Genomic DNA, 144179 nt, shown 5'->3' on the forward strand with positions numbered 1-144179 from the left:
TGATAGACACTAATTCAGTTTCATTCTCTTCCCTGCCTAAATCCTAGCTTTCGTGAGGACCAGGTGCAAGAAATATGCCTTCCTCATTTTCCTAGTTCCTCACTCACATGTTAGTGAGTATGCAGTAATTATTATGTTTAATTGAACTGAAAAAATCTCCTTATTTAGTAAATTAGAGACCCGGTCCCAGGGTCCCAGTATTATAAAAGCAATCATCCGTTCCACAATTCCCAATATAATACTGGGACCCTCCCCCCATAGATTAATAACATAAGGGAAATAATAGCAGAACCCTGTCACTCAGGCAAACAAAGTTGATATAACCCATTACGCGACTGGATTTCTAATAGATTAGGTAAGAAAGAAGGTTGAACAGTTACCTGATAAATTCAGATACTGAGAACAGACTGAACGAAACAAACCACAAGTCAAGTCCCAGTTTTCATTTATCTTACTGTGCAGTGGTCCTTGGGCCTAAATCAATTAGAGGTAATCACTGTGGAATTAATCATAGTCCCTCTCCTGGCTATTACCAATACCTTCTGTGGTCACTGCATTATTAAAATGGGCAAATAGGGACTTCGGTTGACAATGTGACTGGGTCCTTAAAGAGGCAACTCTGATGAAGGACCTTGAGTGATGTTAATTTTAGTGGAAACATAAAGCCATCTCTGAAGTTTCCAGAATGGATGTAAAGTGGCAAGAATTAAACTCAAAACTGACTCTGTGACAAACAGTTTAACTTCTATCAGACCATTTTCCCCGCTGGTAAAACTTCTGTGAAAAAATTTACCTCACACTCTCCTTGATTCTTCAAACATTGTTTTCCCCAAACCTCTCTCTCTAGAGCTCCCTGGAAGATGGTAATTTAATAAATATATAAGTTGTTTGCCTTGAGAATTTCTTTTTTCTTTAATATGAAAGAGTGTAGTAGGAGTATGCTCAGTGAGAAAAGTCCCATTTTTTGAAATCCTACATTCTACTAAGTGAATCTTGCCTCTATAAATTGAGAAAGCAACGAGCTTAAGTTTATTATGTGGGAAATAATGTCGAGTCTATTTATTCTATTATCGCTTAGGAAAAATTAGACTGGTGAGAGTTTGTGTATATTTATTAGGCACTGAAAATAATACAGCTTTCCCAATCTGCTGAGAGTACATGTGTCATCTTCCTTAAAAAATAGGCCTCTAAATGTTTTAGAAACACACACTACATATCTCAGGGAGGCCAACCCCGTAATTGATTGGAAAATAGAGGAATGTTTTATTTATATTATACTAAACCCAGAAAGAAAAATAATTTGTAAGTCTTACAGAGTTGGGGGTTTGTCTAAAGATAAAGAAAAGGAGAAACATAATATTGTACAAACAAATATCACATCCTTTCTTTTCTTGCCAGGATCTCATCTAAAAGTTTCATAGGGCCTTCCCAAAGAGCAGAAAGAATGGCTTAGCAAATAGGCAACAGTCGCTTTGGAGACAAACATAGCAGGCTAGCCCCCTGGGAAGGGCAGGGACGGGGTGGGGTGCAAAAGTGACTCAGATCTTTCCATCAGTCGTGCACATAACAATAAAATAAAAATTCATGTGGCACTAATATTTTTACTGTCTTTGCTTTGTCCCCAAATATACAGAACATTGTGACTTCTTTGTGTTTCAGACAAATTAGAAGACTAGTCAGTGAAATTTTAGAATAGTTACATTGTTTTAATTATGTTTGATTAATTCGATGGTATATAAAATAATTTAAATAGTTAAAAATAAGTTGTCTAGTAGCACCTACCTTTAAAAATAGAAACTGTTGCTGGCTGAGTGGCTCAGTTGGTTGGAGTACTGCAGGTTCGAACCCCCCATCAGGGCACATACAGGAGGCAACCAATTGATGTTTCTCTCTCACATCGATGTTTCTCTCTCTCTCTCTCCCCCCTCCACTCCTCCCTTCTAAAAAATCAATGAACATATCCTTAGGTGAAAATTTAAAAAAAAAGAAACTAGCTGCTGGTGTAGTGGAAAGGGCCTCAGATGCTGAATCCTTTCCTTTTCACCTGTAAGTCCTTGCATAAGAGGTTTAACCTCTTTGTCCAGTTTTTTCATTCATAAAGTGGGGATGACAGTTTCTACCTTGCAGAGCTACTGCGGGCATTTTTTAAAAGATGGGTATAAAGCAATCCCGTGCTCAGTCAATAGTAGCTAATCATATTTCTAACTTGCATTTCCATTATAAGTATCTGCAACTTACACACTTAAACACATCCCCTTAAGACTTAAAATAGTCACGGTATAGTGCTTAGCAAAACCATCACCAAAGTATGTTTCCCAAAGGTAAATTTCAGTCTCTCACTTCCTTGTGAAATTTAACACATATTCCAAATTAATCGGGGATGAGGTGTTTTAATTTACTGTAGTAAGATAAATGATATAACCAGCTTTACTTGCCTGAGGGGGAAATGGCAACCTCCTTTGAAGTTCTGTGCAAACTATCTGAAAAACCTGTAACCCTCTGAGTGTGAAGGGGGCTAGAGGTGACTTCTTCCCTTCCCACAACGCCCCGTGGTTTCCAGTCCTGACGACAGGCTGCAGCAAGCCTAAGTCAAACAAGATCACTGTTAGGGGTGAGTTTATTTCATCACCGATGACAGCGTTCAAGTGTCTGGAGGTGTGTGTTTGCTTTTCTCATGTAACCACAAAGTAGCGGTTAGTTTCTCTCTAATAGATAAGGGTGACAGAAGTCGCTGTTGGCTTTAGGGCGATGTATGAACACTTGTTCTGAGAATGAGCTTGGTAAGGTTAGTCATGACGGACCCAGGGCTTACTTTTTCCTCCCGCGCCCTTTCCCCACCTGCGCCCTCTCCCTTCGCGTTTGCTGCTCCGCTTGGAGGCAGGGAGAAACCAGGGCAGGCTCAGCAGAAAGTGGGAGGAAGCACGTGCCACGCCACAGCATTGCAGACGTGTGGGCTCCGCCCGTGTGACTTTTGCTTCTTTTCTTTTCAAAAGTAAATACGGCAGGATGTGCGCACACTGAATACCTAGCACACAGAAGTGGGGGAGCTGCTGGGCCCAGGAACAACTTCAAAGGACAGTGGCAGGAGCCAGCTGCCTCCCTGCCAGGCATCGAAAGGCCTGCGCTCTCCCCGGGAGGGAAGGAGCTGACTTTCTAGCCCTGGACTTTCCTTAGAGCCCCGCAGAAGGAGCTCTGTGTAGGGAAAGGACACGTTGGCGGTGGGGTTTCACTCTAGCTTTCAGACTTGCTGAACCCAAGCAGAAAAAGAAACCTTTATTGGAAAAAAAAAAAAAGGAAACCTTTCTTTTAGTTTATTTGGCAGAAACATGAACTTGACTTTGAAATACCTTACCCCTTATGAATTACATATTTTCCCAGTGAATATAGATAGGAATATACATAAGAATATATATATAGTCCTACAAATACCTAATGAAGCTACGATATAGGCAGCTTTCATTACCTCCATTCTTTTTAGAGAATTTGAAGAACAAAGCAGGTGAGTGACCTTTACCTTCAAATTCAGCCTTAAGCTGATCTTCTGACTTCCTAGTGTGTGCCCCTATATGCTACAAATCTAACATCACAAGACCGGTGGCAAAACGCACCTGCCAATCCAGATGCTGACTTCTGCCCCCGTCTCAGAGTGAGAACTGTTATCTCTGAAATGGTATCTGCTAGGTTCTTCACATCTCCCTGGCTTCCGCCAGCGCTGCTGTGACATGTTTTACTGCTTCCACTAAAATGCGAGCGTCCGAGGATAAAATACCGATGGTCCACGCTCAGTGAGTATCCGTTGTGTGAATGTCATCATTGAGCAGACCATGATATCCCCATGCAGGATATTTCTCCAAGACAGCAGCTTTCTGTCTGTAAATGCATCCGTGTCAACAAAATGGTGAGCCCAGCTAGCAAGCCTGTGAGTGTTACAGGGTGTTGGGACTAAAGTAGACCGGAGAGATTAACCGCTACTCCCTCATTTTATAGGCAAAAGAGATGAGACCCACAGAGATGAAATAATTTTCCCAAGTTGACCCAGTTCCTCCCTGAGCTGTGATTTGGCCCCCTCGGTCTTCGTGAGAACACGAGAACTGGCCACACTTAGAATCATGCACAGCTCGGGCTTCGGCCTCTGCCAGAGAGTCAAGGAGCATGTTGAAAAGGTGTGGTTGCTTTCCTGGACCTTAAAGTGCAGAAAGGCCCGTGGGCTCGACATTTTAATAAGTTCATATAGAAATCAGATAGTATCCAGGGAGTAGGGGGAAATCATTTGAATTTTGAATATGAATACATTTTGGAAAAAAGAGTAGAGAGTAGATATTATTTTGTATGGAAAAAAGAAGGGTTGGGCGTGAGTTTACTATGTAGCATCAATATAAAAGGATAATTGAAAATAGTCCAAAGTAGCAATTTTCCAATCTTCATTTGAAAGAGAGAAATAGGCTTGTAATATAGCAAGGAATTTTTTGTACAGTTGTAAGAAAAATTAAAAAGTGATAATCAGCAGGACTCAGCATAGACTTACTAGGTCTCATGCCAAAGTCACCTAATTTCCATTTTTATAGAGTTACCAGACTAGTGAAGTACCAGTGAGAGAGCATTTTTATTTCAATAAGGTATTTAATACAATGTCTCATAACACTCCTGTTAAAAACATAAAAAAATAACTAGTTGGACCCTAGGGAGCTAGAATTCATTTCAAACTCAAGAAAGAGGTGTCTTTAGTGGCAGGTCATAGGAGGCTGTACTTGATTCTGCCCTGGTCATCAGCATTTGTAGAAATAAATACCCTGAGCAAAGACCTAGAAGTCAGGCCAAACTGACTGCTGACCACACAACACTAGGAGGGTCCAGAGAAGACAGCATCAAAGTTATCACATGACAGGAAAGCTAGACCAACACCAACTGAAATCTAATCTTGTGAAAAGTCTTCATTTAGATTCAGCAACAACCGGTCAAGGGCAGGATGGGAAAACATGGCTTTAGAACATTCTGATGAAGGAGTTTCAGGAGTTTTAGTTAAGACTTCTGTATGAGGTAACAGTACAATGTAGCTTCCACCAAAAGTCAATTTATTCTCAGCCTGCATTGATAGACCTTCACTGGATCACAGGACACTATCCTCTGTTGATCTGACAATATCTGGAGAATATTGATTATTCTAGACATATTTTAAAAGCACATGGACACACAAAAAGATGCTCAACATCACACCCATTAGGATGCAGAGAAACAGAAAGTAACTGTTGTGGAGAAACTGTGCCCCTCATGCATCTGGTAGGAATGTAGTGCAGTGGCTGTGGAAAACAATATGATGGCTCCTCAAAAAGTTAAACATAGAATTATCATGTAATCCACCTCTTCCACTCTTAGGTATATACCCAAAAGAATTGAAAGCAGACACAAAGATACTTGTACACCAATGTTCATAGCAGCCTTATTCAGAATAGACGAAGATGGAAACAACTGAAGTACCCATCAATAGATGAATGGTATATAAAATGTAGTCTATACATACCGTGGAATATTATTCAGCCATTAAAAAGGAGTGTAATTCCAATACATGTTACTATGTAAATGGACTTTGACAATATTATGTAAAATAAGCCATACACAAAAGGACAAATGTGTGATTCCACTGAAGTGAGATACCTCGATTAGTCCATTTCTTACAGACAGGAAGTCAAATGGTAACTACAAAGGACTAGGAAGAAGAAGAGGGGAGACTTATTACTTAAGGGGTACAGAATTTGGAAAGATGAAAAGTTCTGGAGATGGATGGTGATTGTACAACATTACAAATGTATTTAATGTCACTGGACTGTAAATTTTAAAATGGTTAAGATGGTAAATTATATACATATGCACACATGTAGATATATATTTCACCATAATAAAAATGTTATTAAGTATGGATTATTTGACAACAACAACAAAAAGCATATCAACAAACATCATTTTGTCTCTGCAAAGTTGATCAAGACCAGGGGTCTAGAAACCCTGACAAGGAAAAGATAACTAAAGGAACTGAGGATATTTATTACCAAGAAGAAAAGGCAGAGAAGCATGTCAGCTGTCCTTGGCCAGCTGAAAGGATCTCCTGTGGCAAAGGCTGCACACTTATTCAATTTACAGAGAGTAACCTTGGGGACAGAACCAGGATCAATGGGGGAAATGATATCCAGGGAGGTAAATTTCAGCACAGGATAGAGTCTCTAAACAATTAGAACTATATTTAGCATTTCCCAATGGAACAGTTTCTATGAGATGTTTCTTCTCTCTCTGCTAAGAGGTCACTCCTATTAGAATCTCTTCTACCTCCAATCAGAAACCAGCCCTGCTTCCGTAGCTTACCAGGGGCCCAGCAAGAAAATAACTGGAATTGGTTGCAGTCAGTCGGGTCAGACTTGCATACCCGTTTCGTGCTGCCCCCAAAGTCAACCACCCCTGGACCCCAGTTGTGGCAGCCCCAGTGGTTGGACACCGGAGCATGGCACATGGGCCTTCTCCAGAGAGTGAGTACTCCTTCCTCAGAGCCTCAGATGAGGGGTGTCTCAGACAGATCATGGGAGAAGCTGGCAGGAGCCTCGGTCCCATTCTCACTGCTCCTGGAGACCACGTTCCCATTTCCCCTGGAGCCCAACGGAACAGGAAAGCAAAGGCCCCTCCTTCCTCTTTTTCTTCCTACTTACATGAAGGCCAGATGTTCTGTTTCTGTCACTTGTCTTTTTATTCCCATTCCATCACCAGAGAGGAAGCACTGAAGCGCAGAGGGTGAGAGGAAGAAGTGTGGGGAAGGGTGGAACCCACTGTGGAAGGGGAAGCAGGAAAAGGCAGTATTAATCCTGCCCTCCCTGACCGCAGTTGGCCAAGACAAGAAGTGTGGCTTCCTTATTGGGAGCAAATGAGGTGAAAGTGTCTTTTGAGAGCCTTAGAGAAGCACAGATGAATTATACTTTTTAATCACATCTCTGCAGTCAAGACCAGCCAGAGAACTCAGTGGGAACCCAAAGGTTTCTTCACAAAAATGTCAACATAATTCACTCGGTCAGATGTAATTAAAAATAATTTACGGAATAGAACTTAGCTGATAGGAGATCAAAGAACTGCGTGTGCTTTCCGAGCAGACTTTGAGACAGGAAGAGAACGTGTACAGCCGAGGGCCTCAGGTCAGCATCTGTGGCACTTGAGTTCCAGTCCCTACTCCACTGGTAATTAGCTGTGTGACCTTGGACAAATGTCCTCACCTCTCTGAGCCTGTTTCTCTATTTGTATAATATGGTAAGAGTATCAACTTAGAAATGTCACCAGACTGTAGCATTAAAATGGAGGCAACGTATTTGAAAGCACTTTGAATAAATGTCAGATTTTGTTATTCTTCATTCTCACTTATTTCCCTAAGAGGTAAACTGAGCTTCAGATTAACAAACTAGATTATTGCTTTCAATTCTTTTTAGAACAAGATGAAATGTTAGTTTTAAAAACAAACAAAAGAAAGAAAGAAAAAGAATGTTCACCTTTCCTACAGCCAATCACAAATGCCCATGAAAAGCCGAAAGGACTCCATTCCTTCTCTTCCACATCTATCAATCTATGTGTCCCCGTCTCACCACCACCACCCGCATGCGCTTCAGCGCCTGCCTCTCTCTGTCCCTTGAGCATGACAAGTTTGTTCTGGTGGCAGCCTGATGGGTGCCCACTTTGCTCTGAGCCCCCAGGTTGGCAGACGTTGAGGATTAGAGGCGGGGTGTTTCTAAGGTACTGTAAGTTTTTGTTTTCTTCAAGGAAGATGAGGCTGTGCCCCCAGAGTTCGGCTTCTTTGACCTTGCAGCCCAAGTGTATGACAGAGGCACTGGGTGCACTATGCATTTCCTTCTGCTTTCTCTCCCAGGGTCCTTACTCTGGGCAAACAAATTTGAATTTCAAATTCTTAAACCTCAGGAAAATATCTGTGCCCCCAAGATTATTTGGGTGTGTTTTGTGCTGTCAGCTGTTGTAAGGGAACAGGACATTGAGGCCAGATGCCCATTTGGCTACCATTGTCATATCCTCCCCCCCCCGGCCCCCCCCCCCCCAGCAGGACAGGGAGAATTGGCTGGTCAGTCCGCAGGAGGGGAGGAGGGGGAGAGGAAGGAGAAGAGAACTTTTTTCAGTAAAATAATAAAATTCTGTTTTTGTTATTAAGATAATTCTTTCAGAAAACTCTTTCAGTTATATTGTTTCTTACTAAAGTCTTGTGAAGTGTGGTATTTGTTTGGGTGCTGTCACAGGGCTCCAGTATAACAGTGGCTTAAACAAGGTAGCTGAGAGTCCAGGCTCAGGCAGTCCAGGGCATCACCAAGGTGACTGCCAAGGTGATTCAAGCCAATACCATCATATTGTAGGCAGTGGGCCCAACCTGGAAGTTACATATCAGCTAGGCTCACATGCCAGGAAATTGAAGGGAACGGGTCTAGGGGCAGCTCTCAGTCTCAGTGCCAGTGGTAAAGTTTATACCATAGGCTGCCCAGCCTTCAAATGCCCTTTGAAGACTACCAGTTGGAGACTATCAGTTGCACATGTTCCTCTTCTTCCCCTCATCCTGCTTCTTTGTGGTGAAATGCTCCAAAGATATCAATTAAATCCATTTAATCTAGTGTATCACTTAGGGCCACTGTTTCCTTGTTGATTTTCTGTCTGGAAAATTTATCAATTGATGTTGATAGGGCATTAAAATCTCCTCAAACTATTTCAAAAAATTCAAAAGGAGGGAAGACTCCTAAGCTCCTTTTATGAGACCAACATTATCCTAATTCCAAAACCAGATACACACACTACAAAGAAAAAAAAGTATAGGTCAGTATCCTTGATGAACATAGATGACAAAATCCTCAACAAAATATTAGCAAACGGGATCCAGCAATACATTACACTATGATCAAGTGGGATTTAATCCAGGAATGCAAGGTTGGTACAATAGACTCAAATAAATAAACATGATGCACCACATAACCAAAATGAAGGATCAAAACCACATGATCATACCAATAGACACAGAAAAAGCATTTGATATACAACACCTGCTTATGATAAAAACTCTTAGCAAAGTGGGAATAGAGAGAACATACCACAATGTAATAAAGGCCATTTTGAAAAATCCACAGCCAACATCATACTCAATGGGCCAAAAGTAAGAGCATTTCCCTTAAAATTGGGAACAATACAGGGATATCTGCTTTCACCATTTTTATTCAATATAGTATTGGAAGTGCTAGCCACAGCCATCAGACAAGGAAAATAAATAAAAGGCATCCAAATTGGAAAGGAAGAAATAAAACTGTCATTATTTTCAGATGACATGGTACTGTATATAGAGAACCCTAAAGGTTCTACAAAAAACCTACAAGAACTGATAAATGAATTTGGTAAAGTAGCAGGATACAAACAAATACCCAGAAATCAGTTGCATTTCTACACATCAATAATTAACTATCAGAAAGTATAACTAAGAAAACAATCCCATTTACAATTGCATCAAAGAAATACCTAATAATAAATTTAACCAAGGATGTAAAAGACCTGTACTTGGAAAATTATAAGACAATGAAGAAAGAAACTAAAGAAAATACAAATAAGTGAAAGTATCTACCATGTTCATGGATAGGAATAATTAACATCATTAAAATGTCCACACTACCCAAAGTAATCTATAGATTCTATTCCTATCAAGATATCAATCATATATTTCACAGAACTGAAACAAATAATCCTAAAATTTACATTGAACCACAAAAGACCCCAAATAGCCACAGCAATCTTGAGAGAAAAGAACAAAGTTGGAGGAATCATGCTAACTGATATCGAACTATACTATGAAGCCATAGTAATCAAAACAGCAAGGTACTGGCATAAAAACAGACATATTGGTCAATGCAAGAGAATAGGGACCCCAGAAATAAACTTATACCTTAATGGCCAATTAATATTTGGCAAAGGAGGCAAGAACATAAAATGGGATAAAAATGGTCTATTCAATAAATGGTGTTGGGAAAATTGGATGGAAATGTGCAAAAAAATGAAACTAATCCACCTTCTTACACCATATTCTTACACAAGAATAAACTCAAAATGGATTAAAGATTTAAATGTTAGACTCAAAACCATAAAAATCCTAGAAGAAAACGTAAGCAGTAAATTTCAGACATTTCTCAAAACAATATTTTTTCTGATATATCTCCTCAAGTAAGAGAAACAAAAGAAAAAATAAACAAATGGGACTACAGAAAAATAAAAAGTTCTGCACAGCAAAGGAAATCATCAACAAAATGAAAAGTCAACCCATTGAATAGGAGAACATATTTGCCAATGATATATCTGATAAGTGGGTAATATCCAAAATTTATAAAGAATTTATACAACTCATTGCCCCAAAAAAAATCCAATTAAAAAATGGGCAAAGGACCTGAATAGACACTTCTCCAGAGAGGACATACAGATGGCCAACAGACATATGAAAAGATGCTTAATATCACTAATCATCAGGGAAATGCAAATTGAAACCACAATGAGGTGTCATCTCACACCTGTCAGAATGGCTACTATCAACAAATCAACAAATAACAAGTGTTGGCAAGGATGTGGAGAAAAGAGAACTCTTGTTGAACTGGTAGTGGGAATGCAGATTGGTGCAGCCACTGTAGAAAACACTATGGAAGTACCTCAAAAAAATTTAAAATGGAACTGCCTTATGACCCAGCAATTCCACTTCAGGAATCTGTCTGAAGAAACCCAAAACACTAATTCAAAAGAACATACACACCTTTCTGTTCATTTCAGTGTTATTTACAATAGACAAGATCTGGAAGCCGCCCAAGTGCCCATAAATAGGTGAGTGGATAAGAAACTGTGGTACATTTACACAATGGAATATTGCTTGGTCATAAAAAAAAGAAGGAAATCTTACCTTTTGGGACAGCATGGATGGGCCAGGAGAGCACTGTGCTAAGTGAAAAAAGCCAGAGAAAGACAAGTGCCATATGATTTCACTTATGTGTGGAATCTAATGAACAAAATAAACTAACAAACAAAACAGACCCGTAGTTATAGAGAACAGACTGACAGCTGTCAGAGAGCAAGGATGTTGGGGGTCTGGGTGAAAAAGGTAAAAGGATTAGCAAAATAAATTTTAAAATTTTAAAAACCTCATAGACACAGACAACAGTATGGTGATTACCAGAGGGAAACTGAAATGGAGAATTGAAATGGAGAGAGGTAGAAGAAGAAGGATAAAAGCAGGTTAAATGGTGATGGGATAAGAGGAGATTTAACTTCGGGTAATGAACACACAATACAATGTACAGATGTTGTGTTATAGAATTGTACACCTGAAACCCATATAATTTTATTAACCAATGTCACCCCAATAAGCTTAATTTAAAAATAAAACAAAAGACGCTTACTGTTAGCATGTTATATGTCACTTAACTCGTGGCTCTTAATGAGAAGGAAATATGAAAAAGAGAGAGAAATACAACACAATCACCTTATTTCCTTGTCATTGTGAGGCTAGAATTCACTAACTTCAGGCATGTGATGACAGACAGTGAGGAATGGATAAAGGAAATTCTTTTGGCATCACTACATTTAATATATTTATTCAAAACAAGGTTTCTCAGCCTCAGCACTGTTGACATATTTATTGCAGGAGGATGCCCTGTGCATTATCGCCGGCCTCAACCGACTACATGCCCGTGGCACCCTCTCCCCCCATTTGTGACAACCACAAATGCCTCCAGACTTTGCCAAATGTCCCCTGGAGGCAAGATCGCCCTGGTTGAGAAGCAATTGCCAGTCACTGTGCTAGATGCTGAGCAAATAAAGATGCAAAAGACATACACCTGGCCTTGTGGAGTTCGCTCTAGCTCTGTGCTTCTCCAACTTCATCATGCAGCGAGTCACAGGGAGGGTCTGTTAAAACTCAGATTGCTGACCACAGCATGAGAATAGAGTCAATAACACACTAATAACTATGTATGGTGTCATATGGATACCAGACTTAACGGGGTGATCACTTTGTATATAACTATGTGATCACTATAGACATCAGAAAGTATTATTATATTTCAACTGTAGTTGAAAAATACTCATATTACTGAGCCCGCCCCTTGGTGTCTAACTCAGTGGGTCTGGGTGGGGCAGGACGATTTGCCTATCTAAGGAGTTCCTGGCTAATGCTGGTGCTGCTGGTCCCCCAGGAGCTGAGCTAGTGGCTTCCCATTTTGCATGGTGGCCGTGTCCACTGCAGTTGTGGACAAGAGTACAAATTTTCTCTTCTTACACAGTGAAACAAGTGTTCCCTGAGAATCACAGTCATTTGTGGTTTTTTTCATTGAGAAATTATACCCCAAGTGGACTACTAAACCCACAATAAAACTGAACTGTCTCAGGAAAAAAAAACAGAAGAGAGGATCTCATAAGCTAGAACAGTGATTTTTAACTTTTTTTCATCTCACGGGACACATAAACTGATTACTAAAATTCTGCAGTACCCCAAAAATTATGTTCTATTTTTTGCCAATCTGACCAAAAAAATGTATTATTTTGATTCATTCACACTGGACAACTATTGTGTTGGCTGTTGTCATTTTTTTATGTGACAATCTAAGGGAAAAGAGGTCAGTGCCCCTCCCTAAACAGTCTGGTATTGAATGTTTTAAAGATTCTTGCTGCACACCAGTTGAAAATCGCTGAGCTAATACAATGACAAACGATTGTCAGTTTTATAAATTCATTCTGAATTAACAGATTAATAGTTAGTGGGCTAATTTAGGAACTTAAATAGTATCTAATCTCACAGTTCCCATGGATTCTAATCTCCTAATACAAACATGCTTTTACAACCCACTCATTTCTAAATTGGGGATATTTCTGTGTGCAACAAGATGTGGGCAACTCACCCCAGCCTACACGCACACATCCACCCTAGATTGTTGGACCCTCACTCTGCCTCTTCCTTTTCCGTCTTCCCGTCCTCATCTCTGGTCACCTTGTCCCCGAATCTACACCACTCTTCATGTGGTATGCAGTGCCCAGGCCAGCACTGCCTGTCGTGGTAAGCACAGAGAAGATTCTGTGTGTTATTCTCAACAAAACTATTAGTTCGTCTACGGACTGCACAATGCTATTTCCGCTTGCTGTGGTGATACTACTAAATACTGTGTTTTCTTTGAAAAGTGTCATACACCCTCAGGAGGAAGTGGGGTGTGGTGTTAGAGCGGCATTGGGAGGACAGGGGTGTCTTGTTACTGGTGTAACCAGGAGTGACAGCCCACTTTGCCATTTCTTGTTTTCTCTGACTTTAACACGAAGCCCACTCACATTAACTGTCCATGTCCTTATATTCACAGGATAAGAAAGCAAGAAAGTGGGGTCCAGGCTCTCAAACCCTCCTTCTCTGATCCCCTCTAGACAGGACTGGTCTACCCCCAAGCTTATTTAGAACAGGGGCCATTTTTTAATTCAGCACAGTGCTTTACACATAGTAGGTGGGTTTAGAAATGCTTAGTGAGCAATGGCAAAAAATAGGTGTGTGTGTTACTTGATTTACTTAGCCAGTACTTTACATGGATTCTAAGCCACGTCATATAATCCACTGAGCAAGTTACCATTGTCTAACTAATTTTCATCAGGGAGAATTTCTAAGGATACTTTGGAAAAGCCCTATGTAATAATAAAAGCTACCTTTTACCAAACTCTGTTGTAAGCATTTCCCATGAATTAATTCATTTAATCCTCATGACAGCTCTATGAAATTGGTCTATTATTTTCCCCAGGTTGCAGATATGGACACATAGTCACAGAGAGATTAGGTCACTTGTCTAAGACTATGCAGATGGTAAAAGCTGGCTTTTCTACCATCGTAGTCTCGTTCACACACCCGTGAGCTCGTCCACATGTCCTCCAATTCTGGTGTCTCCATGCCTTTTTGCATACTACCATGTGAAGGCCAGAGCATAATGGACCTTGTGCCCAGGTATGTCAGCTTCACCTTCTCAGTCAAGGTGCCTTGTGGCCAGAGCACCTGGGCCTTGGCCCTGGTTTACCATCCTTGGTTCAGGTGGCGTGCTTCTCTCTGAGCACCTAACTGGCAGGAGGAAGAACCTTCCTCTATGTATTAGGAAGATTACAACGTATACTGTGTCTAATTAGACCTGCTGCGCTGATCAGACAGTGGAGTCACAGAGAAAACTGTCTCTTTTCCCCCTGACTTTATTGAGATATAATTGCCAATTAAAAACTAAGTATATTTAAGGTATACAACTTGATGATTTGATATACGTATGCATTGTGAAATAATCATGACAGCCAAGCTAATTAACATATCCTTCACCGCATTACTTTTTCTTTTCTTTTCTTTTTTCTTGTGTGTGTATAGTAAAGATTGTCTTTTAAGAGTAAATTTTGACACAATAAACAGAGCCAAAAACCAATGCACTTCCTGTAGGAGGTAGCCTCTTTGAACTGGGTAAGTGATTACCCTAACTATGCTTAGAAAATGGTTCCAAAGAGACTGATTTGCCCCAACTTTATAGAAGCACTTAGTTTTATTCTAGAGTCTGGCCACAGAAACCGTCACTGATACCTGTCAGCCGCCAGTTGTGGCATGACTGGAGAGAGTGCAGAGATGAGATGGCACACACTGATGCCATCCTGGGAAAAGTACCAAGGTCAGTGGTGGTGACCTCACTTCCAAAAGAGAACCTGAGTTATTCCAAGAAACTTCAACCCTGTTTACATTACTCACTTTTGAACTCATCAGATTACAGCCGTGAGGTAGAAGGGTAGATCATTAACCGCATGCACTGACAAAGAGGAATGTCCAGTGAGAACCCTAGGTAATGAAGCACATAGTCAGCACAGAGGGTCTGAGAAAGCCTGTGCCAGCAGTTGTAACAGGTCATTTCTAGTTAGAGACTGGTAGAGCAGATGGAAATAATCTATGAGGACACTTCCATGCTTTCACTTCCTCTCTAACCTAACCTTGAAAGGCGTTTTCTAACAAGAAATAATTGACTGGTTTGGGTGGGACACTTAGCAACCAAAGCTGGAATCCAGGTTCTGCCAGTATTAGCTGTATGACCTTCAGCAAGCTGCTTACCCACTCAAGCTTGGGGTTTCTTATCTGCGGAGTGGAGCCAATTACACCTACCTCGTGGGTACGGTGAGAAGGCTGAATACTATGAGCATTTTAAAGCTCTTTGCAAAGTTTTTTGACTTGCAGGGGACCCAGTAAATAATCCCTCTGGGCTATGCTTATGCTTAAAACAAATAGGCAGACAGATCAGGAGTCAGGGAGATGGAGAAAAAAAATGTTAACTTGACAAGTAATAAAGGCAGTATTGGTAGATATGACCAAAATGTTTTAAGCAAATAGGTTGGTCATTGTTCACAGTGTCCTAGGCAATGCTGGACAAGGGCCAGGACTGAGGCGGATCTGCTCCACCATGCTTAGGGCATGGCCGAGAAGAGTGGAAAAACATACTCTCTGGAAGTCAGCAGATCCCTGCAAAAGAGAGAAGGGGGCTGGGCTGGCAGGCAATTTATTCTTCTAAAACTCATCCATCAGATAAATCACTCCTCTTCCCACGGGTAGGAGGAAAGAATTTCTGGACAACGCAGTACATAAGTGAGTCCTTGTAAGATGAGAAAGACTGCAGGATGGCAGTTGTGCACATCCTGTGTTGATGCACAGAGCATTCCCAGCAGAAGGAATGGTGTGAAAACAGAGCCACAGAGATGGAGAGTCGGGTCTATTCAGCAAACAGAGAAGGTGAGATAGGCTAAGAGTCAGGAGTGCTGTGTGCGGAGGGCAAGTTGAAGCCAACACATGGAGGCTTTTAAATAACAGATTAAGAAATCATGATTCAATTCAGAGAGGACTGGGACAGTTTTTTTGAGTATTTGTATACTTTGATGAGAGCTATGCTTTAGTGGAACTATTACCATTTCACATTCAAATTAATGTCAGAATGTTAATAATGCCATTCCAGGTGCTTTATTTTCTGTATTTCAATATTTGTTTTATTTTTTATTTCTACACTGTGATTTTGGTGAAGGAGGGTGTGTTATATTAGTCGGCTTGAGCTGCCATAACAGCATACCACAGACTAATATTAAACAACAGGCTTAAGCAACATAAATTTATTTCCTCACTCTTCTGGAGGCTGGGAAGTCCAAGATCAAGGTGCCCCCTTGGTTGGTTTCTGATGAGAGCCCTCTTCCTGGCTTGTTTATGGTGACTTCACACTGTGTCCTCACATGGTTGTGGGGGAGGGGGTTGCCTGGTCTCTTCCTCTTCATATAAGGACATCAGTCCTATTGATTAGGGCCCCACCCTTACAACTTCATTTAACCTTAATTACTTCCTAAAAGGCCCCATCTCCAAATACAGCAACATGGGGGCTTAGAGTATTAACATGTGAATTTGGGGGGACACAATTCAGTTGATAATGGTGGGGGAGTCTTATTAGCATTTGCAGGTAGCAAGGCAATACTAGCTCTATTGATAAATCCCCTTCCTTACTAGTTCCAAAAGCTGGTTGAAAGTTATGCTTATTGTCTTATATCTTTACAGCACATACTTTAGGTATTATTTTAAACTATGCCTTTAGTTCATACTTATTTTAATTCACTTTTGATACCATATTTGTGGGTGAGAGGTTAATATTTTTTTAATGTATTTTTATTGATTTCAGAAAGAGAGGGAGAGGGAAAGAGAGAATCATCAGTGAAGAGAGAGTGTCACTGATCAGCTGCCTCCTGCACACCTCCTGCTGGGGATCGAGCCCACAACCTGGGCATGTGCCCTGACCGGGAATCGAACCTTGATCTCCTGGATTATTGGTCAGTGCTCAACCGCTGAGCATACCAGCTGGGTGAGAGGCTAATATCTATTGTACTACTTGGTAGAAGTCTCAACCACAGGATAGCAGAATTCCTAATCACATAATTGTTCACAAGTTACCATCTTGTGCACATTTCAAGGCAAGTTATTTTTTTATTGTAGGTTATTTTCTACAGTAGTAGGTCATTTTATTCAGCAGTCACTTTTACCTAAGAAACCTTTATCTCATAAAAAAATGTAAAAGCTATAGGCAGAGCTATAGGCCTGATGTTTAATTTGCCAAATTTTGGCTGAACTGATGCATTTGAAAACCAATGGATGCTTTTTTTCTCATTACCAAATTTACTATTGATTCATTAGTGTTTTTTCTGCTTCATGTTAGAGGTTTAGATATTTCTATGAGACTATCCCTCTTGTTACCAAGATGTCTCCAGCTAAATTACAGAGATACAAGCGCTGTCCAGATTTTTTTTAATAAAGAAGTGTGGTCATTCTTATTTCACCTGCTGTAGAGGAAGAAATGACTGTATCTTTTTTAGCTAATGAGACTACATAGCAGTTCTATTGCTTTCTATTTCTATGCTCTCTTCCCCTGTCCCCTTTCTCTGTGTGGTTGCAATCCTTAACATCACTGTGAAAGCGTTTGGCAGGTTTGAATTGTGGCAGGTGAGTCAGTCTAAATAAGAAGGTGAGTCAGTGCCCACGGAGTCAAGAGACCAGAATTCTCAGTTTGGTACTTAGTTTTGCATGACCTTAAGCACGTTACCAAGCAATTACACTAGAACATCTACCTGCATCATAGCTGCCTGCTAAAGATGGATGAAATCACACTTAAAGGTGAAAACACTGAGCTGTAAGAGTAAAGATTCTCTGCAAATTAAAGTACATATTGTAATGATATTTCACAGCTGGCATGGCAAAGGCACAGAAGATTGCATGGACATACTGACAGTTCATCATGATAAGTGCTGGCATCGAGATGACTCTATTAGAGGGTAATGTGTGTGATAGGAGAGGCACACGTGGGGTTTATGGGAGCTCAGTGGCAGAGCACAGAGGATGGTCACATCATTCAGCCCAGATACTCTCTTCCTGCCCTTTTTTGGTACAACTAGTAAAGTCGATAAAGTCCATTAGGAAATATATCAGACTTGCAATAATAATGATAATAACTAACATTTTTTGAGAGTTTACGATGGGCCAGCCCCATTTTAAGCACCTCCGTGTATTTCCCCATTTCACCCACATAGCCCTTTGAGACGAGTAATAGTATTATCACCATTTTCCAAATGAGAAAACAGGCTTAGAGGTTAAATAACTCCTGCAGCTGAGCTGGGAATGGCATTGATTCTCTGCCTGTAACAACGCCTGGGACTCTTCCTTTCTATTGACTTCCTCTATAACTGTCTGCCACCTAATTGGACCATAGTGCACCCCCCTAGGAAAAGAAATGCATGAAGATTAAGAGATTATGTAAAATGTCACTTTTGAAAATTAAGCTCCTTAACAAAAATGCATTGAGCATAGGCTACATGACATGTAGCCTACGTGACACACAGAGGGATCAGCCCTGGAGGTTCATACGTGATTAAGGCATGGTCCCTGCTCTCGGAGCACACAGTCTTATGTGGGGGGACCAACATGAGCCTGTAAATATAGTAAAGTGTCGTAGGGAAATGTGGCCATGTGAAGTTCACACCCCACAAAGCTCATGGCAATGTCCAAAGAAATTTGACAACAAAGAGAACCCTTTATCACAGCCCGAGGGTCTAGGGAAGCACGGCACCACCATGCGCTCACTCTGTGGGGAGGGGGTTTGCTAGTAATGCAGATAAAACTCGGGGGACTTCTAGAGCTTGAGTCACAGCCCTCATCAAAGTATATGTGGTACCCCATGGATTAAATAGGAGAAAGCCTGGTGGGGCTCTACTATATCCCCCAAATTTGGGGACTGAGAGGAGGCAAAGACAGGAAATGGGAGTGACACGATCTGCCATACTCAGACCTTAGAAATGGCAAAGGTGAGGTAAAGAAATTTGACAGGTGCTGTCCCGCAGTGTAGCCAGGAACCCACGGGAGCCTAGAAGGCTGAGGACACTCCACCAAGATGTGCTGGAGGAAGATGATGGAGCTGGAAGGAAGAAAGGCTTCAAAGAGGAGGTGGAAGTGGAGCAGGAACTTGAAAGATGAGGAAGCGGGGGTGGGGTGGGGTGGAGGGCGGGAGTGAAATGGGAGGGCATTCCGGGGAGAGGGAGCAGCATTACTAAAAGCCCAGAGCTGTGGAACAGCGTGGCACGGGGAGAAATGGCAGCAGCTCTGCACAGTCCTAAGGAAAGTCCTTTGGGCTGCAGCGTGGAGATCTGACCGGGAATGAGAGGTGGCCAGGATTGCAGAGGGACACGGGGTAAGCTGCTGTGACGAGTCAAACAAGGGAGGATGCCGAATGGAGCTAAGTGAGGAGAGGGGGTGGGGAAGGAGAAAAGCTTGTGGTACAGGAGGGAAAGAGTGACGTCTCAGCAGAGTGCTAAGCTGCAAGTCTTGGCTCCAGTCATTGAGCTGGCAAAATAAAGGGAGGGCAGATTTGAAAGGCAGGACAATGAGTTCCATTGGGAGGATCCCCAGGAGCTGTCCAAGAGAGAGCCGAGTGTGTGTTTGTATTGCTCAGAGGAGAGGTCTGTGGAGGGACCTGGCCCCTGGGCTCAGGGGCAGCCTGGCCAGTCAGTCTTAAAAACATACTGTTTGTTGTAAAGGGTGAAAAGCCCCTGAATGGCAAGTAAAGAGGAGATTTATAAGATTTACACTCACAGAGAGACCGGGGGAGGACACCTGATAGATCCTATCCTGTGCATGTATTTTTGTACACAAACAATTCTCCTTTCTATTTTAGCACCCTGGGAAATCCCCTTTCTCTCTCACCATCAGCTCTGAACACAAGAAGCCAGCCCACAAAAGCTTTCATGTTAATTTCTTCTTGTGCTTACTCCACATTTTCTTGGCTCTCAAAATATACATATACATACACACGCACATACTCTGCGTATGTGTGTGTGCGTGCGCGCTCAAGAGGATGGCGGAAATTTACACTCCAAACCTCACTGTATAAAAGTGCATGATTCATGCCCAGCTGGCATGGCTCAGTGGTTGAGTATCAACCTATGATCCAGGAGATCGCAGTTTGATGCCCAGTGACGTCACATGCCCAGGTTTCGGACTCAATCCCCAGTGGGAGGCGTGCAGGAGGCAGCCGATCAGTGACTCACCATTGATGTTTCTATCTCTCTCCCTCTCCTTTCCTCTCTCTGATATCAATAAAGACATAAAAAATAATAGTAAAGACAGCTATAACAATTTTTTCTTAAAGTGTATGATTCATGTGTTCCTTGTTAGTGTTAGGTAAGAACATTTCCAAAATACTTGCTAATTACACAGGTAAAATTTGTTATTTTTTATATTTTAAATATTTTAACTCTTTTCATTATTACAGTTTATTTTTTTAAATATCTATTGATTTCAAAGAGAGGAAAGGAGAGGGAGAGAGAGAGATAGAAATATCAGTGATGAGAGAGTCATTGATCGGCTGCCTCCTGCACGCCCCCACTGGGGATGGAGCCCGCACCCGGGCATGTGGGCATGTGGGCATGTGCCCTGACCAGGAATCGAACCCCAGTCGCCTGGATCCTACGTCAACGCTCAACTGCTGAGCCACGCCCAGCCATGCTCATTATTACAGTTTAAATTAAGCATTGAATATTTATAGAGCTTTAAAGAAAATGCATTATCAAATTCTAATGTTATTTTTTCCTCAGCTATTTTAACCAAAATGCAAAATTTCAAAAGAGCTTAAATACTGCAGAGTAAAAGTTGTTTTGTTTATCTTTAAGGCTCTATTTCCCTTTAGCAAATTGAGGAGGCTACTCTTGATTACTTTAGGATTTAGAATTAATATTTGATTATATGAATTCAGAGTTTCCTAATGTGTATTTTTTGTTTTTTATCTATATTCCCTCTGGATTTATAATCCATACCTTGAAATGCCAAAAGCATATTTTTAATTCGGTTTTTAAATTATCATATGGCAAAACTGATTTTTGGTTTTGGTGTATAATTCTGTTCATTTAAGTTTAGATTTCTGTGAGCTCTACCACCATCAGGCTATAGAACAGTTCTATCTTCCTCCCAAAGGTGCTCATGCTATTGCTTTAAGCCATACTCTGTCCCCTCCCCCAGCCACTGGTAACCAGTGATATTTGTTTCTCCATATCGCTTTGTCTTTTCAAGAATATTATATAAATGCAATTATATAGTATCTTGTTTTATTTTGCATTTCTTAAATTGCTCACAAGGCTGAACACTTTTCCATACAACAAGTTGCAACTATGTTTTCTGTATTTTGTACAGTTTGTGCCATTGCTCACTTAGCATTTATATAACAGCATTTATATAAATTTGCATATGCTTATTATGTAAGAATGATGTGAACTCAGTTGTCTGTTGTACTTACCGTCAAGATTGCCCCTCTTGGGTCTTTGACTTTATGTTTCATTATTTTCTTGATGTGTATAAGACCTTACAAATAGTAATATCATTTGATTTAGTAATATTGTAGTATTCTAGTGATCTAGTCTGATGCAATATTCCTAATTTTTTTTTAAATTGTAAAAGGATGCTTATCACAGCATATTTCTAGTATGGAAAAGTTGGAAACAGTCTAACTGTGAAACTGTAAGACTTTAGTAAAGTACCCCTGTTGCTGTCCCCCAGTAGAACATCATGCAAGAATTAAAAGATACCAACAAAAATAATGCACTTACATAGGTTTTATGGTAAGATGTTAAATAAAAAACAAACACAGTTCCATGCATACATACGAGCACAGCATGCAAAACAAAAAGCAGACAACCTCTTCATTTAAAAAGACTAGGAAAAAATACATAAAAATAGTAACAGCGATTTGCTCTTATGGGTGGAATTGTGAGGAGACGTTCCAATTTTGTGCGCTTTCTTCATCTTTCATAAGGCTCACTTTATTGTTACAAGAGGAGAAAATTTTCTGCGTATCTCAGGAATAAAATGCTACCTTCAGCCTTAAAAAACACAACCTTCAACTTGAGGTTTTATTAAACAATGTGTGAGGTTAAGCACACAAATGTCAATTTGGTCTAAATGTCAAAATGTCAGACCCTGTCACTGGGGCTAGACCTTTAGAAGAAGAAGCAGTGGCGTATTAGGTAAACTGTCAAGTGCTCATGGATGAGTGCACAGGGCAAGCGAATCTGGTGAAATGGCAAATGAATCCGGACTGCTGATGTAATAGGAGGTCGGTTGATGTCTAAGACACCCTGTGGGAGGAGAGGGGGTTTCACTGAACTTCTCTTCCACACATAGAAACCCTGGGTACCCTAGAGGTTTCTGTCTCTTCCCAAACAGATACTCCCAGGTGCATGATGAGCTGCTGTCACCTAATTCTGAACCCTGCCTGGAAATAGTAGAATGACACACCCCTCACTAAAGGTCAGAGTGCTTGTAACTAAGACTTCATGAGTCAATAACCCCTCCAGACTCAAGTAAGAATTACTTACTTATCTTTACTCGTATTGAGGAAATCTTCAACGAGTTCACACAGAGTATTCTCAAATGAGGACAGTTCCTGGTGATTTTTTCCTGATTACTGGAGAAATACAGATTTCTCCAAAGACCTATGTGGCCCAGGAAAGGGGAGGGGGGGTGTCTCAAAGAAGTTTTCTCCAGAGAACTCTCTGTTGTCAGCCTACCTCCTGCCCGAGAATTCTAAATTCAGAGGGTGAAGGGGACCCTAAAGACAAGGCTGGAGTCGTCCTGCTGTTAATTCAGCAGCGTGACTTACACAGAATGTGTTTCAGAGACTAAGGACACCCAACAAATCGTGATTCTTTAACCATCTCCTTCAGTTAAACCTACTAAAAACTCTGCAGGAAATGGAGACTTTCTTAAAATCCATGAAATTAACAGCAGTTGTCAAGAGCCCCCCTTAATTTGTTTCTCTGGTTCAGAAAACCCAAAAGGTCCGCAGACAGCTGGCATTCCCAAAGACTGACTAACTTTTACGACTCTGCCAGATTCAGGATTCCGCATTTGGGGCCGAGATTTCCGGTGACATTGTCGGTTTTCACATCTGGATTCCCATTAATCTGAGTAGTTTACGTCCTTTATAAAAGGTAGAAAAGACAGCTAAGGCTTTGTTCTTGCTAACTTTGGCTTACTTGAGAAAGTTTGGGAAAATTCAGGAGAAAACGGTTCAAGAAGTCAAAAGAAGCAAAGAGCTTTTTCACTGAAAGCCAGGTGATAGTTTGAAAGTAATGAGACAGCATGGAATAGTAGGTTAAAAAAGGGAAAAAAAAACAAACGGGGAGTGTTTAGCTGAGATAAGTGGCAGCCAGAGCAAGCAAGGAAAGGAACAGCAGGTGAAGATTCAGACTAGAATCCTAAAATGGGTAACCAAGACTATGGATTTTCACCTATATCTCTAGGCAAACATAATTATTAGTTAATTGGCTTTATGAAGTACTTTGTTCGTCCTTACACAATAAAGCTCTATTTTATGGAGGTCAATGATTTAGGGTTTTTTAAGTAGTTTATGACGCTCAAAGGTTTATTTTATATGCATGTGTGTGTATATATATATATATTTATATACTCACACATATATACAATTGCGAAGAAAGCAACCTTTTTGAAATGTCTAAAGTAAATAGGGCTCAGCTGCTAAATACCCGGCGCCAATTCTACCACACACATAAATAGCCCATGTAAGAATCTTGTGGTGTCATATTTAACTAGTGTGACTAAAATAGACTCCCTCTTTATAAACTCATTTTCTTATTATTGTTAGTTGTTTCCTGGGTACCTACTTGAATAATAGAAGGACTAAAATGTTGGGAAATGTTTGCCGCTCTACAACTATTAAATGTAACTCCATTAAATTAAGACTGGAGTTACAGTTCTAACTGAGGAGGTGGAATAACACAGACTTCCAGAAAGCCTACTTCCTTGGCAAGTCAGTCTGTGGCTTGGGGTGAGCCCAATAATGTAATTTGCAGAAGGGGAAGTAAAAGCATTTGTTCAAATGGATAGTTAAACCATTTGAAGCTGTGGCTGTCGGCAATAAAGCACTGATTAAGTGGTGATGGACACCAAAAATAATATAGTCCCTCAAATAGCATTTGTCTTTTGTCACTTTGCAGGGAGCCACCATGTCACCATTTCTTCGAATTGGTTTATCCAACTTTGACTGTGGGTCCTGCCAGCCATGTCAAGGAGAGGCCGTTAACCCTTACTGCGCTGTGCTTGTCAAAGAATATGTCGAATCAGGTAAGCTTGAGTGGGTCTTCCAGGAACCGGAGGGGAGGAAGATCCTCTATGAACTATGAAGCAAGGCCTTTCCCGGTCTTTGAGATCATCTTGTTCAACCTAATTTCCAATCCAGGAAACTGATGCCTGGGGAAGCCAAGTACTTCCTCAAGGGCACGTGGCCTTAGTGATCACCTTTGAACCAGACCCGGGTCTCCTGCCTTGTGTTCTATTTCACTGGACCATTTTCCCACATAAACAAAGGAAGCAAAGGAAAGGAGAAATGGATTTGAGGACATTATGTGAGGAGTTAACGGGGAAGAAAAATCTAGTGAGCTAAAGTAGAACATGGGACCTATATTGTAAAGCCTGGCTGTTTTCCATGATTATAGATTAAGTCTGCATAATCTTAGAATTAGCTCTAAAGACGGCTTACTGTTTCTTTGGCTAAGCTTCGATGAATGTTACAAAAAATATGTAATTAACCATTAGAATCTAAATTTCAGAAAACTTACTTTTTTATGTGTTAAGACCCGGAATCAGTAAAATAATAGTCAATGTTTTGTCCAATTTAAATGTAGATAGGCAGTTCATAGTGAGGGAGTTGTGACAGTCTTCCAAAATTCCTTTCATGGGTTTAGATCATTCAGTTAAAATAATCCTATTCTGTCTGGAATCTCTCCATAGTCACTTCCACTGGTTTCCATTCACCTTCTCCCTGTCCCTGTATTTTAAGATTCTTAGGGACCTTCCAAAGGAAACGAGGAAGTTTACATCCCAAGGTTTTCCCCAACCCCACTACCTTCCTTATTTCCTTTTTTAACGAAAGAAACATTCAAACCTGTGAAGAATTTTTGTTAGTTTATTTGAGCCAAACTGTTCCGGGAAGCAAAATCTCAATGGATTGAGATAATGCTCTGGAGGGTGGCAGTTTTGCATCTTATTTTATACATTACAATCAAGAGAGATGACGCAAGTGGGTTACAGAAATCCATTGGTGACAGAAGGGGGAGAACCTATGAGATTGCATGAAAAGTAAAATGATAGACACATATATCTTTTAGATAGGTGGGTACAGGATAGTTAACAGTCAACAATTAACATGATAAAACAATGAGAGGATTTATGGTCTCTGCCCTGGTGCACTGGTTGTGCCCTGTGGGGTCTGGAATGTCAGTTACCCTGACATTCCAATGAGATGTTGTCATAGATGCAAAAGACAATAGTCTTAGTTAAGGTAAAAATTGACCTTTGTCAGGGAAGATGCTGGCCTAGGACATGACTACCCACCATAAACTGTCTTTAGTTTAAAAAGTTTTAATTTCCACCTGCCGGATTGGCTCAGTGGTTGAGGGTCGACCCATGAACCAGGTGGTCACAGTTCGATTCCCAGTCAGGGCGCATGCCTGGGTTTTGGGCATAATCCCCAGTGGGGAGCGTGCAAGAGGCAGCCAATCAATGATTCTCTCTTATCATTTATGTTTCTATCTCTCTCTCCCTCTTCCTTCCTCTCTCTGAAATCAATTTTAAAAAAACACATTTCAAAACAAAAGTTTTAATTTCAGGCCATCCTTCGTGGTTATTTTAGGTCTCTGAGTTTGCAAGGCCGCCATGCAGGCTTCCCCTGAGCTAGTGAGATTAGCATGTGGCCCCTTCTTGTCCACACTTTCCATACACTTCTTATTTCAGCAGACGCTTTATAGAGAGTAGGGTTACCCCGTGCAGGTTTGCGGTGACCATAGGAGCCAGCACAATTCATTTACATAAGAAGTATTGATGGGGTGCTCACTGTGCACTGGGACAGAGAAAGTACCCTTGCTATCCTAACAGAGTAAGACAGACAGTATACAAAAATAGTTATGTGAAGTGAAGGAAAACAAAGCAGGAAAGGGGACAGAGAAGGGACGGAGACACATGTTATTTTATACAGGGTGGTCCTGCAAAGTCCTCTAAGGGGGTAACATTTACAGGTGCAAGGGAAACCTGATGCCACATGTAAGAACCTCCAGCTAGATGCTGCCGACTCAGGATCCTAGGGTTCCCTCTTGGCTTTTCCCTCCCTTAAAAGACTTGGCCTCCCTGTAGACTTCACTCTTCCTGCCCCTGTGAGTGCAACACAGCTGAGCAGACCTTCTGTACCATCCTGAGTTCCCTTCTGACTGGATTTCTCTCCTGTTTAAAGTGAGAATGCCACTTGCTCCCAATCTGAAACTTTTCAAATGTCACAGAAATCTTTGAAGTGTAAAATGTCTGGGTTTTTCAAAGCCGCTTTGGACTTAATGGGTCTCCTGGATCTCAGTTCTCTTTACAACCACAGGTCTCCCTGACATTTGCCTCCTAAGAGCTTTTTTCTCTCCTCCTTTTGGCCTTGCCTTTGAACTTGGTCTAATCAGCCATGTGGATCAAGACCTTGTCAGAAAAGAAGACAACTTTGTTTTTCCAAAAGGTTAGCCGGTGGAGTTTGAAGGGTTTTGTATTTTATTTTGTTTGGGGTTGTTCTGAAAAGAAATCTCTTTAAACATTATCATTCAAGCATTACTTCTATAGAATTTAGAATCCCACACTCAACCTTGGGGATGTGAGGCTGCCTTTTCCATGATGAGTCAACAGAATAGGGACAAAAGGGACATGGTGCTGTGGGTCTGGGAGCCTTTGAAAAAGTGATGAAACTCACTATAACTAGCCAGGATCCTGAGTTCTGGTGTTCTTTTTAGGTGATTACAAACCTAGTGGTGAAAAATGCCTCACCGTGGGAACTTCTGTCCTCTGTTAGGTGTGGAGAAAGGTTATGGTTGAAAAGAATTATAAGAAGGAAGGGCTTCAAGTCCATGGAAGTAAAATGTTACTGTGATCGTTAATATTGCCATTGTTTGTTTTTAAGTCCAATTTCCAGTTCAATTTCTTTTTTCCTCCCAATATTATTATTCAGGTTTAGTGTTTGTTTTTTTTAAATATCTATTTTCAACATTCCTCACATGATTTTTTCACCCACATATAAGCAAACCTTAAAACGCCATGTGATGAAATGGATGATGAAAGAGCCGAAGACTCCCATGAGTGAGAACTATTCCCAGGCCTCAATCATGACTTTGTCAGCAGCAGAACGGGGCAGAGCAGCAATGTCAACCACCCCACCCTTTTTAACTCTGTCTACATTATCTTTGAAAGGAAAGAAGGCATCAGAGCTGATAGAAAGGACACTAAGTTTGTCAACCCATTTCTTCTCCTCTGCCTCGGTTAACAATCCAGGGTCTTCCTCTAGCAGTGCCTTCCACTTCACTAAATCTTTGTCCTCGCTGATGGTTCCACTAACACACTAATCGATGTCATTGGCAATGTCTGCTCTCTTCACTCCACTAGTTAAATCCCTTTTAGGCAAGCAATAAAAATACACCCCTTCCTATTCTACCCTGATCATTATCAGTTCATACCTCTAATAACAATGTTTGCCTAAAATTTGAAGTTTCAGCTTATGCACATCCTGGCATACCTCCCAAACAATTTAGCAAATGCTAATGCCAGTTCCGTTCCAGCTAGTGCATTGGAGAGAAAGGATCATCAGGAATCAGAAGTGCTTTGTTTCCCTGCTTTAAACGGATTTTACCTTTTGTTTAATCAACATCTCTGAATTGCTAAATCTGCTACTTAATGTGCTTATTATCACAAGAAACAAACACTCAAATGTGTACAGCTGTAGTTTTCTGCTTCTGAAATGATTAAAGAACAGCTCCTACAGAAATCCAGTCTGGATGAAACATACGACAACACTGCTTAAACTCCCACTGGTCAACTCTCCCTATCACCCCGTGGCTCGGGGGCGGTTTTCCTAAACCCCCATCATCCTGACCACATTCTTGTTAGAATCATTTCCAGGACTCCCACCGGCCTGCTCTTCCTCTGCAGGTCTATAGCCTGCTCCACTGACTCGCTGCCAGGAGGAAAGCCCCCACCCTCTCTGAGTTACTTGTCACCTTTTGTTTAGGGTGCATGACGCATGGTTCAGGTAAAATGTGTCCTCGCTTGAGAATTAGAGAAGGAAATAATGGCTCATTCTGTTTGAAAGGTTTTGCATCTCACGGTCAAGAATGGGGTCTAACCCACTCTGCCCTCCCAAGTATACGAGGCTTGGCACCTGCGTTCCTCTATCTGCTCCTGTGTTCACACTCAAAGTGAAGCAACTGTTGAATAGGAAAAGAACTCTGCCACTTTGAGCCTTTATCAGGTTTTTGTTGCCTAAATTATCCAGATTAACTTTTACGTTTCAATCCATTACCTTGCGTGCAGACCTCGGAACTGTCTCATTCTGCCCTATATTCGCTGTAATTGTTTTACATCTTATTTTTGTCTTCCCAACAGAATTATATATTGTAGAGCAGACAGAATGAGCACCCCTGCTGAGTTGAACTGAGTTTTCCCAGAGCTGGCTAAAGGAGTAACGAGACCGTATCTTTCTGTTCCTAGAGAATGGGCAGATGTACATCCAGAAAAAGCCAACCATGTACCCGCCCTGGGACAGCACATTCGATGCCCACATCAACAAGGGAAGAGTAATGCAGATCATTGTGAAGGGCAAAAATGTGGACCTAATATCTGAAACTACTGTTGAGCTCTACTCCCTGGCTGAGAGATGCAGGAAGAACAATGGGAAGACAGAAATATGGGTAAATATCTGAGCCATGAGCCTTATTTAAAGTGTATGTACCAGTAAGTGATAAGTACAATATTAGCTCAAGTCTAGCTCAAAATGTCAATGTCATCCTAAAATTATGATACACTCACCTTGTGTAAACAGACCCCTACCACTTACTCGTTGGTGACTTGATAATGACAGTGATTATCCACTGTGGACTATAGAGCATATTGATATTCAAATCTCTTTGATTCCTATGTAAGGTGAAGCACGTCTCTTGGGCTATGAACAACTGTTATTGATTTATAACTAAAAGTAAGCTCAGAGATATCACAAAAGCCCCCTAATTGAGGAGCATAACTATCATCTATTTATCGAGATAACACAGATATCATCTTTTTCTTATGTTTATTTTTTTATTGATTTCAGAGAAGAAGGGAGAGAGAGATAGAAACAGCAATGATGAGAGAGAATCATCAATTGGCTGCCTCCTGCACACCCCCTACAGGGGATTAAACCCAAAACCCAAGCACATGCCCTGACCAGGAATCAAACCATGACTTCCAGGTTCATAGGTGGATGCTCAACTACTGAGCTATACTGGGCTGGGCAATACATAAATATCTTGATAAGATATAAGATAGATAAGATGATAGATAAGTGAGAGAACAGAGAAAAGATCTATGTAATGTTTGGTCTCCATGCTCTGCCAATCCTTATAAATTTTTTTTAGCTATAACCTATTTACTTAGCTTACTTTGTACTAAAAAGTACATCATACACAATCCATATTACTACATCAAGTTTTTGAAAACTTTTCTAACTGTTTTGTTACCAAATGTTTAGAAATGTTAAAGGGAAGAATAAAATATGAAAGCATAAAAAATTCTAGTGACAATTTCTGGGGCCCACTAAATGAAAGTATTTATATACCAGTAAAAACTGCTTTTAAATCATCAGAAACCCAGAAAATGTTATCAATGTTTATGTCATTTATGCAAAAGGAGAGAATCTTACCTTTCTGCTTCCAACTTCCTATAACGTGGATTTTTAATAACTCCACCCAAAAGCTTTTCAAGTCACATGATTCAAAATGGAAATGAGAATGATATAAACCTAAAAACTAGATTTTTGTGTCAGTTTTGTATTTTTCACCTCAAAAAATTCAGTACTTTTTAGGGCAGTGTATATTTATATAAATCTTTGCTTGTGTTACTAAAGTAATCTTGAAAAATAAGCATATACCAAGATTTTTAATTTTTTTAAAAAATGTTTAGATGTGCTCAGATCATTTAGTTCAGCAGTATCAATTGAGCACTTCCAAGTTCAGCTTGGGGAAAGAATCATGCAAACAGGACTCTTCCTGGGTAGCTAGTTAGGCAAGTAGAATAATAATGTCACAGATGTGTGCCCCAGTGCGAAAGGGTAAGTGAGGGGGCGAGGCTGTAGCTGGGCCTGAAGCAGGGGAGCAATAGGCTAGGGTAGGAGAAATTAACTAGAGAAAGTTTTCCCCCCTTCCCACTTACTTTCTGCTTTCTGCCTCATTAAAAAAAGAGTCCCCAAATCCCTAATTTTTAAAAGTAGTGTGTTATTTGACATCCTTCTCAAATAATGAAAAGATGACTAATTATTTAATTCTTTTGTTAAGCTTCACTGGTAAACAGGTTGCTTTTCTATTTATATCTCAAAGTTGCGTTTGATTTCTTTCCTTAGTTTTTTCCTGATTTTATTCTTATCAGACTTTCTCCCCCCCCACTCCTTTTTTTTTATCCATGATTGTTTTGACATAACCCTTGAGGACATTCAGGTCTTCATTTAACTAGCAACCTTTTTACATTTTCCAGCTTCTTTCTTTTAAAGCTATTTTTTTTCTTCTCTTTTTTAAATATATCTTCATTGATTTCAGAGAGAGGAAGAGAGAGGAAGAGAGAGAGAGATAGAAACATCAATGATGAGAGAGTCGTTAATAAGTTGCCTCCTGCACCCCCCCTCCCCCCCCCCCGGCCGATCAAGCCCACGACCCAGGCATTGAACCATGATCTCCTGGATCATAGGTCAACACTCAACCTCTGAGCCACGCCTCACCGGGCTTAAGGCTATTTCTTGGTTGGCTTTTATTTATAGTGTTTAAGTGCCAACAGGTTGGTTTAGACTTATATTTTCCCATGCGTCTACTGAATTCTGCTTTCTTAAAATTAACTTCTCTATTTAAAAAAAATTATTTTCTCAAAGCTACCTTTCACCCCCACAGACACCATTATCCAATTTCTAAACCCCCCATGGAGGCTTGCCTCTTGCTTTCCCAAGGGTTTTGCCCATTGTGCAGTTACCTATTATTCGCTCTCAGAAATGGGATGAACTATGACTTTTATGGACACTGTTTTGCCAGCAGCTAACAGATTTAACTGCCTCCATCACCACTAAGTTCTGACTATTGATCACTCTGGTCACCTAGTACCAATCTTCTCCCCTTTGGGATGAGCCCTTTGTCTCCTGCTCCTCTAGCTCCATCTTTGTGTCCATCTTTATTACATATTCCACAAACCAGAGAACAGTGGTGTACATATTTGATGGCAAAAGCATTCTCTTTTCATTAATCTATTTAAGCTTGCAGGAGAATCTATAGTTGACCAAGCAGCACAGGCTTATTTTACCATAAAATTCTAATAATAGTGATGCTGTTACATAAGTATCAGTTCTTCAGAGATCTCTGAAGGTTTAGTGACTTGCACAAGGTCACACAGCCAGTAAATTATTTAGCCACAATTCAAATTCAATCCTGGCTTCAACCAGACACTTCTTACTATTTCCCAGTTATTCTAGTTAACTCATGGATGTAATTATCAATAATGACCTTTAACTCACCTTCATATTCTTTTTGGCATATTAACAATATAGTGTTATGGTTTAGCATATTAGCAGTGGTTGTCAGGTTATCTTGGATTTGACATTTTTTCCATTATGTCATATCACGAGATATCCGGCATCACGCCTTAAAATGCCACTTTGTTCTAGTCTCTTCTACATAATGGTACTGAAATATATTATTTTATCCTTTCTTGAACCAATTGAATTAAAATTTCCCTTAGATTATCCAGCACTTTCCCAAGGAAAAAGTCTCTCCTTGTGCAAGAAAAGGCCACTCCCATTCCATACCTTGATTAGCCTAGTCATGTGTGTGGAGGCACCCTCAGTAAAGGACTTATCTTTCCTTCCAAAGACCTACTTGTTCCCCATGTGAGTTAGTCCCAGGATCTGTGATCCTTTTGTCATATTTAAGATCTGAATCTGCCCCTTTGCAACTCCTCAGATAAGCAGCAGTGCGGGGCAAGAAAATCAATAGAATCTGTTTGGGAATTTTGTTTCTTATGGAAGTTTTGATCTCCAGGTAAAATTAATGAGTTGCTGAGGTGTCTTCATAAAAGAAAGGCTATATGCATGGATGCTGCACTATTATGATAATATGTATGAGTAAAATGAAAGGGAGCAATGCTTAGATTCTACTTAGGAAATCTGCTATCACCAAACTCATCAGTTATGATATTAACCTCAGCATTGTTTCACATTCTGATTAATATTCCTTTCCTTCTCTCAACCAGTTAGAGCTGAAACCTCAAGGCCGAATGCTAATGAACGCAAGATACTTCTTGGAAATGAGTGGCAAGTGACATTTCTTCTTCCTGTTGGGGGTGAGGAGGGCATGTCCCTCTCCTGTTGTGCAATTCATTGGACTTTTGTAAAGCATAGAAAAGAATTAGGAGAAAATGGAAGCCCAAGGAACGTTCTTAAAACTTTCAGTGGTGCTCAAGCATTAGTTGAAAACACACTATCTGGGTGAGAGAATCATAAAAATATAAAACATTTATAGCATTAGTTATTTAATTGTGTGGACTCATATATCCAGTGCTCTTATAGCCTGTCTTTATTTTAGTTTGGGAATTTAATGTACATTCAAAAGGCTCTGTTTATGTGCCTCAACACTGTCTGTGTGTAAATGATGTGATATAACAACCTATCACATTATCAGTAGAATACAAAATAAATATGAGAGCAATAAATATTTTCCATAACGCTAGTGGCAAAATATTAATGGCTTCAAGTTAGTTACTTCAAATCCTTTTAGGAACAAGGGAGGAAAATGCATTGCTAAAGAGTTTCAGTTCCATGTAACAAACATTGGTCACAGAAGTTACATTCATGAGTGTGTGCTTGGTGCCTGTGACGGCCTGTCAGTTCCTCCTATTGCATTTATATTCTGTGGTCAAAGTGCAATTTAAAGGAATTAAATGCTACTACTCATAAAATTCTAAACCTCAGAATGGATATGTGAACTTACTGATACTAAACTGATTTAATTATTTTCTAAATTGGTTTTACTACCAAGAAACAAGTTTTAATTTACAGAATTTTGGTGCTTTTGGGGTTTTTGCTTCACACATACAATTCCTTTGGGTTCAGATTCAAACAAATACAATGGAAAAAACATATTATGGGGTAATCATGTAAAATGGGACACTCACCAGATATTTAATGCTATTGGGACTTTAGGCATGGTGATATTGTAGTTATATTTTTAAAGGGCCCTGATCTTTAAAATACATACTCAAGTGTTTATAATAAAATAATACCAGGAATTTGTTTGAAATAACCCATTGGCACAGGGTGGGGGAGTGGATTGGGTATGTTAGGGGAGTGGCCATGGATTGGAAATTGTTGAAGCTGGATGATAGCTACTGGGAAATTGATTACAGTATTTGCTCAACTTTGTATATCTTTGAAATTTTCCATAATAAACCTTTTAAAAGAAGGAGAAGAAAAGCTCCTTAAGAAGTAGCAGTATAATCTGAACTTTTCTTTTATCCCTGGTGGCTCCAGATATAGAGAACATGTTATTATACTATTTTTGAGTCAGCCAAATGATAGTGATTTTGCATCAAAAGTGAGAGTACTGGACTAAATTATAATACCAATACTGTTTAATTCCTTGAGTAAGATAAAATATACTTCCCCTATGAGTTCATAACGTGGCCAAATGTAAATTGAAGAAAGTCCTCCATCTGAATGCAAGTGTTCCTGGTAAATGGTTTAAAGATCACTACTTTGAGAAAAAAATCCATGGATATCCATCCTACTGCTATGGAACTTCAATTTGTTCCATATGAGAATGAGAAAGCAAGTTCAGGTGGACCAAAAACAATGATATTTCACAAACAATAGTTACACAAGCCCAGGAAGATTTTTTTTAAATAAAATTTTGTAGTATTTAAATTTTTTTATACTAGGCCCAAATTGAGACCCCCTCTCTAAATTTTTCTGTATCAAAAAACCATAATTTTTAACAAGCAATATTATGGAATAACTCATCCCTAAAATTCCTTATTGATCACGAGAAGTATAAGATATCATTCAGTTAAGAATGTTTATTATTACATATAAGAAATTGTTTTCTGAAAGATTCCGAAAACCCAAACATAAGTTCTTACTCAGGGATCCTAAACCCAAATTGGAGCAGTGGTTCAGATTAAACAGTACAAGAATTAAATCCTAAACCATATAAATACAGGTTAACCAATGGGTTACCTTCATTCCAGAAAATTACACATGGGAGGCACTGAAGGATAGGCAGTGTTGAGATTTGCAAAGAAGAGGGAGTAATCTCTAGGAGGAAAAAAACAAAAACAAAACTGGGCTTGAGCAAAAATATGAATGGACAAAGGACTATGAGAAGATCAGTGTAGGTAGATCAGTGGGTCCCTGATAAAATCAGGATGAAGAGTCAAAGACAGATCTTGGAGGACATAGGAAGCCAGGCAAGAGGAACGTGACTTCGAGAAGTCACCAGCAAAGAGTCACAGTCACATTCTTGAGTAGGACATGACAACGATTAAAGCAGTAATTGGGGAAAATTGCTTGTGACAGAATGTGGGATATTTTGGGGAAAGGAAATAGACTGGATAGAGGGAGAGCCTGTAAAATTTCACTTTTGCAGTGGAGAGGTGGTAAGAATCTGGTCTAGGTGTGTGGTTATAGGAATGAAATAAATGAAGAGTCCAGCTGAAAATAAGAGCAAGATTGTTTGGCGCTGTAGATGAAAAGATATGCGCATTATAAGTACATAGTTAAGGTGCTTTGTAATTCTTTAAAAATGAAAGTTGAATGAAGGAAAAAGTTGATGACATCTCTTAAAATAGAGTAGAAAAATAATAGAAATGGTAGAAGTGGGAGATACAAGAAGGCAAATGAAGGGGGATAAGGATTTCAATCTTGGATAGCAGTTAAGATGATATCATGTCTCCTGCATCCCTCTTTAATGGAAGCTTCAATTCTCTTCTACTCTATAGGGAATTAAATGGTTCATTGCTCTCCACACACAACTCAGTCCATTCTTTATCTTTTAAAAATCCCCATTCCTTTATTTCTGTGCTAGAATCACGTTTTTTCTTCTCCCTTTGCTCTCCTCCCATTGTTCTTGGTAACTTCAATATCCACCATCACCATCTGACACACCCACTTCATATTTTTACACCTTCCTACACTATTCACTGTCCATTCAATAACTACAATCTTCATGTGAAATTCTCCACCCCAGTAAGGACTCAGTGTCAGATCTCTTTTTCTTTTTCTTTCTTTTTTTAAATCTTTATTGTTGAGAGCTGCAGATGTCCTCCCTTTTTTTACCCTCATTGCCCCCCTCCACCTGGCTCCAGCCTTGCCCCAGGCCTTCCCCACTCTATTATCTGTGTCCATGGGTAATGCATATATGCATGTAAGTTCTTTGATTAATCTCTTCCTGCCACCCTTGTCCCCTACCCTCTGAGATTCATCAGTCTGTTCCATGTTTCCATGCCTCTGGTTCTATTTTATTCATCAGTTTGTTTTGTTCATTAGATTCCTTCTTTGTTTATTTTAATTTTTAGATTCAATTCTTGATAGATATGTATTTATTGCCATTTTATTGTTCATATTTTTTTTCTTCTTCTTAAAGAAGGCCCTTCAACATTTTACATGATACTGGTTTGGTGGTGGTAAACTATTTTAGCTTTTTCTTGTCTGTAAAGCTCTTTATCTGACCTTCAATTCTAAATGATAGTTTTGTTGGGCAGAGTAATCTTGGTTGTAGGTCTTTGCTTTTCATCACTTTGAATATTTCTTGCCACTCCCTTCTGGCCTGCAAAGTTTTGTTGAGAAATCAGCTGACAGTCGTATGGGTACTCCCATGTAGTAACTAACTTTTCTTGCTGCTTTTAAGATTCTTTCTTTGTCTTTAACCTTTGGCATTTTAATTATGTGTCTTGGTGTGGGCCTCTTTGGATTCATCTTGTTTGGGACTCTCTGCGCTTCCTGGACTTGTATGTCTATTTCTTTCACCAGGTAGGGGAAGCTTTCTGTCATTATTTTTCAACTGGGTTTTTAATTTCTTGCCCCCCTCCTTCAACTTCTGGCACCCCCATGATGTGAATGTTGATATGCTTGAAGTTGCCCCAGAGGCTCCTTACATTATCTTCGTATTTTGGGATTCTTTTTTCTTTTGCTGTCTGACTAGGTATTTTTTGCTTCCTCATATTCCAATTGCTGATTGGATTCTCAGTGTCCTCTACTCTACTGTTGATTCCCTGTAAATTATTCTTTATTTCAGTTAGTGTATCCTCCATTTCTGACTGGTCCTTTTTCGTGTTGTTGATGTTCTGAGTTTCTTGAAATTCTCACTAAGTTCCTTGAAGTTCTCACTAAGCTTCTTGAAGTTCTCATTAAGTTCCTTGAGTATCCTTATAACCATTGTTTTGAACTCTTTGGTAGTTTGCTTGTTTCCACTTCATTTAGTTCCTTTTCTGCAGATTTATTCTCTTCTTTCATTTGTGACGTTTCTTTGTCTCCACATTTTGGCTGCTTCCCTGTGTTTATTTCTATGTATTAGGTAGAACTGCTATGTTTCCTGAAATTGGTAGAGTGGCCTTGTGTAGTAGGTGTCCTGTAGGGTCCAGTGGCTCAGCCTCCCCAGTCACCTGAGCTGGGCACTCTATGTGCTCCCCTGTGTGGGCTGTGTGCACTGTCCTGTTGTAGTTGAGCCTTGATCATTATTGGTGTCACTGGAGGAAATTACCCCTAGGCCAATCAGCTTTGAGGACCAGCTGCAACTACAGTGGAAGAGCTGATGTGCAGGAGATGCCCCTATGAAGCAGGACTTGCTTCAGTGGGGCTTTGGTGCTCACCAGGTCTGTCCCTTAAGTGTGTCGCTGGTGGATGTGGTAGGGTTGTAATCTGGCATGGTCGAAGCTGACCACTGGGGTGCACTGTCTCTGGGGCCTCCCAGGAGGTGCAAAATTAGCTACTACCTGTGCCCTGCCTGGAACCACCCAGCACGAACTACAAAGTGATCTGCAGATGGCTGCTACTTGTGTTGGTCTTAGGGGTGCCCAGGAAAGGCCCAGCTGTGAAACTTGGCAAGCTGCTGCTAGTTCCAGGCCCAGGGCCACTTATTGAGAGGTATGAGGCATGCTGAGGCCAGCTGCTGCTTGTTTGAGAGATTTTAGGAAAGTCTGAAGCCTGAGCCAGGACAGTCCATTCACATGGAAAAGCCACTGCAGACTGCTTGGGTGGGGCTGCAAATTGGGTTTGGTGGGGTCTCAGGGAATCACCAGGGCAGGGTAAACAGTGTGGGTCACGTTGATGGAGACTCAGATATGGTGCCTGCCAGTTGGCTCTGTGGTGGGGGAGGTCTCAGCAGAGGAACAGTGACCTCTGCCAGCATTTTTGTCTGGGAGAAAGCTACCCCCCAGTTCTTGCTCTGGTGCCAGACAATTTAGTTCCTCCTGTATGTCTCTGAATCTTTTCAAGCTGCTGCCCCAGCACTGGATCTCAGAGGGAGTGAGTCTGAGTAAGTCCATGTGTGGGCCCTTTAAGAGGAACTGCCTGGTTCTCCAGCTGCCTCTGTCACTCAGCCATAATCCCCACTGGTTTTTATAGCCCGGAGTTATAGAGATTTCTCTTCCCAGCACTGGGACCCTGGGATGATGGTTCTGGTGTGGGGCTGGACTCCTTGCCCCTCACAGGGGATCTCCACAGCCAAGATACCCCTCCTGATTAAAAACACACCACACGTGGGTGTTGGACCAGCCCATTCCACCCCTCCTACCAGTCTCAATGTGGTTTCTTCTTGAATTCTCTAGTTGTAGGGCTTCCATTCAGCCAGATTTCAGGCAGTTCTCAATGATGGTTGTTCTGTATTTTAGTTGTAATTTTGATGTGTTTGTGGGAGGAGGTAAGTACCCGTGTTTACCTATGCCACCGTCTTGGTTCCTCTCAGACCTCTTTTTCTTGGAGCTCATCCTCCTCTCCTGTCAATTCTGTCCTCTCTCTTACCCAATAAGTACTAGACTTTACCCTAATCTCATTTCTCTTTCACACCCATTTGTTAGTCACTTATGACATTAACTCCTAACCTAGCTTGGAGTCCATGACAAGCCCTTGCCAGTGCTCTGCTGTCATGAGCACCCTCTTCTTCCAAAGATGTTCTGATCTCTACACTGTGCATTTCTTCTCTCTTGCCCTATGCCTTTGACCATTTTTACCGGTAGCCTATTCCTTTTGTCTTCATTATCCTGGTTAATTATTGCTTCATCCACCCAGAAACCTGGAAGTAATTTTTATAGCCTTCTTTTCTTTCAGCCTCCCACATTAACCCATCAACAATTTCTGCCCATGCTGTCTACTTAGTATTTTCCAATTATATCCCCTGCTTACATTATCATTACCTTTTGCCAAATCCCACTTATTCTACATGGCTGCCAGAATAAACTATGTAAAACTCCATTCTAAATATGCCATGCCTCTGTTCCTCCCCGTGCCTCTGTCCCTGCCTGCAGCCTTTCAGTGTTTATAAATTATCTACAGGAAAATACTCAAACTGAGGTGACACTACACATCTTCTGGATGTGAGCAATGATGTTTTCTGCTTCATAGTGCACACATCCTGAGATACTCTATCTCTATACCCTTGCTCATTCTTTTTCACCTAGAGAGAATACTTTTTGCTTTTTTCCACCACACCTTTTCCCACACATTAATAGGAGTTAGTTATCCCTCAGAACCCAATTCAGAAAGTATCCCTGCTAGTACCTTTTTTGTCCCAACTTTCCTCTCTTTCTCACCTCCGCCTACCTCCACCTGCCTAGCTGGTGTAGTTTCCTCACCTCTGTGGTCCCATAGCATCCTTTGAATACTTCTGTTCTGACATTTACTACTTTCCTTGTGGACTCTAAATTCCTTGCAGGAAAGCAATGGTTGAACTAATCTTATTTGTCTCTTTAACTCCAGCACCAGATTCCATTCTAGGTACATAGGAGGTACTTAATTAATGTTTGTCGAACTGTTCAGTTGGACTCACCCTGATATTTAGAAATTCCTTTAATTTTCTCTTGATTTCCATAAGTGGCTATTCCAGACATTCCCGTACTCCTTAGTTTCTGAGGACATCTTATTCCTACTCTTGGAGTTTGGTCTGTCCCACATACAAGTGGGAGAGACTCCGTCTTCCCTCTGCCTCTGTACTTAAAATACAGTTGCTTCTTCCTGCATTCTCTTCTTGCTTTTCTGCCTCAGAGAAAGTCCCTCCCTCTTTTGGTCTCCTGCATCTAATTCTTAGCAGCTCTGTACCATCAATCATGCTTCCTCTCCAGCATCTTCAATTTTTCTCCTCTCTTTGGTTTCTAACTCATTGCAAAGGCATACTGAATTAAGCCATCTTCTCCTATCTTCAAAAGGATACCTTTTTAAAAAAATCTTTTTACCTCCATGAGTTTTTCTTTCCTCTCTTTCTTGGACACATTTCTTGAAAACGTTGTTTATATTTATTAGTCCCTGTTTATTCACTACTCCATCAATTCTTAAACCCTAAGAGCCTGGCTTATATTTTCACCAATGTGCTAAATGGCTTTCTCCAAGAGTGTGAATCCTCAAAACAAATTCCTGTTTCTTAGCCTTCAATTCCCTTGACATCTCTGTATAACTCAATGCTGAGAAACCCATTCTTTCTTGGCTAGCCCAATGTGATATTATTCAAGTTTTCCTCTTAATTTTTCAGCTGCCTTTTTGTGCTCTCTTTTGTAATTCCTTTTCCTACCATGTAAAACATATGGATGTACATATCTCCAAGTCTATTTCATACCATCCTATATACAGTTCTTTGTGTGAGTGCCTTGCCTCCCTGACTTAACTGTTAGCTACTCAAAGGTTACGGATAATATTTTATATTTCTTTAGAATGCTCAGCATAGTAATTTTCTCAGAGCTGCCAAGGAAACATTTGTGGTTGGATTGACTGCAAACAAGTGATAAATTAAACTAAAGAATATAAAATACATAACCAGACATATAAAACCTAATGAGCTTCTTTAAGCCAATAAATAAACAGAAGAGCAAATTGCTTTGGAAATAAATATAGTAAATACCAGAAGCATTCAGGAAATTCTGAGCTTTCATAAATTCACTCTCTTGTAATGACTGAAGTGGTTAGAGGACAAAGGATATCACAAGAAGTGGCAAGGGAACAAATTTATTTCTAGCACTTTCTTTTTTAAAAACCTCACAGTATTATAGTCTCATGCACAGGATACATATAATTTTTATAGTAATACAGTTAGAATTTGCAAAATAATTTCATTTCATCCCATGAACTTAAAAGTAATTTTATACTTTATTAATTTTATTTCACATCATTTCATCTGAACCAAAATAGAAATGAGTCGAATCTTACTGAACATGTCCTACTACCCAGTCATGAGTTGTAACTAGATCTCCACACTTACACCGGAGCTTGTGGAAGAAGGCAATAGCCTCAATGACCCTGACTTTAACCCCTCATTCACCAAGCATGAGTAATTTCCAATCCAGTTCCAAATACAAAGACCTAAATTGCCTAACCTTAAAGCATTAGGTAGTATTATGCCCTTATCTGTGGAACTCTTTACATGGTTATTGGGGATGCTCTTTTATCTGGGAGTCTGGAGTTGCTATAAAGCAAACTTGTGGACCACTGTACAGAAGACTTTAGCCCTAAAATGCATCCTGGGACTTGGCTGGATTCCTGGGGGAGAGATCTCCATCTACACAGCCCCACCTCTGTCTACTCAGTGTGTTTCTAAGCCTGGTCACTAACAGAGATATGGAAAATAAAGTACCTTAGCAGGGACATTTGCCCAAGTATGTTGTCAGAGCCCTGCCACTGCTTAGCCAGAATAGAAATAATTTAGTTTAAATATTAACTCTTTATATTTGTGAAATATGAGCCTCTTACGCTCAATAAACCTCCATTTTTTTGTATTTATAAAAATAAGAGGTAGAATGTGATCCAAGAATCTTCAAACTATTTATAATTATAATTCTAGAAGTTAAAATCATTAAATTCATTATCTTTATTTTAGTGATGATGATTATTTTTGTTATTTCTTTCTTGTTTACCATATTATCCTTTCTTGCATGTGATAGTTTTCATCATGCTGTTTAACTATGACTGCCTTGCTATTGTGTATTTTCTTTGGGCCTGGGATTCAGCCAGGGCATTACTGGTATTCTCAAAATTCTACCAGCCTTTTGGGAAGATGTCATCTGGGCATAAGGTGCGGTGGACAGTGACTACCTAAAGTACCTTCACCAATATCCAGAGCCCAGGGTGAACTGAAGAAAAGTGAATGTGATGGTTTGATGTAGATGACTAGGTAACATCCAGGATTACCTTGGCATTACAAAAAAAAATGTGGTGATTTATTAATTTCCAGCCCTTTCCACACTGACCAGTGTAGTCTGTAGCTGGTGCGTCTGATTACTGTGGACATCAGGGACCAAAACATAAATAACTCCCCAAGTTGTTTTTCCCTCACACACAAGTCTGGCCATCTCCCTCTAGTCTACTGTACTCTCTAACCAGATGTAAAGCTTCTTGGGACCTAAAAAAAAAAAAAAAGCCATTTCCAAGTTGCTGTCAATAACCACATCATTCTCTAGAATTACTGGCAGAAAAGTACTTACCACTTCCTGCCTTCTCTGGCTGACTCATCATTGACAGTGAATAGGAAAGGTTGTTAAATACCTTGAAAGTTCTTACCTCTGCTTTTAAAAATTGAAAGACAGTAACTCAGCACAGTCAAAGAATAGTGAAAGATTGAGCCAATAATTTAACCTCACTGTTTCAATCCTGTAATGTACCTGATGATAAATCTGTAAAGAAAAAAAGGCTTAGTACTGCATCAACCTTAATAAGTACTTGGGGTTTGACTGCTCTCAACGCCTGTCTAACTCCTTGCCCATCTCTGTCCCTTCCTCATCTCCCCAGCCTCCCCATCCAGCTGTGACAGCCTTATCACAGAACTTCACTTTGTCCCCTGTGCTCTTCTACAGACACGAAGGACATGAGTGAATTTGAGAATGAAGGCTTCTTTGCTTTGCATCACCGTCGAGGAGCCATCAAACAGGCCAAAGTCCATCATGTCAAGTGCCATGAGTTCACCGCCACCTTCTTCCCACAACCCACGTTCTGCTCTGTCTGCCATGAGTTCGTCTGGTACGGTGACTTGGCATTTCACTCCAAGCTTTAGGTTACGCATTTTGTCACATCCTTTTAACCCACCAGGCCTGGTATGCCCCACCTTAGGGGAGTGTGCCAGAATAAATACTATATGAGAGTTTTCAGTGGCCTCACCTGGATTGAGAAGGTTTAAAGGGTGTGATTCTATAAAAAATTTCATACCGTGGCTCCTGTGGAACAAGGAAGCCAGCTCCATCAGGAAAATGTGCCAAGAACTTTAGTTTCTGATGAAATGGGAGGCTGCTGGGGTAGGAAGGGAGGGATAGAGGAGGTAGCTATCTTTATTGTAAGCAGAGTTTTACAGCTGAAACTCCTACCACTTCGATATCCCAACTGTGCCAGCACTAATGTCTACAATAGGCAACAACTTTCCCATTAGAGCTAATGCATTTAGATGTTTATAGTGCTCTTGGGTGTTTTAACAGCCCTCGAACAGAGATTGGTTCAAGCCTCAGTAGCCACATAGCAAAAGCTCTGATAGAATGGAGACTTGAAACAACTCCTATCTCTCGTCTTGGGCTGCTCACTTCCTAACAGGGTGTTCTTCCCTTTGGACGACTGCAGAATCCATTCATTAGCAACCCCAGCTTAAGCAGGTCATCCAAGATCAAATAGACTTGTGGTGGATATCCATCAGCCTGTTTTCATCTAATGACCTGAACTTTCTTCCTGGTTTCTAGTGAGTGTCACTCAGGAGAGATACTCAGAAAGAGGAAATGAAATGTTGTTCAGATGTCTTTGCTGATTTATTCTGAGCTTAGTGAGATAATGATATTTTTAAGTGTAGGACATGGAAATTGCTACTAGGAGGAGCCCATGATGCATTTTCAGTCAGGCTCTTAACCTCCACCTGTTTGTTTGGAAAATATACAAATGAGAGGGCAGTCAATAATAGCTCCTCATTTATTTTATCATCAGACTTTTAGCAAAGCAGTTAAAATGAAAAACACATGTTAACACTCTAGGCAAATGACAGACCAAGGCTGATGAGAAAATGCTCTGTGATAGTAGGAAGCTATGAGATCTCACCACCTTTCAGATGTTTGTGGTGCTGCTGTTTGAACGTCCATATAAACCATAGCTGTGCTTTGTTGCAGGGGTCTGAACAAACAGGGCTACCAGTGTCGACGTAAGTAAAAAGGATTTCTGTCCTATTGCCATCATTCTTTTTCAGTTGTTCCTTCAATTCTGAAAATTTGAAGTTGCAATCATTTCTTTTCAGAATGTAATGCAGCAATTCACAAGAAGTGTATCGATAAAGTTATAGCCAAGTGCACAGGATCAGCTATCAATAGCCGAGAAACCATGGTGCGTATTTAGATTCTGTCTTTTCTGAAATATTACGACTTTACCCCGACATTAAATTTTACAGCACACTAATGCTTTTTAATAATGCCTGAACTTGAACCCTGAAGCTTATCAGTGATCTCCTAAAACCCTTTCCTCTTCAATCATTGTTACTGAGATCCAAGATTGGGATGTGAATTTAAAAAGCACAGTAAGAATTTTAGGGGCTCTGCCTTTTGCAGAAAAACATAATAGAAAGTGGCCAGAAAGCAGAGTTTTGATCAATTATGAGAACAACTCTTGTAGTGTCTACAGCTAGAAGTGACAGTTAAAGAGTAGAGTCAAATGACAATAAGATATAGATATAAGCATTTACATGGTTAGCAAGAGATGATAATAGATATATAATTCTTGTTTTAAGAGGCAAATAAGGATGCCTAAGTAACTTGGCTTAACCCCTCTAGAAGGGTCTGACTGTGCCATTGCAGCAAATGTTCATGGTGGGCAAGATGACAAGCAGTTTCCAGCAGTTGCCTGCTCCCACTGGCCCTCCCTCTTTAAACTGAGACCAAGATTCCCATCAGCTGGTCTCAGATCTACATCAGAACTGCTCAGGACTGATACATTTCAAGTCTGTAAATATAGACAGTGACCCCATTTAACCTAATTTAAGAAAAAGGGAAATGAATCGTCTGTGCTGAGAGATGCTTGCTACGGCATCTAAATCAATACAGGACCAAGGATGTCGGCAGCACTTTGAGCCTGAATGGCCCTGCGTGTAATCTTCTCAGAAAATATTTGCATAGTATGTTTCATTTTTTTAATGGGTGAAAATAAAGAAAACTCAAGGGGGGAAAAAGGCAAATATTTCTTTCAGAATGAACTTTGAGGTATTTAGTTGGAGGACAAGTTAGATTTTACTTCATAGGGGAGGGAAGCTGAGCTAGAAAGTCAGGCAGCCTTCCTTCTCCCACCCTTTCCTTCTTCATTCGACAAATATTTATTGGGTGTGTGACACGTGGAAGGTACTCTTCTATGTACCGTGTACAGCAGAGCACAAAACAGATGTGGTCCTGCCTTTGTGGACTTATCCATAAAGCTGGGGGAAACAGATCATTAACAAATAACTACGTATAGTTTCCATTTATATTAGGTACCATGAAAATAGCCAACTAGGTGCGATGATGGAGAAAAACCGAGTGGCCCTCTTAGCCTGAAGGTCAGGGACTCTCCTGAGGGAGGGGTGCTTAAGCTGAGAGCTGAAGGGTGAAAGGAGCCAGCTGTGTGAACAGCAGGAGGAAGGAGCCCCAGACAGGCTGAAAAGCTCCATGGGCGGAAAGAATCAGCATGTTCTAGGAACTGAAATGAAACCACATAACTGTAACAACAAGGGCAAGAATGGAACTCGAAGTTGAGGAACTTGGCAGGATGGGTTAGGGGTCTTCAGACTCTGGAAAAGAGGTTGGATTTTTTCCCCCCCAGCGGAAAGTCCAGTTTGTGACTGCTGTAGGGGAAATGGTGGGTTGAGATGTGAAAGTAAAAACCAGAGAGAATGGAGTCCCACCAGGGCAGAAGTGTGGTGACAGTGGAGACGGAGCAAAGTAAGCAGGTTTTTTAGGTGATTTTGATGTTCCAAGCAACTGTATTTGCCAGTAGACACAATGTGGAGAATGAAAGAGATGATGACTGGGTTTCTGTCCTGAGCAGTGGGGTAGATGGTAGAACCATGAGAATGTGAATAAGACTGGAAGGAGACCTCTGGAGGGAGAAATTAATATTTCAGTTTTTGACAACGTTAGTCTGAGATGCCTATGGACACCCAAGTGGAGTTATCAGACAAACAATTGTATATGAGCTTGGAATTCATATGGGCCAATGGACCAAATCTATAAATTTGGGAATGACTATCACTGGGGTAGAATTTGAAGCTGCCAAAGAGATTACTTAGTGAGAGAGTATAGGAAGAAGGGAGTATAGGGTCAATATTAACCCCAAAGGAATCTAAAATTAGATGTTAGGTAGAAGAGAAGGAGCTTGTGATAGAGACTGAGAACAAGAACTCAGAGAAGGCTCTTTATATTCTAATTGTGTATGAAAGGGTGGGTTAAGATGTTGAGAAAGATGAGGGCCACATGTAGATCTTTGAAGCCCTTGATCAGAGAAATTTCAGAGGATTTAGAGAGGCAGTCCCTTCATTGGCCAGTACTGGAAGATGGAAACAACCATGGAAATAACATGGAAACAACCTATGTTTTAATATTATCATGAAGATTAACCATGAAAGTGATCATTGAAGTAGATTAGTAGCTGGGGAGAGGTGAAACACAGGGGGTGGAAATATTCTCATAGCTAGGGAACGATGACAGATGGATGAAGCTGGAGAGAGGGACAATCAAAGCAGTGAGTCTTGGCAGGAGGGGAAGAAGTCCAAAGCACATGTGGAGAGGGTCTCTGATGGATGGATGAACATCCCATCAATTATAACAGGAAGGGAGGAAAAGATGGTTGCGGATGAAGGTAGGTTTGTAGATTTGGGGGCGGGCAGATAAGGGAGATCCTCTTGGACAACTTATATTCTCCATGAAGTCTGAGGATTGAAAAAAGGAAGAAAAGAAGGCAATGACTGGCTTTGAGGAGAAAAGATCTGTGAAAGGTTATTTTAGAGATGGGAAAGCAAGGGATAAGAGGAAAGCAGTAGGATTACTAAACACAGTTGGAAGTCCCTTTGAATTTGAAGGTGTGGTTTTCTCCAGCAAAGGGGCAGGTACAGAGAAAGCAAATTGATTGAGTTTTTCTTTTAAAATTTGGAGGGGGGATAATCTCATATTAAAGTGGCAGGTACAGAGAAAGCAAGTTGATTGAGTTTTTCCAGAGTAGAATTTCTTTTAAAATTTAGAAGGGGATAATCTCATATTAAAGTGATTCTACTAAGGCTCAAAGAGGTTAAAGTCATTTGTCTATGGTCAGCCACCTTTAAGTGGCAAAGCTGGGACTTAAATTCAGATCTCAATCTCCCAGACCAATGTTTTTGTTTGCTTAATACAAATTGCCACCTCCCAACTCACCCTCCTGCTCCCTTTACTTGATGCCTCAGCTTTCCTGGAGAATCACAAACTGTAAGCATGACTGTTAACCTCAAAGTTTAGTGTCCAATAGAAATAGAATGAGAGCCACAGTGTAATTTTAAATTTTCAAATAGCCACATTAAATAAGTAAAAAGCAATGGGTGAAATTACTCTTAAGATTATTTCTTATTTAACCCAATCAGCCCAAATAATATCATTTCAATATATAATCAGTATAAAAATTAATGAGATATTTTATATTATTTTTTCGTACAAAGTCTTCAAAAGCCAGTGTGCATTTTATCACCTTGCAAATATTCACTTGGCCCATGTGGCTAAGTAACTATCAAAGTGGAAAGTACAGATCTTCAGCTTTTCCCAAACATATCATAAACCATTTGGGTGTTCATGATTTAAAGTGGAAGCCTTCTAGTCTGGACCTTGACATTAATTGCTCATATTTACGTGGAAATGCTTATACAAAGTCAGTTTAGAAAGTTATTTATCTTGGTTGAAAATGGCTAGAGTAAGTGCTGGGCAACTTTTAAGCAATTCTAACTTACAACTTTTTAGCCATTTGTAAAGACACAAAGCTGACCAATAGCCAAAGCCGGAACATTAACTACATCACTTTAATGAATATGGCTTCGTTACTTTGCATGTTCCCAAACAAATTGTTTAATTAAAATCTTAGGCAAAGCCCGGCCAGGCGTGACTCAGTGGTTGAGCATTGCCGTAGGATTCAGGGGATCACGGTTTGATACCTGGTCAGGGCACATGCCTGGGTTGCGGGCTTGATTCCCCAGTCGGGAGCGTGCAGGAGGCAGCTGATCAATGATGACTCTCTCATCATTGATGTTTCAACTCTCTTTCTCCCTCTCCCTTCCTCTCTCTGAATCAATAAAGATATATTTTAAAAAATTTTTTAAACTTAGGCAGAGATTATAAGTCTTAAGTACATAAAAGTTTTTACGCTGCACAAGAATATTGCTATTCTTGCCAGGATTCAAACTGCCTGATTTTTTTGCTGTTGTTCATGAGGTAAGTTTGATTACCTCAAGGAGAGGAGTTAAACTCTGGGAAACTCTGTAAAAAAAAAAAAATCTGCAATATATCTACCACCAGCATTCCTCTCTCACTCCCCTCTCCCCATTCCCTAAAGCATACATTTATTTTAAGAGTGAGAAGAGTAATAGTGAGAGAGGACAGGTGCTGATTCTGATGGCCAGGCTATAGTTATCCCAGTTCAGTTGGCTGTGTGACCTAGACAAGTGTCTTGCCCTCTCAGTGCTTAATTGCCTCATCTGTCAAATGAGAATACTAATAGAGGCTACTTCAAATGGTGTTTTGAGGATTGCCTAAGATATCACATGTGTAAAAGATAACACACATGCCATATGTGTCCACAACACCTGGCAGAACCATCAGCTACCTCTGGCCTCCTAAGTTTATGTATAACAGGTGTGAAGTGCTTCACACTTCAGACCCTCACACTAATAAGCCCATGGCAATGTTGCTGTAGAGGAGTCATTACATAACATCTTCCAAAGGTTAAAGCACTAGTTCTGAGTTGAAAGAGAAAAGGAAATATTGTATTAAAATAACAAAGGAAGTGCAAGGTTTACTGAGCTCATCTAAATAAATAACCTAGTCCCCTCTTCCAGAAAAGTTAGTCAGACTGTGGGAATGCCTCAGACTGCAGCTGTCTACCTGCGGGTTACTTGATATGTGTATATCTCATGCTTGCCCCTTACCCCCAAAGAGCTAATGGCTGTCTGAGTTCTTTGGACAAGACTATAAAACTTGACAAGTAAAAATTGTGGTTTAAAATACGCATCGTTCCAATGTTTTTATTATTTTGCTAGTTATGCTAAAGTATCTGCTAAGACATATAAGCTGGGAACATACCATCATGTGGTCTCCTCTTCTTTCAGTTCCACAAGGAGAGATTCAAAATTGACATGCCGCATAGATTTAAAGTCTACAATTACAAAAGCCCAACCTTCTGCGAGCACTGTGGGACCCTGCTGTGGGGCCTGGCCAGGCAAGGACTGAAGTGTGATGGTGAGTCTGGCGGGAAATGAGTGTGGGCCCCCACAGAACACCTCCAGGAGGGGGAGTCACAGCTTCAATGAAGAGCGGGACAGGGGGAGGGAAGATGTGGCCACTGACCCCTCCAAGCAGCCTAGAGGAGCTCCATGATCCTGAACGAGAAATGACCAAGACAATAGTCCACTGCCGCTCCTTCTCTTACACCGCCCCTCCCACACACCTTAATCCTTGAACCCAGACAAGCACAAAATCACGCAGGTTAAATGTCAAGGCTCCTGGCCCGCTGCCCTCTGTTGTGCCTGGTCCTGGGGAGAAATGAAGGCAGCATTTCTCCTCTGACTGACGGCTTCCCTCTCCTGACCCACTGTCTCTCTGGGCCCGGCTCCTGACTCTGGCAGCTTCTGGGGAGCCCCCTCACCCTCCTTTGCATCACCAGTGAGGTTCTGTCTGTAGTCCCATTAAGGAGCAAGCTTGGCACCTGTGCTTGGCTGGTGGAAGGTCCTGCACAGAAGAATTCCGTGACTTAAGCTGAATGGAGAATCTATCACTCAAAATGCCCAGGGAGAGGCTGAGCCCAGCTCTGACTCTGACCTTTCCCCAAAGGCTGCCAGCCCAGCAGGGCCGGGGCCTGCAGCCTCCACTGGTCAACTTATTCAGACCAACCCTGAGAAAAAGCCAAAAGGGCTTTCCTGCTCTAAAACTCCAAGTTGCCAAGGCAATAACCTTTAGAAATGGAGATGCTATTACACCAAGACTAGAGGCTAGGGAGGAAAACCTTCCAACAGCAATGACAAAGAGCTCTGCCTTTTGAGTGGGGGGTGAGGGTGGGGATGGGGCCCAGATATGTTCAAAAAGGAGGGCTCCTGCTGTGGCAGAGACTCTTCTGCCTGAATTATTAACTAGAGAAGCCACTGTTCTTGGCAGCCCTACTTTATTTTATGTCACTGGCTAATGCGTGCCTTATCTTTTAAGTGACAGAGGTGCTGACTTTAGGTGAAAGATCACCTGCAGCAGCGTCCCCCTTCCTCATCCCAATTGCATTCACGTGTCTGGGGAGCCTGGCATGACATCTTAATGGAGGCAGGAGGGGTAGGTTTTTAAATCATTACCGAAGGCAAGACCCACATGCAGTCAAAGTTCACCTGAACAGTCCCTCCGTAGCCCACGAGTACTGCTGTATACTTTCTTCTCCTGTTCAAGATGCACGGGAGGGCCTGGCACTGTACAGAATATCTTTACAAGTTCACCGGCAAGAAGTAACCTCAGATACCCTAATTGTACACACAAGACATGAATAATCAGAGTCCCATCTGATGGCCTCCTGTTCTTATGAGGGTCTCACACTTCACATTTCCTTTCCCCAGAGCCTGGGCACCCCACCTACCCAGGCCGAGCAGGTCCCAGCATGTGATTATGCTCTGAGCTTAGAACTCCCACGAGGATTCTTGGCATTATTTCACGGCTCACACGCCTGCTTTGTTCTGTCCTTTTTAAATGTTCTTTCTCCTCCATTCCATTCTCTTTCCCCCCTAACCCCCCACACTTCCAGTAGCCTCCTCCCTCTTTTCTCTCATCCCCTCTCCTCTCCCCTTTCCTCCCTTCCCTCTCCTCCCCTGTATGTGTCCTCTGTTCTTGCTGCCAACACCCCAAAGTCCCTGCTGTCTCACCTCATGCCCTCATCTTTGTCACCTCCCACTCTTCCCTATGTCTCTTGTTCCCTGGTCTTTGCTGCACACTCCCTTTGTCTTGCTCTCTTATAAGCCACCTTCCTAAGTAGGGCCTCCCTTCATCCTGACCCGCCTGCTTTCTCTCTCCACTGTACTTCCCATGAAAATAGACATCAAAAGGAACCATTTGCACTCACAGAGATCTACGCATCACCGAATAGGTCAGTAACAAAGACTCGTGACATCGTCGTAGCGGGGATGGGGCCTTTCTTCACAACCTCACGTCAGAGACAAGCTTATATCTGGCTACAGTTTTAAGGAGCAAAGTAAAACTGCCCCATCCCTTGTGCTAAATCATCATTGCTGGCCTCCCTGCACTAAGGATGCAGAATTCAAGGGAGGCAAGCCTTTGCAAATAGCATCTTTCTTAAACATGGCTCTTCAAATGGATTTTTATGACTACACCTATCCATTTATACTGGGACGAGTAGTAGCTTTATACTTATTTACATAGAAAATGCTGTTTTATTATGTTTGGTTATGAACACTCTGAGGAAGAGTGGACTAGTTAAAACTAAAGGTGAAGGCTGCTAAAATTTCACCTAAATTTTTCAATATATATTTTATTGTAATACATAATGAAGATGAAAGAAAAGTTGTATTTAGTGAGTACCTATTTGATGCCAATCACTATGCTAAGTTTTTTGCACACAAATGGGCTAATAATAAGCAGATAAGATTAAAACTGCCTGATTTTATAGCTTCTCCTGCCTAATTCCATTTTAACGGTCCCTATTGATACACCTTTATAGAATCAAGTTGGACCTCAGATCAGAGTTCTTTTACCTGGGATTTGAAATCTTTGTGAACTTCTTTTTTTCACAATAATGGTGATGTTTCGCAAGGAGAATTTTCATTTTCTAAAACTAACGACATGATATATAATGGTTGTCTTCACACAGACACACAGGTGTGCACACCTTCCAAACCAAGGAGGCTCACATGGCCACAGTAAGTGGAGGGCAGACCCTTGCTGTGCTGTTTTTAGGACTATGAACCAGAAAACTTCTGCAGGATCATGGCTGTCAGAGCTAGAAGCCTATGTAGGTGGTTTAGCTCAGTTAGCCCAACTCTCCCATATGCTGGGAATGTGCTCTCCAGCCACTTTCCCTCCTCCAAGCCCCAGTCCTAAGCACACACATAGACCCCCCCCCCCCCATCACCACCATCTGCATTTCAGTTCTGCAGACTTGAACCCTGGACTTCAGCCTAGAGAAGCTCTTTGCAGCCTATATGGGAAAGGGGATGCCTGGGCTCTGATTTAGGGTAAGGGTCCAGAGTGGGCATGAACAACCTTCAATTCTAGCATTGCACATTACCAGCAGTGAGAGCCAATACCAGCCTTTTTCTCTCAGCAATGGCACAGTCTAAGTGCATACTAACAGCAGACTTCCTCCCCTATCAACACAGCCCTGGTTCCATCTTTAGTGGGGATCACTTCCCAGCATCACACAAGGACCACCTGGTCTGTGTGTGTCTGTTTCGGGAAGGGGAGGTGGATGCCCAGTGTCATCATAAAGCACTGTCCTAATTTATTTGTGTTCAGTGTCTCCTGCTGGGAAGATGGCATGTGGGATGCCAACTGTTCCTTCAACATACTTATACCTAAAGAAGATCATGTACAAAGGCCATGGAAGTTGGTTCTGTTGCCCTGGCTCATGATGTCACTGTCCCCCTTTCAGCATGTGGCATGAATGTGCATCACCGATGCCAGACAAAGGTGGCCAACCTATGTGGCATAAACCAGAAGCTAATGGCTGAAGCACTGGCAATGATTGAGAGCACTCAACAGGTAGGTGACAAGTTCCTGCACTTTCAGCTCAACCAGGACTACTCCAGTCCCTTTGCTCTCTGATCTGTAGCAACTATGTGGGACAACATGGAGCCTATTTCTGAGCACTTGCCTTTCCCCTTTCATCTTCATGTTCATATGCCCCCTTTGAGATATTTATTTAATGCATTTGTAGTGTATGGACCTTTGCAAGATCTTAAATTCACAGAATGAGCAGGGACAGAAACAAATAAATTCATTAAAATTATTGAGGATTCATTGCCAGCTTTATACCCATACACTAGGGCTATTTAATAGCCTGAGAGAATACACTTATATGCTAGAATCGTCCCTAGAATACTCTCAAAACACTGAGTCCGGGGCAACTTCTGCCTTGCCATTTACTAGCATGTGTAATTTGCATGTCCAAGAACAAACCCGCTGTAGGATTTGGCAATGCTGTTTTTCTATCCATTGACCTTCCCTTGGATAGCATGCAAGAAACCAATTAGCCTCCAGAAAAGTATGAAGGAAATGAATACGTTCTGCTGGTGCATAAATCCAATAGACAGACTCTCACAGGATATGGAATCCAAAATGAGTGCTGAGAGAAAGAGCTTTGGTTATCTTACACATTTAGCAATCTTAAATGGCTTTTTCCCCAAGGACAGGCTGAGCTGTCCATCAGTGGTGGGTGGTCTGACTCTTTGTTTGTAATCTAGGCTCGCTGCTTAAGAGATTCTGAACACATCTTCAGAGAAGGTCCAGTTGAAATTGGTCCCCCATGCTCCATAAAAGGTGAAGCAAGGCTGCCATATGTACTGACATCGGGGAAACGAGGTAGCTATCCTGCTCCCCATAGAATCAATGTCAGTAGTTTATCTCGATTAACCTTAACTTGAGTCCTCTGTACATAAGTTCTCCATGCACCTGGTCTGATAGATGATTCTTTTCTATTTCAAGATTACAGACCTAGCCACCAACTAAGAAGCTCCTACTTCTTAGATGTGAAACCAAAACACACCCCATTAGGAAACCTTTTAGAAAGGGCGGGAGGATTGGGGGTAGGAGGGAGAAGATGGGATAAGTCTGGAGAACACAACTAAGTTTTTCCTTAGAACCTTAGAACATTACTTCCTGTCACTATTAAATGGTTTACAGAAATAAATCCACCATGAAGCTCAGTAGTGGGAATACCTCAGAGGACCCTCCTATTCTGCCCCTCTGAGACTGTTCTGGGAAGTGTAAGAGTAGAAAGGGGAAGAAGAGTAGTGCCCAAAATCTGCAACATTTATGATGTGATGGAAGTTTATCCAGCCTTCTGTGTGAAGGTCAGTCATGGGAGGATATGACCACCTGACTCTGGAACCTAATAGCATCAACAGACATTATAAAATACTTATTTTCCTTGGATTTAGGGAGAATGTGAAAGATAAACCTAGAGATTGAAAAATAAATGTCATTATTCCAACCACAAAAGACAAAATGATAATTATGTGATGTGACGGTGGTACCATCCATCGCTACAATGGCAATCATATCACAATATGTAAATGTATCAAATCAACATATTGTACATCTTAAATTAACACAGTGTGATATGTCAAGTATTTTCAATAAAAAAGAAAAAATAATATATGGGGGAAGAGGAAAGTTTCCAAAAATGTTTTTCCTACACCTCCTCTGGCATGGAGTGAGGAATAAATAGATTTAGAATTTTTTAAAGAAAGGTTTGGGTTAGAGTTGGGAAGGGCATCCAAGCAGAGAAGTAGATAGTGTCTCAGAGATGATCGAAGTAGGTACACGTTGACTTAAAGACTGTGACAGATGATGCAATTCGGATCTTTAACAGTCTGCAATCCATTTTCTCTTCCCTCCCCTGGTAAATTGTAGAAATTGATGCCACTGTGCCTGTGAGCCAAACAAGCAATTGAGGATAATTTTTCCTCTAATTTGGTTAAGATCCCTATTTGTCCATGATTTGACAATCACTGAAAGTGCTCATTTGTGTTGCATGTACTGTACAGGCCTTTGCTGATTGGATTGCTTCTCCACTTGAAATTTCCCCCAATCTGTTAGGTAGATAAAGAGACCCAGTCCATGCCCCAGTGCCAGGCTCACAGGCCAGAGGTACCACCAGGCACAGCAGGAACCCCTTTCTGCATTATTGCAGATGTATCCTAGAATGGAAGAGTGGAAAAGAAAGTATGTTCTCCAAGTAGCTAGAATAACCCTCCACTGTTTCTTGTTTCCTTTTAACCACTGGTTGCCATTTTCAGAGCCACAAGGAATCTCCTGGGAGTCTCCCTTGGATGAGATGGAGAAAACGTGCCATCGTCCAGAACCTGAACTGAACGTAGAAAGACCATCTTTACATATGAAATTAAAAATTGAGGATTTTATCTTGCACAAAATGTTGGGGAAAGGAAGTTTTGGCAAGGTATGATATCATACTACAGAATCCCACAGACCAATGTCTAAAAATTGAAGCACAAAGCTCCTGGTCAGGAGAACCAAACTCTTGGGATCAGAACTGTGGGCGAGTGTGCAGGGAGTGCATTCCTGAGCATTTTGTGACAGATTAGAGGTGTCTGAATAAATAGGGACCCAGGGGCTCTAAGGAAAAGCAGCCTCTGCCTCCTGGGAATTGTTGTTCCCAAACCATTTTGCTTCAAAAGCATCCATCCCCCAGCTTATGAGTTTGATCTTTGGAAACCTCAGAAATAAGAAGATGCTTCAGCCAGTTCCTGTTTCACACCAGTTTTTTGTTTGATTGGTGTCAGTTGGCTAGAGCTACTGTGACCAAATACCACAGACTGGCTGCTTCAACAATTCCTCACAGTGCTGGAGGCTGGAAGTCCCAGAGCAAGGTGTCAGCAGGGTTGTTTCTCCTAAGCCTCTATACTCAGCTTATAGATGCCTCTTCTCCCTGTGTCCTCTCATGGTCATCCCTTTGTTCATGTCTGTGTCCTACTCTCCCCTTCTTATGAGGATATCAGTCATATTAGATTAGGTCCCACCTCAATGACCTCCTTTTAACCTAATCACCTCTGTAATGACCCTGTCTCCAAATACAGTGGCATTCTGAAGTCGTGGGAGTTAGGACTTCAACGTATGAAATTTTGGGAAGGTATACAATTCAGCCCATAACACAGCTGTAGCTTGAGAGTCCTGGGAAAGCTTTATGGAGAAAATGCCTCCTCTAAATTCTTCCTGCAACACACTTGGGTTATGGGCTGTCTCTGTCAGTTATAGAGGAAAAGGAAAGGGGGAAGACATAATTTAAGAAATTACAATCAATTAGCAATGATGGGAGAATATTTACAAACCAGCGATTATAAAGAGGGATGACATGGAATATAGGATTTTAGGTTCTTTTCGATATTAAGGATATCTAATGTATCCATTTTTTACATTCTTGGATTCACGCCCATGAAAATTTTAGCCAGAGACTGCTGTTCCATGAATTTGTGCATCCAAAGCCAGCATTATGCTCAGCACCTGCTCACCAGACTTTGGCTGGAAAACTCACCCAGTTTATTTAATAATAAACAAACTAATTTATTGTCACAGTTGGATGACACTGTGCTGCAATTGGAGTTTGGATTTAAACAGCCATTCTTCACCTTTGGTAAAATCTACCCTGCCCTGCAAACTATAGCTGATATCCATTAATTCTCTTAGTTCATTTCCACAATCATCTGAACCACAGCAGGCTCATTTGGTGTTAACCTGAGTGTAATAGACAATTTTACAGCCAGTCTTCACTGTAATTTAGCATCAATTAATGTGCAATCATAACCTGTTACCAAAAATTGAGAGCATGTTATAGAGATGAAAATTACCTTTCCAGCTTCTTACTTTATGGCTGGTTTTGGGATGTTTTATTGAAAGAAGCAATTACCAAAAAAGTCATTTTAATTGTGAATGAAATGTTTATCTTTCTTTATTCCTGTGTGGATTGTTTCACTTGAACATGGTTAATAAGAAAGACATTAAGTTGAACCTATAGGCCTTAGTGAATATCCCAAGGGACAAGTGAGAGCTTCAGATATCGTCTGCTTTGTGTCCTTGCCATCAGCACCCAGGGCCCCTACACTCTGGGAGGACTGCATGGTGGGACCCATCTAGAGGAGAACAAGCACCAAAGCAACACAGGACAACACTGAGAATATGCCAGAACTTGTTCTTCTTTTTTTGCGCTCTATATAGGAAGTATGGCTCCTCACCAAAATAGTAGCTTCTACATTCTTGTTCTGTATCTGCTTTTAGGCCCAGGAGAACAAACTGTAGGTTTTCTGGAGCTATGCACTGTACTCATTTGCCAGAATTCTCATCTAAGCTCTTTCCCCTCCATCAAGCCAGCTATCCCAAAGCTATATATCTGCACTATATTATTTTAAACATAGACACATGCATTTTCATTTCTGGTTTAGCAGCATTGACTTCAACTCTCCCTAAAAGTCACTAAAAGAAACAAATGACAAGTATCCTTAGCATCTGTCATTTAGAGAGCATTTTATAGTTCATGAATCACTTTCCCATGTGGTGTCTCATTTGATTTTCACAGTGGTCCTATAAGCTAGAGAATATGGTGACAGTTCTCTCTTTACACATTAGGAGACTGAAGCCCAGAGAGGTTAACTGGTTTGCCCACATTCCCACAGCTAGTAAATGTCTGTGAAATGAGCCCCAAGCTGGAGTTTTCTGTCTCCAAATGCCATGTCCTCCCAACTGCTAGTCGGCTGTTGCTGCATCGCTTACAAAGGCGAGAGCTGCAGAAACTCTCCATTAGGTGCCATCTGGTGTCCTTTCATGTGTGATTCACGACACCAAGTGGGAAAAGTAAACTCTCGAGTTAGATTTTCCACTGAGTAGCTCCACGAATCTGAGAAACTTAAGTTACTCTTTGAACCCAGTTTTTTTATTATTATTATTCCTGTCTGTCTTGCAGAGTGTTCTCAGCTAAGAATTAAAAGATAATAAAATGAGGTAGCACATGGAAAGTACAAAGCAGAATGCCTGATGCATAGTAGGTCCCAAAAATGGGATTGGTTGTTGTGCCATCAGGTCAGATGGTGTACCTTCTTCAAGCACACAAGGAGAGCTCTATCCCTCATGGATTCTTTTTGGCCTTGAAAAACTGAGTAATTCTTGGAGAAGGTTTTATTATCATTTGCAGTGATGTTTAGAGTACAATCGTGTCCGCCTCTCCACTACTCGCTGCTGCTTCGATCAGTACACATTTGTCTCTGTGGATTTTTATTATAAACTTACTCAGGTCCCTGGGCAGACAGGAACTGAGAATAACCCATCCAGTTGCACAGTTGTTTTTGTGAAACCCTTGGAAAGGTACGAAGAGAGTATGAAACTGTCAGGTGACATCCTAAACCAGTGAAGTGTTCTATTTTGTCTGCATAAAGGAGATGAAGGGGGTTGGAGCAGGAAGACGCCTTCGTCACCCAACATCTCTCACAGCCTGTCCCTTCCTGAATGAGTGTGACTCCAAATTCTAAAGGGAAGTTGCCTCTTCCCCTTCCTTCTAGGTCTTCCTAGCAGAGTTCAAGAAAACCAACCAATTTTTCGCAATAAAAGCCCTAAAGAAGGATGTGGTTCTGATGGACGACGACGTTGAGTGCACAATGGTAGAGAAGAGAGTTCTCTCCTTGGCCTGGGAGCATCCGTTCCTGACACACATGTTCTGTACGTTCCAGACCAAGGTATGGCATCTGGGCAGACAACCCTCTGTCCCCCGGCCCCGGTGAGCCTGCCTATCCGGCACGGTGCCCGGCCGGCTGGCACCCTCATTGTGAGATGTGGGCACATCTCCATATCTTTCTTCTTTACCTTTCAGTCCCCCTTCCATCCATCCAAACAGGTATCCTCTCCTCTAAATACTTAGGGGTTTTTTTAATGTGGTCAGTTGGGAAAGGGCTTCACTTCTGGATTGGTTTTTCTGTTTGCTTGGTTTTTTAGAATTTGGTTTAACTTATAGTACAACTAGGATTCATAGCAGTTTGTGACTTGTTTGACAATGCAGTGTTTTGTGAGGGGGGAAATATGTGACCCCTGTTCATTCAGCTACGTACATCTATTTGAAGAGACAGACGCTGGAAAACAGATCAGCATGCACGCGCACCGCTATCTTCTTTATTGGGCCAGCGGGGGAGCGGCCTGCACGGTGGGCTTCCTCAAGGAGCAAGGATCGAAGGCCAGAGCACTGAGAGTGAGGGTGCATTTTGTCAAAAAACTCACCTGTTCTGGGGGATTCTTGTCCTGGTCTCCTTTTCCCTTAAAAAAAATTTAATTGCTTTTTTTCCTCACTCAAATTGTATCATTTTTAGAAAAATTGTAAAATGCTTATACACTCAAAGAAGAAAATCATTTATAACCCCACCCCTTGCGTATAGTCACCATTAATACTTTGAAGTTTATCTTTCTAGACTTTCCCCCAGTGGATTTTTTTAAAATAAGAACAGCAACCGATTATAAACATCAACTGTTCTGTAACCCATATTTTTAATACATTTCCTCATAGGTGTGGATATTTCTCTGTCGCACGACCTACCTAATTAGAACGTTTCTAATTCTCTGTTCTGATTTAAATAACACCCGGGTGAACATCCTTGCAGATCAGTCCTCGTGCACAAGCATCATGATTTTCTCTTTTCATTTTTCTACCCTCCCTCACCCCGGCCCCATCGTACATCGCCCAGAATAAGAAGGGATCATGTGGCTAAGGTCCAAAGAACACGAAGGGTTTTCCTCTCTTTCTGTTTCGAGCCTTGTAGTTTCGATAATGTTCTACCTCAGTGTAACTGTGAATACGGAGGGCCCCTGGGCCGCCCCCAGCCACAGAAAGTAACGGCTGCGAAACTGGGAATTGATCAGAAAATGTGGACGGCTACTAGGGCTTTCCTCCCCACTTCTCCGGCTCCCAGTAGGCGCTCAACAAATGTGTAATGAAGGAATCAATGAATAAATATACTTAGCTAAAGTAGGGAGAAACCAGATCCTGAAATAGGACTTCCTAAACATATACCATCGTCAAAGCCCTGCGGAGGCTAGGGAAATGTACGATACAGTTCCTGACCTCAAGGAATTAGAGAATTCCACTCTACTGAGAGATGCAAGAGAGCTGCTTCTAGCAGGGTGACTGAAGTTACATTGCAGAACGCACACCTGAAGCACCAGAGCTGGAAACCTAGAAACTGGAATTTGAATAGGGCAGGAAGGCTTTGGGGGCAGGAGACAGGTGGGGGCCACGGGAAGCATGAAGGAATAAAGGGGTAATGAGAAGCTGCTTAAGAGAAAGTAGGCTGATTTTCTGCAGCAGGAAGGAGTTTGGAATTTCTGATACTGAGTGAGAGAGATTATCCACCAGAAATTTCCTTCTGGAGATCATAAATATCCGCTGGTCTGGGATGGTGTCCCTATGTTACCCAAAGGCGAAGTGGGGAACTCTGTCCCGCTCTCCCAGTCTGTGCTCAGGATTTGCTGGTCACCCTGGTACTGCCCATAATCTCACTGTTACTCTTGAAATATTGTGAGGCTTATATAAATGCTAACTACACTTCAAACCAGGCTTCTAGGGGCATTATGTAATCAAGTGGAGCTTCGTACCTTTTCTCCACTGGGTTTTGCTTGTTTGTTTGCTATGTTGATGATGTATGATTGTCCTTGTATCTTATGGGGAAGGCTGTTATGAATCCCACTTTGTATAAATGGGTATATTCCCTTCTCTGCTTATCTCTCAGGGCTTCAGGCAGTGCTCGCCTCCTTCCCTGCACAGCAGATCCTGTAGGTTCTGTGCAGCCACAGTGCTTTACTAGATAGAACAGGGAGGCCAATGCGTGAGAAAAAGTGGCAGAGTGTGCACAGATGTCAAACGTGACTAGCTCGCTACTTAGATTTCAAGGCATTGAGTCCTTTTGGAAATAAGGATGGAGGGGGAAAAAGCTCACATCACACCTCCTGAAGGACCTTGAGATGCTTCTAAGATGTCCTGACCTATTCTTCAGACCTGGCATCTCAAACAAAGTAACCAATCAAATATCACAGTTGAGTGTATAAAACCACCACTGACATGAATGATAATGTGCTCTGGGGACATTTTAAAAATGGCCTTTTTGAGGGGACAGTCACCTTTACTTATAAAGACATTAGATAAGATAAATGACTATTTACTTTTCTAGAGAATTGTTATTTTTTTGGAAAAACTTATTTATTTGCTCCCTGCCTCCAAAGAGCCCAACTGTTGGATGCCAGATCGTTCAGGAGATTCCGAGAGCAGGACTCCCTTGTGACCTGTCAGGGTATGTGGGTTAAATCATTAAAGGCTCTTAAAGTTCATATATGAGAGGCACATGACCTGTTGGAGTGTGAAAATATGGTAAAGTCATTTAAGGAGCTATGAAGAGTGAAAATAGCTGTGGATTGGGACTCTGAAGAACTTGAGTCCCAGCTCAATCGCCTCTCAGCAGGGCCCAGGCTCCTCCTCCCCAGCATGGGGTAGGGAGTTAGTAGGAGTCACCTCGCAGAGGGGCTGTGGGTGGGAGCCAGATACCGTGTGTGAAAGCAGAGCCTAGGACATAGGTGTGAAAGACAGTATCAGTTGAATCTGAACCTGAATCTGAACGAGGCACAAAAGGAAAGAATCTTTGAAATTAATTTTCTCGGTGTCAGATCAAGATAACTTTGTACTTCCTTCAGGCTCTGACATAAATCACTGGCATCTGAGTTTAGTATAAATCACCAGGATGAGAGGCTGTTGCCTTAGTAGGAGGAGGAAAGGACTTTTTGTTCTTTTCTCTATTTCGTACTAACATTTATTATTTTTTAGTATTTGATTTTCTGTGTCTCATGCGAAAGCCCGTATGTCTTGAATTGCATGGTCCCTCTTAGTATCAGGATTCAGTATGTACGTCAGCTAACTTTCACATACGCACTGCATTTTAAACCCATGTGTTCAATATCTATTTTCCATTATTTACATATTTTCAAAAGTAGAAATATAGCCCGGCCGGGCTTGGCTCAGCGGTTGAGCGTCGACCTGGGATCCAGGCGATCGGGGTTCAATTCCCGGTCAGGGCACATGCCCGGGTTGCGGGCTCGATCAATGACTCTCTCATCATTGATGTTTCTGTCTCTCTCTCCCTCTCCTTTCCTCTCTCTGAAATCAATAAAGATATATTTAAAAAAAAAAAAGTAGAAATATAGAAAGTCCACAAGAAAATTTTATCTATAAAAATAATTGTCATAAATCTTTTAACTTTACTAACAAGTAAAATTAAAACTATTAGAAACAAATTCATTAGTCATAAAACCTTGAAAATATACTTCACAAATGACTTTAGAAGGTCACTGTTAAATGAATTCAACAAATTTTTCCTGGACACCTACTGTCTATAAGTTCTGTATGTTTCCCCAAAAGAAGCGAGACTATAAAACTATATGGTGATTAAATTACAAAGCAATTTCTTTTTCCTTAACTAATCCTAATTAGTAAATACATTTTTTAAAGTCTTACCTAACTTGGAAAAATAATATTCTGCTTTATTCATTTTTAAGATACCATTAATAATTAGATGCACTGTTGCCTTTCTTGATAAAATTATTTTTTTAAACTGTATTAGAAGCTATCTCCCAAGCTCAGAATTGCCTAATTGTGAAATAACGTGTGTAGATTAGAAATTGCATTGACTGCTAGTAATGAGGACAGAAAATAGCAATGACTTCAATGAGATAGAAGTGTTTATCTCATCATATAGAAGAAGTGAGATGTGTGGTTCAGAGCAAGTATGACAGTTCCATGGTGTCACTCATCAGAGATCCAGGCACCATCTGCTCTCTGTTCCATTATCCACAGCACTGGGCTTCCATCCTCAAGGGTACTCCTCAGCCTAATATGGCTGCTGGAGCCCAGCCCTCACAACCATGTTCCAGTCAGAAAGCAGGAGGAAGAGGGAAGGGAGAAGACAAGGCCATGACAGCTTTCTTTCATTTATTAAAATCACTTTTCCATAGGCCCACAAAAAATGTCTGCTCACATATCTCTGACTCTTCTATAGCTACAGGGAAAGCTGGAAAACTTTATCTTTCAGCTGGGCACTTTGCCATCCAGAACAAAACTTTTTCCTAAGAAAGAAAGGTAGGCAACCAGCCATCTTTACTCCAACATATAGTTTAAAATACAGAAAAATATGACTTAAAAAGCCTACTTTTATTGAGAGTCTGTGTTGTGCCAGATAGTTTCCTAGGAACTTTAAATATTAATCTCATTTAATTCTGTTAACCCCAGTGAAGTTGATATTATTCTTCCTCTTTTGCCCATGAGGAAACTGAGGCTTAGAATAATGAACTTTGCCTAAGACCATTCACCTGGTACCAGGGAACAGTGTGTCTCTGTGTTGACATATTGGCTTCCTGTACATTCAGACCATGTAGGTGTCTTAGCGACGTGTCATCTCTATAGTAACTAAATGTTGACCTTCAGGAAAGACAAAACACTGAGAAAAATAATTTCCCTCTCCTTTTAATTATGCTAGAGCAAAAGAAAGATCAGTAATTCAAGTATCCAAAGTTTCTCTGATGTATCTCTGATAACACTATAGAAAAATAAGAGGGTTTAGTTCCAAAATTAGTTTGGAAACATGCCTCAAACACTATGAGAATACTGTGTTGTGTTGTGTTGTGTTCTTTTGAAACTGTTTTCCTTAGAAAGTAAGTGAACTCTGGCCTACCTTTGTGTCTCCTTTGAATTCTGAAAGGTCTGCCTGTACTCCAGTCTGCCTCCAAGTAACTTAAGAAGTGTTACACCCCACACCTAAAAGAACTGTTAGATGGTATGAGGCCACCTCGGGGCCCTCCTCGGGTTGCACGCGCCGCGGTTTTGCAGGTCTCTGTAAGCAGCTTCCCAGCACCACGTCAGGAGCCAGGATGCTGGTGTGAATTCCCGTTTACAACGCTGCCCTTGACTTCCACACTGCCTGTGTGAATCAGTTGAACCTTCTCAGTATTACTTTGAAAGTTCTCTAATATGAAAAAGAAAACTGAGTTTCACTTTCCATTTATAGAACACACAACACTTGACTTTGGGCCAACCTCACCGTGGTCATCCCTCTGCTTACGGTTTCAGGTTATGAATCTATGCCTGACACTTTGTATGACTTTCAACAAGTCACCTAACGTTTCTTTGTATCCCAGTCCTCTTTGGGCCTCCAAAAAGATAATGTTTAAAAAAAATAGCCCTTGCAGAGAACTTTGAATCCCTCATGGAGAAAGTGCCGTACTAAATGCAAGATTTTATTATTTGAAATAAAAGAAAGGCTCCTCAACACAGCAGTCTTTTAAAAAGTATGTCATTCTGATATTTCCATGGTTTGAAAGCAAAAAAGCCACCTAAGATTGCCAGAAGGCTTTTACTTTCAAGCATTTTATTCAGAAACGGCCCCATCTGAAGCTCTCAGCAACACTTTTTTCGTCCATAAACCCTCCAGTTGGGTTGGGAGTGCTGGCAATTATCACAATTTTAGCAAGAAAAAGAAAAACCACACAAACCACATCCTCCAAAACACTTATCCATGAACTGAGACAAGAATTAACTTTTTTGTGTCATCCCCATTTGTAGTGACTGATAAGTCTCTTTTCTTTAAAGTGTTCAGGCAGTTTCCCGATGCTGAGAATGCTTGGAAACAGTTATTTCAGAAATCGCACATCACTCCGATGCCCTTTCTGTGCAATTAAACTGTGCTTTGGAAGATGTTAGATTTACAGTAAATTTGCAAAAATTAGTAAATTTACAGATTTATGGTAAATTCATGTTGCACACCCCCCCCCCCCCCCAAGATATTGGAGATAATTAGCTATTAGTGAGCAGATATTCAGGTTCCTATGACTATAAGCACTGGTGCATCTGAAATGTCACGCCCTTTTTGCACACCTGACCTGTAAGCTCACAGATATTTTCTCACCTTTATGTGACTTTTATAATGTCTCTTCGGGGCTCACGTGGCCACACTGTCAGTCCATTTCTCTGTCAGCTTTCCTCTCAAAGCCCCAAAAGTACTGTCACCACCTTCCCTCAAGACGTGAGCATTTTGCAACTGCTTCGAGAATATAATTATAGGAAAGTGCCTGCTCTCGTCTCTGAAATCTGCTCGACTCCGCTGAAAGCTGGCTCAGAGGCTCCCTCCTCCATCACAGCATTCAGATTCACTGAACCCCACGTAATGACCATTATCTTTCTGCCTCTCAGGCTTCTCAGCTTACAAGACCCAGAAAGGTGGTTTTGTTCCTGCGCTGCTTGGCCTTTTCTATGACTACTTTCGGAGGCACTTACTCAGTTTCTCCACGTAAATAATACTCTCCTTGATACCAACAAGCATGTTTTGTTCTTGCCTTTTTTTTTTTTTCATTTCCCCACAGAATGCTAGGTAATGTTGGGGGGTGGAGGGGTAGAAATAAAATGAAAAGAAGTCATCCTATAGTAAATTATATTGGCTGACTATAACCCACCTGCCAGAATCCTAAAGCACCAGAAAGGCTGGTCCTGGACAACCTCAGAGGAGAGGATGTCCGCCCTCAGCATACCTGCTGCCACCTCCCCATGCCCTTCAGTCCCATTAGTTCCCCTTCACCCCAGGTTCCCAGGCTCTTGTGCCCTCTGCAGCTTCTGAACTCTGCATTTTGAACCCCAAATCATTTTTATCTCATCTCTGCACCTTAAAACTCCTGCCACTTCAATGTTCTTTCCTCGGCGCACGGTCTCAGAGAAAGCATATGATAAACAGCACGTGGCTGCTTAATACTTACAGCTCCCGGCAATAACTTCTCCTAAAATAGGGCCCTTGGAGACACAGTTCCATGTTAAACCACGACCACATGGCATCTGAGGGGTCATGGCGCACACCCCGAGGAAAGAATTTCAAAAAAGGGGACCGAGTGTTCAGAGTGGTGAGGAGGCGGACAGTTATGTTTAGGAGGGACAGAAAGAAGCGCCTTAGAAGGAGGCTGAGGGCCTATGTCAGGTGACGGAGGCGTCAGGAGTGAGCAGCAGGCTGGCAGACTTTGTGGTTGTGCAGAAGTCTTTCAGAAAGGGTGTTTCAGAAGATGGAAGCCTACCGTGGCCACAGGGATTAAGGGGTAAGAGTGGTGGAGAATGCTTGAGACAGGGAGACACCAGACAACAGGGCGGAATTCAGGGAGGCAGATTCTGGGAGAGGAAGGGGTTAAGATAAAGACCACAGCAAACTCTGGTAAGGACAGTTGTCATTTCAGACAGATGACACGAAAGGAGGAGACGAAGTTAGAAGGGGAGAAAATTTAAGGCTGCTCCCAGTGATGCAATCACCCCAATAAAGTAGGACGCTGCCTCAGGCTGGAAATGAGAGGGGCAGGGGTGGGACTGAGAACCTGGGGACACAGAAAAGGCTTGAAGTGTCAGCACCGGGGCTCCAATAAGAGATTCAGTAAGAGACAGAAGCAGACATTTCGAGGTACCACCTAAGGGCCAAAGTTTGAAGAGGAAGTGTGCGATGGGAATTTCCCAGGGATGGAAACTGGCAAGGTGAAACCAGCCTTCAAGGCAAAGAAATAACTTAGTGTGTGAGTTTTAAAGCATTTCATCATTTGTATTTATCCAGAATGGGAGTAAGCTCTTAAATCCTTAAAAAAAAAAAAAAAAACACAAAAGAAGGCAGTACTTCTCCAGGAAACTCTATGGCGGAAAAAAACTTCCAGAGGAGCAGTTACAAATATTTTAGGTGGACACTGTCAACCAAAATAAATAAAAACATGTTTCTAGAAGTCATTGTTTCAAGAAAGACTTTAAATAGAGCCTGCGGTGCTACCTTCTTTGTGTAAATTTCTACCTTTATAGGGCAAATAAACATCAGAGTTTAGTAGAACTTTATTAGCCTCGATATTCTTCAGGCATTATTTTATTGATATTTGTATAAATTCTGTATGAGGAAGAACCTAAAGATGTTTTCCTTCTAGTCATGTATATTAGCATTACTTTGAATGTAAGGGTAGCCTATAGCTACTAGTATATGTTTTTTTAATTAATACACTTAATTTTTTAGAGCAGATTTAGGTTATAGAAAAATTGAGTGGAAAGTACACAGCTCCCACATATCCTTCCCCCCCAGCCCCCATAGTTGGGGAAAAATAGGGGTATTTTTAACATCTTGCTTTAGTGTGGTACATTTATTATAACTGATGAGTCAATATTGATACATTATTATTCACTAAAGTCCACGGTTTACATTACCATATTACCATTCACTTTTTTGTATTGACATGTATCCACCATTATAGTATCGTCGTACCCAATAGTTTCTCACTACCCTAAAAATCCTGTGTTCTGCCTTTTCATCCTTCTGTCCCCCAACCCCCAACAACCACTGACCTTTTTCCTGTCTCCATAATTTTGCCTTTTCCAGAATGTCATATAGTTGGACTCATACAATATGTAGCCTTTCCACATTGGCTTCTGTCACTTAGTAACAAGCATGTAAGTTTCCTCCATGTCTCGTCATGGCTTCAGAGCTCTGTTCTTTTTATTGCCAAGTAGTATTCCATTGTATGGATGTACCACAGGTTGTTTATCCATTCACCTCTTCATTGCTTATAGCTTCTTATTTTGATTTGTTATACTCATTTGGTTTTCTTATGAAAGACTCAATAGATGTAGAATTTTCAAATGTAAGAAAGGGTCAGATCCTCTCATTTTGAAGCTAAGGAAATTGAGATCCAAAGAAGATCAGCCTAGCCCATCATAGCCTAATGCTCTTCTCTAGATCATGCTATCAATCTAAAATTATTAGTAAAGTTGAGATTTCAAAGTACCTAAACACCAAATCCAACTCACAACTCATTTAACTGGAAATTTACCCATTGGATGTCCTACATCTTAGACCCAAGCAAAAGGGGTTGTGCCCAGCCCCTTACTTTAGAAGCCTCCCTTTGGCCACACATCTCCCCCCATGGAATAAGGAGTCATGCCCAGCTGGGCATGGCTCAGCAGTTGAGCATCAACCTAGGATCCCTATCCCCATTCCTAAGCCATGTTCAAGGACCCCCAGAATTCCATACCCAAATACCTTGAAGCATGTATGGACATCTTCCTAGATTCTGTTGTAAGAAAGGGACACGGTGGGGAGCAGGGAGTAGTACAGGCCTTTCCCCAAGTGGCCACTTAACTGGTGCAAGATTTGGAGGAATTCTAAATTTATCACTGGCCTTCTTGGTCATTATTAAGGTATATTCCTCAAGATACATACACACAGACACAGGCACACACATAACACATAGACACACACACACACACATATATATGTATATATATATAGAGAGAGAGAGAGGACACATAAGAATATAGAATATGTTTAATTTTATAGTTGGTGAGCTTGATTTATAACACTTAGAATTTTAGACAAATGGTGTGGGGCATCCATTTGTATTCTTGCTCCAGACCTTGCACATGTTGGGACCATCCTTGAGTTCTGACTATAATACAACTGAATGCTTTCTTTCCTGTGTGATAGAATAGCAAGGCACCTAAAAGTCAACACGGACTAATGAATTCTTATTATATGTAGGTGCAGGGCTAAATAGTCTATGTGGATTATTGCATTTTTTTTATATCTTTATTGATTTCAGAGAGAGGACAGGAGAGGGAGGGAGAGAGAGAGATAGAAACATCAATGATGAGAGAGTCATTGATCGAGCCCGCAACCCGGGCATGTGCCCTGATCGGGAATCGAACCCTGATCGCCTGGATCCTAGGTTGACTCAACCGCTGAGCCATGCCCAGCTGGGTGGATTATTGCATTTAATTTTGGAATTTTAGGTATGGATCAGCTCTCCTTTGTTCTTCAGGGTGCATTTTCCACTGGTTATAATAGAATATGTCCCAAAATAGAGATGAATTCTACTCTCAAATTTCCATGTTATTATACTATAACCTTGGATGCTACAGCATTTATTACACATGCTTAACATATGATACTTTTAAAGGGGTCTGGTATACTTAGATAGTTTGTAATAAATATTTTGATTTTAATTTCATTTCTTCTTCAGGCATTGCAAATCTCCTCCTGTATAAAATTTATCACATCAATTTACCAGGCTTTGAAGAAAAAATAGTAGCAAAAAATGGCTACAATTATTCTTTTCCTCCTTTCCCACCTTATTTTTTCTGGAAAGAAATATATATTCCTGACCTCATTTGCATAACATTTGCCAAGCTCTCTGTATATTTTCAAAGTTAATTGTTATTGTTTTGATAAAATCATTAGCTAATTTCTTTAATGCTCTAAAGTTTTCATTTATCCAATAATACATACACATTTGGCAATTGTTAGCTATATTGAATAGTCATCATTGCTAAATACTTTTCCAAACTCTTTATTTTCATTCTCTTAGCAAAAAGGAATGTAGTCATTCTAAGGGGAAAACAGTGTAGAGGTTAGATCACATAAATTCTAGAAAAATAACTTCTGAGTCCACCTTTCCAGTTCTCCCTTTACTAATGCTAGAATATTCATTCACAAAATGTTCTTTTAAAGAACTATCTTATGTTTTAAATATTGATAAATCTTGACAGCCCTAAGACTTTTGACTTCTCTGAATGATATTTGTGTATGCAAGCACAGTCCTGTGAGAACTATATAACCAATTCTGTTAAATCTATCACTTCAACCTGGCATTTAATCATCTTTCTGTCATATTGTGGACATAGATTTTTATTTTAATGATGCTTCCCTTTTTAGATCTTTCTGTTATTTTGATTCTTTTTTGAAAGAACTATCCTATTTGAATTACTTTGATTAAAAGTGGATTTTAAAAGTATATAACCAGATGACTCTTCTGCCCTGTGCCTGGTTAGACTGTCTTCGGGTTTAAGCCTGCCAGTATCAACCTAGGTGAATGGAAAAAGACAGCAACTGACTTGACATCAAACACTTAGTGTAAATCTCCATGCCAGCACTGCTAATAGCAATACTTGTTTGAAACTGTCAGTGAATCAGACTTACTCCAGACCTCTTTGAAACTGATGTAGGGGCAGAGCGCAAGGCCATAGCTATTCGTTGTTCTTTGGGGAACTTGCTCTTCAGTAGCCTAAATCTGAACAAGGATAACCTACGCCTTTGGCAAAGACGGAGCACATAACCGTATAAACATACGGTGGTAGAAAAATCACTCACTTAACATTTTTAAGTAAAATTCATTATTTACCCTCATTATAAAATTATACCAAAGCACCCTTTAAAGTTTGGAAAATACACAATAGCATTATAAAAAGAAGAAAGTTGTTCCTAGTTATTTCATTCAAAGGTACCCAGAGGTAGAGCTTTTTTTAGTATTTTCTTTCTTCCTTTTTTTTTTTTTTTTTTGCATCTTTTTTCCTTTGGAGCAGTGATAATTTAGTAACTTTAAAATCTTCAGTAGAGTAGGTCAGTTTCACCTCAAAATCATACTGCCTTTTATGTTAAACTCAATCTGTCCCTGAGACCCCTCTCTGCTTGTGAATCTATCTTTCTCGACATGTATGGCATGTATATCATATGTAATAACTCATAAATACAATAACAACAACTGGCCTTAGAGAGCACTTACTATGTGCCTGTCCATGTTCTAGGCACATTACACATTTAGGGCATTCACAGCAACCTTACAAAGTAGACACGATTATTACCTCCGTTTTCTAGATAAGTGTATGAGGTGGCTCCCTTAAGGAGGTTGAGCAACACACCAAGGTCAACAGCTATGAGGTAGGGGAGCGAGGATTCAAACTCTGGGCAGCTTGGTGGCAAAGTGCATAGTCCTAACTGCTATCTTGACTCTCATTAGCGACCTAATCATATCAGGGAAACAGTTTTAAAATTCAGGAAATGCAGTCCTGTTTGTATTTCTGTTATGAGGGAAAATAATTTGTTCGTTAACACAAGGCGACCCCGTGGGACAATTAAGCCAGTAAATACAACTCGAGCCTGAGTTCTTATTGCAAGGTATAAACCTCTAGAAACTTGGGCACATTACTTCTGATATGTACTAATGAATCTATTGAAGGCAGGGAATTTTACTAATGAGAGTTTACAGTAGAAATATAAACAGGCCCTAATGAATGAGTTTGCTGGTCTACAAAGCCATTTCTCTATCTCTTTCTCACACACACAGTCTACATTTAAATATAAAAAGTACATATGTGATCATCTGTTGTTTTTTTAATGGTATATTCCTTACAAAAAAGGCAACAAACATGTTTTTGTAGGATGTTTTAATTTATAGCTTACTATAGAAGAAAGAAAAAGTCTTCCAGGTTCAGAATTGCTCCAGCCTTCTAAACTACAAATATACCTAAGAAACTGAGTGCTGGTGTGACAAACTACCATAGGTATGTAAGTGTACCAGTGGGACCTTTGGGTGAGCCCAGCATCCAGTGTGCCCACCAGGTGTGCTGGCCAAGTGCCAGCTCCACCCCCTCTTGGGTGTTCCTTCCAAACACACAACTTGGGCAGCCCTGATCCCAGCTCTGTGGTCTATTTTGAGACAGGAAACCCCTCCATGTCCTCATGACCACATTGCTAAGGATGTCAAAAAGGCAGCCCCTACAAGTTGTAAGTCTCAACTAAAGCCTTGTTTTGGGGGGAACAGTAAGTAGAAGTAAAGATGTAAATCTTGATGAAGGGGTCCCCACCTCTACTTCTGACACTAGATCAGACTCAGCGCATCAACTGTGTAAGTAAAAACATTGAGAGTCACAAAGGTAGAAAATCCAAGGCAATGTCTTGGTTAAATATAGATCAGAATTATTTAAAAGATTTGGCTTTGAAAACCACTGAAATTAGCACATATGTTATCTGAAAATTGATTTTTTTCCAGTTCTTAGATTAGCAAACTATTTAAATATCCTAATCTTGTATACAGTGATTACCTTCCTTTCTTCATTTTACCAGTATAAATCACTTTTACAGTGAAATTTCATGTAGATATTTCACAAAGAAGATGAATACAAAGGAATTTAAAGTCCCCCTATGGTAAGTGACCTCATATTTTTATAAGAACATAGGAGAACCAGCTATGCAGGTTTTTTTCCAACCAAATGGAAACTGGAAAATTTAGTACTTTGTACACAGAATTGTTTGCAAAAACACTAGGCTATTTTGAGCTCTTGAAGGTTTTTTCTCTCTCTCTCTCTCTCTCTCTCTCTCTCTCTATGTATATATATATATACACACACACACACACACACATATACATATATATGACTTTATATAGAGAAATTATTTTATTTATATATAAATATATATAAATGATTTTGCAAGACTACAATAATATCATTTTTAAAAGCTCCCAAAAATATCACCACAGAGCTTTGAATACCTTTTTATCTATAGAATATCAGTATCAATTATTGCCTTCAGCTGTCAGAAAATCACAGCAAAACTGTCGCTCTTGTATTTATGATCTGGCATAGAGAGTGGCATGCATGCGTAGGTATATTTATAAACTGGACAGCTGATGGATAAATAAATGTTATTGAGTGATATACCCAATGCTTTCTTGTTAGCCAGAGGCTCTTCAGCATTATTCAATGACTCACTTCTCCCAGCGGCCCTAATGTAACTGTACTGTCAAATCCCAACTAAAACTTCACCAACAGGATGGAAATATGATCAGTGTGTTATTGTTTCATTAATAAGATCAGTGGATGAAGGAAGATCACTTATAGAACTCACTCTGAAGACCATGAGTGGTATGAACATGAAGTCTTATAGGAACACTCACTTTATACATCAGTCCATCTGAGTTGACAACAGAGGCTATAAGAATCCCATGCGTTTCCTCCTGCAGGAAACTGGCTAAGTAAGGCAACCTTCCTGTTTTAAAATTCACTTTTCTGCCTAGTCAGTGTGGCTCAGCCTTTGAGCATCAACCTATGAATCAGGAGATCACAGTTCTCTTCCCAGTCAGGGAACATTCCCAGGTTGCGGGCTGGATCCCCAGTTGGGGGCATGCAGGAGGCAGCCGATCAATGACTCTCATCATTGATGTTTCTCTCTCTCTCCCCCTCTCTCTGAAATCAATACAGTCATATTAAAATAAATAAATAAATTTCACTTTTCCAAGGAGCCACTAGGTAGACAAAGTGAAAAAACTCACTGGATGCTTGAACTGGGGCCAGGATCCTAAAGGTTGTGTTCTACTCCAGTGTTTTAATTCTTTTTCAAAATCAGAGATAATACCCTTCTCCCAGCAGGCCTGCTGGCATTCTTTCTAAAAGAATAAGACAGGCAAGATACAAAATACAAAGACCAATCAAAAAGTCATTCTCCTGCCATTCTTGTCTACTCAACACAGTGCTAAATCAGAGTCTATTCTAACCCTTCCTGCTTTTTAGCCCCTGGCCCATGGCAGGATTAATTCAGATGTTAAAGCAGTCAGAACCCTTGGGACACAGAGAAATTTGCCCCCAACCAATAGCTGAGTTCTACTAGCATAACCAGAAGACTACTTAAATGGGAGGAGACCCTCTGACCTCTATTTTATGACCTCCTCTGGGCTGTTATGGTGGGCCATGAGCCCAGCCATAATCCTTACCTCTTTTGAGGAAGGTTCAAAGGGAAGACTCATCAATATTTCTTTCATTTTGCTTCAAATATGCATTGTTTCTAGACAAAGATTTCCCTTAAGAATTTTGCAAGCATAACATCTTACCAATACTTATTTTCTCACTTGGGAAATACTCCATAAGTATTATAATGTGCTCAATAGTCCTAGTTTATTAATTTCATCTCTTCCCCCCAAGAAAAATGGGGGGGAAAATAAATGTGAAAAGTAAACTGAAAATCAGGGAGTCTTTTGTGTTACTAAAGGGAAATGAAGCCAAGGATCTCGCCGATACTTCTCATTTTTCAGAGATTGAAACTGAGGCTCAGGGCTGGTGTGATTTACCTGGCCACAGGCTAGTTAGTGAGAGATCAGAGAGAATTTCCACTCCACACATGCTGTGCCAGCATTGCTCACAAATTCTAAGTGTAGGGCAGATTTGGAGCATCCCATCCCCCAACACCATCACAATGTCAACTTTCACTCCCCAAAAGAATCATTTGCATCAGTTAAAGTATTAACTAGGTCTAAAAGAGAGAGGTCTACACTAGTGAGATGTGGGTCACAGCCCAGGAGACCAGGTTTCCCTCGCCAGCCTGCTTTGCATTTTCTCTCAGCTCAGGATCTGAACAGAAAGAACAGACTGGTGGAGATCCATGTCCCTGTTTTCCTCTCTGTTTCAAGAGCCACAGGACTGTGCAGTTTCTTTCTCTGGGAAGGAGCTGCTGTATGTTTTTCTTTTCACTTTTATTTTTATTTATTTTTTTATTGATTTCCGATAGAGAGGAAGGGAAAGGGAGAGAAATATCAATGATGAGAGAGTCATTGATCGACTGCCTCCTGCACACCCCCTACTGGGGATCGAGCCTGCAACCCAGATATGTGCCCTGACCTGGAACTGAACTGTGATCACCTGGACCATAGGCCTATGCTCAACCTCTGAGCCACATCGGATGGGCTTGTTTTTATTTTTTGACTGGCTTTTAAATTGTTTCCTATAATTACAACAGCTACCAGATATCATGTGCATGCTGAGTGCCACCCCTGAGCTCGCTTTCGACATGTATCAGCTCAGGTAATACTCAAGGACACCCTGTGAGGTGGGAACATTATCCTCTCCATTTCACAAATGAAGAATATGAGGCTCAGGAGAGACTGCGTAACTTCTCCAAGCTCTGAATTCGGGTCTGAGTAAGGGCAAAGACCACGATCTTATCAACTACCCTGAGTTCCAGTTCTTCTGGGTTTGGTTCTACCCTACCTGATCCAGAGTTTCTCCAGTGGGCAAACGTTTCTTTTTGATAGTGACCTGCAGGGTTCCTGGCCAGTGGCAGGTCACCTTCAGCTCTGAGAACTCCCTTTCCAGGCATTTATGAAAGTTTAAGGCTATTCTTTCCATATTTACTTTTTATGACTGGGATTTGGGATTCAGCTTTGGAAAGGTTTATCCATCCTTCAAAATGCAATATTCAAAACCCAAACCCCAGGGCTGCGTGGTTTGTATGTACATTCATTTATGCTAACAGTCCCATTGATGAGTGGATTCCTGTGACTTCCAAACAGCTATCAGAGCCCTCTAGACAAGGGCGAAGATCCTCAAAACAGCACCCTCTAGAGGAAGAACAAGTTTCCCCATCCTGCCCACCCAAGCTGGACTTCCAGGCATGGACTGCCCTTATACCCCTCTACAAAGCCTATGGTTTAGCCAGTATTCACCCAAACCAAAGGCTTAAACTGAAGCAAATGCCATCATAAACAACCAAAGACAACCAATGGGCTTTTTACAGTGTCCCCAGCTTAATATAAAGATGAGAACTGGAACAGGTTGTTTTGGAAGGCTTAGTGTAGAGCCATAATGTCTTTTAGTAGGATTAGGTGTGGCATCCAACATGCTATAAATTTCCATTACTACTTAATTAATAATCACTACATCAGTGTGCTCTTCTTGGAATGCCCATGAAAGTAAACTGACCGAGCCCCATGATTTCTTAGACTCTCTTTCACCGCACAAGTTTGGCCCCTCAACCCCCACCATGGGTAAGAGAGTCTGATTTAGACCTGAGCACTGATGGGACTGCCGTGCCCGGGGCGTGCACAAGTGAGGTTGACCTTTTGCCTTGAGCTGCCTTCCCCCACTTTCTCTAAGTCCAAACTGACAATTAGTAAATTCTGAAATTTCAGACTTTATAGGAATTTGTAAACATCATAACAAAGAGAATCTTTCATCTGAACACTGTTATAAATGGTCTCACTTTAAGCTTTTATGCCTTTTACTCTCCTGAATACTTAGGAGATCCCTCCACTGTGTGTATACAGGTGATCACAGTTTGGGGTAAAAAAGCGAAGGTTAGAAGCTGTTCATCTAGTACTTAATGGCAACAAGAGCTCAAGGGAAGGTGTGCTAATGAGAAAGCAGATGTGTGCTGATGAGGCAAATGATCAATCTCAAAGTATGTTTGAAATACCAATACTTGGATTTATGTCAGCAGAGAATTTAGGCCTGCTTGCAAGAGAAAGAGTGGGCTCCAGAGACTTCCTATCTAAAGTCAACTTTGGAAAAAGCAGGATGGTGCTTACCTTTACTTGAATTATTGAGATAATTGCCACAATACTGGGTTTCCCCAGCTCTGCGGAATGTGTAACAGGCAATGTATGTCACTTGTCAGACCAGAACGCTGTTTCTACAGTGACCTGGTATGCCTCGAGGCCACAGTTAGTTTCACATCAAAACTTAAAGGTTAATTCTGTTAAAAAATCACCCAGGTGAGGTTTTCAGGTGCAAATTTATGCACAGACACGCCACATGTGTCCACACTTTACGGATTACTAATTCTGTGGTTCATGGGGATTCTAAAAAATCAGGGCAAAGTGCTATGAATTTACTTATTGAGGACATATTGTCTCACATAGTGGGAGGTGCTCAGGCTTACTGGAATCGTAACCACCTCTAAAACTCTGACCACACCCTGAAGATTTCAGCTGATGGCTGCCACTAAAGGGCCCCAGCTCTAAAAACACACATGGAGTCCTCCTTTAGGGGCAACACACCCTTAAGCTGTGGGTTGTCACAAGCAAAACCTACAGTGGAGAGAATTAAGGCTGTACTTGATTGTAAGCTCCCTGAAGGCAGGACTGTGTCTCACCCTGGAGTCAGGGCCCCCATTTGTGTTTACTCTCTTGTACACTGTCAATTTCACAGGTACACAATCAGCACCCACTAAGGTCCCAACACCATCCCAGTCAGGCAGGCCCGTCCAGTGGGACCCTGCATCGTACTGTGCTTTGTCTGCTGAGTCCTAGCATACAAGCAACCCAGCAAGCATTCTACAGGCTCCCAGGCTTCTGGGGGTTCAGAAACGCTACAGATCAGCTAAATGGTTTTTTATCTTTTTATAAGTGATCTGACGACAAAATTGGTTCCTGTGAATCATCTACATCCATTTAAAAAGTACTGCTTATGCCCTGGCCAGGTTTGCTCAGTGGTTAGAGCATCAGCCCTCAGATTGGAGGGTCCAGGGTTCAATTCCGGCCAAGGGCATGTACCTAGATTGCAGGCTTGATCCTTGGCCTTGGTTGCGGCTTGAGCCGGATCAATGTGTTTCACATCGATGTTTCTTTCTCTCTCCCTTCCACTCTCTGCAAAAAGCAATGGAAAAAATATCCTCAGATGCGGATTAAAGGAAAAAAGTAATGCTTGTGTCTTTTTTTTTTATGAAAGCTAAAGATTGGGGCTGTTTTTGTTTTTCCCCAGGAAAACCTCTTCTTTGTGATGGAATTTCTCAACGGAGGAGACTTGATGTACCACATCCAGAGCTGCCACAAGTTTGACCTTTCCAGAGCCACGTAAGAGCCCTCTAAAGGGCTTGGGGTTTTCCATTGCTCTTAGCAGTTTCTATGTCCCCTCAGTGCCCACAGAATACTCTCTCTTTCCCTGTGGCATTTTCGTTTCCTCACCCAGCACGGCTAACTCCCAGGACAAGGTAACCCCGAGAATATGTCACACGAGGCAACCGTGTCCCCAGTTTGAAGCTTACGTTCTTCTCAGTTTTATCTAATTTCTCTGTTTTTGAAATCAACAAGTTAGTTTTTCAAGGAGATGCCCCAATGCCTCAGGCTTCTAAATGATATGAGCATGGAAAAAAATGTTTGCCCTTTGTAAAGAAAGCAGCCGAATGGAGCACAGATCTTAAAGGCGGTCACGGGATGGAGCTTCAGCCCAGGCCTTTCATGGAAAGGTCAACGTGAGCCATAAAGCATGTGGCTCCCGGGCATGAGAATTAGGAAACCGGGAGGGGCACTTAGTCTGAGAATAAACCTTCACCTTCTTGGGCAACACTGAACGCCAGCAAAGTTGAACAGGCTGCTGGTGGGACTGCAGCTGAGGGCCCCCTGTCACTCTTCATCCCCAGCCCCGTGGGCCCTCTTTCCTGAGTGGTAAAACCACAGTGACATTAAAAAAAAAATGCCACCAGGTCCATTTAAAAGTGCTGGGTACAGACTGGCTTTATTTCTTCAATCCTCTCTCACTCGCCCTTCAGTGCTTTGAGTGGCTGAGTGTGAGCTGAGTTGAAAGATGGCCCTGTTCCCCAGCTCCTGCAGAAACCTTGCTGCAATGGCTGTTTTGTGAGATCCAGTGAGTCACACACTGCTGATCTCGTGGCCTCCAGGAGCCATCCGAACACTACCCAGAGATAACTGTGTGGGGTATCCACAGCGGAGAAACCATCAGGCATTTTCCACATTGGAGAGGATGCACTCAGTCCAGCTCCCTGCCCGCCCTGTAAGCATGCGAGCCGTCAGATGGGTGCTGTCCTGTTTGCCCTCACTGCCCCCCCCCGGGGGGAGGTGTTTGCATTCCTCCCTGGGGTCAGCAAACCTCTCTTCCAGGAAGTTCTCCCCTATCCCTAGCTTTAGTCCCACGGCTACATTCAGATTCATCTCCTCTCTGTCCCTGAAGATGGAGAGCCCCGTGTCACCTCCCATCTTTCATCCCCTTTCCTCCCTCTTCAGGCTCTATTTCTTGCACAGGAACAAGTCAGTTCTATTGGGAATGACCCTGCATACAGGTCTAAGGGCTCCAAGCAGAGTTTAAAATAAAAGGGAAAATTACTTTCCTATTATACTATACTATTACGTTTAATGTTTGTGTATGTTTTATTAGGAAAAAAAAGTGATAGTTTGAGCACTGTCCTTTAAAATATAAGAATGAGCACCTGCTGCAGGTAGGACTAACTTAGGGTACCAGCTCTGCTTCATTCTCTCAGGGACGACAGCTTCCTTTTGAAATGGTGTGCACACACGAAATGATGTGTGTGCACACAAAACACAAAGCTGCATGTGCACATTCAGCAGAGGACTGCACAGGGCACTCCCTGGATAAAATGTGGGTTTGGTTTTGTTCTGCTGATGCATTCATGGTGAACCCTGACTTTCCTTCCCTCAGGTTCTATGCTGCTGAAATCATTCTTGGTCTGCAGTTCCTTCATTCCAAAGGCATTGTCTACAGGTAAATGTTACCTCTGAGACAAATACTGCACTCGCTGTGTTTCCTGGCCTGGTTAATGTAATCACTGTGCTTAGTGCCATGAAATGCCCAGGGTGTTTTTGGGGCAGAAAGTTTCACACCCAGGCTTCCTGCCCATGCTGATAACACGGATGATGGTTTAATAGCAACCGAGTAAGAAATTCCAGTCTCAAGAGCAATAAGGTTCTGATCTTATTTTGTTCTTTATTCTGGTCCTGACTATTTCTCTTCTCTCCTCCATTGTTCTCATTCCTTCCAGTACTCTGCTTTCTTTCTCTTTGACATCTTGCTGCTTTCTCAATTCCGTCTCCCGCATCTCGTTTTTGCCTGTATTTGCTTTGGGACACCTAGAAATGTTGATCGAATGGTCTCCTTTTGGGTGGGGGAGGAGGGGAGAGGGGAGGAGGGGAGCTCTCCCCGAACACTCAGACGCACCGATGGAAACCTATAAGGTTACACCTTGTAGAAGTGCACAGAACAGCCCTGTAGCCTCTTTTGTGAGCCGATGTCCAAAATTTCTCCACTGTACACCATCATTTCACATCCTTCTTAGGTGAAAGCCACTGTACTTCAATCTCCTTACTTCTTTCCTCAAAACATAGTTGACACTTATTTAACATACCAACCCTCAAAAGCTTACTTGACTGGTTTCTGACTCACTGAAGATTAAGAGGAAAAAGTAAACTTAAAATAAGAAAGGAGCTAGGCAGGAGACTGGCTGACCTGCTGGAGGCCAGCACAGCGAAGCGGTGAGAGGGGACAGTTGAAAACCTGACATAAAGGGAAAACGCAAGACAACTAAAAGGATCCAGGAGAGTAGGATCATGTGCTCTTCTGGGGAATGTTCACAATCCTGACCTGAGGTCGTCAGTAAGGGTTAAGTGATGGCCCACATGGACTGTTGACGTCAGCAGCTCTGTGTAATCCAGTCCAGACGCTTCCCTCAGGGATGGTTCATACTGAGCCCTGGTGCTCACGGAGTTGCTGACAATCCGCCCCCGGTGATCTCTCTCCTTCCAGAGGTGCAGCCAGGGGAGGGCTGCCCTGTTTAGAGTGATGAGACCACCCCTCACATGGCAATCCTAGTTTAACAAACTTGTAATTATTAAAGCGAGGTTTTGCTTTGCTTCTGTTTTCCAGGGACCTGAAGCTAGATAATATCCTGTTAGACAAAGATGGACATATCAAAATAGCGGACTTTGGAATGTGCAAGGAGAACATGTTAGGAGATGCCAAGACAACCACTTTCTGCGGGACCCCTGACTACATCGCCCCGGAGGTAGGGATGGCTGTGCAGCGCCCCTTCCCAGCCCAGCATGCCCCGGGCCGAGCACCACTGCTCCACCCTCCCTGAAAATCAGAACATTTTAAGTATTTTGGTTCAGGATTTGAATTTGTTTTTCTGAGTATTGCATAATTACGGCCACACATAGGGGCTGCTGTTATTATTTTATGGGGAATGGTACTCATGCTTAATTAGATCATCTCTCCAACACTTGAATGGCACCGCAGGTCCTTTCAGTCATGGCTCCTCCCCACCCCCAGCCTTAAAATACCTTCACTCTGCTCAGGCCCACCAGAGAAAACAATGGGGAGAACCAGGTGGGCCCTGAGCAACTGCCTGAGTAAGTCCAGAGGCATCATTCTGAGACCAGAAAAGCCTACAGTGTGGTTTCTGAGCTGCCACTGTGTGAGCATGGGGAGATTGCTGGCGTGCACTGATGTGTTCCCTCTTCTGGGAAATGAGGACAATACTTATGTCACATGTTACTGCAAAGTTAAAAACAACAACAACAACAAAAACCTTCTAAGCCCCCAGAAGAACCGCATTTGCTCCGAAGGCATCCATCCATCCAACCCTTCCCTCCTCGCTCCTTGTTACGGAGTCGCGCCAGCTGCCACCCCGGGGCGACCAGTTTCCCCCTACGGTGCAGCCTTTCCCATTGCGTAACACTTACCATCACTGCTATTTTATCTTTGGATCTCCCTGCACTGCTGGCTGATTGCTCTAAAGTCAGGGGCTGTGTCGTCTTCTCTTTTCAGTAAGTTCTTACTTTGAAATAATTATAGATTCACAAGATGTTGCAAAAATAGTACAGAAACGTCACCCACATATACCCTTCACCAGTTTGCACCAATGGTTACATCTGGTATAACTGTGGTACAGTCAAAAGCAAGAAATTGATATTGGTACACGGTGTGTATAGTTCTACACTATTTTGTCACATGTAGATTAGTGTGATCTTAATCACTTGTCTATCCAAGGACCAAGTTCAGTGCTTGGCACATTAGGTGATAATAAATAACCTTTGGGATGAATGAACAACCATATTAACAAGTGTGTGGTGATGGTTGTTTGATAGACAGTGTCGGACCTCTGATTTCCTGGGTAAAACAAATTTAGAGCAAATCCCTGTCATTGCCAAAGGAACTGAGGCATCTCGACTCTAAGAAACATGTGGCTTTTCCCTGTGCTGATGTGGTATTTGATTTTGACTTAACCTTGTTTAAATGCAAGATTGGCCTCTGGTCAAAAAGAAATTACCATTTTTAACTTTCCTGTCTACGAATGCCTTACGCTACTTCCTCTCCTTGGATCCTTCTTTCCTCTACATCTTCCAGATCTGGCTTCGGCGACTTCTGTCTGCGTAACTTCAGTCTCTTTCTCTCGTCTCACCTGATTCCATTATTGGTTCCTCTTTTCTTCCTACTGTATATTCTCCAGGAGCAACTGTATTTGTGATTGTAGTTTTAACTCCAACATCAGTATGGCTGGGCCAAACTACTTCTTGCTCTGGACCCATACGTCCCTGTTCCTGTTTGAAATTTCCAATTAACTGTCACAGGCCATTCAAACAAAATAGGTCCCAAACTCCTTTCTCTGTTGAACTTGCCCCACCCCACCTAGCCTTCTCCTTTCTTGGCTAATTGCCACACACATCCATCCATCCAGTCACCCAGCCAGGACGCTAGGACTCATCCAAGTTCCCTCCTTCTTTCTTACCCCTCCCAAATCCAGGCACTAAGACCTTCTAAATTTAGGCCTCGGGGACTTCTCAGTCTATTCTCCCCTCCCCAATCTTGTGACTGAATTAAGAATGTCCCTTGATTCCTTCCCAGCCCTCAGAATGAATCCCTTTGCTTCAATCCCCCATACTTCTCCAATTCCTTCCCAGTCCTTACTGTTGGTACCCCACTCCAGGCCCTGGGCATCTTTTGTCTGGACCCCAGCGATGCCTGGTTTTCCTCTCCATCACCATCCAACTGATAGTACATCTTCTTTATATATTTTCAAACGTCTGACCTGCCCCCTCATCCTTTAAAAAAAGCATCCCAGGATACGTATACTTATTATATCTGAATCATACACTTTTGCCAATATAGCCTGTGTGTTATAACACATGCATAGAAAGAAATATAATCAGGTTGAACTGAGGATGCAATAGTTTTAAATAACTAAATTTTATTATAGTTATTAATAGCACAAACATATTTGTGCTTCATTAAAACAAGAGTAAATAACCAAAAGACCAGGCTTCAGAACATAGTTTTCAACACACTAACTAGGTGACCTCAAGTAAAACATGTAACCTCCCTCAGTCCAATCACTTCCTTTGTTGGTGATAACAGGGCCTACCTCCGAGGCTCTTATAAATAAAACATACCCTGTATGGAAAACCCTAACACATATCAGCAAGCATTTGCGGGCATTCTGTTTTAACAGTATGTAATTGAGGACGAATCTACATTTTTTCTCCCTAACTTAAGATTGAAATTCTTCGTTAACATCACCAAGCCTTAGATGACTTAATTTCCACCACAGCTGTCTCCTGTCCTCCAAATTTCTTTTCATTTTTCCTGCCAAATAAGGTTGTTTACAAAGATGTGATGCTCCAGGGGTTTCTGGTTGCTTGGGGCTCCCCCTCGTGGCAGACCCTGGGAATTGCGTGTGAACCAGGCCCCACTAAAGTCAAATTTACCTGAACTGATTGTGCCTGTGTGCACGCCTTCATTTTCTTTATCATCCTCCCCGGGTCTACTTTTAGATTATTCCTTACAGAAACATTTATTTTTTCTAAACTTTAAAGTGAACTTTAGCATTTAAATATTGAGCTAAGGCTAGTGGATAGCATTTTATACTGGAAGTCAGCAGCAGATTGCAAAATTCTGTTTGCAACTTGATCTTTTTGTTAATCTTCACCCAAGGATTTTTTTCCCATTGACTTTGAAAGCGAGTGCAAGGGAGGTAAGGAGAGGGAGAGAGGCATCTATGTCAATTGGTTGCCTCCCCCACGTGCCCCAATGAGGGCGGGGGTTCAAACCTGCAACCCAGGTACATGCCCCTGACGGGGAATGGAACCCACGACCCTTGGGTGCGCTGAGCCACACGGGCCAGGTACCAGTTCATCAAGGCAGATATTTATCATACAGCATATCGTCATTTCCATATGGCAAAGTACTTTGTCTTTCCTACTTTTCACTGGAGCCTCACAACAACCCATGATAAACTACTCGGTAAGGGACTAAGCCAGAAGTAGAACCTGCAGCATTCTGTTTGGCCTTCATGGCTGTCTTGTTGTTGTTTGTTTAATAAGCCTTATGTTAGAGAAAATTTCACAGTATGTCTGAGGCTCACTCCAAGTTGCCTCATTTCGCAAGGACAGGCTTGAGGTCAGGTAGGGGTGGGAGATGGACACTATGCACATTACTCTCTGCATCAAAAAGTTCACCGGCATCAAGACATGCAGCTTTCCTAGAAAATACTGAAATGTCTAGAGCTGTAGTGTCATTTTCCTTTACTAAGCCCATCTGTACTATAGTTCTACCATTCATTCCAAAGGCCCATTTACAAAGGGGGAAGTTCCATCTCAAATAAGGAATGCTACAGTAAAATGACCTCGGTGTGTTTGTGTGTGGCTCACAGGTGAGCTAAGCCTTAAATTGCAGCATGGAAAGGATGGCCATCCCAAGAGGGTCCCAGTCTTGCTTTGTAAACTTGCTATTTCTGTACTAGTATCCCTTCTCCATTTTGTTTTGGGTGATAAAGCAGCTTCCCCAAAACCATCCTGGCAGCAGCAGTCATGAAAGACAGGATTTTCTCTACTCCATTTAAAATTGTGCTCCTACTATGTACTGATTTTTTTTAAAGAACAGTTTCTTGATTTTTAGAAAGAGAGGAAGGGAGATGGAGAGAGGAGCGTCGATGTGACAGCTCCTCCTGCACACCCACCTCTAGGGATCAAGCCTGCAACCTGGGCATGTACCCTGACCGGGAATCAAACCAACAACCTTTTGGTGCATGGGATGATACCCAACCAACTGAGTCAGGGCTGTGTGCTGATTTTCATTGTAAAATATACATACCATAAAATATAGGAGCTTAACCATTTTTAAGAGTATAATCAGTAGTGTTAAGTACATTCACATTGTTGTGCAACTTATCTCCAGAACTTTTTCCTCTTGCACATCTGAAACTTTATACCTATTAAACAACAACATCCCATTTCCTCCAGCCCCTAGAAACCATCATTTCATTTTCAGTCTCTCTGATGTTGACTACTCTAAGTACCTTATGTAAGTGGAACCGTGCAATATTTGTCTTTTCGTTACTGGCTTATTTCACTTATCACAATGTCCTCAGGTTTCCCATGTTGTATCATGTGTCAGGATTTCTTTCCCTTTTAAGGCTGAATAACATTCTACTGTATATGTAAACCACACTGTAATTATCTATTCATCCACTGATGGACCCTACTGTTTTAGAGAAGGTTACAGCATGGTCTATGGGGATGAAAAGCATTGAGCAAAGTAACATGTGCACTCTCTATGTTCCAACATTTAAAAGGAAGTTGCTGAAAGGCCCGAGTACAAAGCCTTTTCTGCGAGAAAGTGGATTGGTAAAAGGGTAGAAATCTTTTTTAAAATCAGGCGGGATTCCAGACTTTTAATCTCCTTCCCTTAAGAATAGACCAGACCAGATCTACTCAAAGCACAGCTATCAAGGTATACATAGCGCTTCCAGATCCAATATTTGAACAGGTTGGTATCCTAGTCTGTCTCTTGGCATAGTCACAAGATTTGACTCTCTTAGTTGTAAACCATGACTAGTTAGGAACTAAGGAATGGACTTGTTCAGATGACCTCTCTGGATGTTTGATTACCTACAGAAACTTTATGCAGAAACTCAGGAGAGTAGAAGTAAAATATATGGGTTTAGCGAGTCACCTCAGAGGCACTGGAGAGCTGGGGTAGATACCAGCTTTCTTAGGTCTGAATCGACTGCCTAGGCCCTCACATCACAGATGGGAAATGAAAGCTAATGACACTCAGAGTTCAGTTGTTTCTCTCAAGGCCAGAGGAAAAGTAGAAATTGAAACTCAAAAATGTTTGCTCAATTTTAGCCCACTCATTTGAATCCAATCATTAGTATCTCAAAAGATACCGTTTTCACCGTGATCTTTGTTCAAACTACATACTACTATCATCACCATCAGTTATTTACTGAGTAGCCTTGAAAAAGCCATGCAAGGTGTTCACTCATCAACCTCACTTTTATTCATTACATCTCCACCTTTTGGTCACACAGATCCTGCTGGGTCAGAAATACAACCATTCTGTTGACTGGTGGTCCTTTGGCGTTCTCCTCTATGAAATGCTAATTGGTCAGTCACCTTTCCACGGGCAAGATGAAGAAGAGCTGTTCCACTCCATCCGCATGGACAACCCCTTTTACCCACGATGGCTTGAGAAGGAGGCTAAGGACCTTTTAGTGAAGGTAAGAAATGAAGTCGTGGAGACTTCTTCAGGTTAGTATTAGGTTTTCTGATCAGTATTCCCATTCACTTCTAAACTCGGATTTATACATGGTAGAGGAAACAATAATTGTATGGAACCGAATTTAAATGGAATGCTCACCGTCTCTGCTTAACTGAGGCACCAATATGATGGACATTAGATAGCAATAAACCCTCATGTGCATAATTTACAAAAGAAATGTCCAGGAACCACTTCCAATGACTTTTGGATGCCCTCACTTTGAGATGTAATTAGTCCATTGAACAAGCATAATTTGTGGCTTAAAACTCAACTTTTGTTTCCCCATAGTCCCTATTAAATCTATTCAGTCCAGCTCATCTTCCCTTGCCCCTGGTTGAAAACTTAGACAGGATGCATGACTTTTCTGCTCATTCTTAGGTTAAAAGAAAAACCACTTGTTACTGTTAAGTCATAAAACACCACCTCAAATGAGAAAACTGTTCAGCCCAAGGCATAAGTCATCACATCACTATTAACTCTAAAGCAAAGACTCCTGCTCCCTCTCCTCTGCCCAAGTTTCTGCCTGGCAGCACTCACCTTTGGAGAAGGGAGTGTGGTCATACTGTGTGTCTTTGTTCACTTCCTCTCCTGCTCTGGAGTTTCTGTTTCAGACCGTATCAGCTTAAAAGCAGGGAGAGGGTGGAGGAGAAAAAATAAGGAGAAAAAAACTGTTCTTATACGGCTGGGTGGCTTCATGCTTTTTCAATTTGGTAGGTTGTTAAAGCCAAGACTTTGGTGATGCATCCTATTAGGGTTTGGGAAATCCCTATCACTGGAGACATTTTTGGCTGAAGCCCTTGAGATGAAGGCTGTTCAATGCATTCCCCAGCCCGGCTCTTGTACCAAATCCTAATTCAGCTGCACTCCATCCCACTGGGACTTCCCCTGCTCATTGCCTGCTAAGCAGTGTTTCCTAGGCAGACCAGCTCCCTGCCACATCCCTTTCCTGTGTCCCCTGGAAATCTGATACAGTTTTCACCCTAAAACTCAAAGAGTACAGGCTGTCACCATCTTAGCAGCAATCTCCAGAATTCATCAACAACTCAGGAGTCAATGTACAATGCTACAGATGTGAACTTGACTCTGAGAATCACTAGCCATGAACCAGGAGCTCACAGGACAAACCAATATGGAGACAGGAGCAGCACCTGGGAGCCATCATTAAAGATTGGGACTTTATGCAGAGTCCCAGTTTACCTTTTTTGAGGATGCAAGATACCATCTACAGTATATTACTGTAACAAGTTGTAAATACTGAAAATAAATCATGGCAATACAACATGCTGATTACAGGTAATAATAATCACCACCTACATTTACTGAGCCATCCCAGCAACTCTCTGGATCAGAGGCTAACAAATCTAAAAGAAGTAGACCAAAAATACAGGTGTTTTGAACAAAACAGTGTTTTGATTTCTGGCATCTCAGATCTCAACTAGCTAAAAAAAAAATCATTTAGGGAAATAATTTTTAGTCTTGCTCTTCTTATATTGCAAAGGGAAATAGGATAAGGTCCTTTAACATTAGAAGCTATCAGTGAATTTTAAATGTAAACTTAGAAAAAGATTACCAGGCCTATCTTTTTTCACTAGTCTACTTTTTTCCTCATGAGGAACTACCAGGAATTAAATTTAAAGGGCAAACACTTCTACCTCTCTCATACAATGGACAGCTTGCCTAGGGTATTTGAAATGTTGAGGCCACTCTGGGGCTCCCCCTGAGGAGACAAGATGGGGAATCTGAAGTGCTGACAAAGCCCCCATAAAATACTCCCCACCCCCACTTCCCTCCAAGGCTGGTGGTGTTTAAAAGTCTGAGCCAGTCAACTCAGCTTTCACTTTTTCTGACTGTGATCCAAACAGCAATGAACTTAGAAAGCTCCCCAACCAATTAAATTCACTTTTAATGAGTGAACAAAACACATGTAACTGAAAGCTGATTTCAAAATTAACCAATTGAAAAAGATAGTAGCCTGCTTGCATGGCTCAGCGGTTGGGCATCGATCTAGGGTCGAGGAGATCTGGGTTCGATTCCCAGTCAGGGCACATGCCTGGGTTGCAGGCTCAATCCCCAGCAGGAGGTGTGCAGGAGGCAGCCCATCAGTGATGACTCTCTCATCATTGATGTTTCTGTCTTTCTCTCCCTCTCCCTTCCTCTCTCTGAAATCAATAAAATTAAAATTTTAAAAATGATAGTAAAAATAAGAGCAAGATTATAATGTAAACAATTTTCTTCGCATAAAGCCAAGTCCAAACATTATTACAGTTGCTACATTTATTTTACACTCAGCTTCTGAAGTACTTAACATGAGGTACATTAGTTGGCTTGGCTGATGTAACAAAATACCATAGACCAGGCAGCTTAAACAACAAAAAATTATTTACTCACAGTTCTGGGGGCTGCAAGTCCAAGAACAAGGTCCAGAAGGGTTGGTCTCTAGTGAAGGCTTTCTGTCTGGCTTGCAGGTTTCCTTCTTGCTGTGTCTTGACAAAGCAGAGCTTTCTTTTCTCACAAGAACGCTAATCCTATTGGAGTAGGCCCCACCCTTATGACCTCATTTAACTTCAGTTACTTTCTTACTCCCAAGTACACTCACACTGGTAGTTCGGGCTTCAAGTTATGAGTTTTGAGTGGATTCAGCTTAATCCACAGCATGAGGGCTGCACTGAGAAAGCCTGAGCCAACAAAACCCACCAGAAAACGGAACCAAGGAAAAAGCCTGTGGGCTGTCTGGAGGCCCTGGAGCTACAGTTGTAATCCACCTTCAGCTGTGGATGTTGCATAAAGCTGAACAGCTGTGCTTCCCAAACCCAGCTCCACTTTGGGACCTGGGAGAGCTCTTGGCAAGGAGTAAGGGGAAGGAAGGAGTAACTGGGGCCAGGTGGAGTTAAGCAGAAGTTAAGTCCCTGGAAAGATGCTGAAAGCAATGGTTTCAAAGGAATGAAAGACTGGGTAGGAGGACAAGATTATTCCCAGTTGGAGGAGAAAAGATGAAAAGTCATGTGTATGGGATATTACTCGGCAATAAAAAGGAATGAACTATTACTGATATACTGAACAACTTGAATGACTCTCAAGGACATTGTGCTGACTAAAAAAAGCCAATCTCAAAAGGTTGCATACTGCCCAGCCAGGCGTGGCTCAGCAGTTAAGCATCGACCTAGGATCCAGGAGATTGGGGTTCAATTCCTGGCCAGGGCACATGCCCGGGTTGCGGGCTGCAGCGGATCAATGACTCATCATTGATGTTTCTCTCTCTTGCCCTCTCCCTTCCTCTCTTTGAAATCAATAAAGATATATTTTAAAAATTTAAAAAAAGGTTGCATACTGCATGAGCCCATATATGTAACATTCTTGAAAGGATTGCATTATAGAGATGGAAATAAGGTTACTATTATCAGGGGTTAGGGATAGTGAAGGCAGGGCATTGACTATAAAGGGATATCCCAAGGGAGAACTTTGTGGTGATGGAATAGTTCTATATCTCATTTGTTTTGGTAGTTATCCAGATCTACACATGTGATAAAATGACATAGAACTAGACACACTGAACCATACTGTACCAGTGCCAGTTTCTTAGTCTTGAGATTGTGCTATAATCATGTAAGATATAAGCATTAAGGGAAACTAGGTGAAGGGTACACAGAACATCTCTTTTATATTTTAATGCCCTGTGAATCTATATTTGTAGACTGAATGTGCCCCCCCCCCCAATTCATAGGTTGAACCCCTAATCCCCCAATATGATGGTTATAGGAGGTAAGGCCTTTGGTAGGTAATTAGGTATAGATGATGTAATGGGGTAGGACCTCCATGATGGCCTTGATGCCCTTATAAAAGGGGGAAAAGTGATCTCTCCCTCCAAGTGAATTCACCAAGGAAAGGCCAAGCAAGAAGGTGGACATCTACAAGCCAAGAAGAGAGACCTCACCAGAAACTGACTATGCTGATACCTTGATCTTAAACTTCCAGCCCCAAGAACTGTGAGAAATAGATGTCTGTTTTTTAAGCCACCCAGTCTATGGCATTTTGTTATAGCAGCCCAAGCATACTAAGACACTATAATCATTTCAAAATAAAAAGTTTAGAAACAAAATCTAAGGCTAAATATCAGCAAATTTAAAAAATATATATATATTCTGCAGAGTTACAGCAGCAAGAAAAAGATTTGTTGCTAGAATAGAAAATAAATGTGGTTAAATGGAGCAGAAACCAAGACAAGATAAGGAAGGGAAGAAAAAGGACTCATTGGTGCAAGAGGTTTTAGATCCATGTGGAAGAGTTTGGGTTTATTCTTTCCCACGTGAGTTAATAAAAATTTCATGTCCTTGCTCCATGAAATGTAGCTCTTGCCCATATTTTAGCAACTGGGCTGATAAAAATTAGTTTCCATCTTGCAATATTCTGACCGTAAGAACTTGCTTCTAGTTTCATCTGTGCTCCTCATTTTCTCTGTAACTTTTATCTAACAGCCCCCACATCCTTGAGCTCCTTTTTCTGCAAAAATCAAAGGTAATATTTCTGAGAAACTTCCTCTTGGGAAATATACCTAATGTTGTGAAACCCGGGAGCAATGGGTCCTCTGGAAAAGCTGAACAATGCAGCATTTAGTGGCATCTGCTGCACCAGCAGTGTAGGTGCCAGACTATCCCCTTTAGCCCCCATGGCACATGGGTGCGTGTAACACACTGAGCAACTGCACATCAGAGGAGGCTGCACTCCATCAAGAACTACAGCTGTGCCCTGGCCGGTACTGCTCAGTGGTTAGAGTGTTGGCCTGTACACCAAAGGGTCAAGGGCACATACCTGGGCTGCAGGTTCAATCCCCAGCCCTGGTCTGGGCACATGCAGGAGGCAAACAATCGATGTGTCTCTCTCACATCAATGTCTTTGTCTCTCTCTCTCTCCCTCCCTCCCTCCCTTCTATTCTCTCTAAAAATCAATGGAAAAATATCCTCGGGTAAGGATTAACAACAACAAAAAAGAATTACAGCTGGAACACTGCAGCACAGTTGACTATTGCCAAAGACATGCCTCTTTCTTCCCCATTTATTCATCCAGGATGTCCTGTCCATTTGTTTGGAAAAATGATGGAAAACTAATGATCTTAAACAGAAATGCCTCTCCTTTTTATAGAAAAGTGTATCTGAGGAGTGGACAGAGAGACAGAAGATTCCAGTGTCAGGTGCTAAGCACAGGGAGGGCCTTCCTCAGCAGCCCAGCACCGCTTTCTTACCTAGACAGTTGAATAAATTTAAACAAACTCTAGCTACATCCTGGCCATTTATGTAAGCAGTGTACTATTTCCTATCAATGTAAACCACCCTTTTGACAGCTTTTATGAACAAAAGCAAGAATTTCTACATGAACATTTATTCCCTCGATGCAAATTCTCTAACACAGACCCAATGAACTCCCGTGAGGTCACCAGTCATCTTCAGGACAGGGAGGGGGAGGGAGTAATTTGCTGCAGGGCAGAAAAGATGCTAATTTACCCTTGTGTGCAAAACAAGAAAGAATTCTGAGTCTCGAAACTGGAGATCATATTATATTCTCATTATACATTTTATCTTTTAAAATATTTTTTAAAATTTCACAGGTACATATAACAGGCTTTTTGTCATGATCCTCTTGGTACAAATGCCACACGTTACTAGAAAAAACTAATGGAAACCCTAGTATGGTACACACTTGGCCTCCAGCAGTTACTTCTAACTTAATTCACTGAAGCATTTAATTATAACAACATGATCTAGTTTTGGGCCTTTTCTTGAGGCACTTACATCTTCTCTCTAATCTTGTTTCATCAAAATTTCCTTAAGAAGTAGAGGTCAATAATTTATTATGATCATTTCAAGGGAAGAGATATGGGGCAAGTCACTTATTCCCTCTGCTTCTAAAAAATCAATCTACTTTTCCACCTGGTGACTCACACTGGTGATTGAGTCTACAGAAAAATACGTTGCACTGTGAACTTTGTGCCTTTTCTGTATGCTGAAGATAAGAGGCTAACAGAAGATGAGGTCTGAAGACATGTAATCTGCAAAGAGAGTGGAAAGACAGCTTACTCACTTATTCAACAAGCATTTATTGACCATCTACTTTGTGTATGGCACTGTGCTAGACTCTGTAAGAAATAGAAACATAAATGGTATCTGCCCTCCAGAGTTTTCACTCTAGTAAGGATAGTCATATATGTGTGTGCATGCATGTGTGTATGTATATGCATAGCTAATTCTCTGATAGAGGGAAGACATTCTGTGAAGCACAGACTATCCAATACCACAAATAGGAAGGGGCTGTTTATAATTTGGCTCTATCGCTGGCTGGACCTGTGAGCAAGTTTCTTAGTGATTGTGAGCTCGGTTTCCTCAACTGACATAACAATATCTGCTGTTAGAATCTGTTTTCAAAATCAGGATGATGTAGCTAAGGCATCTAGCCCAGTGCCTGACTCTAATTAACCATATGACAATGGATATGACTTGAAAAGGAGGGAGAGCTCGCTGTGAGTAGAGGTGATCAAAGAAGCTTCACAAAGAAGAGGGGGTGTAAGATGAACCTGAAAGGTGGGTCAGGATTTAAAGATGAGGAAAAGGAAATGGGAGCAGAATGTGGGGGAGGCATCCTTTCAAGATGGAAGTGTCATTAGCAAAGGTCAGAGGTAGGAAAGGCAGGTGGCATATTCCATGAGTAGACTTGTCTAGACAGTAGAGAGGGTTGCAATGGGAATCGAAGGATGTGTGTTGGCATCTGGCTACAGAGAGCCTGGAACGCCTGCCCAGGGGCTCAGAGGACTTTGGGACTCACAGAAGTGTAGATCCCCTTGCTTCACCCTGCATTTTACAGGTAAGGAAACTGAGACTCAGAAAATTTGCCCAAGGCCATGTGGGTAGTCAGCCTCTTAGGATGAGAGTCTCATGTTATTTCCACTGTGCAGTGGTTTTCTAATGAGATGCTTTGGAACTCAAGTTTCCATTGAGAGGCCTCAGTGACCAACTCATGGCAAGGCGAGAGGAAGTAGGACCATGCCCATGACTGACCACTTGCACACACTGGAGTGGTTGCATGAGCATTTCACTTAGATTGCTAAAAAGACTCTCCTAATTTTAAATAAAGAAAGAAATCTCCACTTTGCTACTTTGTTTATTTTATTTTTATTTTTAAATTTTTTATAGAGTAGAGCCTTTGAAGCTTTTCAAGTAGAAGGTAACACAAGTAAAGCAGTGTTTTAAAACACAGACTGGCTATTCTTATAAGAGGTAAAAACAAGAGATACCTGCAATTTAAGTGTGAATGGAGGTCAGGTTCTGCCAGAACCTCATGGAAAATACTGCATTTCACCATGGGTTCTGTTTAAGACCCAGGGCCTCCTATGACACCCTCCAACTAGCAATTACTTTATAAATAAACATCTAGCTGATATAAGAGGGGGATGACAATTCCGGACACACAGGGGAACGATGACTTTTCTAGTTTCATGTCTGGACCCTCCTGTTCCTTAATGCCCTTGACGTGTTTGTTTAAGTTTGAAAAGAGTTTCCAGGTTTCTTTCCTGTCCTGGCCAATGTTCATTTTGACTTCATGGGGGAAAGTAACAGGAGAAGGGACAGAAGAGGAAAATATCTATGTAACAAGTCAGAGATGAGGAAAGAGGATTTGAAGGATTGCTCATCCAGCAGATTTGCAGAATTCAAGAGTGATTCTAGATAATCAGTCGTTTCTCCAAAGCTGCTTAGTTTACTAGGGACTAGGTTACATTATACCAATATAACGAGGCTGTAATTCCAAAAAGACAGCTTTGTAAGAAATCAAACTCGATTAATGGGCAATCAGCCAAACAATAAATAAATTGATCACTTATTCTATGTTGTTGGATTTTACAGACCAGGAAGCAGTGCACGTGTGTGTATGTGTATGTGTGTGTGTATTGTTATTTCATTTAACCCTCAGAATGGCCCTGTGGGGAAGACACTTCACCCACTTTACAGGTGACAAAACTTGCCAGAGGTCCTGTAAATAACACAGGGTAAAGCTAATTTCAAACCAGGTCTATACAACTCAAAAAATAGCATTTCGAGGGAGTAAGGAAGGAAAATCTCAGACTCCAGAATATTCAAAAGGCTTGTTTCGGGGGAGCGTGTTGCCACCAGTTGACTTGAGTCAACAGTTATTAACGGTAAGTGAAAAAAATAAGGTTAGAAAAGCAAGTGCCAAAAAGCTAGGCCTTTATCTTTGTGAAGTCAAATTCATGTGACTCATACACTAAGAAATGCCACCTCCATCTGAGGCTAATTGGTGCATCCCTCGGGAAGTAATTGCTCCCTTTCTGTTCCTTTTCAGCTCTTTGTGAGGGAACCTGAAAAAAGGCTGGGAGTAAGGGGAAACATCCGCCAGCACCCATTGTTTCAGGAGATCAATTGGGAAGAGCTTGAAAGAAAAGAGATTGATCCACCGTTCAGGCCTAAAGTGGTAAGGAGACACCCTGGAGCAGGGATGGGTACCACCTGGTTCCAGCCATTCTCCCTCTACTCCCAAGCTGCCTGCCTGTCCCCTTGAGGGTGGGAGAAGACTGACTCTCAGTTATGCTTCAAACATAGGGCTTACTTTTGAGAGTCTTAGAAAGCTGAATTGTACACCATACTGAACAGAATTTATGAATAAGTGTTTGTGTTTACATTTTCTCTCTTTCTTTGTCATGAGCACCAAATGGACCAGGTGGCTTGAGGAGAGCTTGTCCCAATCTTTGTTGTCTTGGAAGACAGCCCAAGATGTTTAGTAATAAAATTAATGTGGATGGGAGAACCAGTGGCAGTGAAGGAAGTTGATAAAAGAACAGGAATATATAATCTGCAAAACTCCTTCCTTCTACTCTCACCTCCCACCACCCCCACAACCCACCCCCAGCCCCACCACCTACCCACTAGTCCCTGCAGACTAAAAGGACAGGTCGAATATGGGCTCATCACTTTTCCAAAGGTTGCCAGTTCTGCTTCATGTATAAACTATTAGCAAGAAACATTAAATCCTATTTGAATGTTTATGGAATTCTTTTATATGAATTTAATTATACTATTGATAAATTGATGAGTCAGGATATTAGAGATGTTCAACAAAAACCACATATGATCATCTGTAAGTATTACTTCAGTTTAGTTTGTCTGCAAACACCAGTGCTGTCATACACAAATTATAGCCTCGATAACAAAAGTACAGATAATTAATTCAGTGGCTGATTTTCTTCCCTTTTTTCTCCCCTTAAACTCTGATCAAGAAATCACCATATGACTGCAGCAATTTTGACAAGGAATTCTTAAATGAGAAACCCCGGCTGTCATTCGCCGACAGAGCGCTGATCAACAGTATGGACCAGAACATGTTCAGAAACTTTTCCTTCATTAACCCTGGGATGGAGATGCTGATATCCTGAATCCCCACTCTAGACACAGAAGGAATTTGCCTTCTCTCTGTGAACTGGTTCGAGTGATACTCCTTGGGTTCCTTTTCAACTTGGGAAAGAAAAGAAACACTCAACAATAAAGGCTGAGGCCTTTCAGCTCCTCACTGACTTTGCATCTGTAGCAGAAACCAACTCATCTTCACTAATGACAATGCCTTTGGTTTCTCTTGTCATCTTTCACAGCCACTCTTGAAGTTAGGTCATGACTAACCATAGTTATTTACTTGAAAGATGGTTCTTCACACTGTGAAAAATTTGGAAACTTAATTCTGCTCTAATGGTGGCTCTTCACTTGTGCACCAACTGCTGATCAATGAAACACTTGGTGACTCAAGGAACAAAGTGAGAGCAAGCATCTCAAGACTGAAACAGCATGTTGCCTGGTGTAGTAATGGGTTTCATTTAAGCTGCAGACAAGTAACCACTAACCCATTTTTTTCTGTGTACATCTGTGGAAGTGTGAATGGTAGGGGGGAGGAAGCCCTGAATAGGAGTCCTTCACAATAAACATAGCTTTGTAACTTGAGATTTATAAATCCATCATTCTGATTAACCATGAAATCCACAGGAAAGAGGAAAATGGAAAGTGGGAAGAGTTCATGTCACTGATATGGAAGGTTTTAATAAAATACCCACTCTGGTGATCTTGTCAACATAGATATTAAATTTAGAGTTCAACAAAGATAGAATCATGGTACTCCTGCCAATAAAACCTTTCTATCCATCCATTCTCAGTTGATATCAGTACAATGGCAGTCACTCACCCAATACCATCTTCACATTTATTATAACAAGTAAAGAAATGAGTGTATAATTCTTTCAAGAGAAAAATAAAACTGTCCCTTATACCATTACTGATGAATTGATGACTCATAAGTCTCTCTTTAGGCATCACTCAAGATAAAAGACCCATGCATGCTAATTGTAGCAGTCGATCTTGTTTAATTAGAATTCTAACTATACATTTTTAAGTATCTGTGCTGTTTGTATATTTTGATAAAATGTTGTGACTTAATGACAGAGGTGGATATGTAAACATGGAATAAAAGAAAGAAAGATGTCTCTTAATAGTTTAATTCCCTACTTGTTCCCCCAAGAACTGGTTCTGTCATTGGGTATCATAGAGATACAGCTAGCATTGAGCTGATGTTTTAAATTTTGGGAATCAATAAAAATCCCAAAGTGGGTGAGAAACTCGGATAACCCTTAAGTCACTGGTATTCTGTTCCTCTTTCCCTTCACAACAAGATTTCCTGACGGGGTAGTAACACATGTTGCCTCTACTTCTCCAACACCCGAATTCAGCTCTGCTCTTCAACCTCTCTCTCCTGCCACTGCTTTCTTCATGGACTACACCTTCTTTCCAGCCCACTTGATGGACTAATACTTCTTGTGGAGTATTCCAGGCCCTCATCTACCTTTCTACAGCATTTTATACCAAGAAAGACCCTCTCTTTTATCTCAGCCCCTCAGACACTCTGACACAGCACCTTCCCCTTTGATCCCTGCCACCTTTGATTACCTCCTTGGCAGACCCCTTTTCCTCCTTCTGCCCCAAATCACTTCCAACTCCGCCCCCCTTCCTTGCCTTCACTTTCCCTTGGTTCTCTCCACCTTCTGTTTTAAAGCTCACTCAATCCAATTCATCCCAAATCTACATCTCCACCTCTCTGCCAGGCTTCAAACAGGACCCATTAACTATTCTATGTGCTTACAGTCTTTATCCTTAGCGTATTTCCTGTTTCTGTTAATGGCACCGTCATAGGCCCAGTCATCCAGGCTCAGAACTTCAGTCATCTTTGACTAGTTGACTATCCCCTCTCCCATTTATTTTTTAACAAAATCATTATGATTCTGCTTCTACAATCTCTCCAAAATACATACTCATCTCTTATTTTCTTTCCTGCTAATTATGCCTGGGTCAATCTCCCCATCTTAAGTCTCTCTCTCCATTTTAATTCATATATACAACCTATATTATAAATTCTTAGGTAAAAATAACTTTTCCTACTCCCTATATTAGGTACCTGGGGGCTGCAAATTAAACTAACAAAAGACAGATCAGCAAGAGAGGCATGATGTTATTTACACACCCAGGGCACACACCGTGGGAGGGCTCAGTGATGAGTTACTCAAAGGACCGGTGAGAATTGGGGGCTGAAATACCTAACTTAGCATGAGAAAAGGAAAGGAGAGAAAAGCTTCTATGGAAAGAACAAATAGGTTTCTTTAGGAAAGACAAATGGGGTTCCAGGACAACAAACAGGAGAGAAAGTTTATGATGATGTTTGAGTGTAGTCTTTCTATCTTCTTCAGGGCCATAAAACTCCCCCACAGACAGGATTTACAGGAAGTAGGTTTACCTTTGGTCTCACTCTTTGAAGGGAACAGACCGGCCCCAGAGAAGGAATTTATGGTGATCCTCGTTTCATTGAAGCTTTTGCTTATTGTCAGATAAGAAAAACCCCAAGAGATCTTCTTTCTGCATCTGTTGAATCTTAAATGTCTTTAGCTTAAAATAATTTTTATTATTTATGAAAAACAAAAATATTATCTTCACAGATCAAAGATTTTATCCCATCACACTCATGTTCAAAGCCCTGTGTTATCTTCACTGGCTAAAGCCTATTCAAGACCACCCATTCGTGCCCAGACAGCCTCTCTACCTTTACCTCTCATTTCTACCTTTCACTCACCTGTGCTTCATTCAGGCAATCTGAATTTCTTAACATTGACTGTCCACATCCATTGTTTCCCACCTCCGAACCTCCCTGATGCTGGTTTTTCTACCCCAAATGCCCCATCCCCATATGTTTAATGTCTTCCTGTCTCTAGAGATCCAGTTCAATTGATGGGTCTGCCATGAGGTATCCCCCTCTCCTCGTTGCTCCCCAGCCTGAGCTGATGTATCTATATCTCACTTCTCTAAGCTCCAATCTTATTGTATTTCTCACCATTTTCTGTCAAGCTATAAAAGGGTATGCTTTGCCTCCCCTTTCTAGGCTGTAAACTCCTGAGGGCAGGATCTCTGTCCAGTTCATCTTTATACTTCCCACAATTCCTTTGAATGTTAGTGCTCAAAGAGTTTTGGGGAAATGGGTCAATAAATGAATACACTGTGTAGTATTTGAATGGTGGCCCCTCACAAGATTTGTCCACCAGGCACCTGTGAATGGGACCTTATTTAGAAAAAGGCTCTGTGCAGATGTCATAAAGTTAGAGTAGATCCTAAAGATAGCCTGAATGAAAACCATTCTAATCTCTATGTAGAGGCCCATTCTCGTGTTTCTTTCTTTCTTTCTTTCTTTTTTTAATATATCTTTTATTGATTTCAGAGAGAGGAAAGGAGAGGGAGAGAGAGATAGAAACATCAATGATGAGAGTCATTGATCGGCTGCCTCTTGCACGCCCCAAATGGGAATGGAGCCCACAACCCGGGCATGTGCCCTGACCAGGAATCAAACCCTGATTGCCTAGATCCTAAGTCAACATTCAACCACTGAGCCACGCCCGGCCAGGCTTGTGCTTCTTTCTAAAACATTGTAGTAAGAGACCAGAAAACCATTCAGTCAGCCTGTTATTCATTAGACGATTTTTTGCTCTCCAATCAGAAAATTACTCAACAAATATTTAATGTGTACCTACTATGCACCAGAAGTACCTGATTTGTCTTCAGGATCCACCCAAAGAACTCTGTAAATTTTCCTCTCTCCTCTAAGATGTGTACTACTCAAAATACTAGCCAAAGTTTGGTAACTGCATGATTTTATACGTAGAAATGATTTTATCCACATATTTTTCTCCCACAGACTAAAAACTTTTTTCTTGTTTGGTGACAGTGTTCCTTGAAGGCTCTGTGCAGATGTCATAAAGTTAGAGTAGATCCTAAAGATAGCCTGAATGAAAACCATTCTAATCTCTATGTAGAGGCCCTGAAGCTGTCTTTGGGTTAATCTTGCTGTTTCCTCCTGGAGAGCACCCTTTCCTCTGAGGTCTAAGGCGGATACACTTCTACTATCTTCAAGGCAAGGTGCTGGATTCGTCTGTAGTTAGAATCCGCTGTTCTTGTCCTGGTGACAACCTCCCACACTACTGTAAGAACTACACACATGGGGCTTGGCCTTTGGCGAGAGTAAGCAAATCAATGGATTAGGGGAAACACATGGAGTAACAGAAGATTAAAGACAGAAAAGTACATTAGAGCCAGCTTCCCAGTGCTGCAAATATTTGGGAAAAGAGTCTGAATGTCATTCCATAGGCACAGTGGAGCCACAGAAATTATGCCAACAGAGCACAACAAAATCCTCAAAGCTTAACACCGGAGGCATAAATGAAAAAAAGAAGAAAAAAAAAATGTTAAGTAAAAGTTTTCTGCCAAGCTGGAAGCAAATTTTCTGGAGTGAAGATCCACTCAGTTTTCTACATATAAGATCATTCATCTGAGAATGAGGACATCACCTCACACCTGTTAGAATAGTTATATCAAAAAGTCAAGAAATAAGTGTTGGCAAGGATCTGGAGAAAAGGGAACCCTGTGCACTTGTTGATGGAAATACAAACTGGTACAGCTATTATGGAAGACAGTATGGAAGTCCCTCAAAAAACTAAAAACAGAACTACCATATAATCCAACAATCTCATTTTTGGGTATTTATCCAAAGAAATCCAAAACACTAATTCAAAATGATACATACATCCTATGTTCACTGCAGAATTATTCACAATGGCTTAGATATGGAAACAACCTAAACGCCCATAAATGGATAAATGGATGAAGAAAATATGGTGTGTATATATATAATGGAATTTATTCACTCTTACAAAAGGAAATTCTACCATTTGCAACAACATGAACGAACCTAGAGGACATTGTGCTAAGTGAAATAAGCCAAAGAAAGATGAATATTGCGTGATCTCACTTTACATGGAATCTAAAATGATCACACTCTTAGAAACAGACAGTAGAATGGGGGTTGCCAGGGACTTGGAGGAGGAAATGAGATGATACTGGTCAAGGGATACAAAGTTGTAGTCATGCAAGATGAATAAGTTCTGGGGATCTAATTTACAGCATGCTGACTGCCATTAATAATACTGAATTGTATACTTGAAATTTATTGAGAGTAGATCTTAAGTGTTCTCACCACAAAAGAAAAAGGTAAGTATGTGAGGGTATGGATTCATTAATTAGTTTGATGATGTTGAAAATCTCACAATGTATATACATAGATCAAAACATCAAGTTGTACACCTTACATATATGAAATTTTTTGTCAGTTATACCTCAATAAAGCTGGAGAATTTTTCTTTTTAATTTAAAAAATATGAATACAATAAGGTAAATAATCCCTACATACTGAACTCACCATACATATGTCTCATAGGGCTACTTATTTGTATTTAATGAATGAAGGAGCACGTGCATCTTTTAAGCCCTTGCACCAGTAGGTCCCTGAAGCATCAGCGCCAGAAAGGCTGAATCAACTTTTATAGATGGAAGATGCTAAGAGAAAAAAAGCACTGACCAAGGAGATGGAGTGACAGCCCTAGCCAGATGGCTCAGTTGCTTGGAACATCGTCCTATACACCAAAAGGTTGTGGGTTCAATTACCGGTCAGGGCATGTACAAGAGGCAAACGACAGATGATTCTCTCTCACATCAGTGTCTCTCTCTCTCTCTCTCCCTTCCTCTCTCTAAAAATCAATGAAAACATATCCTCAGGTGAGGATTTAAAAAAATACTCTAAAAAAAGGTTTTTAGAAAAAGAAGATGTCATGACAGAGTAGCTGCGCTGAATTAAAGACCAAGCGCTTGGCGCCCCCAGTCCCTTGGCCTCCCCTTCCTGTATCTGAGCTGAGGTCCTGTGGTCCAGGCAGACTGCTCACAAGGAACTCTCTGCTGTCCCTTGATGGGAAGACCACAGTGGCCAGACCTCTGCATGGGGAGAGCCCTGAAACCTATCTCTGCCCCAGAAGAGGCCCCCCACTCCCACCACTAAGGGAAACAAAAAAAGTGCCCACTTCTCCCAGCAGAACAAAGATAAGTGACTGTGCCATGTAATTCCACCTGTGTGGCCCATCAGCCAAAGGAGACCTCCAAATAGTTTTCAACATTTTAGTGTATTTGTTACACTGATTTTTAGAGTGGATTTGAGGCCAGTTTTATTTTTGGTAATGCGCTATTCTTGGCCTTTTCAGAAAAACTGAGCTTCCTTCTAAAGCAAGAAAGTGATAAGACCTCTAATCTCATGATCACAAACTTAGTCTCTGGGTTACAAACTCACCACTTTTTAAGTAAGTTCTACTTTTACCTGACATCCACTTCTTAAGTTACTGTGAATCTTCCCTCCAGACACGTGTGTGAACTGAGAATAAATCTGTGTCCATATTAATTTTTGTTCATTTTGTGTCACAGCTTTTGTGACAAATGCATATTTAAAACAGTCGTATGTACTTATAGAGTCTGTTTATAGCAGTGTATGATGGTCCTGTTTTAAAATGGGATGGAAGTGTTTTGTTAATTTATGCACATTCTAATTTCCGGAGATGGGACTTTTCTAACTTTGATCACTGGGCCTCACTTTCTTCTCTCCATCTTCTATCATCTTCCCAGAGAGGAGATGTGAAGGCAGATGGCCATGCTTTCCTAAAATAATAAAGGCAATGCTTCATTAACTCTCAGAACTGGAGGACACTCAGCTATACAAATCCCTCAGTTTGCATTTGGAGGAATTTCCAGAAGATAAGTGGCACCCCTGAAGTCACAGCTGGAGAGTGAGGGAGGGAGCAACCCATTCTTTTTTTTTTTTTTTTGGATATGTTTTATGGATTTTTTTTAGAGTGAGTGGGAGAGAAACATTGATGTGAGAAAGAAACATTGATCAGTTGCCAGCTGCACGCACCCTGACCAGGGATCAAACCCACAACCTGGGTATATAACCTGACTGGGAATCGAACCAGTGACATTTCAGTGCAGGGACAATGTTGAACCAACTGAGTCACTGGGCCAGGGCAAGGAGCCCATTCTTGAGCTCCTTGCATGCGGTCTTCATGACCATGGCTTCCTCAACAAATTAGAGTGAAATAAGGATTCCAAACGTTCCATAGAAGAGCTTTGGTCTAGAGAAGGGAAGCTGGAAAAGCACTAACATGTATTAAGCATCTTATGTGCCAGAAGGGAAGCAGATATACACAATAACCCCATGAGAGAGGCATTATAATTATTATATTCCCATTTCACTGCCCCATTTTACAGCTCGAAGTCACACATCTAGTAATTAGCCACAGCAGATTTGATCCCAGGTCTCTCTAACTACAAAACTCCAACTTTTATCCCAAAAACACGCTTTTCGCAATTCTTTCTCATTTGAAACTAAACTGTACATCTTCTTTCCATATGGGGGCTATTGCCCCTCTGTCTCTATGTTACACCATCAACATTCCTTTACTAAACCTACGCCCCACCTTCTCAGCCCAACCTGCCTTCACAGCACACAGAAGAGCCGTCATCGTGGCCCTCGGAGGACTTAAATTCAACCAGGTCTCTCTTTCCAGCACCTTCTTTTATTTTTCATCACTGCGCAGTGGTAAAAGCAGGACAGCAGGCAAGCATCTGGCTGCAGTGTTACTCTCACTCCTCCCTCAAAGCTTCTTTACCCGGCATCTTCACAAGTGGGTCTATTTACAAAGGCTACAGCAATGAGAAAATGTCTAGACCACCTTGCCTTCCCATTCCTTCCAGGCCAGACGAGCAGAGCACAAGAGATTCCCTCAAGAGCAGAGCAAGTTATAAAACCAAGGTGATGTGGCATCGCCGTAAACGTGTGGCTTCCGCTCATTGTGTCACGGAGGCAATGAAGTGCTTACTCCCCTGCTGCTGGTGATTAACCTCACCTTACTTAAAACAAGGTCCAGAATAGTGCAGTCTTCTCAATCAGACCAGTCTTGAATATGGTAAATCTAAGAGGGAAACAATCAAAGGGGAAATAACTTGCCAAGACAAAGTAACACCCTCCAACCGAAGGAAACAAGCAAGTCAGTATAGATTACTTGCCCGTAGCTTCCTTACTTACCTGCAGTGAAGAGGGCAGGAGAGCACGTTTGTTTATCCTGGTTGAGTGGCCCCTGCCCTCTCCCCGGCCAGGAAGGTGGAGTGAGTTGGGAAGCTGTGTGCCATTTGTCTGACTCGGGCTGGGAAAAGAATGAGTGGAGGAAGCCGTGTTAATTTGCTGTGTGGGTCAAAACCTGATTAGAACGAAAGAACAATCAGGTAAAGTTAACATCTGAAACTTCAAATTAAACATGAGGATAAAGCTACACCTATGGAGGACCGCTCTGTGTATTTGCTGTTTATTTTTGCACTTTGGGCACCAAGGTAGCCTAGATGAAGAGTAATCTACAAATGCACATAAACTGAGCTGTTCCAGACCTGAGAAGCCTGATGAAGACAATAAAACACTGCAGGGGGCCTCAGGGCTAAGGACTGGCCCTCCCTCAGGCAATTAGAACAACAAATTGACAGTCTGACAGAAGTGCCGTGATATTGTCATGAGCAGATTGAGATTATTGTGATTTTTTTAAATAGACATGCTGCTGAAATGAACACTGAGAGCCTCATAAATGCAGTAGAAATAGGTGCCTGTCTTCAGAAGCATTGATTCAGATGTTAGGGTACCTGTCCTAAAAATCATATCAAGTCTGCGGATCTCCAGTTACATGGAAGGGAATGCTTCCTCCTCCCTTGCTCCAGATGAAAATGTGCACAAAGGTCTGCCAAACATGCCCACTTGAAGGAGGAAGAGAATGGACAGGGCCCCGCGGGAACAGCTAAGTGAAGGGAAAGGCTAGAGCAGAGGATCAGAAAGGTTCAGGCCCTTTGTTCTGAAAGGGCTCTACTTCTCGTTCACCATGAAACTTTGAATAAGTGATTTAATCTTTGGGGGACTCCAAATAAGGGGGGTCAGGCAAGATACTATCTAAGGTCCCTTCTAGCGCAAACATTTTCTGGTTCTAATCTGAGAAGCTGCAAAGGTCGATGAGCAATACTTTCCACATACACAGGCACTCGCTGATTCCATCCTTTGCAGAACTGAGACTAGCCTCAGGCCCCCTCTTTCCCTCTCAGCTCTCCTCTCCCTCGTTCTTGGTCCCTACACATCCCTTGTGAGGCATCTAGTATCCTCATGCTGCCTGGAGACCCCCAACAAGGGCCCCCAGCAGGAGACATTTCTAAGAATTGGCTCTTAGAAATAATAACATCCAAAATTGTATCCCCTCCACGGTACCCAAAATAATATTTCATTCATAACTGGCTTTTAATAAGTGTTGCCTGTGTAAATTTGTTGATGACTAACAATATTAATGTTTGCTTCATATGTTAGAGTGTACAAAGGACTAGCACATATCACTCTATTCTTTCAAGAGCCCTTTGAAATTGCTTATTAATATACCTACTCAATAGATGAGGAGGACAAGGCTCTGGGAGATGGTGACTTATCTAGAAATTTGCCCAATGGAGACTTAAACCCAGATCTCTTAACATCAGATTCTTCATTCCAGATGGTAGCATTCCTGCTACATCTAACAGTGTAATATCCTGTAATTTACAGTTCTAAGTGGACTCATCTGGTTCAGGTTCACACCTGGCCTTCCCTGCTCCATTTCTGGGGAAATCAGTTCAGGGAGACAATCTCATGGAAGCCTGGCCATCTCACCACCATCCTCGATTCTCTCTCACATTGTACTTCTGCCTAGACTCAATCTTGCCAGCAGAAATGAGAACTTTTCCTTGGGGCCCAGTCAAAGTTGGAAAAAGAAAGATCAGTGTTTTTTAGGATGATGTGAACTGAGAGTTTGACTGTTCTAATGGACCTTTTACTGCACATGCAGACAAAGGAAGAGGCATGAATACTACCCATGTACAAGATGTGGGACATTGAGAGAGGCTACCCAGAGTTTTCTCACAGCCTGTTAGCAAGACGACCTGTGCAGCTGCTCTGCTGGGGTTTTGCCCACAAATGCCTAAGTGTAGAGGAAGAAGTCATACACCATCAACCAGAAGAGAGATGCCTTTGAGCATGTATGAAAATACAAACAGAGATCTCAGTATGCAGAACATCTGTCTGGGGTGGACCCAACAAAGGCTCCTATGAGAGAAAACATCAGCTTTAACCACCTACCAGGCCCAGAAAATGCCAAAATCCATTCACAACCGTGCAAATCAAAGAAGACTTCTCCCACCACCCCTTACTCTTTACCTCTCCTCTCCCAGCTTCAGAGAAAGTACAGGAGAGCAGAGACCACGTAATCAAGCCAGAAAAAACAGACTAAAGCATGGAGAAGTGAGAAATCACAAAGAAGCTGACCACAGCATGCAGCCTACTTGAACTGGAGGAGGCGAGAAGACTTACTCTAAACGGATTATGGAGTATTACCTGGCACAGAACTTTTAAGTTGCTGAAATGGGACTTAAGGGAAAAGTAGAAGGGAGGTTATCTTCAGTCACCTGGAAAGAACCAGAAAAGTCCTGAAACTTATGAGATGCCAAGTTTGGAAGAATTAGCCCCACAAATAGGTTTGAATGGGCAGTAGGCAAAATGAAGACCTTTTTATTTTGTTTTGTTCTGCCCTAAGAGTTCTGCTCCTTTATACACACAAACGTGTATTGGAATCAAGATTATGTTGCTTTTCGTTCCACAGTGTTCATGAGAGATTTCAGATGCACACATAGCCTGCCTTTTATCACCGATCCTGGCACCCTGGCAGGGACTCAATAAACTTTGTTGAGTGAATGAATTCAACTGTGGGTAAGCATCTAACTGTGATTATCTGTCAATGGGCGGGACTAGTTTTGAGAAGGCCTGGTGGTAAGTGCTTTGTCCAGCAGTGAGTAACTGAATTTGGGTATCAGATTCTTTCTTTTGGGGAACTTTAGGAAGAAGCAGAAAGCAATTGACAAAGAGAGACTTCATCCAAGCAGAGGCCACAAGGCAAAGGAGAGGAATAGCAGAAGCCGAGGGGTAGAGAACAATCATAGAAGCCATGATAGTGCAGTCTTTCACCATAATGAGGAACCACTAGAATAGTGACCAAGAACTAACCAATTCTGAGGACTCCTAGGGTTGCTCTCACAGCCTGGAGTTGCTGCTAAAGGGTCCACAGAGCTGCTGGGAAGTTAGCATTGTGGGCAACCCTCAAGTCAGTCTTATTTCGGTCCTCTAGCACCCCACTCACTCTAACTCATTCAGGGAGTCATCTTGACAGAGGTGGGAGCACTTTCCAATCAGAAAGCTGGCCAGGGAACTCAAGTTGCTGGATGCATTCATTTCCTCGATCACATAGGTGCAGTCTCCATAGGGTTTACTGTAGTCCTGACTGCTTGTTTCTCCATGTGTCCTCTGAGCCCAGAGTCCTGAGTGTGTCTCGTGTGTGTGTGTTTGTGTTTATGTGTGTGTGTGTGTGTGTGTGTGACAGAGAGAGAGAGAGAGAGAGAGAGAGAGAGAGAGAGAGAGAGAAATTAACTAAACTATTACAACCACAACAGAGTGATTAGCATCAGACTGGCTGACTCATTGCTCCCGATGTACCTTATGTGTATTCCTATCCCAGAACTTTGACTCATTTTCTCCTACCAGCCTGAAAGGTCCTCCTACATCTTTTGGGGTAAACAACCCAAAATCAACCCACTCCCCAAGGCCCAGCTGATGCTCCAACCTCCCATGAGGCCTTTGGGACCACACCAGTTGACAGTGGTCAGGAATGCTTCCCTCCTCATTTCGTCTTTTAAAACAACAGTAGTTAAGAGCAGACTCAAACAACCAAAGCCCAAAGGTATTTGGGGATGGAGTAAGCAACCCCCAAGGTTGTTTCTGTGTAGCTCTCAACTCACTGCCAGGAAAGCACCCTCAGAGGGGTGGAAGCAACTCCCACTTGGAGGACTTCTCTGGGAGGTGGGGTGATATCCCACCAGGGAGAGAGGAAACAAATGCCCTGGGCAGGGAACCCATTTCCTGCCTCTCAGTTCTTTGCCTTCTATACTACTTCTATTGCTAATGAAACTTTGGCAATAAAATATATCACTGTATACAAAGTGATTTGATAAGGAAGAGCAGGTCAGACCCGCATCAGAGACTCAAGTTAGCTACAATATTCCCAATATGCCCACACTGTCATGTGCCTCCCAATAGCCATCATTCCACCAGGTTCTGTTAACAGAGTACAAGATTTCCTTATGGAAAATTTTGCCAAGTACCAGGCACTGTGTGAGGTGCTTTACGTTTATTACTTCACTTATTCCTCAGAACAACCCTCTGAGGACAGCATAATTGCCCCTCTTATAATAAGGACACAGGCTTGGAAAGGTTAGATATCTTGCCAAGAATCTTTAAAAAGAGCTGTATCATTCCAGCGCCTGAGCTCTTTATCAGTATGCAAGTATGCAAAACAGCACCATGCCCCAGCAAGTGTGTTCTGGAATCAAACTGGCCACTTTACATCCCAGTTTAACCACTACATGATGCGCAACCCTGGACAAGTCATTTAAACCCTCTGTGCCTCAATCCCCTCATTTCTAGAATGAGGACAATAATAGTGCTAACCTCATAGGGGAGTTATGAGAAGTGAATGAGGTAATGCATGCAAAGGACTTAGTAAACCACCCAATATATAATAGGCACCTACTAACATATCAGCATTGTTATTATACTAATGTATCCCAACAGAAATAATTTAGAGACCTCTGTTATAAGAAAAATAATTCTATCTGATGACCAAAAGAGGGGCTCAAACTTAAACGTGAACAAGCAAAAAAAAAACATACATATATATGTGTGTGTGTGTGTGTGTACACTATATGTGTGTATTATATATATGTATATACTCTACCTTATTGCTCTTATACAGCTATAAAACCAAAGTAAGGGCATGACTTGTAAAGTTAATGCAAATTAAACTATAAAAGTAATAAAATTAAAATTAACAATAGCCATGTGTGGCTATTGGCTGCCATTTTGTACAGCACAGATACACTTTCATCACTAAAGAAAGCTCTATTAGATATTGTTGCCATCCAAAGCTTGTGGTGTACATTGTTCATGGCAATGATAGCACCAACAGAATTAATTTTTCATGTGCTGTAAGAAAGGAGCTGAGGTGCACATAAGCATTTGTGACAAATGAAAGTCAAACACATCAAGACACATAACTGATTCTTCTTTGATAGTTTCAATAGAGAAAAGCAATGGATGGAGTCCTCACATCATACATAATCTAACTATGATTAAGAATTTGCACTATGGTAGGAATGTGCACTTTTATAACAAAGTGGTGGTTTAGTTTAAGTCTCCCATTGTTATCATCACATAAAATGAATATTGTTAATTTTAATTTTATTACTTTTATAGTTTAATTTGCATTAACCTTTACAAGTCATGTCCTTACTTTGGTTTTATAGCAGTATAAGAGCAATAAGGTAGAGTATATACATATATATATATATATATATATATATATATATATATATATATATAAAATACACATGTTAATTACCTTATTTTAAATTTAAACAGTCACATGTGTCTAGTAGCTACCATGTTGATTAACACAGTTCTGAAACCACATGATAATACTCGATTATGAGGTAGTCATCTGCATGACTACTATATATATATATTAGAGACCAATGTAACATGCATATATATGTGTGTATATACACATAAAACCTTCAAATGTGCAGCAAGAACCTTCATAACACTTCTATTCTCTCAATTTAAGGAAGGCTGTGGTATAGTATAATGTGTTGTTTCTGTTGGTAAGATTTATTCAGTTGCAGACTTGCACACCAAAGCCTCTACTTCCCCAGGGAAGACCTAGTAGTGGGTTAAGGGTAAAGTGGAGAATCTAGGAACAATAATGCCATATTCTGAAATTATCTGGCCACGCCAAGAGGTTAAGTGCTACATTTTAAGAGGGACCTCAAAGAATTGAAGCTATTTGAGAAAAAAGTTACCAAAAAGATAGAGGAAAAACAAATTATGTCACATCAGAACAGTCAAAAAAACTGGAGACGTTTAGCTTGGAAAAGAGAAGACCTTACAGAGAAGGAAAAGAGAAGCTTTGGTCCTGTGGACAAATGTTTGAAGGTTATGATTATATGAAAGAGGAATTACACTTGTTTCATTTAGCTTGAAGGGAGAAAAAACAGAACCCTGGCACAAGCAAAAATGACAGCAGCTGTAATTAATATAAGGAAGACACGTGAATTATATCTCAACTAAAACAAAAAGAAACACAATGCACTGAACACAGCATTTCATCCACTTCTTTCCCAACCTCACTTAACTTTTTAAAGTTATATTACTTAAAAGGACAAAGTGAACAAGAAAAGAGATAACAGCAATGAGAGCTGTTAACAAAACTTTGGAAGCTAGAAAGCAGTTGAATAAGACTTGGCCCAGTGAAGAGATACATCCTTAACCCGAGGTCTATGTATTCCATAGAATCTCAGAAATAAACAGAAATTTCAATTGTGAAAAATATTCTATAAGGCAAGGTGTAAAGTGGAGCTGATGATGGGGGTAGAGACTGAAAGTTTATAGAGGCAGCAGTTAGACCTTCTAGAGTTACTTTCTCCATTCAGCCAAGATACTGCTCAATCTAGCAGCCAACTGAAGACAAAGGATTTGCTCCCTTGAGAAGATCTGGACTCAAGGACCTTCAATGGAGAGTGAGGTTAAGTCATTATATCAAAAGGTGAGATATTAAGTCAAAGTCCATACATTGAATGGAAAGACCACACCACCACCACCAGTTACCTTCCTTCACTTCATTTCCAAAATAATTATCTCTCCCATAGCTGGGGATTAGAGCATTTCTTTCTGAGGAAATTATTCAGCCCAAGAGAAAACCCAATAGACCCAGCCATGTAGGGAACTTCATGGAAATAGCTGGGTTCCTGCCTCTTTACCTTTAAGTGAGTTCCACTAATGTATAAATCCATCCCAAGCACTCACAATTCCCAATCATAATTTTAGTGTCTTTCTCCAAAATGTAAACAGATAACTAAGAATCACCAAGCTCTTGAAGAAAAGCTCTATCTAACCTAAAAGACATAAACTAAAATAATGAGGGGGGGGGGGGTTGAGAGAAAACAAAGACAACAGAGAAAACATGGGGAACAGGAGAAAACTAAATAATAACAACAATAATTATAATTTTCATAGAAAAAGAAAATGTTGCTTCCATATTACATCCATAAAAAAGACCTGGATTCTTCTAAAAATTCAGAGAAGAAAAAGTTATTGGGGAAATTTCAAAAATTGATTTAAAAGTTTCTAAAAAAAACAAATAGTTTAGAAAATAATGATAAAGAAATCTCTCAGAAAATAGATCAAAAGGAGAGCTAGAAAATGTTAGAAAAAAAGATAAACAAATTGAAGTTTCAGTCCTGAGGTTCAATGTCCACATAATAAGAATTTTTAAAGGGTTTTAACCAGGAGGTTATAGTTCTATTCTCAGTCAGGGCACATGCCCGGGGTTGTGGGCTCAGTCCTCAGTAGGGAGTGTGCAGGAGGCAACTGCTTGATGCTTCTCTCCCCCTCTCCCTTCCCCTCTCTCTCTAAAATCAATAAAAACATTTTTTAAAATATATCTTTATTCATTTCAGAGAGAGGAAAGGAGAGGGAGAGAGAGACATAGAAACATCAATGATGAGAGAGTCATTTATTGGCTGCCTCCTGCATGCCCCCGACTGGGGATTGAGCCCGCAACCCAGGCATGTGCCCTGACCAGGAATCAAACCCTGATCGCCTGGATCCTAAGTCGATGCTCAACCACTGAGCCATGCCCGGCTGGGCTAAAAACACTTTTTTAAAGCCTACCCACTATGCTGTACACTTGAAACTAATATAAAGTAGTATTGAATGTCAAATGTAATTGAAAATTTTGCTAAATAAATTTTTAAAGCAAAGGTAATCATAATATATTAAGTAGATCCACTCTGCATAAAAGTCACATGCCAATAATTATGTAAATGAAAATTAATCAAATTGAGAGTTATAACCTAGCTGGGAGAATATGGGGAGAGCAGAGGGTATGTGTATAGGGGAGTAGGTAAAATAAATTCTCATCTTTATTAGTAGGAAACCATAAAATAATCTCAAAATTTTTAAATTAAAAAAAAGCAGTACACAAATCTAGTTGAGATTAATTAAGGAGAAACAGTTAAGACATTTAACACACACATACCATGTACGCATACACATACACACACACATATATATATGTAAAGGGAGAGAGAAAAGGAAAGGAGTGATGATAGATGATGATGATAGATGATAGATGATAGATAGATGATAGATAGATGATAGATAGATAGATAGATAGATAGATAGATAGATAGATAGATGATAGATAGATAGATAGATAGATAGATAGATAGATAGATAGATAGATAGATAGATGATAGATAGCTAGATGATAGATAGATGATAGATAGATAGATAGATAGATAGATAGATAGATAGATAGATAGATGATAGATAGATAGATAGATAGATAGATAGATAGATAGATAGATAGATGATAGATAGATAGATAGATGATGATAGATGATAGATAGATAGATAGATAGATAGATAGATAGATAGATAGATAGATAGATAGATAGATAGATAGATAGATAGATGATAGATAGATAGATAGATGATAGATAGATAGATGATAGATAGATAGATAGATAGATAGATAGATAGATAGATAGATAATAGATAGATAGATAGATAGATAGATAGATAGATAGATAGATAGATAGATATGATAGATAGATAGATATAGATAGATAGATGATGATGATAGATGATAGATAGATAGATAGATAGATAGATAGATGATAGATAGATAGATAGATAGATAGATAGATAGATAGATAGATAGATAGATAGATAGATAGATAGAGATAGGTAGATGATAGATGATAGATAGATAGATAGATAGATAGATAGATAGATAGATAGATAGATAGATAGATAGATAGATAGATAGATAGATAGAGATGATAGATAGATATAGATAGATAGATGATGATGATAGATGATAGATAGATAGATAGATGATAGATAGATAGATAGATAGATAGATGATAGATAGATAGATGATAGATAGATAGATAGATAGATAGATAGATAGATAGATAGATAGATAGATAGATGATAGATGATAGATAGATAGATGATAGATGATAGATAGATAGATAGATAGATAGATAGATAGATAGATAGATAGATAGATGATAGATAGATAGATAGATAGATAGATAGATAGATAGATAGATAGATAGATAGATGATAGATAGATGATAGATAAGACAGGCTGCCTGGGAGGTAGGAAGTTCCCTGGAGTTGGAACTAATCAAGCACAGAATATATAACCACTTTGTCAGAGGCATTCAGAGTGTTTTCAAGAATTCTAGTTTAATGAAATCTGTCACCAACACTTCCTCAAACCTCTATGATTCTGTAAGTGGCCATCAGAGTGTGGATGGAGAGGGGCACTGACAGCTTCTGAATAAGTGCCAAGAGTGGGGTGACAGTTGGGGAGCATCTGGTAAGGAGTAGCACCCAGGTTTTCTTTCCCCCTTACTGTAGTAGCCGACCAGGACTGGAGAGAAGAGAAGGAAAAGACGCAACAAGATGGAGTAACCATGCTTAGCGTTGCTTCCTGTCTCCTTGAGAAAGTCAGAAGCACCCTGACAGATCTCTGAGAGGAAGGAGTACATGGGATTTACACAGGACAGTAGTCTGAGCATTCCTGCCAGTTCATCAGCACCCTCTGGCAAGGGACAAATACCAAGACATTTTGGCAATCTAAAATTTTTTCATACTCCAAATCTGATTCTGCTTCACAGATGTTACAAGTGCACCTTTTCCTTTCTTTTCAATAAACCCAAAGTTCTTTGAATTCGCATGTGATACCTTAAAATGCAAACAGTGGCATGTAATTAATTTTAAAATGGGGATGTTGTTATTAGGGAAAAGTCAGCTCAAAATCCAAAGGGGAAGAGAATCTCTCTGTAGTAATGGCCGCATATTCGTTGGTTTTTTTCCAATGTTGCAGGTTTTAAGAACCTTGGGGTGTCCAACCAAAGATGTAAATCTGAAAAACAAGTGGAAAATCTAAGTCCAGCAAAGCCTACTCAAATTTAGTCAATATTTCAAAACACCAACAGATGATACCTACTCAAGAGAAAGTAGAAACTACCCACTGAACAACTGCCCCACCGTCACACAGATTACCCTCTCCTCAACCCCCTCCCCTCCCACTCTCCAGGGAAAGGGTACCCACTCACAGTTGTCATGGAAATTGTTCCTTTAAGGTTTTCCAGAGATGTCATCTGCTGTGTGGTAAGGTGGAGACCTCTAGTGCCCCAAAATTGTATTTCCTCCAAGAATAAATCATATCATTGGTATTTATGGTGGTGAATTTATCAAGAGGAAAGTTGATCCTAATAGCAGAGTTTGGTCCTAAAATGACTGAACAAAAATAAGAATCTCGTTATACACTGGGTCAGCCATATCAAGAATCCAAATTGCTTTGTCATGGTGAATGTTTGACTCTCCTGGGAGGCCTATTTGCCAAGTAGCCTATAAACACATCCAATCCTTTCCCAAATGATAAAAATGTTAGACAATTGCCAGCAAAGTAGCTCCATCCATACTATGACCCCACAACCCCAGAATCACACATGGAAACATGGTCCTGGGATTTTCACCATAAAGGGAGTTTTATGAATGGCAGTAACCAAACTTTAACCTCAGGTTTACAGTATAATTTGTTACCTCTCCCTCACCATGAGCTTGTCCTCATGGCTTCACCTTCTTAATCTAAATTAGGGCATTCTTAACCTGGGGTTCATAAATAAGCCAAAATTTCCTGCAAATTTTGAGTATGTGTGTCTATATGTATTTTCTTGGATTTCAGATTTCTCTTTCTTGCTGGTTTTAAGAAATTTGGTTATAACATGTCCTGGTACAGTTTTTTTCATGTTTCCTGTGCATGGGATTTATTGAGCTTACTGAATCTGTGGGTTTAAAGTTTTCATCATCTTTGGAAAGGGAACTATTATTTCTTTAAATATTTCTTCTCCCTCCTCCCTTGCTTTGGGAACTCCAACTGCCTATATATTTGGCCAATTAAAGTTATCCAGTAGTTCACACGTCTGTCCTGTTATTATTTTTCTTTGGTCACTTTTCTCTCAGGGCTTTACCTTGGATGGTTTCTATTACTACATCTTCGGGTTTATAGATCTTTTCTTCTGCAATATCTAATCTGCCATTAATCTTAATCAGTGTATTTTTCATCTCAGACTTTGTAGTCTCCATCTCTAGAAGTTTAATTTGTTTTTTAAAATACCTTCCAAGCCTACACTTAACATGTCTAATATTTCTTCTAGCTTGTTGAACTTATGGAATGCAGTTATAACAATACATTTAATGTCCTTGCCTATTAATTTCATCTATTTCATTTCTGGATCAGTATTGATTAAGTGACTTCTTTTCTCCTCACTATGGGATTTATTTGTATGCTTGGTAGGTTTTTTATGGGTGTCAGACATTGAAATTTTTCTTTCTTGGGGTACTGGCTATTTTTGTACTACTAAAAATATTTGAGCTTTGTTTTGTGCTGTGATAAAGTTAGTTGGAAACTGTTTGATCCTTTCAGATCTTGCTTTAAGCTTTGATAGACAAAACTAGAAAAAATGTTTAGTCTAAGGGTCGTTTTTCTGCATTACTGAGATGAGCTCATTCTTTGTACTTTATTCACTGTCTTGTGGAGTATGAGGCTTTGCACTCTGACTGTTGTAAATAAGCACTATCTCAGGCTCTTTGTGAGCTCTGGACACTACTCTTCTCCCTAGTCCTTTCTGGCAGTTTCCCCCTCACTATGGGTAGTTTCCTCATGCACATGCACTGAACAGTTCTCAACTGAATACTTGAGTGGGATTCTCTACAAATCTCAGGAGCTCTCTCTTTCTGTGCTACCCACTCCTCTCTGATACACTGTCTTGTGAGGTCTAGCTGCCGTGGACCCTGTGGACTCCCGGTTCCATCTACTCAACTCAAGGAAACTGCCAGAGTCTGCTTAGTTAGGTTGCCCCTCCACTCATCATGACCTTGAAACTTTTTCTAGGCTGGTACAGTCCTGAGGCTCACCTCATTTGCTTCTTATCTAATGCACAATATCTTGATAACTGTTATTTCATTTATTTTGTTGGTTTTTAGTCATTTCAGTCAAGAAGGTAAATCTAATTCCTGTTACTCCATCTTGGCCCAAAAGTGGAATGCTCAAATATTTTTAATACATTTTCATTTGGACATTTAATCCAATGTTTCCTAACTCTGTGTGTGTGTGTGTGTGTGTGTGTGTGTGTGTGTGTGTGTGTGTGTGTGATACCTTTTGATCTTCCCATGTCCATATCTACCTGAGGATTGCAAATATTTAGGTTTAAGAACAGACTGTTACAGAAGGACCCAAGGAATGCAGGGTAGATTGTTTCCTTGTTCTCGACACTGATAAGAAGTTTTAACATTTATAGTTCATTTGGTTTTTTTGTCGTTTTGTGTGTGTGTGTGTTTTTAATATATCTTTATTGATTTCAGAGAGAAGAAGGGAGAGGGAGAGAGAGATAGAAACATCAATGATGAGAGAGTCATTGAGCGGCTACCTCTTACACACTCCCAACTGGGGATCAAGCCTGCAACCCAGGCATGTGCCCTGACCTGGAATCGAACCCGGATCGCCTGGATCCTAGGTTGACGCTCAACCGCTGAGCCACAGTCAGCCAGGCTGTTTTGTTTTTTAAAGTAAGCCTAACCTTTTTTAAGTTGTTGAAACATAAGAAAATTACCATCTTTTACAGCAAACTAGGGTACATGAGCAACTATGCTCATGAATGATTAAAAAAGACAGCAACAAACCTAGGAATTCTGACAATACCAGTTGTGCCCAGCTGACCTACCTGTTGAAGGGATCAAGCTACTTGTATCCCACTTATACTCTACCAGTGCAGAATACACACTGGTCAGGAAGCACTGATCTAATCAATCAAGAATTTCTTTAATATGTGGTGTGTGGTAGGGATCTAACCTTACTGATTCTTCAAATGGTAACTAAGTGACTCAATACTGCTTATTGAATGGATAATTTGTCTTCTTCCTACTGATTTAAAATTCTATCTTTGTCATATTTTACCATACACATCTTTAAACATTCTCTGCTATGATCTATCAAGCTATTTATCTATTCTTCCACCAAGAATCAACTGTTTTGATTACTATCATTTTATAGGACAATTTGATATATTGCAAGGCAATTGCTCTTTTGCAAAAACTTGTCTATCTTACACATTTACTATTACAAATAAAATGTAAATTAGCTTAAATTTCACTTTTGAAACTCCCACTTGATATTTTTATTTGGATTGCATTGGATTTATAAACTGATTTAAGAATAATGAATTTCTTTTACATCTTAAAACAAATTTCAAGATAACTAAACTCTCCTTTGCCCAATTCTAATTTCCTAGATCCTTCTTATCAAGCACTAAAGGCCAATAATGCCCATTACCACCACCCCTGGGGCCATTTTAAAAAAACAAAAATGCCCCTAAGCATTTCTGAACACCATTGCTACTTAATGCCCTGGCCATAAAGCTGTTTGGGGTCAATCTTGGCAGCTGTTGACCTAGAAATAAAGTTTCACCCTATGCCCTAAATTTCCTCCCAAGAAGGCAGCAAACATTAAGGAAAAGGTATTTTCTGGTCAGCCTCACTCAGCCAGTGCGAAGTCCTAAACAGCAAACTAGCTGTGATCTCTGGCACTTGAAATTCCAACTTAAGAGCTTTATTCATTTACCTAGGAATTTATATCGGTTTAAAAGTGTATATTGTGCCAAACTGGTAACATATCGAACAATCCCATAAATATTCCTCAATAAGGACAAATTGCAAATCATCTGAAAATCAACGAATCAATAAATAAAGGCATTTACTGGGGAGTGAATGCCCAAACAGCGCTGAAGGACTGGCTTGCTCTCTGTCCCCACAACCGTTTCCTATACAGTTAATGAGCTACTAACACACTTCTTTGAATGGAAGACAGCCTAAAATTACACCAGGTCTCTTAAATTTTGAGTTGTCATAGTATCAGCCAGCCTTTTAACTCACTCCACCAAAGGCATAGTGAGCTAATCCTTCTATATTATAAGATTTGTAATTTTGCCTTTGGACTAATTGTACGAACAAAGAAACTTCATCTTGGTTTGCTACCTTAATCTTATTTTTCCCATTCCATGAAAATGATAGCTTTTCAGTGTATCAGCATTCTTGCTATAATATCTCCTCCATGCTACAAAATGGGAGTCACCCTTCTGTAGGTTTACTCACTTTAACCTAAAGGAAAGAAAATATACTTCTGTTATCAAAATTATGGTGTCTGAAATTTCTTTCAAGAATAGTTGAAATGGAATTCCAATGAGAAATTCCAGAAAGCATATATAAAATGAAAAAGAAATACATACTCCAACTTTAGGGGTGGGGAAGGAATACCAATATTAAGTCCTGTTTTACGAAGTTACAAGAGCAGCAAGCATCTGGGTTTAATTCTTTCTTCCACATGTCCTTTTTAGACCAACTCAGACTGGGTGGTGAGAAATGTCCTTGGTCACGTAAAACTCTACGTTAAATTTCCTTTTACCCCTCTCCATTACTGTGAAAATAAAAACCACAATTAAATACCATTACACATCCAGCAGATGGACAAAGAAGTTGAACATGCAAGTGATGCTGCAACATTAAGAACAACTGATTTGGGAAACGAGTAGGCATTGACTAGTAAAGTTAATCATAATTATACTCCACAACTCATCCCAGCCATCTCTGGAGAAATTCTTGTTCAAGTTATTAACCAGAAGGCAATATAAGAACATGTCAACAGCTTCAAACATCTTCAAAAGAAAGACAACCACATTTTATTTGTCTCGTGAAAGAACAGAAGAATGTCTATAAGGTAAGCTTGCAAAAATTAAAAATAAATAAATAAATAAATAAATAAATAAATAAAATCTGAATCTGGCAAAACCTGTGTATCCAAGCACTAATTTATAGAAAATACAGAACACAGACTAATATGTCAAAGTACACTCTGTGGATGTAATAAGCAAGATCCAAAGTGGGCAATTCTATAAGACAAAGGTTTTCTTCAACAAGTAAATTGCAAGGAAAATGAAGGAAGAGGTAAAACTATAGATTTAAGAAGACTTAAAATAACATCAGTTAATCACAATGTAAGGACCTTACCTGGACCTTGATTTCTTTTTTTAATGTAAAAAGTACAAACAAAAATGACTGCCCTGGCCAGGTGGCTCAGTTGGTTGGAGCACCATCCCATACACCAAAAGGTGATGGGTTCAATTCCCAGTCATGGAACATACTTGGTTTCGGGTTCAGTCCCCAGTGAAGCCTGAACAGAAGGCAACCAATTAATGTTTCTCTCTCACATAGATGTTTCCCTCTCTCTCTCTCTCTCTCTCTTTCTCTCTCCCCCCCTCCCTCCCTGTCTTTCTAAAAATCAGTTTAAATATATATATATATCCTTGGATAAAGATTAAAAAAGAAATAATATAAGGCATTGAAAATTTGAATACTAAAGATTTGAAGGTATTAAGAATTATTGTTAATCTTACTGGTGTGATAATAGTATTGTGATTATGGGGGTTTTTTTAATTCTTTAGAGAAATTTAGAAATACATATACAATATTTTATGTATTTAGAGGTACAACGAAATGATATAATGTATGGGATTTTCTTCAAAATAATACTAGTGAGAATGAACTAGGTGGGGACATGAATGGAACAAGATTGACCATGAGTCGGTAATTCTTTAAACTGGATAATGAATACAGGGAGATTCATTATACTATTCCATATTTGTGTACAGTTGGAATTCTCCATGTAATAAAAAGTTGCATAAAACAGGCAATTATGTATAGCATATTTACTCAGTGAAATATAAACACAACAGTTAAAATCAATGATGTATAGTTTATACATCAGCATGTTTGAATTACAAAAACATAAAGTTGAGCAAAAGAAAGTTAAGTTACGGGTGAATATATGCTCTTTGGTTCCATATATGTAAAGTTCATAAACAAAAGTAAAAGAAGCAAAAATTGATTGAAAAAATAAAGGAAAGAAATTAAAACAGCCCTGCCAGGTGTGGCTCAGCAGTTGAGCATCAACCTATGACCCAGGAGATAGCAGTTCAATTCACGGTCAGGACACATCCCTGGGTTTCGGGCTCGATCCCCAGTGGGGGGCGTGCAGGAGGCAGCCGATCAATGACTCTTTCATCATTGATGTTTCTATCTCTCTCGCTCCCTCTCCCTTCCTCTCTCTTAAATCAATAAAGGTGTATTTAAAAAACAAAAAAGAAATTAAAACAAAATTCAGATAGTGGTCACCTCTGGGAGACTTAGGGAGGGACACAGAGGAATCAGTTCTTGAGGTATAGTTATATTCTACTTATTGGCCTTTTTAGAGATATATGGATATTTATTTTGTTATTTTTCTTTAAACTGCACATTTGCCTTTTCCTCTACTCTTTGTTATGTGTACTATATTTTTAAAAATTGTTAAAGAAACCAAAATATGTTACCACCAACACAGCATCAACCCTAGGAACTTTATAACATCATATGTTAACTAAAAACTAAATGTATAGCTTGCTCAATTTAAATAAGGTCATCTAAAGATTAACATGCTTAGGGTTGGGTTTTTTTTATGTTCAATAATTCATATCCTATTCAGAACCTTCAGGAAAGTATTCACTCCAGAAAGACATCTTACTGATTCCTGAGAGTTAATTATTCGAGCACCAGAAGGTATTATAACTGTATTTGACAGAAATATCTATAAGTTGTACTGTGCAGTTCCCTGAATTAAAGCTCAGTTAGTCTTATGGACTCAGAATGAACATCAGAGTGGAGCTATTTCCTTTTTTTTTTTTCTTTTTTAAATATATCTTTATTGATTTCAGAGAGAGGGAAGGAGAGGGAGAGAGAGAGATAGAAACATCAATGATGAGAGAGTCATTGATGGAGACCACAACCCGGGCATGTGTCCTGACCGGGAATCGAACCCCGATCGCCTGGATCCTAGGCCGACGCTCAACCACTGAGCCACGCCCGGCCAGGCAGAGTGGAGCTATTTCCAAGGGAATCATTAAGTTACATCTACACTGAAGATCATCAACTAAGTACTACTACCTCCAACAGTAGTTCTCAAATTTATTTAAAAAACAAAAGAAGAAAAGAAATCCCATGTTTATGTGTGAAATTTTGATTACTAATTTATTCAACATTTTTGTGAATAAATGCCATGGCAGAGACTGGCTGTTTTCCAGTATCCCTTTTCCTCTTATTGCTGAGCACACGACTAGGCTAGATCCCACAGGCTCCCCTGCAGTTAGACGACGCCATGTGCCCAAGTTCTTCAAGCCAATAAAATGTGGGAGAAAATAAGGCCTCACTCACAAAACCTTCCATAACACTCTGCGTTCTCTTTCTTTTTCTTGTCTACCAACAGGATATTTACATCTAAGGATACTAGGGAATATGGCAGTGCCTCTGTCAGCCCGGTTCCTTGGGGACTGCATGGAGCAGAATCCTCTCTCCACCCACTATCCATCAAGAACATCCATTTTAAACATAACATGAGCAAAAACAATGAAGTTCTTGCCCTGACCGGTGTGGCTCAGTTGGTTGAACGCTTTCCTCTGCACCAAAAGGTCACTGGATCAATTCCCTTTCAGGACATATGGCCAGGTTGTGGAGGTAACCAGTCAGTGTTTCTCTCTCACATTGATGTTTCTCTCTCCCTTTCCCTTCCTCTCTCTTTAAAAACAATCAATAAAAACATGTAAAGAAAAAAAATGGTCCAGTAAGTGTGGCTCAGCGGTTGAGCATCAACCTATGACCCAGGAGATCAAGGTTTGATTCCCCATCAGAGCACATGCCGGGGGTGCAGGCTCCATCCCCAGTAGGGGGAGTGCAAGAGGCAGCCGATCAATGACTCTCTCTCACCATTGATGTTTCTATCTCTCTCTCCCTCTCTTTTCCTCTCTCTGAAATCAATTAAGATATATATATATACACACATACCTTTTTTTTTAATGAAGGAAGTTCTCTCGTGTTTGCACTAAGAATCCAGAGTTCTTCTCGTACAAAGCCAGCACTCACAAACTACTATAAGGGCCCATATTAAGTCATTATACTAGGGACACACCTTAAACACAGACATTTGTCTCTGTCTTCATGGAGCATACAGTCTGATAAAGAAAACAGATGAGCATGTAGTTCGTGCTCATGTTAAGTGCTTTGTAAAGAAGAAGGGAGAGGAGAAGAAAGGAATTTATGAGAAAGAACAACAAGAGGAACAGGGTTTAGATAGGAGGGCAGGGCAAGTTGCTCTAAGGAAGTGATATTTAAACTGAGATTTCTTGAAAAAGTAGGTATTCTTCAGAAAAAAAACAGAGGGAGATAGTTTGTCTAGCAGAAAAACCAGTGAATTTGAAGGTATTGAAGTAGGAAAGAGGCTGGTACATTGAAGAATCTGGAAGAAGGCCAGTGCAGCTGGAGCTTGAGTGAGCGACACAGCTCGGGCATAGCATACAAGCAATTTCCGGCCATATTAAGCTCATATTGTTTCTCATGGCAATGGGAAGCTACTGGAAGTTTTAAACATGGAGTTACATGATCAGATATATATATATAAATATATAAAAGAGCACTCAGAGTGATACATGAAAACCGAGAGTGGAGAGGAATAAAACTGGGGAATCACATAGGAACTGCTGCAAAGAGTCCAGACAAGAGGGATGGCAACTACAGAGGAAGAAAACAAGAAACAAATTTGGATTATATTTTAGAGATAGAATCTATAGAATCTGGCTATAGATTATATGTGAAGGCAGAAAAGAGAGGTGTCAAGAACAATTCCTGCCCGGTAGGGCGTGGCTCAGTGGTTGAGAATCCACCTAGGATCCAGGAGATAGGGGTTCGATTTCCGGTCAGGGCACATGCCCAGGTTGTGAGCTAGGCAGCCGATCCATGACTCTCTCATCATTGATGTTTCTATCTCTCTCTCTCTCCCCCCTCCTTTCCTCTCTCTGAAATCAATAAAGATATGTTTAAAAAAAAAGAACAATTCCCAAGTTTCCTGCATGAGGAAATGTTTGGGTGGTATTTACTTAAATTAGGGAGAAACAGGTCTGGAGAGAAAAGTGAAATGGCTAGGTGGTGATATTAATAGTTAGCATATGATCCTGGAGATTAAAGGTTTGGGTGGAAATTTGAAAATTGGGAGTCTTAGCATATGAAAACTGCTTAACATCATCAGTAAAGATAGCATTTTTATGAAGAAAGTGTTGGAGAGAAGAGGGCCCAAGACTCAGAGCAAGGATTACTGAATTTGGAGATCAAGAAAACCGAGCAGGACCAAGCAGAGAGGCAAGAGGAAAGCTGAGATCATGAGGTGTCGCCAAAGTGAAATGGAAAGAAGGCCTCAAGGAGCGAGGTGTGGTCAATCTGGAAGAAGGCCAGGGTGGCTGGAGCTTGAGTTAGCGATACAGCTCATGTGCTGCTGAGAGATCTAGTGAGAAGGAAAATAGAGGAGATAAATGGTGATGGAAAATAAATACATAAATATTTTTAAAGTGATAATTAGATTTGGCACCATTTAGATCACCGGAGACTAGAAGGAACAGTTTTCAGGGAGGGATGGAGATGGAAACCAGATTGGACTCAGTAAAAGAGTAAATAGGGGCACTGGAAAATAAAACTTACATCAACAGAAGCCTCAAGATGCTTGAGGTTTTCTGTTTTATACAAATAAAATCATTATACACACTTCTAATGCATGTATTTCTCACTCAACAGTTACTCATAGAAATCCCTCCAAGTACTCTGGTAAATTTCTAATTCACTTATTTTAAAGCTGCGTGATATTCTGTCATAAGTATTCATTATTTTGTCAACCATTTTCCCATTAATGGGCAGTCAGTTTGTTTCCTGTTAGTGGCTATTACCAATAATGTAGAAATAAATAACCTTGTACATTTGCTTATTTTTCTATGAGACAGCTATTCAGAGGAGGAAGTGCCCAGCTGAATGTCTATTGCCACTTTGCTTTCCAAAAAGGCACTTAGCACAGCGATGGACCTGGAAACTATTATGCTAAGTGAAATAAACTGATGAATAAAATAAGTCCAGAGGCATGGATACATGCAACAGACTGACAGATCTCGGGGGGAGGGGGGCTGGGAACAGATTAATCAGAGAATTTAAATGCATATACGCATAGACCATGAACACAAACAACAGTGTGGTGAAGGCCTGCGATGGGGCAGGGGCTGGGTGGAAGGGGGGGCCAAAGAAGGAGAGTGGGAATGGGGGACATCTGTAATACTGTCAACAATAAAAAAATAAATTTTTTTTAAAAGGCACTTAGCAATTCCAGCAATGATAATTGAGAACATGTTCTCACAAGCAGCACAGTTCTTTTTAATCTTGCCACTCTGATGGGTATAAAGTGATTTCTCATTGCTGCTAGTACATTGCACATTTCCCTAATTGCAAGTAAAATGCAACCAATTCATATACTTCTTGCCCATTTAAATTTGATCTTCTATGACATTTTCTATTCATATCATTTTTCCATTTTTCTACTGGGTCATATTACCGGTTCTGTTTTGTTATTATCAATATACAAGAGCCTTTTTATTCATGCTTTCTTTTGCCAAAATAGGTTTTAATTTTATTCATCAAATATGTCTCTTTTTTTAAGTTCTATGTTTCCAGTTGGGGTTAGAAAAACTACAATATACCTATATTCATGTATAGGTCTTTTTAGGATGATGACTATGCAAAAAATGAGAGGCTACATATTAAATTGTCAACATAAGGAATGAAGCATCCTGATATAAGGAGAAAAGGATGACCGTGAAAATAATTTAAAGTTCTACACTAAGAAAAAACATGTATATGACCACCTTGATAAGTGCATACATATTTTGTTCACATATGTATATCTAGAGAGAGAGAGAAATTTAAAGTAATAAAAATAAACAAAATACACCAAAAAATGCAAAAATCAAGTTTAGGCAATGCCTTTATTTGTCAGGCAGGTTCTATTAAAAGTAGAATATGCCCCGGCTGGTGTAGTTCAGTTGGTTGGGTGTCATCCCATGCACCAAAATGTTGTGAGTTCGATTCCTCTTCAGGGCACACGCCTAGGTTTTGGGCTTGATCCCCAGTAGGGGGTGTGCAGGAGGCAGCCGATCAGTGTCTCTCACATTGATATTTCTCTTTCTCCTTCTCCCTTCAATAAAATTATTTTTAAAAAGAAACTAGAATAGAACTATGCTTTTTAACAAATGATGTATTTTTGTCCCATTACTGATGTTAACTTTTTTTTAATATCTTTATTGATTTCAAAGGGAGGAAGGGAGAGAGAGAGAGAAACATCAATGATGAGAGTCATTGATCGGCTGCCTCCTGCACGCCCCCTGCTGGGGATCAAGCCTGCAACCCGGGCATGTGCCCTGACCAGGAATCAAACCTTAATATCCTGGATCATCGGTTGATGCTCAACCCCTGAGCCATGCTGGCCAGGCTGATCATGTTAACTTTGATCAGTTGGTTAGGTAGGCGATCTGCTAGGCTTTTTCCACTATAAATGTACTCCCCTTTCTCCTTTTTCTGCTATATTTCTCTGAGTATTTATGGATGCACTTACTTATATCAGCATGTACTTCCTGGATTTTTATTTTATGGATTACAATCCTTAATTATAATTACTTATACGAATGCTCAAATGGCCCCAAACTTGGTTGGTGGGAGTTCTTCTAAGCTGGCTTCTGTTTTCTTTTGACACGTACCTGTTATTCTTTGAACACGTCCTCACTTTCCAGTAAACAAGACATTCCAGGCTCATCACATGCACTCCCTGCTCTAGACCAGGAGTCAGCCATTTCTCCAAACAGCCTGGTTCCTTCTAGTGGAGAATGGCATTTAGAAACCAAGATCTGGGAACTGTGTGCACTGCTATGGGGGCGTCATTGCTTTTAGAATTTCTCAGAGGATATAGCTAGAAAATATGTAATGGAGTAAATAAATGTATGTGCAGATAAGTATTTCAATATCTACCTTATCTATATATTTACATCTACATCTATACACTAAGAACCATTAGTTTATACTGATACTTCCAATTCCAGCCCAACATCCTAGGGACACGTGAAAGAAATCAGCTTCTAGTCACAGACAACTTCCTCTTTACCTATAACCGGTTCCCTATCTCACACTGTGCACAAAAATCAATTGCAGGTGAATGAAACACTTAAATGAAAAAAGTGTTTTAACTTTCGAAACAGCATACAGTAGATTATTTTCATGTCTTAAGAGTAGAAAAGGATTGCTTGAACGCAACATACACAAGGTAAAACAAGGCATAACAAAAAAAAAATACAAATTTGACTACGTTAAAATATAAAACTTCTTTACCCAAAAAAGTCCTTTTTAAGGTGAAAAGACAAGCCTCCACTGGAAGAAAGTGTATAAAGTGTATATCCACTGAAAAATTATTATCCATCTGTAAATAACTCATGCAAATAAATAAGAAAAAGACTCTCAAATCAGTGGAAAAATAGAACAAGGACTTGAACAGGCTATTCATGGAGACAAAAATCAAACGGGGAAAGTATTAAAACATGCTTAACTTCTCTAGTAATGAGAAGAAACCTGATTTTAAAAAAATAAAATAGAATCTCATCAGACTGGCAAAAATGAAGTCAGACAATTGCAAGTACTGCTGAGTATCTGAGGAAATGGGAGCCCTCAGACACTGCTAGAAAGAATATAAATGGGTAAGACTGTTTGGGGGGGTAATTTGCTTTAAAGAGATGCACTGATGCTGTGACCTAACAGTTCCACTCCTAGGTTGATAGATGTAACTCTCGATAATTAACTTTCACTGCTGTACAGTATTTCATTGGACAAACATGCTGGCAAACATTTGGGGTGCTTCTAATTTTTTGCTATTACAATATTGCAATCAGTACACTTGTCAAGGTTTCTTTTTACACTTATGTGAACATTCCTCTGGAGTACAGCGGGGACAAGCTGTATGTGGAACTAATTCCCACCATTTACTGAGGGCTTGTGTGGCAATTGTTGAACCTGCATTACTTCATTTAAAAGGGTAATCACTGTGGTACTGTAGAATTTAGGTTTCTTTTTTTTTTTTTTTTTTAATCTTCCTCTGAGGATATTTTTTCCATTGTTTTTTAGAGAGAGTGAAGGGGAGAGAGGGAGAGAGAGGAGAGAGAGAGAGAAACGCTGATGTGAGAGAAACACATTGATTGGTTGACTCCCTCACGGGCAGGGAGTGAACCCCCAACCCAGGTACATGTCCTTGACCAGGAATCGAACCCGTGACCCTTCTGTGTGTGGGCCAATGTTCTAACCACTGAGCCACACCAGCCAGGGTGAATTTAAGTTTTTTATTGCAACCAGAAATCCCACATTGGTATAATCTGCAATTGTGTTTTTAACCACTGGAGGGCAACTTAAGTCAACATTATTTTACAGCTAAATTCTGGAAGCACAGGTTAGAGCTCAAAAGAACATGGGGCCCCACTGTGCAAACTTACCCTTTTGGAGACGCCAAAGGAAGTAACCTGGTTAGTGGGTGGCGGACATTGGTCTAGAACACAATGCTGAGTTTTAAAAGAATAACCTTAGAATGATATTTGGCATAGGTATGATCTCAGTTCTGTCAACGTAAGGAATGTTCAAACCTGTAGAGAATTTTTTATGAGTTTATTTGAGCTAAACTGACAAAAATTGCAAGGAAGCAAAAGGGAATGGATTGAGAAAATGCTCCAGGAAAAAAATGGCAGTTTTGCACAATCAAATGATGAGGCTTAAGGGGGTTACATGAAATCCACTGGTGATAAATTAGGGAGGGAGGGGGAAAGCCAAGGGGGGAAAACTTCTGGGATTGGATAAAAAGTAAAATGACAGACACATACTTCTCTTACATAGATGGGTACAGGAGAGTGAACAGTCAACAATTAACATGACAGCAATAACAACGAGGGGATTTGTGGTCTCTGCTCTGGTGTGGGCCTATGCTCTGAGGGGGTCCTGAAAAAGGGAAATTACTGTGTTATTGCAGAGGCGTATTTATCAGGTATGTTATCCTAGATGCAGAAAGACAATAGACAGGCTCGATTAAGGTAAAGATTGAGTTTTGTCAGGAAAGACACCAGCCATAAACTGCTTTTAGCTAAAAAGTTCTCTTTTCAGACCATCTTACGCCGTTACTTTAGGTCTCTGAGTTTGTAAGGCTGCCATTCAGGCCTCCCCTGAGCTTGTCAGGTTTAGTATGTGGCCCCTTTTCATCCACAGTTCTAACATAAATTCATTCTAAACCAAGGATTATCTAAAATGTACATTTGAAATCAGTAGCACGCTTTAGGCTTCACTCCTTTACAAACCCGTCTCAAAGGACATAGTTATCATTACACTTGTTCTGCACTTCCATAAAATAGGAAAAGTCTTGGTTACTACAAAGGGCCAAAACGAATGACCAAACTGCTCCCGAAGACAGACACTGGCTGCGTGTGTTAGCCAATCCGCCTGACCTGAAACTCCACCAGGCTGCAACCGTCATTCCAGCCGGAGGATCTCGTTTGCAACCGACAGATGCCTGAGGTTTTGGAGCTGTCGTTGTCCCCATGGGCAGTTTCATGGAGCAGCCAGACCCCTGAGCTCTCGGTTCAAAGCCTAGGGCATCCAGTAGTGACAGTGAGCCTCCCCTATATCCAGAATCACGTGAATGTCCTTCTGGAAAGAGAAGGAAAAGCAACTGAGACACCTGTTGGGGGTGGTTTGGAAGACACCAAATTCCCTCTTCCAAAATTTCTGCCTCCCCACGGACCTGATTTAACATTTTCCTATTAAAAATCTTTTTTCATTCTTTTAACCAACATAAAATTGACAAAAAACATTGTATTAGTTTTAGTTGCATAACATAATGATTTGATATGTGTACATATTGCAAAATGATTACCACAATGAGTTTAATTAAAATCCGAGATCAGAAAGATTTTCAGGGCTAGGGAAATTCCCTGAGTAAAATGTCAACAGCACTGGGTAGTTAACACGTTATTATAAGTATGCAACTTGAAAGCCTGACAGAAAGGAAGCAGGCAAAGCCTTGGCTTGCAGGGCGGGGGCTGCCAGGACACAAACGAGAACAGCTCATGAAAGTCAAGTGCGAAAAGGTCTAATGCACAGATTTGCCAGAAGGAAAATTACTGTCCAGAACAAGCAGTTCTGCTCTTTAACTCAGCTATCACAGGGGAAACAGAATCCACTGTCAAAGAGTTTGGTGTTGAAGAAAATTTTTTATCTGAACTTTATGTGAGAATTTTTTTTTTTTTTTTAGAGTGAGGAAGGGAGAGGGAGAGAGAGAGAGAAACATCAGTGTGAGATCAGAACATCAATCAATCAGCTGCCTCATGCACACCCATACTAGGGATCGAGCCCACAGCCCCGGCATGAGCCCTGGGCAGGAATCAAACCGTCAGCCCTTTTCCTGTGCAGGACTACACCCAACCAACTGAGCCACACTAGCCAGGGCTTTATGTGAGAATTTTACTAAGTCCTCTAGTTATTGCCTGCCTCAGTTTCTTTTTTCTTTTTTTTTTTTCTTTTTTTAATATATCTTTATTGATTGCAGAGAGAGGAAAGGAGAGGGAGAAAGAGAGATAGAAACATCAATGATGAGAGAGTCATTGGTCGAGCCCGCAACCCAGGCATGTGCCCTGACCGAGAATCGAACCCCGATCGCCTGGATCCGAGGTCGATGCTCAACCGCTGAGCCACGCCAGGCCTCGCTGCCTGCCTCAGTTTCTATACAACACTCTCTCTCCTTAATTACATCAAAAGATTTTTCCTTTAACTTACGTAAACAAGAAAAGAGTAGAGTCTGTATTTTTTATTTTTACTACAAAAACTGTGATCATCGTGGCTGGAAACTGACTCTCAGTTATCAGAACCTGTGGCTACTTTTTATTAGACAGTTTGCCTTTGTTGGTTTATTTATGTTGCTGTGGTAGTCTGCTATCTCCTGGCTTTTTTCACATGTACCTTTATATTGTGGATGAAAAAGGGGCGACGTGTTAAACCTGGAAAGCTCAGGGGAGGCCCACATGGCAGCCTTACAAACTCAGAGGCCTAAAGTGACCAAATAAGATAGTCTGAAATTAAAACTTCCTAGCTAAAAGCAGTTCGTGGGGGTAGTCATGTCCTAGGCCGGTATTTTTTCCTAACAAAGGTCAATATTAACCTAAACTGAGCCTGTCTGTTGTCTTTTTTTGCATCTTGATAACATACCTTTGAAATAGCAAAGTAATTTTCTTCCCCCCATCACCTCTCAAAACACAGCCACCAACCACACCAGAGCAGAGACCATAAATCCTCTCACAGTTATTATCATCATGTTAATTGTTGACTGTTAGCTATCCTATACCTACCTATGGAAAAGAAGTATGTGTCTGTTCCTTTTACTTTTTATTCAATCCCAAAGGTTTCTCACCATCACCACCACCACCAGGCTTTGCTTTCTCCTGCCTCCCTAATATATTACCACTGACTTTCATGTAGCTGCCTTCCATCTTCCCCTTTGATTCTGATGTACAAAATAAGTAGTAAAAATGCTATTTTCGGGAGCATTTTCTCAATCTGTTGAGATTTTGCTTCCCGGCAATTGTCGTCAGTTGGCTCAAATAAACTCATAAAAATTCTTACAGGTTTGGATCTTTCTTACATCAACAATGTCTTATTTCTCACTTGAAGATTATAAAATCAGGAAGACCTTTCTCAAGATCCTTTATATCACATATATCTGTTGGCCTAGAAACTGTACTTAGGAAAAAAATAAGTATTTGTGTGTCTGATTTGAAGGACAAAGTATGGCTGAGATGAATCATTATTCATTCATTCATTCTTGAAAAAAGCAATTATTGAGCATGTCCCTAGCATTGGGGACACAAAACCAAATTTGCATAATTCAAGCCCTGTAGCTATTTCTGTTCTAGTAGGAGAGATAAACACTGTGTGCTTGGGTACACAGATAAAAATCGCCCACTGTTGTATTTGAAACATCCACAAAATACTTTTTCCAAGTTCCCTCAAACCACCAGCATGGTGAGAAGCAAGCATTGTTTCTGTGGCTGTTAAAAGTCTCATTTGAGACCCACCAATGTCAGCAATAAGCCAGGAGTGGCCCCAAAGACTAGTGGTCCACTGACATTGGCAGCTCCAAGGAGCAGCAGAGCAGTGATGGAGACCTGGATGCTAAGCACGACTCCTGGAACAGATACTGGATGAAGTGGGAGGTCCTCTTCCTCACTAGATGTTGTTGGAGGTGGAGTCCTTATGATATCTAGAGAAAAATAATTTTCTGAGACTTCCACGGGAGAATGAGTGGTTTATATTTGCATGGAATTACATCCATGGGTTTCTAAAGTCCCATTTCCTTTAGTTTAGTCATAGAAGAAGTGTACCTGGAGTTTCGGTAAAGCTAAAAGCAAAGCCAGTGTCCAAAGTTTCCTTTCCATGTTAGAGGCAGGTCCAGTTCAGCATCAGGCTAATTACAGACCTTTAGTCCACTGGTTGGGGAGGGGGGGTTCCACATGGCCTTGGGCCATGTCTGCGAACACCAGGAAGCCAAGCGTGAGCCATGAGCCAAGTGTGCCAGGAGGAACCAAGCGTCAAGAGCACAAGCGAGCAAGCTTCTTTGTTCAGGGAATTAAGTATCCCAAATTTCCGTGCTCTTACAGTGACCATGCCCATTCCAGCCAATGACCTTTGTTCCCAGGTGTGATTGACAGCAAGCACCTTCTCTAACTCCCCCCATCTTCCCTTTGTTGGACCCCTAGGGAGTGTAAAGGTGTAGCTTCCTGGTGAAGCTGTCTAAATGACATGCCTATAATATCTGGCCTTCCCTTTGCTCCTTTCCTATTATTAATAACTACTTAATTACAACAGTATCAGTATTAGATGGCAGAATCAAGCCACAGGATTCATTTGTAAAGAGAACGTGCTAGCCCAGCGGGGCGTGGCTCAGCGGTTGAGCGTTGACCTAGGATCCAGGCGATCGGGGTTCGATTCCCAGTCAGGGCACATGCCCGGGTTGTGGGCTGCAGCTGATCACTGACTCTCTCATCATTGATGTTTCTAGCTCTCTCTCTCTCCCTCTCCTTTCCTCTCTCTGAAATCAACAAAGATATATTAAAAAAAAGAGAGAGAGAGAACGTGCTAGAACTTCTCTCTCCTTCGCTGGTTGCCAAGTAGAAGGCAGCACCTAGAACGCAGTCTTGCCTAGTTTTGGCCACATGGCTGGTAAGCAGTTTCCTTGGCGTTTGTCTGGTTGCAGCGTCACTGAGAAGCTCTGCCTCCTGTGCACCGCCACTGAGAGTTTACCACCTGCGAACTGCGGGGGCCTGTGTTCCGGCAGAGGTGAAAGATCTCTTCAGGGGGGCTGCAACCAACCTTCAGGGTGATGTCCTAGGCTCCCTTGCCTGGAGACTTGATCCTGGGAGGAGAGAAAACACAAAGGAATAGAAGAATAGGGGGACAGAGGAGAGGAGGAGAAAGGAGACGAGCAGGAAGGAGGCGAGAAAAGAAAGACAAAAGTGGTCAGGATATAGGGTGCAGGTACGGAATAGAAAAGTGGTCCTACTCCCTTAAGGCAAGTCTCCAGGGCAACACGGAGTTTAACTTTATGGAAGAAATATTGGGAACAGAAAGAGTAGTTACTTCCACTCTTCTTTGAAATTTTAAATCCTCTTTGTTTCTTTTGGTATAAAGAGGGGTTGGCCAAAGTGTCCAAAGTGGGGAAATGCTGGGTCAGGCTCTTATCTTTGTGTCCTTGGTATTTAGTATCGTTTCACGTGTATGAGACGTGAGGGGGGGAAGGAGGGAAGGAGTAGATAAGGCTTAGCTTTTTTGTAGCTTCTGTGTTCTTCAAATAATTCCCTTCTGCTAAATATATAATAGTAACATATTATAAATACATTTACATAAACTGCAAATATGTATTTATATCAATATAGACTATAAATATATCACAGTGGTACCTCGGTTTTCTAATGTAATCCATTCTGGAAGATCGTTCCCGAGTTCTGAAACGTTCAAAAACTGAGGGGTCAACAGCCGACAACTGGGCCTCAGGATCTTGCCCTCAGCGGAAGCCCGGTGGCATGTTCGACTTCTGAGGCGTGTTCAAAAACCGAAGCATTTACTTCAGGATTTTTGGCGTTCATAAACCTAAATGTTAGTAAACAGAGACGTTCAAAAACCGAGGTTTGTGTATTACAAATCACTAACATATATGTATAAAACAGTAATTTCATACTCGAGTCACTAGAGGGAGGCAGAGGAACATGAGAAAAGCTGCCCCCACTAGGCAGGACTGTCTTAGAGAATAGATGTACTTCACTGACCCGGCAAGATTAGAACTCAAAAGAATTAGATTCTTCTGCCTTGCCTCTAATTCAAAATGTGTATCCTACCTTTAATCAGTGTCATCTATATATTCTTTAAGAATTAATAGGGGGAAAGGCTGCTTCTCATAAAGCAATGCAGAATTATTGAGTCCAAGTCCTACAGGGGCTGCCAGGCCGTCTGGCTGGAGCTCTCAGCATGTCCCCCTGCAGGAAAACATGTAGGAAGGAGTCAGAGCCTTGGGACCAGTGCTCTGTAGTTTGCACCTTGGCCAAACTTGTTCTCCCAGAACCTGTTTTCCCTCAGTAAAGGAGGGATAGTAATCGTTTTTACCTTGTTGGGTTGCTGTAAATACTGATGATGAACTTTTTCGTAGAACAGCAAAGAACAACATGTACGTGAATCCAACTGTTCTTTTTAACCATGTGTTGAAGTCATGTGTTGCCTATTTAAACACCTTCTTAAAGTTCTCCAGTGAGAGGCCACAGACCCTAAGTTCTGCAAGGGCAGGAACTGTGGCTGCTGCTCTTAGCATCTAACACAGCAAATAGTAGGAATTTCTTTTAAGTTTCTTAAAGGAATTAGTAAAAACGCTTACATGCAAGGAAAACCATGTAATTTAACATTTAAAATGAGTCTTTTTCTGAACTATTAGTAATTACTGCAGGAAATGGTCTAAAGCAGGATTGTCCTAGGCCAACAGGGCTTGGGCACATGGGCACATTACTTATGTAGCACTTACTAACGTATTATAGTGTTAACTCATTTAATCTTCTTAACAATCCAGTCTAGGTTGGTACTATTATTAACCATATTCAACAAAACTTTTTGAGCACTTATGTGTCCCAATTCTTCTAGAGTCTTAGGATAAATAAAAAACCAACAGCCACAAAAGTAAAGATTTCTGTCCTTTAAAAGTGGGCAATGAGAAAGACAGACAGTAAACAAGAAATAAATTACATAGCATATTAAAAGGTGATAGTGCTGTGGATAAAACAAAGAGGGATTAGGAATACTGCATAAGAAAATTAGGACACAGAAATGATAGGTAAATTGCCCAGCATCTGTAGCTGGTAGTAACAGAGCCCCAATTCCAACTGAGGTGATTTGTCTCCAGTTCCTGCTTTTACCCAAAATGCCATTTCCTCTTTCACTTCTGCTGTGCCACCTAACCTTGTTCTGTATGCAAATTCATTTCTTCCATAAATGGCAGGGAAGAGCACACAATATCTGGTAATCCTTTTGTTGGGGGCAGAAATATTAATCGTGCTCTGTTACCCATGATTGTTAGCTATAGTTATAAGAAATATTAATCATGTTCTGTGAACTGTGCTTGTTCTGTTCTAATTAGAAAGCACTTTTTAACCTAGCTGGGAGTCGTACACCCTGGAATATGGGAGTTGACCTTGGAGTGAGGTCCAATTCTCCTTTATCATGGAAAGATAACAACCTTGTTGCAGAAACAAAGGGATCCCTGAGGCGCCCCACTCTTTTGCAAACTCCTAGCCCCCATTTCCTGTAACCTGTAAACCATTATACCCACTCTCATTCCTTTTGCCCACTTCCCCATGTAATTTCTGTCCTTTTATGCAGTTAAAGCACCTGGCTTATGGGGGAGCTGATTTTTCAGGATGACCTAACTGCTCTCCCATACTGCTGGCATTATTGAAATAACACTCACATACGATTCAACCTTGCCTCTGCTTAATTGGCTCAGGTGGTGACAGGCAGCCTGGACCCATTGTGTCCAGTTCCACTTTTACTACCAACTCAGAATCCTCCGCCTATGCCAGACATCTGTCACAACGGATGACTTGATCTGGGTTACAGCTGACTTAACACTGGGCTTTGGGCTCCTGGAATTGCTTGAATACCCAGAAGGACTGAAAGCTCTGTCTGGAGAACTCTGGGTTCATGAGTTCAGGAAAATGGCCAGAGACGCCCACCAGACAGGAGTAAACAAATGACTCTAAGAGGAAAGGCCAGGTTTTAGGAAAGTTTAAATTGTACGAACTAATACTGGGGCCCAAGCATATCTGAGCCTTGAAACCACATGATGATTGTTGAACTTCCTCTGCACTTTCCCCACCCCCACCTCCCCACACTGCTCTCAGTCTTCTTGCCCTTCCTCATCTTGTGACTCTGGCAGAACTCCAGGGTGGTTATTCAACCTGTCTCAAGACACCAGGGCTGAAAAGAAAGAAAGGGCAAGGGCTCCAGGGCAAAGCTGACTGCCAAAAGCTCTGTCAATCACCTGAGGCTGGGCAGTGAGCACAAAGGAATCTTTATTATTATTATTATTTATGCATGTTATGCTTGACAACTTATTCTTTTTTTAATATGTTTTTATTGATTTTAAGGAGAGGAGCAGAGGGGGATAGAGAGATAGAAACATCGAAAACACCAATCAGCTTCCTCCTGCATGTCCCCTACTGGGGATCGAGCCCACAACCCACACATGTGCCCTGACCAGGAATGAAACTGTGACCTCCTGGTTCATAGGTCGACACTCAACCACTGAGCCATGCCTACCAGGAACAAAAGAATCTTTAACTGTGAAAGTTAGCCTGCAGAAAGAGATTGAGCATATTCTCAGCCTTCTGAGTCTGTCCTTCCATGGTTAGGTGTACTGGCCATGAGACTCCTCACCAGTAAGCAGTCATCACAAATATTTTCTGATGGCCTGCTATGAGCAAGGTAGTGTGTTCACAATTATTTACTTGTGTGGACACTATAGCTTTCACACAAATCTTTCTCTAGGCTTCCTTTTCATATCTATAAAGTGAAGGAGTATAAGTTGACAATGTCCAGAAAGTTAGCAATCAAATTCTGACTGGTTCCTTGCTACATTGTGAGGATTCTGAATGCAGAGACTGTGCCCCGTTTATCTTTCTCTCCCAGGCTTCTAACACAGGCTATGACATGTAGGAGATGCTAGGTAAATGTTGAACAAATCAAACTTCTGAAATAAGGCTCTTTAAAAAGGTCTCCACAACCAGCCAAGAGCTGACTCCCATGTGCATTAAAAATGTATGAGAAAACATGTTATATGCTTTTCTTATTGTTGGACAGCTGAGTATATAAAAGCTTTTGACCTCCACAGAAGAATACCAACTGATTTCTACAAACTTTTCAAAATCTGAAAGTGTCTACAAATACATAGTCAAACTGTATGACAAACAATCTTTTATTTTAAAATAGGCATCACTTTTGAAGAACTACTAAGTTAGAGGAATTACATTCCCTGATTTCAAAACTTATTACAAAACTACAATAATCAAATAGTGTGGCACTAACATAAGGATAGACATATAAATCAACGGAATAGAGAATTCAGAGATAAGTCCTTACATTAGTGGTCAAAGATTTTCAACAAAGGAGTCAAAGTAATTCAATGGAGAAAGAATAAACTTTTTAACAAATGGTGTTGAGAGCACCTGAGTATTCCACAAGCAGAAGAATGAATCTAGGCTCCTACCACATACCATGTAAAAAAATTAACTCAAAATGGATCATAGACCAAAATGAAAGAAATAAAAATGAGAAAAAAATATGGGAGTAAATCTTCATGACCTTGGGTTAGGCAATGATTTCTTAGACATGACACCAAAAACATAAGTGATAAAAGAAAAAATTGATAAATTGGACTTCATCAAAATTTAAAATGTCCGTACTTCAAACAACATCATCAAAAAAGTAAAAGACAACCAACAGACTTGGAAAACATATTTGCAAATCATATGTCCAATAAGGACTTACTATCCAGAACATATAAATAACCCTTATGATTCAACAAGAAAAAGACAAATAACCCAATTTTAAAATGGGCAAAGGCCCAGCAAACATGGCTCAATGGTTGACCATCAACCTTTGACCCAGGAGATTGAGGTTTGATTCCCAGTCAGGGCACATGCCCCGGTTGCGGGTTCAATCCCCAGGAGGGGACATGCAGGAGGCAGCTGATCAATGACTGTCTCATCATTAATGTTTCTCTCTCTCTCTACCTTTCCCTTTCTCTCTCCGAAACCAATAAAAATATATTTTTTAAAAATTAAAAATAAATAAATAAAAATGGGCAAAGGATTTGAATAGACAGTTCTCTAAAGAACGTACACAAACACTCAATAAGCACATGAAAACACAATCGTTAGGCAAATGCAAATAAAAACACAATGAGATGCCACTTCACACCCACTGGTATGGGTGAAATTGAAAAGATGAACAATTACAAGTGTTGACAAGGGTGTGGAGAAAATGGAACCGCCATACATTGCTGCTAAGAATTTAAGATGGTGCAACGACTTTGGAAAACAATTTGGCAGTTTAAATGTTAAACATATAATCACCATATTACTCAATATCTCTCATAGGTATCTACCTAAGAGAAATGAAAACATGCCCACATAAAGATTTGTACCCAAAGCTTTATTGCAGCATTATTCATAATAGCCAAAAGCTGTATATAATCCTAGTGTTCATCAACTGATGAATGGATATACAAATGTGGAATATCGACATAGTGGAACACTGTTCAGCAATGAAAGGGAAAGAAGTACTAAAACATGTTACAATGTGAATGAAACACAAAAACACTACGTTAAGTGGAACAAACCAGTCACGAAAGACCACTTATTACATGATTCCATTTTTTAAAATATGTTTTTATTGATTTCAGGGAGAGGAAGGGAGAGGGAGAGAGATAGAAACATTGATGCAAGAGAAACATCTATTGGCTCCCTCTTGTGTGCCCTCTACTGGGGATTAAGCCTGAAACCGCAGCATGTGCGCTGAATGGGAATTGAACCAGTAACCTGATTACAGTGGAACCTCAGGTCTTGAACTTAATTTGTTCCAGAAGGCTGTTAGAGAAGCGATTTGTTTGAAAACCAAATCATTTTTTCCCATTAGAAATAATGTAAATTGAATTAATCTGTTCCAGACCCCCAAATGATTCCCTGTTTTAACCTTTCTTCTATACAGTACATGTTTAATGTATAGTTTAATCTATAAAAAAAAACACTTCTTTTCTTAAATTTATCAAACCACCCCCTACTAACCTTAAAGGAATCACTTTCAACACGGTTCCAGAGGTGTCTTTCAGTAGGTCAGCATGCAGTACCATCCTTTTTACAAGTATCACTGCCTCCGAAATGCCTTTACCTACTAACTGCTTTTCGTTTATCCAAATCAACAACAGTTTTTCTACCTCTTCAATTGCCTGTGATCGTTGTTTCCTTAGCAACATTAGCACTCTTGATAACCTCTTTATGTTTTCAAATTGTGCTAATCATCGATTACACCAGCAACAAAAGCATCTCGCCTTTGTTTGTTGCCTGAGAGACACCTTTTGTCATGCTGAGGTATCAGCATGAAAGGGTTGGCAGGTTGAAAACTGAAGTTTGGTTCCACAAACAAGACTTTTTTTTTTTTTGGTGAACAACTTGGTTGAAAACAGAATTGTTCAAGATGGGAGACTTTCAAGAAACGAGGTTTGACTGTACTTGGCAGGTCTCTCCCTCATTTTTAGATATTTGTGTTATAATTCTTCTCCTCTCTACTCCAGGAGATAAGTGGTAAATCAGATAAAGGACTAATCTAGTTCAAGGTCCCAAAGCGTCGGTGTTGTGTTGTTTGCCCTATGAATCAGCAAGTAGACACAATACATCTTATCTGGAGACTAGGCCTCCACACATAAGCAATGAGGCAAAAAGCTTATAGTGCATCCAAGTCAAAATCACTGGCATCTGTGCTAAACCTCAACTACCACCAAAGACAAAGATAGACTGAAAGGCACCGTCACAGATAAACTAATGAGACTTTCAGGGTCGTACATAAAGGCAGGAGCTGCTTCCTTTTCGCATGTATTCTAAGAAGTCATTTCTCCTTGCATGTTAGTATCTGGTGAATACTAGAGGCGTAGATGAAAAGGATAAGTGGATCTCTACATGTGCTGAGGCCTTCCCTCACCTGTCCCTATTTGACTCTCAGAACTCAGAATCAGGCCTGTACCCCCACACAAGAGATGGGTTGAGTTTCCTGTGGGCTCTGCTCCAAGCCAAGAAGACACAAGAGCAAGACAACCAAGGGAATTCCCAAACTCAACAACTCGGCCATACTGCCCTTCTCTAAAGCTCAGTTAGCACTCCATCCTCATGCACATGATCTCTCTCAACATTATGCTCTTCCACTCTAAAACATTAGGAAACAATAACAGATCACCAGACAACTGAAGAAAATCTCTGATAAGAAAAATGGAAGCCACATCAAATAAATGGAAAAAAAACAATTTAGAGAAAACCCAGCCTATGTATGAAGGGTGAAGTAAGTTTCCAAAAGAGAAGCAATCACTCGTAGCTTCAGAGAACCTAAACAAGAAGCAAGAAAGTGTTCTACGTAAAAATAACACTCAAGCCCAGCTGGCTTGGCTCAGCAGCTGAGCATTGACCTATGAACCAGGAGGTCTGGGTTCAATTCCCAGTCAGGGTACAACCTGGGTTGTGGGCTTGATCTCCAGTAGGGAGAGTGCAGGAGGCAGCTGATCAATGACTCTCATCACTGATGTTTCCATCTCTCTCTCTCCCTCTCTCTTTCTCTCTCTGAAATCAATAAAAACATATTGTTTAAAAACACTCAAAGAAAAAGAAAATATTCTTAAAAATTAAAAATAGAATTGCAGATGTGAAAAACAATGCAAGAATCAGAACATGAAATTGAGGAAAGACCTTATAAAGTAAAATAAATAAAATAAAGAGATGAGTAAGAGAAAAGAAAAGAAAATTAGTGGGTCCAATACCTGAATAACAGAAAAAGAGAAAGCAATGGGAGAAAATGGAGGAGGGGGTTCATCGGTGAAGTCATTCCAGGAAGCTACTCAACCATCTGGGTTGATCCTTGGCATGACTGCAGCCCTGGCCAGCAGCCCTCATGGCAGCCTGTGAGAGACCCTGAGCCAAAGGTCCCAGCTAAGCTATACTGGAATCTCAGAAACAGCGAGGTAAACATTGATTGTTTTAAGCTGCTGAGCTCGGGGGTAACTGGTTGTGCAGAAATTGATAACTAATACAGCATACTACGTGGCTCAGCATGTATATAGTCTAAGTAAACACTAAAAATTAATCTGAGCAAAACTTGACTGGATATGGGATGAGAAATTTGTGGATGCACGGTGGGAAGCTAGTGGGAACAACAGCTAAAGCCTTAGCTTCCATATAGGGAAGTCAAAAATGATGCTGAAGACTAAAATAACAAAGAAGTAGTATTAAACAGTAAAAGTGATTGCCTCTGAAGAAGATAAGAGAAGGGTGGGATTGGGAAATGCTGTTCTGCTATGAACCTTGACTATTTGACTTTTTAAACTTAAAAAAAAAGATTTGCTCACTGCATAATTCAGATGTGATTTTTCCTGTAAACTCATCTAAATTCCCTTTTCGGTCTTTCACAGAGTGAAAAGACTTGGGGAGCTTTCCTCTAATAAATTTTCCATAATATTATGTTTTGACCCTTGAATCTTCATTCAATCTTTCTTAGTTTTTACAATCTCAAGCTTTTTCACTCTGTATCAAAGCTTCTATTTCCCTAACCCCCTAATCCTTTCATCCTTTCCATTGGCTTTGTGTGTGTGTGTGCACTCCACACTGGGTCCTTTCCACTTCTGCCTTCTTCCTAATGAAATCTGAAGTCCCACAGTTGGATTTGTAGACTCTCCACATCTAGCCTGTGCCTGGCACATGGAAGGCTCTCAATACCTGTTATGTAAATAAATAAGCCTCCAAAGTGAGCATACAATACACCAAAGAGGCCTGGAAAGTTCAAGAATTGGTGAAGCGGAAAGAGAAAGGGTGAGTAAAGGCCCTTGTCTAAGAAATCCACTTAAGCGGTTGTGACTGATTGCGGCTGTTTGGCTTAGTGGCAAGTCCCATGAGGCAGCACCAGGTTGCAACAAGCTGATGGCCAAAAAGAGCAGAGAAGCAGCCAGGATTGCAGCTAAAGGACGTCATATTCGTCCCGGGGGCCCTGCAGTGCCATGGAGAAAGAAGTGTTTATCAGTAAAGATGGAATCCACTCCCCCAAAGCAAACAAACAACAAACCGAGGCAAGGGAGGGAGGCCAGTGAGGTGGGGGTAGAGCCGCCAGAATGACAGTTCCTGACATCTGCTTAGGGTGGTACTGTTGACCAAAGGAAACTGTCCAGCAAGGAAACTCTCCCCAGCAAGGCGGACAAATTCCTGTTAATGTGGGCCCTGGGACTGCCAGGAATTGGTGACTCTCCTCTTTATGAGTTATGAGGTTCAGGGACTGAAGAGACGAATTTAATTTTAGAGAGCCACAAGGACCTTAGAAATCCCGTATCTAGTCTAGAGCCTGTCAGATTATTTGATTAGTGTCTGCTTTCCTCTAAACCACCAGTTTCAGGGCTACAGAGGCCTTATCTCGTTTTGCCCCTTATTGGTTCTCCAGAAGTGCTCACTACCTGAAACATCCTAAGTGTTTTATAAATACCGGATGAATGAATGAATGAATGAATGAATGAATGAATGAATGAATGAATCCCCAAGAGTTCGTGATAGTTAATTTTCTGTATCAACTTGATTGGCCATGGGTGCCCAGGTTAAACATTATTTCTGGGTTAGTCTTTGAGGATATTTCTGGACAGGATTAGCATTTGTATCAGTGGACTCAATAAAGTAAATGACCCTCCCCAATGTGTGCGGGCCTCACCCAATCTACCGAGGGCCTGAATGAAACAAAAAGAGAGGAAGGAGGAATTTACCCTTTTTTCCTGCCTCCTTGTTTGAGCTGAGACATCTCATCTCATCTTCTCCAGCCCTCTGACTGGGACTTACACCATTGGCTTCCCTGGTTGTCAGATCTTCAGACTCACTGAATTTCACCACCGGCTTTCCTGAGTCTCAGTTCCCAGATAGGGAGATGTTGGGGTATCTCAGCCTCCTTAATTTCCTGAGCAGAGTCCCCTTAATAAATCAATCCCAATCTCTCTCTCTCTTTCTCTCTGTCTCTCTCTCTATCTCTAACTCTCCCTCCTTCCCTTCCCCTCTCTCTCTTTCCCTCTCTTCGTGTGTGTGTGTGTGTGTGTGTGTGTGTGTGTGTGTGTGTGTGTGTGTGTCTTTACTGGTTCGGTTTCCCTGGAGAACCCAGAGAAATTAATCCAATACAGAACTAATCTGTGTTCGTTGGTAGGAATCCAGGCTGGACATTTTTGTTTTGGACAAGACTGTCTTCTTAACAATTTTTGACAGGAAGAGAGTAATATTTCACTTGTTTCCCTTGCTCAATCATTCCACTGCTCCACCTCCATGGGGTCAGATGTTGTGACCACCACCCACCCTCAATTACTTCCAAGGAAGGGAGCTATCATCACAGATAACTATGGTTTAATATGAACTGAGTATGATAGACGGGGAGAGCCTAGCAAGACCTGTATGATCAAAGCCCTCTCTGTCCTATGGTTGAAGATGGTCCAGCAAACATTTGTTTACCAAACATTTGTTTCCCAAATTTGCTTTCCTATCCTTACGTGAATTGCTTTCCTGCCCTGTGAAGTCCCAAACCACTACTACCCACCCTCCTTTTCCTTAGACCAAGAAGGCAAATAAGCCTCAATTGCCCAATTAGGCCTCAGGCCTCATATTCTTACTGAACCCCTGTATGTATATGTGTAATTAAATTTGGATTTTTTTCTCCTGCTAATCTGTCTGTCATTTTGTTATTTGACCAGTCAGAAGAACTAAGAGAGGAAAGGGGAAAATTTCTTCTTCCCCACAAAGGCATCCCTCCCATTTTATAAAGGAAGGAACTGGGGTCAGTGGAATTTAGTATTTTACTCAAATCTCAGTCAGTATGTGGCAGAACTGGAATTCAAACCTGAGGGAGAGATGTGACACACTAAAGGCAGATTCCCTGGGTTTGAATCTTGGATTGGCCGAATACTCTTGATATGACTAAAGCAAGGTACTCAGCCTCCCCATCTGTTGCCTCAAATTTGTAAGGAGGACTTACTAGTGATACTTCTTCAGGGAGTTATTCCTGGGTGAGGTGAGATAATACACTAACAGTACTTCAAAAAATATCTCGGGCACAATGTAAATTCTCCATAAATGTTAACTATCAATATTAAAACACAGTGCTGCGCCTTTAACACACACACACCACACACACACACACACACACACAGAGTTAACACCATTCATAGTTTGTCCTCAAAATGCAGTCAGGCCTTCATTAACACAAGGCTGAACTAATCTAATCATTCTCCTTGACCAAGTCTAGCAGTTAAACAAATGAATGCTCTATACCTTAAAATAGCTGCACTATTAAGACTGTTGCTCTTAGAAATATCACTAAATGTAACACAACCAACTGTTTATTGGAGACACAAGCTTCTTTGACACATCCTTCCTTAACTGTCTAGGCTATATTATGCGTCAATGTCTCCAGCCTCAGTAGTATGTTTTAGTTCCCCTTAGCAGTGCTCAAAACTTATCTAATCAGCATCTAGCTTTCTCTCCAGAGCAGCATTGTTAAATAGAACTATAATGCAAGCCACATATGCAATCTTAAATTTTCAAGTAGCCACATTTTAAAAAGTAAAAAGAACAAGTGATATTAATTTCAATAATACAGTCTATTTAACCCATTATGCCCAATATATTATTGGTCCAATGTGTAATCAATAAAAAAAATTATTAGTGAGGCCCGGCTGGGATGACTCAGTGGTTGAACGTCAACCTATGAACTTGGGGGTTCTATTCCTGGTCAGGGCACATGCCTGGGTTGCAGGCTCAATCCCCTTTAGGGGGCGGAGCCAATCGATGATTCTCTCTTATCATTGATATTTCTATCTCTCTCTCTTTCTCTCTCCCTTCCTTTCTCTGAAATCAATAAAAGCATATTTTAAAAAATTATTAGTAAGATATTTTACCATTTTTATACCAAGTTTTTAAAATTGATGTATATTTTATGTTTCCAGTGCATCTCAATAGGGACTAGCCACATATCAAGCATTCAACAGTCAGAAGTGGCTAGTGACAACCAGGGCATGTCTCTAAGGGGCCATAACAGTAGGGATCTTGTCCTGTTCACTGTTGTAACCTTGGGGCCCAGCACAAGGTCATTATAGCACATAGTATATAGAAGGAGCTCAATAAGTATGTGTTGGATTATTGGATGGATGAATAAATGAATGGGATTCTACATGTATAGTTGATACAAATCATTAAACCTCCGGTCACGCTGTGACACCTCCGCGTGATCAGCAGTCTCACCCTGACCTAGGAAGTGAGCCATGTCATTCAGTTGTCACTATGCCTTGTATTTCTAAACAGAAATATCACAGGCTTCAGCGGAAAGTAAATGATAAAAATGTTTACTAAAAACATGCTCTCTAGTGACCTGGGCGCTCTTCACAACATGTCAAGTTCTCCCATGTTTGAAGGTTTGGGAGGAGAGAGGGCTGATACAACATGAGAACGCGGGAGTCCTAACCCTGTCTCCCTCCAGCTGTGGGGACTTAAGCAAATTACTTTACCTATTTATGTCAGTTTCCTCATCTGTAAAACCTCACAAGGTTGCTGTGATGGCTAAATAAAGGAATCCAAATAACTGCCCCTCCCTGCTCAAGGGAGGTCTGAAAGAGAGTAAGTTCCCGGTAAGTGTAAGCAGCTTCTATTCTTCTTCCGCACCCTCCAAGGCCCCGCATTGCTCTTCCTTTTCCACTGCTGCACACAAGAGGTTAGGCCAGGATAGCCCGGGGCCTCTCTCCTGCCCAGTTTCCTCGGCATTCACTTCCTCCTCTCCTCATTC

The 144179-nt window shown here is 40.9% G+C and overlaps 1 protein-coding gene across 1 annotated transcript; it reads left to right on the forward strand.

Annotated features, from left to right (window-relative positions):
- Positions 1–24111: 24111 nt before the first annotated feature.
- PRKCQ (protein kinase C theta) lies at positions 24112–95891 on the forward strand. The gene is made up of 17 exons (XM_016219777.2): positions 24112–24229; positions 28670–28869; positions 32438–32498; positions 42230–42392; positions 43514–43545; positions 43639–43724; positions 48703–48832; positions 52230–52339; positions 53041–53158; positions 54598–54758; positions 57865–58038; positions 76686–76777; positions 78378–78440; positions 79599–79737; positions 85045–85233; positions 93618–93746; positions 94549–95891. The coding sequence occupies exons 1-17, from the start codon at positions 24112–24114 to the stop codon at positions 94702–94704; spliced, it is 2121 nt and encodes a 706-aa protein (XP_016075263.2). The 3' UTR covers positions 94705–95891.
- Positions 95892–144179: the final 48288 nt, after the last annotated feature.

The sequence above is a fragment of the Miniopterus natalensis genome, chromosome 1 (assembly GCF_054644295.1).
Source record: "Miniopterus natalensis isolate mMinNat1 chromosome 1, mMinNat1.hap1, whole genome shotgun sequence".
NCBI classification, from domain to species: domain Eukaryota; kingdom Metazoa; phylum Chordata; class Mammalia; order Chiroptera; family Miniopteridae; genus Miniopterus; species Miniopterus natalensis.

Bases quoted from the DNA above. Each gene is read 5' to 3' on its own strand.
- PRKCQ (XM_016219777.2), top strand. From the start codon at position 24,112: ATGTCACCATTTCTTCGAATTGGTTTATCCAACTTTGACTGTGGGTCC. The intron at 24,230-28,669 runs GTAAGCTTGAGT...TTCTGTTCCTAG, and splicing joins CAAAGAATATGTCGAATCAG to AGAATGGGCAGATGTACATC. The intron at 32,499-42,229 runs GCAAGTGACATT...GCTCTTCTACAG, and splicing joins ATACTTCTTGGAAATGAGTG to ACACGAAGGACATGAGTGAA.